The sequence below is a fragment of the Arachis ipaensis genome, chromosome B4 (genome assembly GCF_059453495.1).
Source record: "Arachis ipaensis isolate K30076 ecotype BB chromosome B4, ASM5945349v1, whole genome shotgun sequence".
NCBI classification, from domain to species: Eukaryota; Viridiplantae; Streptophyta; class Magnoliopsida; order Fabales; family Fabaceae; genus Arachis; species Arachis ipaensis.
The window spans coordinates 82,486,833-82,603,039 of NC_142439.1; the positions used below are offsets into that span (position 1 = coordinate 82,486,833).

Genomic DNA, 116,207 nt, shown 5'->3' on the forward strand with positions numbered 1-116,207 from the left:
AAAGGCCCAAGACTTGAAGAGTAAACTAGAAGCTGAGAAGAGTAGTATATATAGGAGTAGCTTTGAATTGTAAAGAAGCTCTGGAGGCTGGGAAAAAGAGAACTACTCTCTGTATTTTACTTTCTTTGCAAATTCTAGTTTTATGATGTATTCTCCATCTTTGTTTTCATTTTCAAGAGCTATGAACAACTAAACCCCTTTCATTGGGTTAGGGAGCTCTGTTGTAATTTGATGGATCAATACTAATTTTCATTATTCTTCTTCTATCTTTCCTCTTGATTTTACTTGAAAGCTTTCGATCTTCATCCAATTGAGTAGTTATCTTGGAAGAGAAGCTATTCAAACTTGGATCTCTTTTGAACCTTGAAAGAGGAATGAAGAGACCAAGCTAGAAATGCTTTCTCATGCTGGACCGAATTGGGTTTGGATGGGTATGTGACTATAACCCTCTCAATACTTGATTTGGGAAATGCATGTGGTATAATCAGTGACCATACTTCATCTCTTCTCATGAGCAATTGACCAAGGAATTGGCTATTGATCAAGATTTGAGAGATTGAATTGCAAGAAATTGTAATTCAATCACTTAAGATTGCCAAGGAGATCAATGAGTGCATTGATTGAGGAAGAGATGAAAATGAACTTGATCCGAAGAATTGCAACATCTCCTAAGCCCAATGAACTCCCCATCTCTGATCTTACCCATTCTCTTTAATTTCTGCCATTTACTTTTATGAGCAAATCCCCCATTCCCATTTACAATTCTGCAATTTATTTTCAGTCATTTACTTCTAGTCCTTTAATTCTAGCATTTACTTTTCTGTTATTTACATTCCCGCCATTTTATTTTCTGCAACTCTCAACCCAAGTCCTGGATTCGCTCAACTAGAACATTCTTCTAATTAAAGTTGCTTGATCAATCAATCCCTGTGGGATTCGACCTCACTCTATTGTGAGTTTTTACTTGACGACAACTTCGGTACACTTGCCGAAGGGAGATTTGTTGCGAGACAAGTTTTTCGTGCATCAATTATGTTCTCTTGAATCTTTAGGGAACATTCAACTTTGACATGGTTTATAAATTTTGTATTTCTTGATTTGATCCTAAACTTGTTTTGGCATGACACATAATCCCTGATTCCTAAACCATTGCGATTCGTAGCAAGCTAATTATTCGGTTTAGTTCTCTTACTTCGTGTTCTGCAGCTTATGTGTATCCTACTTAGATTATAGCCTTTGGTTTTGTGTCTCTTTGTAAGAATGATAGAAACTGACCTTGTTTTAATGTGATGTATCTGTCTTAGTAGTTTTCTTCTACAACTCTTATTTTGAAATCCCTTTTGAAAGTAGTTCTATTTTGATTCTTTTTCTGTTAGATTCTGATTGTAACCATTCTTTGAATACGAATACGACAGCCTTCAATTTTATAAGTACTTTCCTACAAGAAATGAATAATTTCTTTATATAGTTGAAGCATGTTTCTTTCTAAAAGTACTACCTGTCCTTTATTTAATTTTACAAGGATACTTTATTTTAGATTTTCTCATTTGAGCATAATTTGATCCTTTTCCAACATTATTCAAATTTTTATGCAGATCTATTTACCTGATTATGTACCTACGTATTTTTCAAATCATCCTAAAGAAAAATTTTTGCCTTTATTCCAATTAATCTTCATTAGATAAACTTCACATAAATTATTTTAATTTGAATTTGATTGGGCATGATATAACATTTATATTTTACTTAGTTCTTTTGAGAAATGTTGGACTTATATACTTTCTTTTGAAAAATTCTCTTTACTTCAATTTGAAGTTGTTCTAAATTGTTGTACTATCTTTTCTATTATTGTTCGTATCGAAACTCTCTGATTCAAAATTCTTTCTTAAGCTTTCGAATTAACTCTCTTTACCATGCATTTTATTGTTTCTATATATCCTTGATTATCAATAATCTCACGTATTTCTTCAAATCCTTGAGAAATACCATCTTGTGCAATTATAAATCTGAGTATTCCTCCAATTTCTCGCATAAACCTTTCGTGCCGTTTGTCTTTTCCTTCTCATATTTCATATTCCTTATTTGCGCTAGTTCTTAGGAATGCGATTTATGTTTGCGGAAAGTGAATCTGGTCAGTATACGAATGTATAAGGAGTTGTGGAGTTTTGAGGCGACAAGAGGAAGAGGTCATGCTTTGTTAAGAAATTCCGAACGAATATTATGCCTATTTGATTTTGGATTTTGAAATTTGGTTTGCGTCAAATTATTTTATCAACTTTTACATCACCTAATATATTTTCTTCTATGTTTATGTTATATGGTTTTCTTGGTTTCTCTGAAATGTTCAAAAGGGGATGTGAATATAAACTTTTTCTTCATCTTGTATTAATTTTTGAGGGCGAAAATTTTTGTAAGTTGGATAGAATGTAACATCCTGCATTTTTGAAAATCTAAATATGAATAGATTATGACTTTATTTTATTAAGTTTAAACTTTATAATTTTAGAAATTATTTTATTAGAAATAATTAAATAGATTCGGAGATAATTTCATTTTAAGTCAAATAAGATTCTTAAGTAATTTTATATAATTGAATATTTTGTATAATTTTAGTAATTGAAAAATAAGAAAGAATTGTATAATTTAATTTAAGTAACTTTTATTATGAATAAATTATGGTTTATTTTATTAGTTTAAAGCTCTTAGAGATTAATTTATTAGAAATGATTAAATGAATTTTTGTAAATACTCTAAGTTTATGTCAATTAATATTTATGTACAACTTTTATTTTAATTAGTTATTTTATATAATTTAAAATTAAAGTCTTGATGATAGAAAAATAATGAAAGGTTATGATTTAATTTAGATGATTAATATTTTGAGTTTAACTGTATTTTATAAAATGTGATTAGTATGCTTATTTTATAATTTAAATTAGAAATAATTATTTGAGCTCATTAATAGATTGATAGAATAAAATCTTATTCGTTTTAAAAGTAATCTTTATAGCATTATATTTGAATTCTAAATTGTTATCCTATCACAAATATTTTGTAAAATTGTTAAACTACTCGTATATATTTTTCCTATTCTTATGTTTCTTATTTTATACGTACTGTTATTATCTAATACGTATACTCCCTAACCAATTACACTGACACACGCACACTGCCACTTATCCTTTCCCTAATGATCCACGTTCCTTTATTCTTTACCACTTGCTCCCAAAACAAACGTATACCACATCCTCTAAAATTAAACAGAGAGGGAGAAAAGGGAATGGCCAGAGGAGGGAAGGACAAAGGGGAAGAAGAGGAGAGGAGAAAGAAGGGAAGTGCTCGGTGGTGGTCTGCCCTCCGCCAGCGCCGCCGCCGTTATTGCTGCACAGGAAGGGGAAGAACGATGCGTGTCAGAGGAGAGCGCGGTTGTGGCAGAGAAGCACCATGTGAAAAGGGAGGGAGGTTCCATCGCTGCTGCTGCCTTTGATGAAAGTCGCCACCGTAGCTAGGACGGACTGAATGGTGGAGAGGAGGTTTCGTTGATGTTATCGCAGAGGAGAAGGGCGAGACATGTGAGAGATTGATGCACAGAGGAGGGACCTTTCCTCTGCCGCCGCCGGAATCTTTGGTCGCCGCCATCATTAGTGGTGAGTCAGTTAAGCCCTAGCCATGAGAACCACTATCACTGAACCCTTGTCATTCTGTAAATACCTTGTATCTACCTCTGATGTTCTTGGCTATATTGTGTTTGTTGGAGCTTGTCTCAATGGAGCCACTGGCGGGGTGTTGTTGCTGCCGGAACCACCGCAGGGTGTTGCTAGGAATCGCTGCTGCCCTACTTCCGTTATAATTAGGTTCAACATCCATTGGCCTGGGTTAGCCTTTTTCCCTTATTTCTGCTCCAATTGCACGCCCTATTCTGCCAATTCCTTATTAAACTGCTTGTTCTTATTTTAATTCAAATTTGGCCTGTGCTCTGTTTTAAATTTCCAGAGACGCTTCTGCTTTCGATTCTATTGAATTTGAAATCTTCGTTTCGTTGCAACCATGATCACTGTTGTGGGAGCTAACGCCGCTGCTATCTTGATTGAAACTGTTGCATAGCTAGTATTGGTCCAGCCAGCTGCCTCGTTATATTCCCGCCTCCTGGTTCCTTAATCGCGACATCAAGGTAAGGGTTTAATTAAACAGTTTAAATTTAAGAATGCCCACAAGGTTTATTGAGTAAATTGCAAATAGGTTTAATTGTTGTGAGTGATTAATTGATGGTATGGATGCTGAATTGTGCCTATGAAGTGTGACTGGAATTATTGATTAGTGATATTGATTGATTATGTGGATTGTGAACTGTTTGACGGAATGCTGAATCCTGATGGATTTTGTTGAATTTGTTGCTGTTGAGCTGGTTATATGATTATTGTATTGGTGAGGGATTTAGTTGATGATTGATTGGGATTGGGTTTAGAGAATGTTTAAAGGATTGAATTTGAGATGTTGAATTGCTTACTGAAAAATTTTGAGTTTTGAAATTAAATGGCAACTTTGAAAGTGAACCAGCATCTTAATAGAGATTGGAAAATTATGAGATTAAAAGCTAATCGAACTACAACAAGTATAGTTATTAAAATTCAATTTTGAAGGCTTTGTATCAATTAGAGAATTAGTTATGATTTTTCAAAGTTGAACTCTAAAATCTGATTTTTTGCATAATTTTAAACGAAGTCAGAACTTTGGAAAGCTATAACTAATTATGTAATAATCGGAATTATATGAGACTAAGTCTGGGTTAAACTTAGGAATATAAGGAACTAAACTGGAAAATTTGAGACCTTTTTGTTAACCATACAATTTATGGCAAATTTTTAAAGTTAGGTTGTTAAATCTATTCTGCAGTAGAAAAGGTCAAACATGCCAGCAATTTGTGTGTCTTGCTGAAATTTCTACGATCTGAGTTTTGGAGCGAAATTAATTTTGTTATAAAAGTTGATTAATTTGGTTTATTGCTCAAAATCTTCAGAATTTTAGGAGTTAAGGATTGGGAGTTGTGAATTTTTGAATATTGGTGGTCAAAGCTGAAAAGAAGCAGATTTCAGCAAACTATGCATCAACTTCCAATACTTGTAACTCTTAAAATTAAATAGAAATTGGGTTGCAATCAAGATACACTTGGTAGCTTTCTTTGCAACTTCCAATACTTCCAATACTTCCACCTCTTTGCAAGTTCCTTCAATACCAACCTCTTCCTCTTGGTAGCTTTCTTCCAGTTTAATCTCTTCTTCATTGCTCACCAAGGGCATGGGAGGTTGTGCTTCTTTTTCTTGAATCTCCATCTCTTGATCGACCTCTTCCAAGTCCTTAACCATGACATGCCTTGGAGGTTGTACACCCTCCTCAACATCAAATGCAACCGTCTTGGAAGGAGGCTCTATGTCTTGACTTTCCCATGGAGGTACAGCATCTCTTAAGTCTGCGACCACTTCTTCCTTTTTAATAATTGCTGCTTTGTCCAGTTGTTTAAGTATAAAATCGTACTCATCCTCGATGATTTTCTTTCCATGACAACTCCTTTCAACTACTCCTTCATCTTTAAGGGTCTCTCCTACCTTTACCCGTAGGGCCTCCTCTAGCTCTTTATAAATTATGGATTCGTGAAGATGATTTCTCCTTTCCTGTTCCATATCAATAGCATAATTGGGATCATCTTGCTCTTGGATTGATGGATGTGGGTGCTCTTCCATGAAGGGTGGTGATGGGATGAAAAGATCATTATGTGGTTGAAAAGGAAGTGCACTGGAGCTTGAGGGTTGAATATTGGAGGTAGGGGGTTGGTTCATGCGGGATATAAGATTTTGGAGTGTAGAGGTGAGACCAATGATGTTAGAGATGAGGGTATTGTTATCCAATGGAGGTTGGGGTGGATCTATGTATGGCTTATTCGGTTCATAGGGTGGTTGTTATGGTGGATGTGGGTTAGGGTCATATGGAGGTAAATGGTGTAAAGGGGCTTGTGAGTTTGGTGGTTCAAAGGTATGTTGGGGAGGTGGTTCATAAGCACAGGGTGGGGCTTGTTGGTAATTACAAGGGGTCCACCATATCTATTGGCTTGGTATGCATTGTAGAGTGGTCCTTGCCCATGATATCTTGGAGGGTGTTGTTGCCTAAAGGGTTGATCAGATCCTCTTGGCTCCATCCATCTTTGATTGCTTAGACCTTGATGCATATTCCTATTATAGCTTCCACTCCTTTCAACAGATTTAGAACCAAACTCAAAGCGAGAGGGGTGAGAATTCATGGTAGCTAATAAAATTAAAAACGAAAATAAAAACAAATTTAAATTAAAAGGTTATTGAAATTTAAATTTTGAATTTGAAAATTAAATTTTGAAATTTGAAAATTAAATTTTGAAATTTGAAATTTGAAATTTGAAATTTAAATATTGAATTTTGAAATTTGATTTTTGAAATAAGATAAGATAAGATTTTGAAAAAGATATGATTTTTTGAAAAAGATTTAAATTTTTGAATTTTGAAAATTGAAATTTGAAATTTTGAAATTTGAATTTTTAAAAAAATTTTTTTAATTTGAATTTCGAAAATTGAAATTTGAGATTTTAAATTTGAGTTTTAAATTTTGAATTTTTTGAATTTAATGAGGAAAGAGAAAAATAATAAAATGACACCAAACTTAAAATTTTTAGATCAAAACGAAGAAAACAATTAAGAACAACTTGAAGGTCAAGATGAACACGAAGAACAACTTGAAGATCAAGATGAACACCAAGAACAAATTTTTGAAAAAAATTTTTAAAAACTAAATAAAAACCAATAACCTCTTAATTTATGAAGAAGCAAAAATAAAAACAGAAATAAAAACAAGTAAACAAGTAAAAAGCAAATATTTACAATAACCAATAATAAGGCACACGTTTGCAATTCTCCGGCAACGGCGCCATTTTGAAGAACTGAAGATTGATGGTTTAGAAGTTATAGTAAACTCTCGTTGCAAGTATAGTTACTAAACCAAGCAATCAACCTTTCTTACAAACGTTTTGGTTGTCACAAGTAACAAACCCCTTTAAAATTGATAACCGAGTATTTAAACCTCGGGTCGTCTTCTCAAGGAATTGCAGGGAGGTGTTCTTATTATTGGTTAGGAGTCCTGTAAATTGGGGGTTTTGAAAGTAAGGAACCAGTATGTTAAATGATAAGAAAAATAAAATAGTAACAATAAAATAAACTCTTGTCAAGGTATTAGAACTAGAAGTCCTATCCTTATCAATTGTGATGGGAATTGGATTTTAATCCCACTTTGTTAACCTCTAACTATGAAGGTAAATCAAGTGGATTAATTAGCTTAATCCTCAGGTCCTAGTCAATTCCTATGGAAAGACTAGAGTTATTGGAGCAACTCCCAATTTCAACCACTGCTTTATTTAACAGCTCAAGTGTTACCAATTACTTAACCAAAGCCAAAAGGAAGAAAATATCTAAATTAAATTAAAAGCATCAATATAAATAAAGCAAGCAATCTTAAATCTGAAATACCTCAAATAATATTAATTAAGAAAATCATAACATGAATGTAGCATAAGCCAAATTGAAAAGATAAATAATAATTAAAAGTATATAATAAAAGTAGAAAATAAATAAGAGGAACATTGAACCTGTGATGAAGAAGAAATAATCCTAAATCCTGAAACTAAATCCTAAGAGAGAGGAGAGAACCTCTCTCTCTAAAAACTACATCTAAATCTTAAAATTGTGTATTGTGAGCTTCTTTTTCATGAATGAATGGATTCCCCCACCTATATAGCCTCTAATCTGTGTTTTCTGGGCTGAAAACTGGGTCGAAAACAGCCCAGAAATCGCTGGAGAAGAAATCTGCCATGCTGATTTTCGTCATTGCGACGCGTCCGCTTGGAGCGCGCGTTCGCGTCGCCTAGCGTCGGGAAAATATGGAATATTATATATCAAATCGAAGCCCCGGACGTTAGCTTTCCAACACAACTAGAGCCGCGTTATTTGGACCTCTGTAGCTCAAGTTATGACCGTTTTAGTGCGAGAGGGTCAGGCTGATAGCTTTGCAATTTCTCCAACTTCTTGTATTCCTTCCACTTTTGCATGCTTCCTTTCCATCCTCTGAGCCATTTCTGCCCTGTAATCTCTGAAATCACTTAACACACATATCAAGGCATCTAATGGTAATAAGAGAGGATTAAACATAGGGAACTTAAGGCCAAAGAAGCATGTTTTCAATCAAAGCACATAATTAGGAAGGCAAATATAAAACCATGCAAATAGTATGAATAAGTGGGTAAAGAGTTGATAAAAACCACTCAATTGAGCACAAGATAAACCATAAAATAATGGTTTATCACTCTCTCTTCCTCTCTTTCCCCTCCGTGACTCCCTCCTTCCCCGTTTTCCCTTTCTTCTTCTTTCTTTCTTTCTTTTTCTGTTCTTAAGTTGCTGCTGTGTTGTATTGTTGTGTATGTTTGCTGAAGGGAAGAAGGTAGTAGCTAGGGTTTCATTTGGGGAAAAGGGTAAATTTGTGGTTTAATTAGAGTTATGGTTTGTGTATGAAATTAGGAATTTTGGGGTTTAATTTGAGTAAGGTAATTTTAATAAAATTGGAGCATAGACTATTAATTTGAAAAACTAATTTAATCTCTAAAATTTTTTTAAAATATTATTTGTGGTATAAAATACTAATTGATTCTCAATCAATTTCTCTAATTAAAAATGCATAGTAATATAATTAATTTTCTTTATCCTTAAAACTTAAAGTATTAGATTATGAAAATGTAAAGTATTTAAATTTAATCATATGAAATTCTTATGATTTCGCAACTACTAACTTTATAATTTAAATATAGAAAATAACTCAATAATTATAAAATTAGATAAAATCCTAATTTAAATAGCCAAACCTCATTATTTTTGGATTTCTAAAACATTAAATTGTAAATAAGAAATAATCCATAATTATAGAGTTTGAATAAAAACCTTAATTTATTTCAAATTCAATTAATCAAAACTGCCTATAATTATTTTAATAAAATAATTTTTGAAATTAAAACTGTAAATAAATGTATAATTTGAAATTAGATCAAAATAAGATTTTTCAAAAGTCTTGGGTCTTACAGTAATAACAAAGAAAACAACTCCTAAAACTAGCAAAGAAGCAAAAGCAACTATTCACAATATTAACATATATACAATAACCAATAACTAGACACACATGTCATGGCATTGAATGGAATTAAAGTGAATTAAATTTAGCAATTTTAAGGCCTAAAAGGCATGTTTTTAATTTTTAAGCACAATTTAGGGAGAATTACAAAACCATGCTATTTTAGTGAATAAATATGGAAAAAGTTAATAAAATTTACTAAATTCAACACAAGATAAAACCACAAAATTGGGGTTTATCATTGGGTGAGGACAACCTTAGGGGAGTATCCTCGCTCAAAGACTTTAGACATTCAGTACCTAATTGTCGATTGTTTTAGTCCTTATAATGTTTTATTAGGAAGACCATCCTTAAATACCTTCGAAGCTATAGTCTCCACAATTCACCTGTATGTCAAGTTTCATTTGTAGGATGGAACCACAGCGACAGTACATTCGGACAGGAAAGAGGCAAGATAGTGTTACAACGCAAGACTCAAAATGAGACAATAACCAACACCCAGAGTGAATTTGGTATATAATACCGATGATATACTAGGATTAGCCGAGCTTGATCCTCGGACTGATAAGGAAACACGTCCTATCCCAATCGATGATCTGCATTGGGTAAGAATCTCCAATAATGAAATTCAAACCACTAACATAAGATCTTTCTTATCTGCAGGATACGAAGAGCAAATCACCAAATTACTTCAAGCAAATGACGACCTATTCGCATGGACTCCGGCTGACATGCCGGGAATAGACCCGGAAGTCATCAGCCACAAACTAGCCCTAGATCCCAAGGCTCGGCCAGTCAAGCAATAGAAGAGGCACATAGGACAAGAAAAAATAGACGCAATCATCAAGGAGACACAGAAACTACTAAGTGTAGGTTTCATCCGAGAAATTCGCTTCACATCGTGGTTAGCAAATGTAGTAATGATAAAGAAGAGCTCGGAAAAATGATGAATGTGCGTAGACTTCAACAATCTAAACAAGGCTTGCCCTAAAGACTCCTACCCCTTACCATGTATTGATAAGCTCGTCGACAACATGTACGACTACCAGATACTAAGATTCATGGACGCATACTTGGGCTACAACCAAATACTCATGCACCCATCAGATGAGGACAAGACGGCCTTCATAACCAACCATGGGAATTTCTGTTAAAAAGTCATGCCCTTCGGCCTCAAGAATGCAGGGGCTACATACCAACGACTAATGAACAAGGTTTTCCAAAGCCAGATCAGGAAAACATGGAAGTATACGTAGATGACATGGTGGTCAAGTCAGAAATAGAAGAAAAACACCTGTTCGATCTTAAAGAGATCTTTGAGCAATTAGAAAGTATAACATGCGCTTGAACCCAGAAAAATATGCCTTCGGGGTACAAGGAGGAAAGTTCCTTAGGTCCATGCTAACCCATAGAGGCATCAAAGTAAATATAGATAAGTGCAAATTAATCATTAAGAGGAATTCACCGAGAACAATCAAGGAAGTACAGCAGCTTACTGGAAGACTGGCAGCCCTGTCAAGGTTCCTGCCAACAATGGCGGCAAGATCAACCCACTTCTTCAACACATTGCGAAAATCAAATAAATTTGAGTGGTTGGACCAATGCGAAGTGGCCTTCACCGAGTTCAAACAAATCCTATAATCACCCCCGATATTAACAAAACCAATACATGGTAGTCCACTCTACCTATATCTTTCAGTTTCTACTAACTCCATTTTGTCTGTCCTTATCACAAAAATAGGTCGGGAGCAGCGTCTAGTCTATTTTGTCAGCAAAATTTTACAGAACACAGAAACTCAGTACCCAACTATTAAAAAGCTAGCTTATGCTCTAATGATTACAGCACGACGACTCAGGAACTATTTCCAAAGCTACATGATCATAGTACGGACCAATCAACTGCTACGACAGGTTCTATCAAAACCCGATCTAGCAGGAAGATTAACTAAATGGACTGTTGAACTGTCCGAGCACGATATCGACTACCAAGCTTGAGGCTCACTAAAATCCCAAGTTTTAGCTGACTTTGTTGCGGAATTCACATCTGTAATGGAAATTTATCCGCAATGGGAGTTACACATCGATGGGGCCTCCAACGAGGATGGCGGCGGAGCCGGGATCGTTCTAAAAGATAAAAAAGGGGTCTCAACCGAACAGTCAATAAAGTACATGTTCCCAGTCAGTAACAACAAATCCAACTATGAAGCACTCTTGGCTGGCCTACACTTAGCCAAGGAAAGCAGAGTATAGTACATCAAAGTCTACTGCTCATAGTAAAACAAGTAAACAACATATTCCAGGTATGCGAACCTCTATTAGAACAATATTATGCACAAGAAAAACATTTAATCAAGCAATTTTTGAACTTCCAAATTATACATATCAACCAAAGTGAGAATACTAGGGCCGACGTATTCTCTAAGCTACCTACATCAAGAAAAATAGGAACACCATCTAGTTTGTCACAAATAACATTAGAACAACCCAGCACATGCGGTAGTTTTATTCTGAGTTTATCACAGGTGTAAGATTGGAGAACCCCATATATCAACTTCTTGAAATATGAAACATTACCAACAACAGAAGGGAATCTAAAGCATTTCAGAAAGAAAGCAAGTTTCTTCACCATGATCAGAGATGACCTTTACAGGAGAGGATTTTCCCGACCTCTCTTGAAGAGCTTGGGAGACGAAGATGCCACTTTGGCAATGTCGGAGGCACATGAAGGCATTTACGGCATGCATATAGGAGGCTGAAGCCTAGCAGCAAAGTTACTCAGAGCAGGCTATTACTGGCCAACTTTAAAGAAAGATTGCATGGTAAAAGTTAAATGGTGCGACAACTGTCAAAGGTGCGCTGGTACACGAATCCCCACACTTAGTACAACTGAACCAGCAAGTGCACTAGGTCGTCCAAGTAATACCTAAGTGAGTCAGGGTCGATCCCACGAGGATTGTGGTTTGAAGCAAGCTATGGTTATCTTGCAGGTCTTATTCAGGTGAATAGAAGAATTGTTGAATTTGTTTAAATGCAATATGATTGATTGTTTAAAAGTAAATAAAGAAAAAGGGAAAATCAGAACTCAGAAGTAGTGTAAACTATGATAAGAAGGTGGTTAAGGATTGAAGATGCTTTGTCCTTCTGGATTAACTCTGGTATTACTGTCTTCTTCAATTATGATGATTTCTTCTATGGCAGGCTGTATGTGATTGACACTGGTTTGAGCAGCCGCCAATACTCCTCCATATCTGAATTCCAGGGTTAGTGCAGATCCATTCTGATTGAGGGTGAAGCTTCTGCGGTTCATTCTCCTTGATGATCCTTCTCAAAATGCCATGATAACGGAAAAATATTTACTTCTTCCATTTTAACTACCGGCAAGTGCACTGAGTCGTATCAAGTAATAAAACTCACAAAGAGTGAGGTCGATCCCACGAGAATTAACGGATTAAAGCAAGCAATAGTTAATTGATTATCCTAGTTAGACGGTTCATATTGGATTGATAATCAAACAAGAAAATGTAAATGACATGAAAGTAAAGGAAAGCAAATAAAGTGCAAGAAAGTAAATAGCAAGGAAAGTAAAGTACAAGAAAGTAAAGTGCTAGAAATGTAAAATGCAGAAAATGTAAACAACCATAAAGTAAATAAAAGAAAGAAAGACAAAATAAGCATTAGGATCAAGAGATATTGCATTCTCCGGATTAATTGATTTCATTTCATCTTCAATCATGCAAATTCCTTGGTGACTCAATCTCTCAAATCTTGATCGATAGCCAATTCCTTGGTCTAATTGCTCATGAGAAGAGATGAAGCTTGTTCCCTGATTATACCACACACTTTCCTAGGTTCAAGTAGAGGGAGGATTATATGTCACCATATCCAAACACCAAAACCCAAATCCTATTCAAGTGTGAGAAAGAATTTCAAGCATGGTTTTATGTTTCCTCTTCCAAGGTTCCCATAAAACCCAATTACATTCAATCTCTTTTCCAAGATAATTGAATGCTACCATGAAGAACGAAATTCTTTCTAGTAAATCAAAGAGAGATGAAGAGAAGAAGAAGAATAAAAACAATCAATCCATTGAAAAACAATAGAGCTCATAACTAAATTATTTACAAAGTAAGAAATAAAAGAGAAGAAATTGATGGTGAATAGAGAGGGTCCGAAGACTTCCCCCCAATCAAGCCATGCCTAATTCTATGAAACTAAGGCCTTTAAATAGGCTCTCCTAAATTACAAACTTAAATGAAATTAAAAGCAAATTACAATGAAATGAAAATAAACTATTCTAGATTTTTCTTGTGGCCTTGATTGATTGATAAGTATGGCTTGAATGAGAGTTGGAGTGGGCTTGATTGAAGGTTGGAGGCTGCAGAAAGAAGTTGGCATGTGGTTTCAAGTGCCACTCCCACTTGATTTTGCCCTTTAGAGTATGATCCACTTTGCAACGTTGAAAGTATGGAGTTGGTTGGGCCTCAAAATGAATGTCCACTATTAATTATTATATATTTTTAAAAATCCCTAGATGTTAGCTTTCCAACGCCTTTGGAATCAACTCATTTGGACCTCTGTAGCTCAAGTTATGCCCATTTAAAGGTGGATAGGTCAGTCTGTCAGGTAGCCCGGCGTGCCACGCCCACTTCTGGCGTGTCACGCCCCATATGTTGTGAAGATGGCGTGCCACGCCCAAAACTGGCGTGCCACGCCTTAATGATGCACCAAAATCTCCTCTCTGGCCATTTGAACTGGTGTGCCACACCCAGAATTCCAAGTGGCACGCCCATTATGAAAACAGAGCTGGTGTGCCACGCCTTCGATATCAAGTGGCACGCCCAGGTTTTGCAACGCTAATATAATGGCCTTTTTCACCTCTAGTTTTAATGTCTACCCTAGAGTTTTATATATCGTTGGAAATCTCTTTATGTCAGCTTTCCAACGCCACCAAGATCACATCATTTGGACCTCTACAACTCAAGTTATGTTCCTTTGAAGATGAAGAGGTCAGGCTAGTAACTCTGCAGTGACGTGTTTTTCTCTATGTGATTTTGGGGTCAATATCTTCCTCCATTCCAGTGTCAATTATAAAGTGTTATATATGGTTGGAAAGCTCTGAATGTCTACTTTATAATGACACTAAAAGCATCTCATTTGGAGTTGTGTAGCGCAAGATATCTTCATTTGAATGAGAGGAGGTCATGCTGGCATATGCCCCGGCATGCCACGCCCAATGCTTGGCGTGCCACGCCCATAGTGGTGCTCAAAATCACTGCTCTGGAACTTAAGCCTGGCGTGCCACACCCAAAACACCAAGTGGCACACCCTCTTTGACATCTTGGCTTCACAAACTTGGCGTGCCACGCCCATAGCACCAAGTGGCACGCCCATGTAAAATTCTTCAACCTTCTTTGCTGGAATGTTGGCTTGGCGTGCCACTCCCATAGCTTCAAGTGACATGCCCATTGTTGAAAGTTGGTTCAAAAGCTTGGTGTGCCACGCCCAGAGCTTCAAGTGGCACGCCCAACTTCACACGCCCATCCTTATTTGTTGTTTTCCTTCCCTTTTTGTTGCTCTTATCACCTGAAATTCAGCACAACCTATTTCAAAGTAATGTACCATAATATATATCATTTGGTTCATGAAACTGCATTGATAAATGAGATTATGCTCTTTTTATGGTTCTTTTAGATAAGAAAAAGGGTACATGATGCGCAGTCATCACAACACCAAACTTAAACTTTGCTTGTCTTCAAGCAAATAAAGAATCATGCAATAAAGTTTGACAAACCAAGGTGAGAAGAGTAGCAATTTTTATGTTCATGGTTGGCTAGTTTCTTATGCATGCTACAATCACAAAAGACATTCAAATGATTGATGCTTCTATCTAGCTCATTTTATGAAATCTTTTTCTTTATGTTCCTTCCTTGAAACAAGCTTTTCATTCTTTTCTTAGCTTAACTTTTTGGGTTCTTTGCACCATGTGTTGAAAGCTACGACTCTAAATGTTTTGTTTTCAAGTATTACCACTTGATACATAAGCACCACAAGCATTTAATTAGAGGACTATTTTAGCTCATTTGTTTCTTTTCTTTATTTCTCTAATCATTGATGCTCAGAGCCTTGAGCTTTGAGGGAGTGCTTTGCACTTGAGCCTAGCCTTGACTCTAAGTGTTTTGTTTTCAAGCTTTTTTCTTGATACATAAACACCACAAGTACTTAACAAATATATTGTCATTGGTACTTAGAGCCTTCAGCTTTCTCATTCTTTCCCTTTTTCTTTTTCTTGCCTTATTTGCAATTGCTTCTTCAAAGTTTTGATGATTTCAAAAATTTCATAAAATGTCCTAGATGAAAACTTCAATTAAACAAATTCAAATACAATTGAGCAACAATAGTCATGCTAGCTTCCCAATACTTATAAGCTCATACTGACTTCTTCTTTAATAACCTTGTTTGTTTATGATCATAATACTTAATTGCTTTTGACTCACAAAACTCAAGATGGTAGTCATAATATCATAGCACATGTTACAATTCAATAATCAAGCTATGCTTATTCTCAACACACATGTATACAAAGGAAATAGAAGACAATCATGCAATTCAAAATACTAGAAACAAATAAGAGGAAAAGAAACTTTACCACCTTGTAGTTCATCTTCATTGTTGTTGTCACTTTCCTCCTATTCTTCCCCTTCTCACACCAAACTTAGAATGATTCCTTGTCCTCAAGAAATGAATAAAACAGTAGTGATGGGGTTTATGATAGTTCATGAATGTCTCAAACAATAGAGTGTTAATAATACATGTGGTTTAGGCAAGCAAAAATTAAGGATACAATAAAGGCACAAGAAGTAAAAATAGAGACAATGTGATTGCATTAATAAGTGGTGTATGCATGGTACTTTGAATGAAAAATAAGTGGCAACACCAAACTTAGTGTGGCACCCTCATTTTAGAATATTGCAAGTACCCAGTGAAGATTCAAACTCAAATTGTTGCATGGCAACACCAAACTTAGAATGCAATCATATGTCAAATTATTGAAAATAAATAAAGCAAAGAATGAAAATGTTACCTATGGTTGGGTTGCCTCCCAACAAGCGCTCTTTTAGTGTCATTAGCTTGACATGTTATTCTCAACTTTCTTTCTCTTCTTCCAGTTTGTTAAGAGGAAGGACCTCAAGGGAAAAGAAGAGTAAGTTGAGGTCCCCTGTGTTGGCCTCTTCCCAACAAGCTCTCTTTTGTTGTTAGCTTGAGTGAACTTGCTTGTTGGGGGTAGGGGTGGAATGGCTTTTAGTTGACCTCTTCTTCATGGATATTTTCCTTCTTTTCTTGGTCACCATCCTCTCTTTGGTGCTTTTGTTGATTGCCTTCACTTCTTTGTTTTCAAAACTTGGGTGTTGTGAGATGGTTGGACTCTTTATCAAGAACTTCTTGGAATGGTGGCTCACTTGGTACAAGGATCTCTTCTTCTTGCTCTACCATTTCCTCAATTTCACTTTCATAAAGCACTTCTCCACTCCTTAGACTGATGGCATGATATTCTTCCCCTGGCCAAGGGAAGACATTGGTAGGTTCATCAACAAAATGTAGTGCCAATTGTCTCATTGGCTCTTCTTGATTTCTCCTTGAGATTTCCATATCTTCAATCACCTCTTTTACATTTTGCCTTAAAAACTCATTGAGTTGGGAAATGAAGAGATATCTCTTGGAGAGTTCTTCTATTGCAAATTCTAGAAGATTTTGTGGAGGTACATAGGTTGGACAATTACGGGATGATAGTCCTTGATGAATGGGGTATGCAGCGTTAAAATCCCAGCCAAAATTTCGGAAGTTATCATAACAACATGAACTATTTTGTGGCTCTGGAAGGTATTCCATTTCATTTGATTGCTCATACTCTATCATTCTTTGGTGATATTTCCAGCCACCATTAGAAAAATGACTAGAATCATTTTGTGGTGGTGGACAATATCCCATATGACATGATTGATCAAAAGATGAGGTAGACTCTTTTCTTACTTGCAAAATGCTCTGTCTCAAACAATAATCACCAAAAGAAATTAGAATCCCCATTGTCACAGATGAGAGATTCTTAGTGAGGCAATAACACAAACACCTTACTAGCAAGAGAAAATTAAAAGAAATTAAATGACAAAAACAAAAAATAAAGGGAAAAATGTCTAATCTAGGTAATCAACCAACCGGTAGTTTGTTAATCACAATTAATCCCGGGCAACGGCGGCATAAAACTTGATGACTCGAATTCACACCCCATTAAAAGATGGTGAATCCGTTCTTTTGGCAAGCGCACCAAAGTATCGTCAAGTAATAACCCACAATGGAGTGGGATTGGTACGCGGAATCGTGATTACACTTTAATTATGTAAAATTCATTGTTCTTTCTTTCCCTGGAAATGGCGCCAAAAACATGATGCCAAGACCATGGTTCACAACTCCGTGTAACTAACCAGCAAGTGCACTGGGTCGTCCAAGTAATACCTTACGTGAGTTAGGGTCGAATCCCACGGAGATTGTTGGTATGAAGCAAGCTATGGTCACCTTGTAAATCTCAGTCAGGCGGATATCAAACAGTAATGTGGTTTTCGAAAATAATTAATAAAAGAGGGATAGAGATACTTATGTAAATCATTGGTGAGAATTTCAGATAAGCGTATAGAGATGCGTTTGTTCCTCTGAACCTCTGCTTTCCTGCTATCTTCACCCAATCAGTCTTACTCCTTTCCATGGCTGGCTTTATGTGATACATCACCACTGTCAATGGCTACTTTCGGTCATCTCTCGGGAAAATGATCCAATGCCCTGTCACGGCACGGCTAATCGTTTGGAGGCATCACCCTTGTCAATGGCTTCATCTTATCCTCTCAGTGAAAATGGTCAACGCACCCTGTCACGGCACGGCTATTCATCTGTCGGTTCTCGATCATGTTGGAATAGGATTTACTATCCTTTTGCGTCTGTCACTAACGCCCCGTAATCGCGAGTTTGGAGCTCGTCACAGTCATTCATTCATTGAATCCTACTCGGAATACCACAGACAAGGTTTAGACCTTCCGGATTCTCTTGAATGCCGCCATCATTCTAGCTTACACCACGAAGATTCTGGTTAGGAGATCTAAGAGATACTCATTCAGTCTAAGGTAGAACGGAAGTGGTTGTCAGGCACGTGTTCATAGGGAATGATGATGATTGTCACGTTCATCACATTCAGATTGAAGTACGAATGAATATCTTAGAAGCGAAACAAGATGAATTGAATAGAAAACAGTAGTACTTTGCATTAATCCTTGAGAAATAGTAGAGCTCCACACCTTAATCTATGGAGTGTAGAAACTCTACCGTTAAAAATACATAAGTGAAAGTCCAGGCATGGCCGAGAGGCCAGTCCTCAAACGTGATCTAAGATAGCATACAACTGATCAAAGATCCTAAGATGATCAAAGATAGCATACAACTGATCAAGGATCCTAAGATGATCAAAGATACCTAATACAATAGTAAAAGGTCCTATTTATAATAAACTAGCTACTAGGGTTTACAGAAGTAAGTAATTGATGCATAAATCCACTTCCGGGGCCCACTTGGTGTGTGCTTTGGCTGAGCTTGAGTGTTGCACGTGTAGAGGTCCTTCTTGGAGTTGAACGCCAGTTTTTGTGCCAGTTTGGGCGTTCAACTCTGGTTTTGCATCCTTTTCTGGCGCTGGACGCCAGATTTGGGCAGAGAGCTGGCGTTGAACGCAAGTTTGCGTCATCTATTCTTGGCCAAAGTTCGAGTTCTGTAGCTCCAGAAAATCCACTTTGAGTGCAGGGAGATCAGAATCCAACAGCATCAGCAGTCCTTCTTCAACCTCTGAATCTGATTTTTGCTCAAGTCCCTCAATTTCAGTCAGAAATTACCTGAAATCATAGAAAAACACATGAACTCATAGTAAAGTCCAGAAATGTGAATTTAACATAAAAACTAATGAAAACATCCCTAAAAGTAACTAGATCCTACTAAAAACATACTAAAAATAATGTCAAAAAGCGTATAAATTATCCGCTCATCACAACACCAAACTTAAATTGTTGCTTGTCCCCAAGCAACTGAAAATCAAATAGGATAAAAAGAAGAGAATATACTATAAATTCCAAACTATCAATGAAACATAGCTTCAATCATATGAGCGGGACTTATAGCTTTTTGCCTCTTGAATAGTTTTGGCATCTCACTTTATCCATTGAGGTTCAGAATGATTGGCATCTATAGGAACTCAAAGTTCAGATAGTGTTATTGATTCTCCTAGTTCAGTATGATGATTCTTGAACACAGCTATTTTATGAGTTTTGGCCGTGGCCCTAAGCACTTTGTTTTCCAGTATTACCACCGGATACATAAATGCCACAGACACATAATTGGGTGAACCTTTTCAGATTGTGACTCAGCTTTGCTAAAGTCCCCAATTAGAGGTGTCCAGGGTTCTTAAGCACACTCTTCTTTTGCTTTGGACCTTGACTTTAACCGCTCAGTCTCAAGTTTTCACTTGACACCTACACGCCACAAGCACATGGTTAGGGACAACTTGGTTTAGCCGCTTAGACCAGGATTTTATTCCTTTAGGCCCTCCTATCCACTGATGCTCAAAGCCTTGGGATCCTTTTTATTTGCCCTTGCCTTTTGGTTTTAAGGGTTATTGGCTTTTTGCTCTTGCCTCTTAGTTTTAAGAGCTTTTGGCTTTTTTTGCTTGCTTTTTCTTTCTATTTTTTTTTTTGCCCCTTTTTTTTCTACAAGCTTTGTTCTTTGCTGCTTTTTCTTGCTTCAAGAATCATTTTTATGATTTTTCAGATTATCAAATAACATGTTTCCTAGTCATCATTCTTTCAAGAGCCAACATATTTAACATTCTTAAACAACAACTTTAAAAGACATATGCACTGTTCAAGCATACATTCATAAAACAAGAAGCATTGTCACCACATCAATATAATTAAGCTAAGTTCAAGGATAAATTCGAAACTCATGTACTTCTTGTTCTTTTGAATTAAAATATTTTTTCATTTAAGAGAGGTGATGGATTCATAGGACATTCATAACTTTAAGACATAGTTACTAACCACTAATGATCATGTAGTGAAGACACAAACATAGATAAGCACATAACATAGAAAATGAAAAACAGAAGAAATAAGAACAAGGAATGAATCCACCTTAGTGATGGTGGCGTTTCCTTCTTGAGGAACCAATGATGTCCTTGAGCTCTTCTATGTCTCTTCCTTGTCTTTGTTGCTCCTCCCTCATTGCTTTTTGATCTTCTCTTATTTCATGGAGCATGATGGAGTACTCTTGATGTTCCACCCTTAATTGTCCCATATTGGAACTCAATTCTCCTAGGGAGGTGTTGATTTGCTCCCAATAGTTTTGTGGAGGAAAGTGCATTTGAGGCATCTCCGGGATCTCATAGTGATGAGCTTTATACACCTCTTGAGCTCCATGAATGGGCTCTCTTGCTTGCTCCATCTTTTTCTTAGTGATGGGCTTGTCCTCTTTAATGAGGATATCTCCCTCTATGTCAATCCCAGCCGAATTGCATAGGTGGCAAATGAGGTGAGGAAAGGCTAACCTTGCCATAGTGGAGGACTTGTCAGCCACCTTGTAGAGTTCTTGAGGTATAATCTCATGAACTTCCACCTCTTCTCCAATCATGATGCTATGGATCATGATGGCCCGGTCTATAGTAACTTCAGACCGGTTGCTAGTGGGAATGATTGAGCATTGAATGAACTCCAACCATCCTCTAGCCACAGGCTTGAGGTCCAATCTTCTGAGTTGAACCGGCTTGCCTTTGGAGTCAATCTTCCATTGAGCTCCTTCTACACATATGTCCATAAGGACTTGGTCCAACCTTTGATCAAAGTTGACTCTCCTTGTGTAGGGGCGTGCGCTCTCTTCTATGTTTGGCAAGTTGAACGCCAACCTCACATTCTCCGGACTAAAATCTAAGTATTTCCCCCGAACTATTGTAACATAGTTCTTTGGATCCGGGTTCTTACTTTGATCATGGTTCTTGGTGATCCATGCATTGGCATAGAACTCTTGAACCATTAGGATGCCGACTTGTTGGATGGGATTTGTTAGAACTTCCCAACCTCTTCTTTGAATTTCATGTCGGATCTCCGGATACTCATTTCTTTTGAGTTTGAAAGGGACCTCAGGGATCACCTTCTTCTTGGCCACAACATCATAGAAGTGGTCTTGATGAGCTTTGGAGATGAACCTTTCCATCTCCTATGACTCGGAGGTGGAAGCTTTTGTCTTCCCTTTCCCCTTTCTAGAGGATTCTCCGGTCTTAGGTGCCATCAATGGTAATGGAAAAACAAAAAGCTTATGCTTTTACCACACCAAACTTAGAATTTTGCTCGTCCTCGAGCAAGAAAAGAAGAATATAAGAAGAAGAAGAAATGGAGGAGAGGGAGAGTGGGAAGTGTTTCAGCCAAGAGGGGTGTGTTGTGTGAATTTGATGAAGAATGGAGGGCTTTATATAGGGAAGGGAGGGGGGGTTAAGGTTCGGCCATATGGGTGGGTTTGGGTGGGAAATTGGTTTTGAATTTTAAAGGTAGGTGGAGTTTATGAGGTAGGTTTATGGGGAAGAGTGGATGGATGTGAGTGGTGAAGAGGTGATGGAAAAGAGAGTTTGAGGTGATTGGTGAAGGGTTTTTTTGGGGAAGAGTGTTTATGGGGTTGTGTGAAAGAGAGTAGTGAGAAGAAGTGAGTGGAGGTAGGTGGGGATCCTGTGGGGTCCACAGATCCTGAGGTGTTCATGGATTTACATCCCTGCACCCATTAGGCATGTAAAAATGCCTTTGCACACAACTCTGGGCGTTCAGCGCCAGATTGGTGGCCATTTTGGGTGTTCAACACCCATTTGTGTGCCATTTCTGGCGTTGAACGCCAGAACCATGCCTGTTCTGGCGTTCAGCGCCCAGAAGCTGCCCATTTTGGGCGTTCAGCGCCAGAACCATGCTCTGTTCTGGCGCTGAACGCCAGACAGATGCTCTTCCAGGGTGTGATTTTTCTTCTGCTGTTTTTGATTCTGTTTTCAATTTTTCTATTTATTTTGTGACTCCACATGATCATGAACCTATAAAGACATGAAAAACAATGAAAATAAAAATTAGATAAATAAACATTGGGTTGCCTCCCAACAAGCGCTTCTTTAATGTCAATAGCTTGACAGTGGGCTCTTCATGGAGCCTCACAGGTGTGCAGAACTTTGTTGAGACTCCCCAACACCAAACTTAGAGTTTGGATATGGGAGTTCAACACCAAACTTAGAATTTGGTTGTGGCCTCCCAACACCAAACTTAGAGTTTGACTGTGGGGGCTTTGGTTGACTCTGCTTTAAGAGAAGCTTTTCATGCTTCCTCTCCATGGTTGCAGAGAGAGATCCTTGAGTTTTAAACACAAGGGAGTCCTCATTCATTTGGAGGACTAATTCTCCTCTGTCAACATCAATCACAGCTCTTGCTGTGGCCAGGAAAGGTCTTCCTAGGATAATGGATTCATCCTCTTCCTTTCTAGTATCCAGGACTATAAAATCAGCAGGGATGTAAAGGCCCTCAACCTTTACTAACACGTCCTCTACTTGTCCATAAGCCTGTTTTCTTGAATTGTCTGCCATCTCTAATGAGATTTTAGCAGCTTGCACCCCATAGATTCCCAGTTTCTCTATTACAGAGAGGGGCATGAGGTTTATTCCTGAGCCAAGGTCACATAGAGCCTTAAAGATCATGGTGTCTATGGTACAGGGTATTATGAACTTTCCAGGATCCTGTCTCTTCTGAGGCAATGTCAGTTGATCCAGATCACTTAGTTCATTGATGAACAAGGGAGGTTCAACTTCCCAAGTATCAATGCCAAATAATTTGGCATTTAGCTTCATGATTGCACCAAGAAACTTGGCAGTTTGCTCTTCAGTTACATCCTCATTCTCTTCAGAAGAGGAATACTCATCAGAGCTCATGAAGGGCATAAGGAGGTTCAATGGAATCTCTATGGTCTCTAGATGAGCCTCAGAGTCCTTTGGTTCCTCAGAGGGAAGCTCCTTATTGATCACTTGACGTCCCAGGAGGTCTTCCTCCTTGGGATTCACGTCCTCTCCTTCCCTTACAGGTTCGGCCATTTTGGTTATGTCAATGGCCTTGCACTCTCCTTTTGGATTCTCTTCTGTATTGCTTGGGAGAGCACTAGGAGGGATTTCAGTGATCCTTTTACTCAGCTGGCCCACTTGTGCTTCCAGATTTCTAATGGAAGATCTTGTTTCATTCATGAAACTTACAGTGGCCTTAGATAGATCAGAGACTAGGTTTGTTAAATTAGGAGTATTTTGTTCAGAGTTCTCTGTCTGTTGCTGAGTGGATGATGGAAAAGGTTTATTATTGTTAAACCTGTTTCTTCCACCATTATTAAAGCCTTGTTGAGGCTTTTGATCCTTCCATGAGAAATTTGGATGATTTCTCCATGATGAGTTATAGGTGTTTCCATAAGGTTCACCTAAGTAATTTACCTCTGCTATTGCAGGGTTCTCAGGATCATAAGCTTCTTCTTCAGAAGATGCCTCTTGAGTACTGTTGGATGCAGCTCGTATTCCATTCACACTCAGAAAAATATTATTGACTTGCTGAGTCAATATTTTGTTCTGAGCCAATATGGCATTCAGAGTATCAACTTCAAGAACTCCTTTCTTCATAGGCGTCCCATTACTCACAGGATTCCTCTCAGAAGTGTACATGAACTGGTTATTAGCAACCATGTCAATGAGTTCTTGAGCTTCTGCAGGCGTTTTCTTTAGGTGAATGGATCCACCTGCAGAAGTATCCAATGACATCTTAGATAACTCAGACAGACCATCATAGAATATATCCAGGATGGTCCATTCTGAAAGCATGTCAGAAGGACACTTTTTGGTCAGTCCTTTGTATCTCTCCCAAGCTTCATAGAGGGATTCACCTTCTTTCTGTCTGAAGGTTTGAACATCCACTCTAAGCTTGCTCAACTTTTGAGGAGGAAAGAACTTGGCTAGGAAGGCCTTGACCAGCTTATCCTAAGAGTTCAGGCTATCCTTAGGTTGATAGTCCAACCATACTCTAGCTCTGTCTCTTACAGCAAAAAGGAAAAGCATGAGCCTATAGACTTTATGATCTACTCCATTAGTCTTAACAGTATCGCATATCTGCAAGAATTCAATTAAGAACTGAAAAGGATCTTCAGATGGAAGTCCATGAAACTTGCAGTTCTGCTGCATCAGAGAAACTAATTGAGGTTTCAGCTCAAAGTTGTTTGCTCCAATGGCAGGAATGGAGATGCTTCTTCCATGTAAATTGGAATTAGGTGTAGTAAAGTCACCAAGCATCCTCCTTGCATTGTTATTATTTTCGGCTGCCATCTCCTCTTCCTGTTCGAAAATTTCTGAAAGGTTATCTCTGGATTGTTGTAATTTAGCTTCTCTTAATTTTCTCTTCAGAGTCCTTTCAGGTTCTGGATCTGCTTCAACAAGAATGTTCTTGTCCTTGCTCCTGCTCATATGACAAAGAAGAGGGCACAGAAAAATAATAATAATAGAGATCCTCTCTTTTTTTTTTGTGAGTGAGGGAGAGATGTTAGTAGATGAATAAACAAATAGAAGGAGATGAGAGAGAGAAAATTTCGAAAATAATTTTTGAAAAAGAGTTAGTGATTTTTGAAAATAGTTTTTGAAAAAGGTTAGTAATTTTCGAAAATAAAAATCAAAAATTAAAATAATTAGTTAATTAAAAAGAGATTTTGAAAAAGGGGGAAGATATTTTCGAAAATGAGAGAGAGAGAGAGTTAGTTAGGTGGTTTTGAAAAAGATAAGAAACAAACAAAAAGTTAGTTAGTTAGTTGAAACAAATTTTGAAAAGATAAGAAGTTAGGAAGTTAGAAAAGATATTTTGAAATCAAATTTTTGAAAAAGATAAGATAAGAAGATATTTTTGAAAAGATATGATTGAAATTAGTTTTGAAAAGGATTTGATTTTTAAAATCACAATTAATGACTTGATTCACAAGAAATCACAAGATATGATTCTAGAACTTAAAGTTTGAATCTTTCTTAACAAGCAAGTAACAAACTTGAAATTTTTGAATCAAAACATTAATTGTTTATGTTATTTTCGAAAATTATGTGATAAAGATAAGAAAAAGATTTTTGAAAAATATTTTTCGAATTTTCGAAAATAACTAAGAAATTTGAAAAAGATTTGATTTTTGAAAAATATTTTGAAAAAGGTGAGATTTTTAAATTGAAAATTTGATTTGACTCATAAGAAACAACTAGATTTTAAAAATTTTTGAAAAATTCAACTCAAATTTTCGAATTTATGAGAGAAAAGAGGGAAAGATATTTTTTTGATTTTTGAATTTTTGTGATGAGAGAGAAAAACAACAAAAAGACTCAATGCATGAAAATTTTGGATCAAAACAATGAATGCATGCATGAATGCTATGAATGTCAAGATGAACACCAAGAACACTATGAAGATCATGATGAACATCAAGAACATAATTTTGAAAAATTTTTAATGCAAAGAAAACATGCAAGACACCAAACTTAGAATTCTTTAATGCTTAGACACTAAGAATTCAAGAATGCATATGAAAAACAAGAAAAGACACAAAACATGAAATCATCAAGATCAAACAAGAAGACTTACCAAGAACAACTTGAAGATCATGATGAACACTATGAATGCATGAATTTTCGAAAAATGCAAGATGCATATGCAAGTGACACCAAACTTATGACATGACTTAAGACTCAAACAAGAAACACAAAAAATATTTTTGATTTTTATGATTTTCTAATTTTTTTGGATTTTTTCGAAAATTATATGAAAAAGAAAAAATAAGGATTCCAAAATTTTTAACATGAATTCCAGGAATCTTGCATTCTTAGTCTAAAGCTACAGTCCAAGAATTAGACATGGCTCACTAGCCAGCCAAGCTTTCAATGAAAGCTCCGGTCCAAAACACTAGACATGGCCAATGGCCAGCCAAGCTTCAGAAAGATATCAGAATATACTGCTCATTACTTATCAAATATGTAACTTGCCTCTATGCTGATGGTTTGGAAGCCTCAGTCCAAAAGAATTTAGACATGGCTTTACAGCCAGCCAGGCTTCACATGCTTCATGAAACACTAGAATTCATTCTTTAAAAATTTTGAATAATTTTTTTTTTCGAAAACAGGTGAGAAAATTTTGAAGTACTTTTGAAAATTTTTTTTTGAAAAGAAAACAAAAAGAAAATTACCTAATCTGAGCAACAAGATGAACCGTCAGTTGTCCAAACTCGAACAATCCCCGGCAACAGCGCCAAAAACTTGGTACGCGGAATCGTGATTACACTTTAATTATGTAAAATTCATTGCTCTTTCTTTCCCTGAAAATGGCGCCAAAAACATGATGCCAAGACCATGGTTCACAACTCCGTGTAACTAACCAGCAAGTGCACTGGGTCGTCCAAGTAATACCTTACGTGAGTAAGGGTCGAATCCCACGGAGATTGTTGGTATGAAGCAAGCTATGGTCACCTTGTAAATCTCAGTCAGGCGGATATCAAACAGTAATGTGGTTTTCGAAAATAATTAATAAAAGAGGGATAGAGATACTTATGTAAATCATTGGTGAGAATTTCAGATAAGCGTATAGAGATGCGTTTGTTCCTCTGAACCTCTGCTTTCCTGCTATCTTCACCCAATCAGTCTTACTCCTTTCCATGGCTGGCTTTATGTGATACATCACCACTGTCAATGGATACTTTCGGTCATCTCTCGGGAAAATGATCTAATGCCCTGTCATGGCACGGCTAATCGTCTGGAGGCATCACCCTTGTCAATGGCTTCATCTTATCCTCTCAGTGAAAATGGTCAACGCACCCTGTCACGGCACGGCTATTCATCTGTCGGTTCTCGATCATGCTGGAATAGGATTTACTATCCTTTTGCGTCTGTCACTAACGCCCCACAATCGCGAGTTTGGAGCTCGTCACAGTCATTCATTCATTGAATCCTACTCGGAATACCACAGACAAGGTTTAGATCTTCCGGATTCTCTTGAATGCCGCCATCATTCTAGCTTACACCACGAAGATTCTGGTTAGGAGATCTAAGAGATACTCATTCAGTCTAAGGTAGAACGGAAGTGGTTGTCAGGCACGCGTTCATAGGGAATGATGATGATTGTCACGTTCATCACATTCAGATTGAAGTACGAATGAATATCATAGAAGCGAAACAAGATGAATTGAATAGAAAACAGTAGTACTTTGCATTAATCCTTGAGCAACAGCAGAGCTCCACACCTTAATCTATGGAGTGTAGAAACTCTACCGTTAAAAATACATAAGTGAAAGTCCAGGCATGGCCGAGAGGCCAGCCCTCAAACGTGATCTAAGATAGCATACAACTGATCAAAGATCCTAAGATGATCAAAGATAGCATACAACTGATCAAGGATCCTAAGATGATCAAAGATACCTAATACAATAGTAAAAAGTCCTATTTATAATAAACTAGCTACTAGGGTTTACAGAAGTAAGTAATTGATGCATAAATCTATTTCCGGGGCCCACTTGGTGTGTGCTTGGGCTGAGCTTGAGTGTTGCACGTGTAGAGGTCCTTCTTGGAGTTGAACGCCAGTTTTTGTGCCAGTTTGGGCGTTCAACTCTGGTTTTGGATCCTTTTCTGGCGCTGGACGCCAGATTTGGGCAGAGAGCTGGCATTGAAGCCAGTTTGAGTCATCTATTCTTGGCCAAAGTATGGACTATTATATATTGCTGGAAAGCCCTGGATGTCTACTTTTTAACGCAATTGGAAGCGTGCCATTTCGAATTCTGTAGCTCCAGAAAATCCACTTTGAGTGCCGGGAGGTCAGAATCCAACAGCATTAGCAGTCCTTCTTCAACCTCTGAATCTGATTTTTGCTCAAGTCCCTCAATTTCAGTCAGAAATTACCTGAAATCACAGAAAAACACACGAACTCATAGTAAAGTCCAGAAATGTGAATTTAACATAAAAACTAATGAAAACATCCCTAAAAGTAACTAGATCCTACTAAAAACATACTAAAAACAATGTCAAAAAGCGTATAAATTATCCGCTCATCAGGGATCGTATCCACAGAGATTAACGGACTAAGGCAAACAATAGTTAATTGATTATCCTAGTTAGATGATTCATATTGGATTGATAATCAAACAAGAAAATGTAAATGATATGAAAGTAAAGAAAAGCAATAAAGTGCAAGAAAATAAATAGCAAGGAAAGTAAAGTACAAGAAAGTAAAGTGCTAGAAATGTAAACAACCATAAAGTAAATATAAGAAAGAAAGATAAAATAAGCATTGGGATCAAGAGATATTGCATTCTCCGGATTAATTAATTTCATTTCATCTTCAATCATGCAACTCATTGACCTCTTGGCAATCATGATTGATTGATCCCGAATCCCTTGGTGACTCAATCTCTCAAATCTTGATCAATAACCAATTCCTTGGTCTAATTGCTCATGAGAAGAGATGAAGCTTGTTCCCTGATTATACCACACACTTTCCTAGGTTCAAGTAGAGGGAGGATTATATGTCACCATATCCAAACACCAAAAACCAAATCCTATTCAAGTGTGAGAAAGAATTTCAAGCATGGTTTTATGTTTCCTCTTCCAAGGTTCCCATAAAACCCAATTACATTCAATCTCTTTTCCAAGATAATTGAATGCTACCATGAAGAACGAAATTCTTTCTAGTAAATCAAAGAGAGATGAAGAGAAGAAGAAGAATAAAAACAATCAATCCATTGAAAAACAATAGAGCTCTCTCTCCCAATGGAAAGAGTTAGTAATTCATAACTAAATTATTTACAAAGTAAGAAATAAAAGAGAAGAAATTGATGGTGAATAGAGAGGGTCCGAAGACTTCCCCCCAATCAAGCCATGCCTAATTCTATGAAACTAAGGCCTTTAAATAGGCTCTCCTAAATTACAAACTTAAATGAAATTAAAAGCAAATTACAATGAAATGAAAATAAACTATTCTAGATTTTTCTTGTGGCCTTGATTGATTGATAAGTGTGCCTTGAATGAGAGTTGGAGTGGGCTTGATTGAAGGTTGGAGGCTGCAGGAAGAAGTTGGCATGTGGTTTCAAGTGCCACTCCCACTTGATTTTTCCCTTTGGAGTATGATCCACTTTGCAACGTTGAAAGTATAGAGTTTGTTGGGCCTCAAAATGAATGTCCACTATAAATTATTATATATTTCTGAAAAGCCCTGGATGTTAGCTTTCCAACGCCTTTGAAATCAACTCATTTGGACCTTTGTAGCTCAAGTTATGCCCATTTGAAGGTGGATAGGTCAGTCTGTCAGGTAGCCCGGCGTGCAACGCCCACTTCTGGCGTGCCACGCCCCATATGTTGTGAAGCTGGCGTGCCACGCCCAAAACTGGGGTGCCACGCCTTAATGATGCACCAAAATCTCCTCTCTGGCCATTTGAACTGGTGTGCCATGCCCAGAATTCCAAGTGGCACGCCCATTATGAAAACAGAGCTGGTGTGCCACGCCTTCGATATCAAGTGGCACGCCCAGGTTTTGCAACGCTAATATAATGGCCTTTTTCACCTCTAGTTTTAATGTCCACCCTAGAGTTTTATATATCATTGGAAATCTCTTTATATCAGCTTTCCAACGCCACCAAGATCACATCATTTGGACCTCTACAACGCAAGTTATGTTCCTTTGAAGATGAAGAGGTCAGGCTGGTAACTCTGCAGTGACGTGTTTTTCTCCATGTGGTTTCAAGGTCAATATCTTCCTCCATTCCAGTGTCAATTATAAAGTATTATATATGGTTTGAAAGCCCTGGATGTCTACTTTATAATGGCACTAAAATAATCTCATTTGAAGTTGTGTAGCTCAAGATATCTTCATTTGAATGAGAGGAGGTCAGGCTGGCATATGCCCCAGCGTGCCACGCCCAATGCTTGGCGTGCCACGCCCATAGTGGGGCTCAAAATCACTCCTCTGGAACTTAAGCCTGGCGTGCCACGCCCAAAACACCAAGTGGCACGCCCATGTAAAATTCTTCAACCTTCTTTGATGGAATGTTGGCTTGGCGTGCCACGCCCATAGCTTCAAGTGGCACGCCCATTGTTGAAAGTTAGTTCAAAAGCTTGGTGTGCCATGCCCGGAGCTTCAAGTGGCACGCCCAGCTTCACACGCCCATCCTTATTTGTTGTTTTCCTTCCCCTTTTGTTGCTCTTATCACCTGAAATTCAGTACAACCTATTTCAAAGCAATGTACCATAATATATATCATTTGGTTCATGAAATTGCATTGATAAATGAGATTATGCTCTTTTATGGTTCTTTTAGATTAGAAAAAGGGTACATGATGCGCAGTCATCACGCCACAGACAAGGTCGGATCTTTCGGATCAGAGAATGTTGCACCTTTGGTTTAGAAACTCATACTGATAGAAAATACAATGTGTAAATAAAAAATACGGCTGAAAGTGGCCAAAGATCCTTAACAAAGAGTGATCTTCTACTTTAAATACTAAACTAATGACTAGTAAGGGTAAAACAGTCTTTTTAGTGCTAAAATCCACTTCTGGGGCCCACTTGGTGTGTGTTTAGGCTTATTTTTTATGAGATCCACGTGCTCTGTGGCCTCTAAGGTGTTGAAAACTGGCTAGGGGGTCCTCTTTGGGCGTTTGGACGTTGGTCTCTTCTCCTTGGGCGCTGGACGACTGAAATGTGGCAGGAGGCTAGTGTTGGACGCCAGTTTTGGGCCTTTTAATCTGAAGCAAAGTATGGACTATTATACATTGCTGGAAAGCTCTAGAAGTCAGATTTTCATAGCCGTTAAGAATGCTCCATTTGAACTTCTGTAGCTCCAGAAAAGCTCTTCTGAATGCAAGGTGGTCAGATCTAGACAGCATTTGCAATGCTTTCTCTGTCTCTGAATCAGGATTTTGCTCTAGCTCCTCAATTTCAGCCAGAAATTACCTGAAATTGTACAAAAACACAAAAACTCATGGTAGGATCCAAAAATGTGAATTTAACACTAAAACCTAAAATAACTAAATAAAACATAGTTTTATGAAAATGGTGCCAAAAAGCGTATAAAATATCCGCTCATCACAACACCAAACTTAAACTGTTGCTTGTCCCTAAGCAACTAAAAACATAGTAGGATAAAACAAGATTAAGATACAATAAATTTCAAAGTTTTCAATGAAGCTCAGTTACAATTAGATGAGCGGAACTTAGTAGCTTTTTGCTTCTGAATAGTTTTGGCATCTCACTATCCATTGAAACTTAGAATGGTTGGCATCTTTAGGAACTTAGAATCTAGATAATATTATTGACTCTACTAGTTCAGTTGTTTTTTATTCTTGAACACAGCTTTTTAGAGTCGTGTCCGTGACTCTAAGCACTTTGTTTTCCAGTATTACTACCGAATACATAAATGCCACAGACACTTTAACTGGGTGAACTTTTTCAAATTGTGATTCAGCTTTGCTAGAATCCCCAGATAGAGGTGTCCAGAGTTCTTAAGCACACTCTTTTTTACTTTGGATCACGACTTTAACCGCTCAGTCTCAAGTTTTTCACTTGACACCTTCACACCACAAGCACATGGTTAGGGATAGCTTGGTTGAGCCGCTTAGGCTAGGATTTTATTCCTTTAGGCCCTCCTATCCACTAATGCTCAAAGCCTTGGATCCTTTTAACCTTGCCTTTTGGTTTAAAGGGTTATTGGCTTTTTGCTCTTGCCTTTTAGTTTAAAGAGCTATTGGCTTTTTCTGCTTTTTATTTTTTTTATTTTTTTTGCCATTTTTTTTCTTTCGCATGTATATATCATTTTTTTCTTTTGCAACATGCTTTTTCATTTTCTTTTTGCTGCTTTTTCTTACTTCAAGAATCAATTTTTGGATTTCTCAGATTACCAATAATACTTTTCCTTTTTCATCATTCTTTCAAGAGCCAACATTCTAAAATTCCAACTTTAAATATGCACTGTTTATTCATACATTCAGAAAACAAAAGCAATGCCACCACATCAAGATAATTGAACTATTCTTATTATAAACTTGAAATTTATGTATCTCTCAATTCTTTTCAAATAAAATTTTCTTTTTAAGCAAGGTGAGAGATACATGGAACATTTTATAGCATTAAGACATAAATGCAAATGATCATGCAACAAGAACAAGAGAATAGACAATACAACATAATAGAAAACAAAAAAATAACAAGAGAAAAGGAGATAAAGAGAACGAATCCACCTTTAATGGTGGCGGCTAGTACTCCTCCTTGAGGATCAATTGTGGTGCTTGATCTCTTTAATGTCACTCCTTTGTCTTTGTTGTTCTTCCCTCATAGCCCTTTGTTCTTCCCTTATGACTCTTTGATCTTCTCTTATTTCATTGAGGGTGGTGGAATGCTCTTGATGTTCCACCTTCAATTGCTCCATGTTAGTGCTTAGTTCTCCAAGAGAAGTCTGCCATTGATCCCAATAGCTTTGAGGAGGAAAATACATCCCTTGAGGTATCTTAGGGATCTCATGCTGAGGTGGCTGCACAGGCTCTTGTGCATTCTCTCTAGTTTGCTCCATCCTCTTCTTAGTGATGGGCTTGTCCTCCCCAATAGAGATATCTCCTTCTATGACAATTCCAGCTGAATTGCATAGATGACAGATGAGGTATGGAAATGCCAACCTTGAATTGGTGGAAGGCTTCTTAGCTATCTTGTACAATTCTTGAGGAATCACCTCATGTACTTCCACCTCACTTCTAATCATGATGCAATAGATCATGATGGCTCTTTCAATGGTCACTTCTGACCGATTGCTAGTAGGGATGGTAGAGTGTTGGATGAATTCCAACCATCCTCTAGCTATGGGCTTGAGGTCAAGCCTTCGTAGTTGAATAGGCTTGCCTTGGGAATCCCTTTTCCACTGTGCTCCTTCTACACAGATGTCTGAGAGCACTTGATCCAGTCTTTGATCAAAGTTGACTCTTCTAGTGTAAGAATGTGAATCTCCTTGGATTAGAGGCAAGTTGAACGCCAACCTCACTTTCTGGGCTGAAATCTAAGATTCTTCCTCGGACCATGGTGCTCTAATTCTTTGGATTTGGGTTCACACTAGTGTCATAGTTTTTAGTAACCCATGCATTAGCATAGAAATCTTGCACCATTATAATCCCAACATCTTGAATGGGATTGGTTAGGACTTTCCAACCTCTTCTCCAGATCTCTCTTCGGATTTCCGGATACTCATTCTTCTTAAGCCTGAAAGGGACCTCAGGGATCACTTTCTTCTCTGCCACTACTTCATAGAAGTGGTCTTGGTGGGCTTTGGTGATGAATTTCTCCATCTCCCAAGATTCAGAGGTGGCAGCTACTGCCTTTCCTTTCCTCTTTCTAGAGGGTTCTCCAATCTTGGGTGCTAAAAGTGGTAATGGAAAGCAAAAAGCAACGCTTTTCCCACACCAAACTTAAAACTTTGCTCATCCTCGAGCAAAAATAAAGTAAAGAGAAGAATGGAGTAGAAGAAGAAGAAAATAGAGGAAGATAAAGGGCGAGAGAGGGCTCGGTCATGGGGGGTTTTGTGGTGTATAAGAGGTGTGTGTATGAAGGGTTAGAATGAGGGGTATTTATAGGAAGTGGGTTAGGGTAGGCTCGGTTATGGGTGGGTTAAATGGTAAGAAATTTGATTTTGAAGTGGGTGGGGGTTGGTGGCAGTTATGATGGTTTTGGAGAAATGATATGGATGTGATTGGGCTAGGGTTTATAGGGACGTGTGTATGGGGAAGCGTAAAAGAGAGAGAGAAAAAGTAGGGCAGGTAAAGATGCTGTGGGACCCACTAGTCCTGAGAGGCTAGGAAATTCAGATTCCCTACCCTCTGCACTGGCGTTTGAATACCCAGGGTCTGCTCCCTAGCTGGCGTTCAACGCCAGCAATGCTTCCCATTTGGGGCATTGGACGACCAGCCAGTGCTCCCTGGCTGGCGTTCAATGCCAGTAACACTCCATCCAGAGTGTTATATTTTCTCTGCTGAATGATTCTGTCTCTGTTCTGACTGCTACATATGATTATTAACCTAAAATATAAATTAAAGAAAAACAAAATGAAAGTAATAATAATTAATTAAGGTTGAGTTGCCCCCCAATAAGCGCTTCTTTAACGTCATTAGCTTGATGGTTAGCTCCTTACGGAGGTGAGAATGGGCTCAGAATTTCGTCCCTTATAGTGAACTTTATTCCTGTCTTCTCATGAATAAGCTCCACATGCTCTAGAGACAGGATACGACTCACTGTATATGGTATGACTAGTTTCTTGGTGAAGATAACTCTCATGCCAGGTGAGAAGCCTTCAGTTGGGAGTTTTTTGTCCCTCCAGCATTTAGGTACTTTCTTTTTAGTACCTTTGTTCTTAGAGCTTGTTGATAGCTGCCCAACACTAAACTTAAAATTGATGTTTGGGGACTCTATAAAGATCTGCACTGAAAGAGAGGGTTAGAACACTAAGTGTTGCACAGTTATCTCTCTTTTATTAGAGAGGGAACTGGGATGAGGCATCTTGAACAAGATGTGATCCTCCCCTAGTTGTAGAGTCAGTTCTCCCTTAGCCACATTGATGATAGCATTGGCAGTGGCTAGGAAAGATCTTCCAAGGATGACAGAGTCATCCTCATCTTCTCCAATATCCAAGACTATGAAGTTTGCAGGGATGTAGTGGTCTTTAACCTTTACCAAGACATTTTCTACTAAGCCATATGGCTTTTTCATTGTCTGGTCTGCCATCTCTAATGAGATGTTTGCAGCTTGTTGATGAGGGAAAAATGATTCCACACAAACTCACCGGCAAGTGTACCAGGTCACATCAAGTAGTAATAACTCACAAGAGTGAGGTCAATCCCACATGGATTGATGGATCAAGCAACTTTAGTGAGGTGATTAGTTTAGTCAAGCAGACAGTGATGAATTGGATGAGAATTTAAGCAGTAGAAAGTAAATTGCAGTGAATTAAAAGTGCAAAAAGTAAATTCAGCAGAAGCTTAAAGAGCAAGAAACGTAAATTTCATCAAATGTAAAGGGAATTGGGTGCTGGAAAATTAAAGAAAACAGTAAATCAGAACTCAGAACAATTGCAGAAGAATTAAATTGCATGAAAGTAAATTGAAAGCAATGGTAACAGAAAGCAGTGGGAACAGAAGATTAAAATCAAGCTCAATGTAACTGAATTGTAAAACTGCAGAAAGGGAAATTTGCATAAGAGAATTATCAGAAACTGAAATTGCATAAGCCAAATTGAATTTAATTATAACAGAAATGTAAAATTGCAGAAAAGGAAAAGAAAGCTAAGCTATCTACTAGAGCCTTCTACCCTACTCCTACTCCTACTGCTCTCTATTAGAGCCAACCTCCCTAATGGAATAAAAATAATGCCTTTATATAGGCTTTACAAAATGAAAAAATGAAATTGAAATTGAAAACACATTACAATTTAAATGAAATTCCTAATCTAACTTTTTCTTGTGCCTTTGATTCATGTCAATAGGCTTTGTTTGCTTTGGGGCTTCAATGAAATGCATCTTGGGTGTTTGGTTGCTCCCAGGGGAATGCTTAGTTGAAAAAATGAGCGCAGCGTTCACTCCCTCAGCGTGCATTGATGGCACGGGTATCGTCGATGAGGAATTTCACAAGATTTTTTGCGTTGCAAGTATAGTCCTCAACCGACAAATAATCCGCAAATCAAATTTAGAAAGAATTGGTTGTCACAAGTTCAACCCCAATAAAGTAACCGAAGTATTCAAACCTCGGGTCGTCTCACAAGGAATGGGCAAACATGTGCATCAATATTGGTTAGAATTCTGAGGTTGCAAGTCAGGAGCAAGAAATTAAACTAGGAATCTTAATACACAAGTAATCTTGAAATGCAAGAAACTAATTCAAATAACTAAAACAAGAAGTGAGCAATTCCAAACTAATAAGATAACATCCAATAGAATTCTACTATAAAACTATAACTGAGATAAAGCAATTAGAATTTTTGGGTTTTCAAATATGAATGATAAAAGCAACTCTTGGCTAAGCATGGGAATTGAGATTGCCATCCTTGTCTACATACCGAATATTGATAATTATGAGGTACCAGCCCATTAAGTCTACTTCTCAAAAACCTTAAGTACGTATTGCCTACTCCTAGGCTTGAAGTACGTTAAATAGGTTTGATCACATCAACCCATAAGTCTCAACCTATCTACTAACTGGATTAGTAGTGGGTTAGTATCAATGGGTATCAAGTTGATCACCTAGGGTTCTCAAATCACCAATTCAATGAGGCCCAAAGACTCAAGGTCACTCAACTCCCCTAGCTTATGCCAAGAGTAGAGAAAACTACTCCATAATCAAGGGAAACATTTCATCAAACACATGGTAAGCATTACTAAAAGACATATTCAAAGTGAAATTAAATGAAATTAGCAAGTACCCACTAACAATTATCAACATACAATCACTCAAACAATACAATTAATCATGAAAATCATCAATGTAACATTAGCAATTCAAGATTCACAAGATTCATGAAATGGGTATAAAGTGACAATTGACAAGAAAACATAAATCTAACACAAGATCTAAACAAAATTATGCTAAGAAATTCAAATTAAGCAATCAAAACTAGTAATTAACAAGATCTAATTCAGAATTCAACAAGGGAAGATCAATTCAAACTAGATCTAGAGAGGAACAAGGGTTTCTCTCTCTAGAAGAACAAAAACAAAAAACTACCTAAAAATTGTGTCTAAGTGTCAAATGATTGATCCCCCCTTTCCCTAGCATCCTTGGATCTTTTCCACGCAGAACCAGCTTGAATTTGGGCCTCTTGAGCCTCAGAAATCACCAGGCACAATTTCCTTTAATGAAGTCACGTGCAGCTTGTCGCGCGTACGCGCCATGCGTACGTGCGTGCCGATTGCTTTTGTGATCCATGCGTGCGTGCTCTGTACGTGTGCGCGCCGGTGTGGATTTCCCTAATCTGTGCGGATGCGTCCATCTTTGCGCGCTGCTTCCAGCTGTCCTCATCCACGCGTGCGCGTGAGGTGCGCGTGCGCGCCCATGCTGAAATTCCCAAAATCCAAATCTTCATGTTCCTTCCTCTTGTGCATGATTTCTTTCTCTCTTCTAGGCCATTCTGGCCCTATAAATTCTGAAATCACTCAACAAATACGTCACGGCATCGAATGGTAATAAAAGAGGATCAAAATATAGCAATTTTAAGGCAAAAGAAGCATGTTTTTCATCATGGAGCAATATTAGGAAGAGAACACAAAACCATGCATTTCTTGTGAATAAGTGTGAAAAAATATTGACAAAACCCCCCAAATTCTACACAATATAAACCACAAAATTGGGGTTTATCAAATCTCCCCACACTTAAACCAAGCATGTCCTCATGCTTAAGAATAAAAAGACCAAAGATCATGGTAAGAAAGGGTTTATGAAATGCAAATTTCCTAAGTGAATACATGCAACTAATGTAAAATCATCTATCTACTTGGTCAAGGGTAAGTCTATCCTCCAAGAACACATATGAGCATACGGGGTAAAAATGATATGTAGTTCATAAATCCTACCAATTTGAACATTACTATGGAGTGCATATAACTTGCTAGATGAACGCTTGTGAAAGCCGGGAACAAGGAGTTGAGTATCGAACCCTCACCGGAAGTGTATCCGCTCTATTCGCTCGAGTGTATAGGGTTCGTCACTCAATTCCTCTCCTAATCATTCTTTCCAAGATTTGTCTTTCATCTAACAATCAACAATTACTTAATGCATGCTTACAAGTGTCATGAGGTCTTATTCATGGGTTGTAATGGGGCTAGGGTGAAGGTAGGATGTATATGGTCAAGTGAGCTTAAAATTTGAATCCTTGGTTAACTTAAGATCCCACTAGACACATAGAACAACCTATACAACTATAATATGATACCTAGCTACCCATAGGTTTCACTTTTTGCATACTCATACATTCTTTTCAATTCACATCCCATATGCATTGTTATTATTACTTTGTCTTGGGGCATTTTTGTCCCCTTTCATTGCTTTTTTTTTTTCAAATTTTTGTTTCTTCTACATTTTTTTAACATAATATATAAAAGGATCATCAATGCATATGGTTCCTATCCTTTTACATAAGTATGCACCCCAAATTTCCAAAATTTTCAATTACAATTACAAATACACACCTTTACATCTACCCAAGTTCCCAAGTACGCCCTCCCATTTGAACGATGCACACCTTCACTTATCTAAGCTAATCAAGGATCCAAATCTAGGGACATTCATTGTTTTTCACTTAGGATTGTTGATGTGCTCTATTTAGAACAAAAAGGGTTTACCATGGGCTCAAAATTGGTTAGCAATGGTAGATAAAAGAGTTAAGGCCGTTTGGGAAAAGTGACTATTAAAATGATGGCCTTAATCATGTAAATACATTCATACACAAAGTAATGGACATATAGAATCAGACAAAGCAAGGATATAATCATAGAGAGAGAATAATGCACACAAGAATGGGAAATAGTGGTTAGAAGATATAACCACACAATAGGCTCAAAACTCGCATGCTTATGTTCTTAGCTCAATCACTATGTTCCAAAATACATTCTTGAAGCAAGTTTACCGCAAAATTTTTTCAAAATTGGTAGGGTACTGATAAACCATTATTTTATGATTTATATTGTGTTTAATCGTGTGGTTTTATCAATTCTTTACCCACTTATTCATATGATAAGCATGTATTTACAATTCCTTCCCAAAATCACTCCATGGTGGAAAACTTGCTTTCTAGAGACTTTTAATTATATATTTTAATTCTCCTTTATCCCATTCGATGCCGTGATTTGTGTGTTACGTGTTTCAGGCTTCATAGGGAATGAATGACTTGGAAATTAGAGAGGAGGCTTGCAAAAAATGGAAGGAACACAGGAAACCAAGGAGATGACCAGCAAGCAATGACGCGAGCGCATGGCCCACGCGAACGCGCGAAGTGAAGAATTCGCAGCGATGCAGACGCGTGCCTGACGCAAACGCGTGGATTGGAGTCTGCACGCCTAACGCGGACGCGTGCCTGACACGAACGCGTGGCAAGGAAAAAGCTGAATGACGCGAACGCGTGGACAACGCGTAGGCATGACATGCACGATATGCAAAAATAACAGAATACGCTGGGGGCGATTTCGGGCCGCTTTTTGACCCAGTTTTTGGCCTAGAAACACAGATTAAAACTAGGGAACATGCAGAGGCTCAGAAGGCATCCACACACATTGAGATTCATCACATTAGGATTACACTTAGTTTTAGATATGAGTTTCTAGAGTTACATTACATTGATAGTTTATGCTTTTGCTTGGATTTTTGGGATGCTGAAAGCCATTACTTCCGCTGAAGACATTACTTTAGTTTGTTTCCTTATTCCTTTATTTTTAATTAGTTACTCATTGACTCTATTCAATTAAAGTATGTTACATTTTGGATTTATTAATATATGAAGTTATTTTTATTTAATTGATTTTAATTCTCCATTTTATTTTAATTAATTATGTCTTCTCATATTTTTATGATTATTAATTTCATGTCAATGGTGTAGAATTTCTACTTGACATGGGGGTTGATTAAGAGGTGATACTTGAGTTGGAATACTCAAGTGCTTGGTTAAACTGGACGTTGTTGGCTAATTCCATACCTACTAACACTAGACCTCCCCAAGAGAGAGGGCTAGGACCTGAGGGTAAGATTTAGTTCAATCACTATACCTTTCCTTACTTAGTAAGGGAAAATCGAGTGAGAACAACAACCTTTTTACCCCACACCTGAGAAGATTCCCACAAGGATAGAAGTTCCACTTAATTATTCCCCCAGTCAAGGCCTTTTATTCAAAGCATCAATAATTATTCTTAGTTTAATTTTATTGCCTTAATTCACAATTATTTTAATTGCTCATTATCAAACTCAACTTTCTGGGACCTTTCTGATTAATAAATTAGCACTCTTTCCTGCAACTCGTTGGGAGACGACCTGGGACTCATACTCTCAGTATTTTATTTCTAAAATTTGTGACAACCCTTTTTAAATTGGTGAGGCAGATCTTAGCTGGTTAAGAGCTATACGTGCAACGCTGTTCTCTTAATTGAAATATTTTAATTGGTTAACTTCTGTCACGCACCAATTTTTGGCGCCATTGCCGGAGAGTTACAATAGTGTGCTAAATTATTAATTAGCGTATATATATTATTTTATTTTCATATTTTATTTTTATTTCTGTTACCATGAGTTACATGTCTTTCTCATTGAATGACGCGTTCATTGCCTGAACCGAGTTTAGTCCCATTTGACCCTGAAATTGAAAGAACTCTTTCACATATTAGATGAACTCGACATCGGTTTGCCTCTGAGGGTGGTGAAGTGATTATTATCAACTCACAAGTCTCATCTGAGGGCGAATCTGAACTGCCATCTGAGCGCGAGACAAGCTCATTTACTACTGATCTAGTTGATTTACGCACAGGAAACATGGCAGCACCTAGGAGGATTACTCTCCAGGAGGCAGGAGCCCCAGATTTTACACTGCAGCCATATCAAGTACATCACCCGACTGTAGCTGCAGATTTTGAACTAAAAACCGTACTGATCAACTTGATGCCCAAGTTTCATGGCTTACCTGCTCAAGATCCTATCAAGCACCTTAGAGATTTCCAGATAGCCTGTTCTACTATTAGGCGTCATAGTGTATATAAAACTTCTGTTCTGTTAATCGCCTTCCCATTTTCTCTCGAGGGGAAGGTGAGGGAGTGGTACTACTCCCAACCTCAAGCGACTGTTACTAACTGGGACACGCTCAGAAGAGAATTTTTGGAAAAATATTTCCCAGCTGAAGTCATAGATAGACTGAGAAAAGAGATCTCCTGCATTGTTCAAGGTAAATCAGAGACTCTCTTTGAATATTGAGAGCGCTTCAATAATCTCCTGGACGCATGTCCCCATCACATGATTGATAGACTAGTATTAGCTACTTCACCCAAGGCATGAATCCTCAGGATAAGACTACACTGGAAGGTGCCAGTAATGGTTCTCTGAAAAAGTATAAAACCGCAGATGAAGCATGGCAGCTAATCAGTGACTTAGCTGAGTCCACTAGGAATCACAGACAGAGGCATAACCCGAAGGCTGTTGCAGAGATTTCCACTAGCAAAGAGACTACTGCTCTCACCCAGAGTATATGTGAAATGACCAACCTACTGAAGCAAATACAGTTGAATCAACAACAAGCACAACAAGCTCAGCCTCCACCACAACAGAGCCAACAGTTAGTTCCACAAAGAGTATGTGGGATCTGTGCTGATTATAGTCATTATACTGATGAATGCCCACAGCTCTAGGAAGATAACACTGTGGCAGCCACTCACAACTTCTATGACCGCCCGAATCAAGGATACAATCAACAAGGTGGCAACTACAACCAAGGTGGCAACAATAACCATGGATGGCAGGACAATTCCAACCAAAGTTGGAGAGATAATTCTAACCATGACTGGAGGGATAACTTTAACAGAGGAGACAGAGACAATAATGGAAACCAGAGGTGGAATAATAATAACAACAACCGACAGCAGAATCAGAACCAACCTTGCAGAGCACCCCACCTAAGACAATCACAAGAACCACAGCAAACCCAACAACAAGTTTCTCAGACTGGTTATTCTAATTTCTCATCAAATGACGAGATACTACATTCTCTTGCACAAGGAAAACAAGACATGCATGCTCAGCTCAACTGTAGTTTGAATGGCTTAACTGCCACTTTACAAGCTCTCGTCTCCCGGATGGATTCCTCACTTAATTCCACACATCAACCTTCAAGCTCTAATAGAATTCCTTCTCAACCACTGCCTAATCCCAAGAGTGGCATCAATGCCATCACTCTAAGGTCCGGAACCACACTGCAGGAGAGGAACCATGAGGAGCCAAACCCACCAGAAAACGTGCCAACAGAGGATGTGGTAGAAGTGGAAGAAGCTGAAGAAGAAGAGGACGTACCAGACATAATCAAAAAAGAAGAAGCTCAACCACAGAATGAAGCACCAAGGGATGCTGATGAGCGGATAATTTATACGCTTTTTGGCAGTGTTTTTACATAGTTTTTAGTATGATTTAGTTAGTTTTTAGTATATTTTTATTAGTTTTTAAATAAAATTCACATTTCTGGACTTTACTATGAGTTTGTCTATTTTTCTGTGATTTCAGGTAATTTCTAGCTGAAATTGAGGCTGAAGAAGGATTGCAGATACTGTTGGATTCTGACCTCCCTGCACTCAAAGTAGATTTTCTGGAGCTACAGGAGTCCAAATGGCGCGCTCTGAATTGCGTTGGAAAGTAGATATCCAGGGATTTCCAGCAATATATAATAGTCCATACTTTTTCCAAGTTTAGATGACGCAAATTGGCGTTCAATGCCAACTTTCTGCCCTATTCTGGAGTTAAATGCCAGAAACAGGTTGCAAAGCAGAGTTAAACGCTAGAAACAGGTTACAAACTAGCGTTTAACTCCAAGGAAGACCTCTACACATGAAAGCTTCAATGCTCAGTCCAAGCACACACCAAGTGGGTCCGGAAGTGGATTTCTGCATCATTTACTCATTTTTGTAAACCCTAGTAATTAGTTTAGTATAAATAGGAATTTTTACTATTGTATTTATATCTTTGATCAGTCTTATGCTATCTTAGACCTTTATGGAGGCTGGCCATTCGGTCATGCCTGGACCTTCATCACTTATGTATTTTCAATGGTAGAGTTTCTACACACCATAGATTAAGGTGTGGAGCTCTGTTGTTCCTCATGAATTAATGCAAAGTACTATTGTTTTTCTATTTAATTCAAGCCTATTTCTTCTCTAAGATATTCATTCACACACAAGAACATGATGAATGTGATGATTATGTGACGCTCATCATCATTCTCACTTATGAACGCGTGCCTGACAAACACTTCCGTTCTACATGCAAACAAGCTTGAATGCATATCTCTTAGCCTCCTGATCTACGATCAGAGTCTTCGTGGTATAGGCTAGAATTATTGGCGGCCATTCTTGAGATCTGGAAAGTCTAAACCTTGTCTGTGGTATTCCGAGTAGGATCTGGGAAGGGATGGCTGTGACGAGCTTCAAACTCGCGAGTGCTAGGCGTAGTGATAGACGCAAAAGGATTACTGAATCCTATTCCAATATGATCGAGAATCGACAGATGATTAGCCGTGCGGTGATAGCGCATTTTGGACCATTTTCACTGAGAGGACAGGAAGTAGCCATTGACAACGGTGATGCCCTACATAAAGCTTGCCATAGAAAGGAGTATGTAGGATTGGATGAAGGCAGTAGGAAAGCAAAGATTCAGGAGGAACAAAAGCATCTCTATACGCTTATCTGAAATTCTCACCAATGAATTACATAAGTATCTCTATCCTATTTTACGTTTTATTTATCTTTTAATTATTAAAACTCCATAACCATTTGAATCCGCCTGACTGAGATTTACAAGGTGACCATAGCTTGCTTCAAGCCGACAATCTCCATGGGATCGACCCTTACTCACGTAAGGTTTATTACTTGGACGACCCAGTGCACTTGCGGGTTAGTTGTGCGAAGTTGTGACAAAGAACTAAGATTATGAACGTGCATATTAAGTTTTTAGCGCCGTTACCAAGGAATGAATGATCACGATTTTGTGCACCAAGTTTTTGGCGCCGTTGCCGGGGATTGTTCGAGTTTGGACAACTGACGATTCATCTTGTTGCTCAGATTAGGTAATTTTATTTTAATTTTAAGTTTTTGTTTTTATTCTTTTTATTTTCGAAAATTTTCAAAAAAAAAATAAATTATTCTATGTTCTTCAGAATTTTTAAGAATGAATTCTAGAGTTTCTTTATGATTTGTTGAAGCCTGGCTGGCTGTCAAGCCATGTCTAAATTTTTGGACTGAGGCTTCCACTTATCATGGCAAGAGTCCCTGGACTCTCGTCTAATCAGCTGTTATATGCCTGATTTGTATCTGCTAAAGCTTGGCTGGCCATTGGCCATGTCTAGTGTTTTGGACCGGAGCTTTCACTGAAAGCTTGGCTGGCTAGTAAGCCATGTCTAATTCCTGGACCGGAGCTTTAGACTAACATTGCATGATTCCTGGAATTCTCATTAGAAATTTTGAAATCCTTAATTTTCTTTTTCAAATTAATTTTTGAAAAATCCAAAAAAAATTAATAAAATCATAAAACCAAAAATAATTTTGTGTTTCTTGTTTGAGTCTATTGTCAATTTATAAGTTTGGTGTCAATTGCATATTTATCTCTTTCTTGCATTTTTCGAAAATTCATGCATTGCATTCTTCATGATCTTCAAGTTGTTCTTGATGAATCCTCTTGTTTGATCTTCATATTTTCTTGTTATGTGTTGCATCTTATTTTTCATATGCATTCTTGCATTCATAGTGTCTAAAAATTAAAAATTTCTAAGTTTGGTGTCTTGCATGTTTTTCTTTTCTTAAAAATTTTCAAAAATAAGTTTTTGATGTTCATCTTGACATTCAAAGTGTTCTTGTATGCATTGTGTGTTTTGATTCATAATTTTCATGTTTTAAGACTTTTGGTTGTTTTCCTCTTTCTTCATTAAAATTCAAAAAAAAAAATATCTTTACCTTATTCTCTCATAAATTTTCGAAAATTTGAGTTGACTTTTTCAAAAATTTTTTAATTTAGTTGTTTCTTATGAGTCAAATCAAATTTTCAATTTAAAAATTCTATCTTTTTCAAAAAAATCTTTTTCAAAAAGCAAATCTTTTTTATTTTTTCTTTCATATTTTAAAAAATTTTAAATGTGATTGATTCAAAAATTTTAAGTTTGTTACTTGCCTATTAAGAAAGTTTCAATCTTTAAATTTTAAAATCATATCTTTTTGTTTCTTGTTATTCAAGTAATCAACTTTAATTTTCAAAATCAAATCTTTTTAAATTTGTTTTTCAAATCTTTTTCAAAATAAATTTCAATCACATCTTTTTCAAAATCAATTTCAAAATCTTTTCTAACTTCTTATCTTTTCAAAAATTGATTTTCAAATCTCTTTCAATTAACTACTTGACTTTTTGTTTGATTTTAAAAGTTTACTATTTCAATCATATTTTTTTCAAAACTACCTAACTAATTCTCTCTCTAATTTTCGAAAATCACCTTCCTCTCTTTCAAAATTTCTTTTTAATTAACTAATTGCTTTAACTTTTAATTTAATTTAATTTTTCTTTTTTTTAAACTTTCGAATTTTAATTTTAATTTTAAATTAAAAATAAAAATATTTTTCTTTTTTTTTCTATTATTTTCGAAAATTTCCTCTCTCATCTCCTTCTAATTATTTATTTATCTACTAACACTTCTCTTCTTCTTAAAAATTTGAACCCTCTCCCTCTTTCTGTGTTCGAATTTCTTTTCTTCTTCTACTCACATAAAGGAATCTCTATACTGTGACATAGAAGATTCCTCTTCTTTTTTGTTTTCTTCTTTTTCATATGAGCAGGAACAAGGATAAGAACATTCTTATTGAAGCTGATCCTGAACCTGAAAGGACTTTGAAGAGGAAGCTAAGGGAAGCTAAAGCACAACTCTCTGGAGAAAATCTGACAGAAATTTTTGAAAAAGAAGGAGACATGGCCGAAAATAATAACAATGCAAGGAAGATGCTTGGTGACTTTACTGTACCAAATTCCAATTTACATGGAAGAAGCATCTCAATCCCTGCCATTGGAGCAAACAATTTTGAGCTAAAGCCTCAATTAGTTTCTCTGATGCAACAGAACTGCAAGTTTCATGAACTTCCATCAGAAGATCCTTTTCAGTTTTTAACTGAATTCTTGCAAATCTGTGAGACTGTTAAGACCAATGGGGTTGATCCCGAGGTCTACAGGCTTATGCTTTTCCCGTTTGCTGTAAGAGACAGAGCTAGAATATAGTTGGACTCTCAACCTAAGGATAGCCTGAACTCTTGGGATAAGCTGGTCACGGCTTTCTTAGCCAAGTTCTTCCTTCCTCAAAAGCTTAGCAAGCTTAGAGTGGATGTTCAAACCTTCAAATAGAAAGAAGGTGAATCCCTCTATGAAGCTTGGGAGAGATATAAGCAACAGACCAAAAAGTATCCTTTTGACATGCTTTCAGAATGGACCATCCTAGATATATTCTATGATGGTCTGTCTGAATTATCTAAGATGTCATTGGACCATTCTACAGGTGGATCCATTCACCTAAAGAAAACGCCTGCAGAAGCTCAAGAACTCATTGACATGGTTGCAAATAACCAGTTCATGTACACTTCTGAAAGGAATCCTGTGAGTAATGGGACACCTCAGAGGAAGGGAGTTCTTGAAATTGATACTCTAAATGCCATATTGGCTCAGAATAAAATATTGACTCAGCAAGTGAATATGATTTCTCAGAGTCTGAATGGATTGTAAGCTGCATCCAATAGTACTTAAGAGGCATCTTCTGAAGAAAAAGCTTATGATCCTGAGAACCCTGCAATAGCAGAGGTGAATTACATGGGAGAACCTTATGGGAATACCTATAATCCCTCATGGAGAAATCATCCAAATTTCTCATGGAAGGATCAACAAAAGCCTAAACAAGGCTTTAATAAGGGTGGAAGAAACAGGTTCAGCAATAGCAAACCTTTTCCATCATCCACTCAGCAACAGACAGAGAATTTTGAGCAGAATCCATCTAGCGTAGCAAATATAGTCTCTGATCTATCTAAGGCCACTCTAAGTTTCATGAATGAAACAAGGTCCTCCATTAGAAATTTGGAGGTACAAGTGGGCCAGCTGAGTAAAAGGGTCACTGAAACTCTTCCTAGTACTCTCTCAAGCAATACAGAAGAGAATCCAAAAAGAGAGTGCAAGGTTATTAACTTACTTGGTGTGGCCGAACCCAAAGAGGGGGAGGAGAACGTGAATCCTAGTGAGGAAGACCTCCTGGGACGCTCAGTGACCAATAAGGAGTTTTCCTTTGAAGAACCAAAAGAATCTGAGGCTCATCTAGAGACCATAGAGATTTCATTGAACCTCCTTTTACTATTCATGAGCTCTGATGACTATTCATCTTCTGAACAAGATGAAGACATTGCTGAAGAGCAAGTTGCTCAATATTTAGGAGCAATCATGAAGCTGAATGCCAAATTATTTGGCAATGAGACTTGGGACGATGAACCTCCCTTGCTCACCAATGAACTGAATGCATTGGATAGGCATAAATTACCTCAAAAGAAACAGGTTCCTGGTAAATTCCTAATTTCCTATAACATAGACACCATGACCTTTGAGAAGGCTCTGTCTGACCTGGGGTCAGGAATAAACTTAATGTCCCTCTCTGTAATGGAGAAACTTGGGATCTTTGAGGTGCAAGCTGCCAGAATCTCATTAGAGATGGCAGACAACTCAAGAAAATAGGCTTATGGACAAGTAGAGGACGTGTTAGTAAAGGTTGAAGGCCTTTACATCCCTGCTGATTTCATAATCTTGGACATTAGGAAGGATGAGGATGAATCCATTATCCTTGGAAGACCCTTCCTAGCTACAGCAAGAGCTGTGATTGATGTGGACAGAGGAGAGTTGGTCCTTCAACTGAATGAGGACAACCTTGTGTTTAAAACTCAAGGATCTCCTTCTGTAACCATGGAGAGTAAGCATGAAAAGCTTCTCTCACTGCAGAGTCAACCAAAGCCCCCACAATCAAACTTTACGTTTGGTGTTGGGAGGCCACAACCAAACCCCCATATTCAAACTCTAAGTTTGGTGTTGGGAGGTCCCAACAATGCTCTGAACACCTGTGAGGCTCCATGAGGGCTCATTGTCAAGCTATTGACATTAAAGAAGCGCTTGTTGGGAGGCAACCCAATGTTATTTAATTATATCTATTTATTTTATATTGTTATTTTATGCTTTTTTTAGGTTGATGATCATGTAGAGTCACAAAAACTACTGAAAAATAAAAAATAGAATGAAAAACAGCATTAAAAACAGCTCACCCTGGAGGAAGAACTTACTAGCGTTTAAACGCCAGTAAGAAGCATCAAACTGGCGTTTAACGCCAGAAAGAAGCTCAAGTTGGCGTTAAACGCCAGAAACAAGCACCAGACTGGTGTTTAATGCCAGAACAGAGCATGGAAGTGGCGTTTAACGCCAAAAATAGGCAGCAGTCTGGCGTTAAACGCCAGTATTGCATACAAAGGGCGTCTTGCATGCCTAATTAGAGCAGGGATGTTAAGTCCTTGACCCCAGTAGATCTGTGGACCCCACAGGATCCTCACCTACCCCACCTCTTCTTCTCCCCTCTTTCCCAAATACCCTTCACCAATCACCACAATCACTCTTCTCCATCACCTCTTAACCACTCACATCCCTCCTCTCTTCCCCAAAAAACCCCACCTACCTCCAAAATTCAAACTCTTTTTCCTTCCAAACCCAACCCTAATGGCCGAACCCTAAACCTTCCCCCATTCCTATATAAACCCCTCGTTCCTTCTTCATTTTCACACAACACAACCCTTTCTTCTTCCCCTTGGCCGAATACACACTATCTCCCTCTCCTCTACTTTTCTTCTTCTTCTCCTACTTTATTTTTTCTTTTGCTCAGGGACGAGCAAACATTTTAAGTTTGGTGTGGTAAAAGCATTGGTTTTTGTTTTTCCATAACCATTAATGGCACCTAAGGCCAGAGAAACCTCAAGAAAGAGGAAAGGGAAGGCAATTGCTTCCACCTCTGAGTCATGGGAGATGGAGAAATTCATCTCAAAGGTCCATCAAGACCACTTCTATGAAGTTATGGCCAAGAAGAAAGTGATCCCTGAGGTTCCTTTCAAGCTCAAAAAGAATGAGTATCCGGAGATCCGACAAGAGATTAGAAGAAGAGGATGGGAAGTTCTCTCTAATCCTATTCAACAAGTCGGGATCTTAATGGTTCAAGAGTTCTATGCAAACGCATGGATCACTAGGAACCATGATCAAAGTGTGAACCTGAATCCAAAGAATTGGCTTACAATGGTTCGGGGGAATTACTTAGATTTCAGTCCAGAAAATGTAAGGTTGGCGTTCAACTTGCCAATGATGCAAGAAAACACACGCCCCTACACTAGAAGGGTCAACTTTGATCAAAGGTTGGACCAAGTCCTCATGGACATATGTGTAGAAGGAGCTCAATGGAAAGTTGACTCAAGAGGCAAGCTAGTTCAATTGAGAAGACTGGACCTTAAGCCTGTAGCTAGAGGATGGTTGGAGTTTATTCAACGCTCAATCATTCCCACTAGTAACCGGTCTGAAGTTACTATAGACCGGGCCATCATGATCCATAGTATCATGATTGGGGAAGAAGTGGAAGTTCATGAGATTATACCTCAAGAACTCTATAAGATGGCTGACAAGTCTTTCACTTTGGCAAGGTTAGCCTTTCCTCACCTCACTTGCCACCTCTGCAATTCGGCTGGAATTGACATAGAGGGAGACATCCTCATTGATGAGGACAAGCCCATCACTAAGAAAAGGATGGAACAAACAAGAGATCATGGACCTCAACAAGAGCATGAGGAAATTCCTCACCATGAAATCCCTGAGATGCCTCAAGGGATACACTTCCCTCCACAAAACTATTGGGAGAAAATCAACACTTCCCTAGGAGAATTAAGTTCCAACATGGGACAACTAAGGATGGAGCACCAAGAGCACTCCATCATCCTCCATGATATTAGAGAAGATCAAAGAGCTATGAGGGAGGAGCAACAAAGACAAGGATGAGACATAGAGGAGCTCAAGAGCACCATTGGTTCTTCAAGAAGAGGAAGATGCCACCCTCACTAAGGTGGACCCGTTCCTTAATCTCCTTGTTCTTATTTTCCTATTTTTCGTTTACTATGCTTCATGTTTATTTATGTTTGTGTCTTTATTACATGATCATTAGTGTTTAAGTGTCTATGTCTTAAAGCTATGAATGTCCTATGAATCCATCACCTCTCTTAATTGAAAACTGTTCTAAAAACAAAAGAACAAGAAGTACATGGTTTCGAATTCATCCTTGAGATTAGTTTAATTATTTTGATGTGGTGACAATACTTTTTGTTTTCTGAATGAATGCTTGAACAGTGCATATGCTTTTTGAATTTGTTGTTTATGAATGTTAAATATGTTGGCTCTTGAAAGAATGATGAAAAAGAAAAATGTTATTGATAATCTAAAAAATCATAAAATTGATTCTTGAAGCAAGAAAAAGCAGTGAATACAAAAGCTTGCGAAAAAAAAAGAGAATAGAAAAGAAAAATGGCGAAAAAAAAGAAAGAAAAAGAAAAAGCAAGCAAAAAAAGCCAAAAGCTCTTTAAAACAAAAGGCAAGAGCAAAAAGCCAATAGCCCTTAAAACCAAAAGGCAAGGGTAATAAAAAGGATCCAAGGCTTTGAGCATCAGTGGATAGGAGGGCCTAAAGGAATAAAATCCTGGCCTAAGCGGCTAAACCAAGCTGTCCCTAATCATGTGCTTGTGGCGTGAAGGTGTCAAGTGAAAACTTGAGACTGAGCGGTTAAAGTCAAGGTCCAAAGCAAAAAAAGAGTGTGCTTAAGAACCCTGGACACCTCTAATTGGGGATTCTAGCAAAGCTGAGTCATAATCTGAAAAGGTTCACCAAGTTATGTGTCTGTGGCATTTATGTATCCGGTGGTAATACTGAAAAGCAAAGTGCTTAGGGCCACGGCCAAGACTCATAAAGTAGTTTTGTTCAAGAATCAACATAATGAACCAGGAGAATCAATAACACTATCTAAATTCTAAGTTCCTATAGATGCCAATCATTCTGAACTTCAATGGATAAAGTGAGATGCCAAAACTATTCAAGAGGCAAAAATCTATTAGTACCGCTCATTTGATTGGAGCTAAGTTTCATTGATATTTTAGAATTTATAGTATATTCTCTTCTTTTTATCCTATTTGATTTTCAGTTGCTTGGGGACAAGCAACCATTTAAGTTTGGTGTTGTGATGAGCGGATATTTATACGCTTTTTGGCAGTGTTTTTACATAGTTTTTAGTATGATTTAGTTAGTTTTTAGTATATTTTTATTAGTTTTTAAATAAAATTCATATTTCTGGACTTTACTATGAGTTTGTGCATTTTTCTGTGATTTTAGGTAATTTCTGGCTGAAATTGAGGGACTTGAGCAAAAATCTAATTCAGAGGTTGAAGAAGGACTGCAGATGCTGTTGGTGGATTCTGACCTCCCTGCACCCAAAGTGAATTTTTTCTGGAGCTACAGGAGTCCAAATGGTGCTCTCTCAATTGCGTTGGAAAGTAGACATCCAGGACTTTCCAGCAATATATAATAGTCCATACTTTTTTTCGAGTTTAGATATCGCAAACTGGCGTTCAATGCCAGCTTTCTGCCCTATTCTGGAGTTAAACGCCAAAAACAGGTTGCAAAGCAGAGTTAAACGCCAGAAACAGGTTACAAACTGGCGTTTAACTCCATGGAAGACCTCTACACGTGAAATCTTCAATGCTCAGCCCAAGCACACACCAAGTAGGCCTGGAAGTGGATTTCTGCATCATTTACTCATTTCTGTAAACCCTAGTAATTAGTTTAGTATAAATAGGACTTTTTACTATTGTATTTATATCTTTAATAAGCCTTATGCTATCTTAGACCTTTATGGAGGCTGGTCATTCGGTCATGCCTAGACCTTCATCACTTATGTATTTTCAATGGTAGAGTTTCTACACACCATAGATTAAGGTGTGGAGCTCTGCTGTTCCTCATGAATTAATGCAAAGTACTATTGTTTTTCTATTCAATTCAAGCCTATTTCTTCTCTAAGATATTCATTCGCACACAAGAACATGATGAATGTGATGATTATGTGACGCTCATCATCATTCTCACTTATGAACGCGTGCCTGACAAACACTTCCGTTCTACATGCAAACAAGCTTGAATGCATATCTCTTAGCCTCCTGATCTACGATCAGAGTCTTCGTGGTATAGGCTAGAATTATTGGTGGCCATTCTTAAGATCCGGAAAGTCTAAACCTTGTCTGTGGTATTCCGAGTAGGATCTGGGAAGGGATGGCTGTGATGAGCATCAAACTCGCGAGTGCTGGTGGTAGTGACAGACGCAAAAGGATTACTGAATCCTATTCCTGTATGATCGAGAACCGACAGATGATTAGCCGTGCGGTGACAGCGCATTTTGGACCATTTTCACTGAGAGGACGGGAAGTAGCCATTGACAACGGTGATGCCCTACATAAAGCTTGCCATAGAAAGGAGTATGAAGGATTGGATGAAGGTAGTAGGAAAGCAGAGATTCAGGAGGAACAAAAGCATCTCTATACGCTTATCTGAAACTCTCACCAATGAATTACATAAGTATCTCTATCCTATTTAACGTTTTATTTATCTTTTAATTATTAAAAATCCATAACCATTTGAATCCGCCTGACTGAGATTTACAAGGTGACCATAGCTTGCTTCAAGCCGACAATCTCCGTGGGATCGACCCTTACTCACGTAAGGTTTATTACTTAGAGGACCCAGTGCACTTGCTGGTTAGTTGTGCGAAGTTGTGACAAAGAACTAAGATTATGAACGTGCGTATTAAGTTTTCAGTGCCGTTACCAAGGAATGAACGATCACGATTTCGTGCACCAGATGCTGAAGGTGAAATTTGCGCCCCTCCTATTCCATTTCCAGAACTTGCAAGGAAGCCCAGAAAACAAATGGAACTTAACCCCAAAATGGTAGAAATATTCAAAAAGGTCGAGGTAACTGTTCCCCTTTTTGATGTTATTCAACAGGTACCTAAATACGCAAAGTTTCTAAAAGATTTGTGCATACATAAAGATAAAATTAATGAATTAGAAACTATTCCTTTAGGTAGTTCTATATCTACTTTAATGGGAAATATACCTGAAAAATGTAGTGATCCAGGTCCATGTATGGTTAGCTGTACCATTGGAGGTGTGATATTTTCTGACTGTATGTGCGATTTAGGAGCATGTGTTAGCATAATGCCTTTGTCTATATATGATACTTTGAGGCTCCCTCCCTTAAAAAGGTCGGCAGCTCGTTTTGTGTTAGCAGATAAAAGCATTATCATAGTAGTTGGAATTGCTGAAGATGTACTAGTGAGCATTAAGGGGCTTACATTTCCCATTGATTTCTACATACTAGAAATCCTGCTTGGAAGACCATCATCAATCCTGCTTGGAAGACCATTCCTGAAGACTTCAAAGTTCAAGCTGGATGCATTCTCAGGAACTTACTCCTTTGAGATAGATGGCAGAACAGTGAGTTTCAATTTAAATGAACTTATGAAGCATCCTCCAGAAGATCATTCTATCTTCCAATGCGACATTATTGATGAAACTGTAGCTGAAGTTCACCAGGAAGAATTAGAGGAGAAGTATATGGAGCAAGGTCCAAGTGTGGGGACATTTTCGGAAAACAATGAAAAGACTTTACCATTATCACCGGCCCCGAATGATCCAGAACCTAGCTATGAGCAGAAATTAGAATTAAAGTCCCTTCCTCTACACCTCAAGTATGCTTACCTTGAGGACAAGCAGAAGTTCCCAGTCATCATTGCAAGGGAACTCACTTCTCAACAAGAAGAGCAACTACTCAGAGTACTGAGAAAACATAAGAAAGCAATTGGATGGAGCTTGCCGGATATAGTAGGCATCAGTCCTCAAGTTTTATGAACACAGAATATTCTTAGAAGTGGGAGCAAAGCCTGTCCGTCAGCTTCAAAGAAGATTGAATCCCACCATCTTAGAAGTTGTCAAGAAGGAAGTGACCAGCCTACTTGAAGCAGATATTATTTACCCGATTTCAGATAGTGAATAGGTCAGCCCAGTATAAGTAGTGCCCAAAAAGTCTGGAGTCACAACAATAAAGAATGAGCATGGAGAGCTTCTGAAAACTAGAGTACAGAACTCATGGAGAGTTTGCATTGACTATAGGTGTCTCAACCAAGCCACTCGCAAGGACCATTACCCCTTGCCATTCATTGATCAAATGCTTGATCGCCTGTCAGGTAAATCTCATTATTGTTTTTTTGATGGTTATACAGGATACTTTCAAATTCATGTAGCTCCTGAAGATCAAGAAAAAACTACTTTTACATGTCCTTTTGGGACTTATGCTTATAAGAGAATGCCCTTTGGCTTATGTAATGCACCAGCTACTTTCCAAAGATGCATGATGAGTCTTTTCTCTGATCTTATTAAGAACTGTATGGAGGTTTTTATTGATGATTTTAGCATATATGGTGATTCATTCAGCCTTTGCTTAGATAGTTTATCTAGAGTGTTAGACAGATATGTTAGTACAAACCTTGTATTAAATTTTGAAAAATGTCACTTTATGGTCAAACAAGGAATTGTACTAGGACATGTTATATCTAATACTGGCATTTCTGTAGATCTAGCAAAGGTGGATGTTATTTCTAGTTTACCTTACCCCTCCTCCGTGAGGAAAGTCCGTTCATTCCTTGGCCACGCAGGTTTCTACAGGAGATTTATTAAGGACTTCAGTAAGGTAGCATTACCTTTATCCAGGTTGCTGCAGAAGGAAATTGAGTTCGAGTTCAGTAAAAGCTGTAGGCAAGCGTTTGATAAGCTGAAGACCGCCCTGACTCAAGCCCCAATTGTGAGAGGACCAGATTGGAGCCAGCCATTTAAAATCATGTGTGATGCTTCCAACCATGCAGTAGGAGCAGCGCTGACTCAGCGCGAAGGTAAGAATCCTTTTGTAATTGCTTATGCATCTAAGACTTTAGATGCTGCTCAGTCTAATTATACTACTACTGAAAAAGAGCTTCTCGCTATTGTTTTTGCTCTGGATAAATTCCGAGCCTACTTACTTGGTACTAAGGTAGTAGTGTACTCAGACCATGCAGCTCTGAAATATTTATTAGCTAAAAAGGAGTCCAAACCAAGGCTAATACGTTGGATACTGCTGTTACAAGAATTTGATTTAGAAATTAAGGATAGGAGTGGTAACCAGAATTTAGTGGCAGACCACCTGAGTCGCCTTGAGCGCATTAAGGGTGACTCCACTTCTATAAATGATAATTTCCCATTTGATAACTTACAGGCAGTATCTGAAGTAGTTCCTTGGTATGCACCTGTAGCTAATTACCTAGTTAGCCACACTTTTCCTCCAAACTTTACTAAGCACCAAAGAGACAAGCTAAAAAGCGAGTCCAAATATTATATATGGGATGATCCATATTTATGGAGGTGTGGTACTGACTAGGTAATTAGACGGTGTGTTCCTCAATCAGAATTCCAGTCTGTTTTAGAGGCCTGCCACTCATCTGAGTGTGGAGGATATTTTGGCCCTCAAAGAACGGCTAGAAAAATTCTAGACTGTGGATTCTGGTGGCCTTCTCTTTTTAAAGACGCTGCTAAATTTTATAAATCTTGTTTCTCATGCCAAAGGCTTGGTAATATATCCAAGAGAGATGAGATGCCTCAACAGCATATGATTTTCTGTGAAATTTTTGATGTTTGGGGCATTGAATTCATGGGTCCATTTCCAAATTCTAATGGTTACTTTTATATACTGTTAGCTGTAGATTATATTTCTAAATGAGTGGAAGCAATTCCTACCCGTACTAATGATGCTAACACTGTTGTTTCCTTTGTTAGAAACCATATTATCTGTCGCTTTGGATCACCACGAGCGATCGTGAGCGATCAAGGCACCCATTTTTGTAACAGAAGATTAACGGGACTACTGAAAAAGCATGGGATAATTCACAAAGTAGCAACAGCTTATCATCCCCAGACCAATAGGCAAGCAGAAGTCTCTAACAGAGAGATTAAACGTATTCTGGAGAAGATAGTAAAACCTCATAGGAATGACTGGAGTGCCAGGCTACAAGATGCACTCTGGGGCATATAGAACAGCGTACAAGACACCCATTGGGATGAGCCCCTTCCGCTTAGTATACGGAAATGCTTGCCACCTCCCCGTAGAGGTGGAACACAAGGCTTTCTGGGCTGTGACGGAGTGCAACATAAATCTTACAAAAGCTGGTACTGAAAGAAAGCTGCAACTAGCAGAACTAGAGAACCTTTGCCTAGAAGCATATGACAACTCCAGGCGTTACAAGGAGAAAATGAAGGCTGTCCATGACAAGCACATAAAAAAGAAAGAATTCAGACCAGGGGAGTTAGTTCTACTATATAACTCCAGACTGAGGCTCATGCCAGGTAAATTGAGGTCAAGATGGGAAGGTCTATACAGAGTAGAAAAGGTAGAGCCATATGGAGTTTTCCACCTGCGTTATCCTGTTAACTCCAAATTTCTTAAGGTTAATGGACATCGCCTAAAGCTTTACCATGGTGAGAAGATGAAGAATCAAAAGGAACTAGAGATCTTCCTCTTGGAGGATCCACCAAGAGAAGTTGAATGAGCCTAACGAGCGTCCAACTTAAGGACGTAAAAGCAAAGTGCTAGGTGGGAGACAACCCACCATGGTATGATCGTTCCGTTTCAGTCTTAGTTTTAGTTTTACTTTATTTTTATGATGTTAATGACTCTTCTTATCATCCCTGCATAAAGCTGCATATAGTTTGCATGAGCATGTTTCATATTATTAAAAAAAAAAAAAGAGAAGCATGCGACGCGGCAGCGTCGCTGACGCGTCTGCGTCACAGGTGCAATAGGAAAAAAAGAAGAGTGAATAGCGAGTCACGCGAAAGCGTGGCTGGAGGCGTGCCTTAGGAACAAACATGCCCACGCGTCCGTGTCACCCACGCAGCCACGTCATTTGGAAAATAGGCCTCCCACGCATTTGCGTCACCCACGCGAACGCGTGACCCTAAAAATTCGACGTAAATTGGTGTATGGCAGCATGTTGTGATGGAGCTGGGCTGGAACCAAGATAGAAGCACCAGCCTCATCACGCAACCGCGTTCCCCATGCGGCCGCATCATTTTCAAAATATCACCATTCACGCGATCGCGTCAACCACGCGATCGCGTCACCTTCAAAATTTGGCAAAAATAGTTTTAAACAGAGAGTCGCGTGAACGCACGGCTGCTCTCGCGCCATTCGCACAATTCAAGTCACACGACCGTATGACCCACGCGTCCGCGTCACTTGACACATTCACATGCCATGCGACCTCGTGACCCACGCGTCTGCGTCGCATGCAGCGCACAGAATACCCAGCTCAGCCAAAATATCTTATCTTTTCTTCTCCCAAATCCTTATTTTTCTTTTCCTTTGTTATTTATTTCTTCCCCCTTCCTTCTTCCTCTACTCATTCTCACTTTTTACATTCTCCTCCTTTATTTTTCACACCCATCATCAAGGTTCTTTTCTTTCTTTCTTTACTTTTTACTTTCCCCTATCAATTTTATTTTTGTTTTATATTTTTTTCTTTTCACCTTCATAATCTATATTTTCCCTTATTTTTCTTTCTTTTTATCTCTTTTTATTGGTGTTGAAAATTTATCTCAGTCTTTATTTTCCATATTTTGCTTGTGGATTATCATGGCTTTGTTTGACAATTATATATTACTCTTCATAAGGGTTGCTTGCATGTTCAAATTTATTACTTCCAATAACACATTCAACATGCATGCTATGTGTTTGTGAAAATTCCCGTATGGCATTGTAAATTATTCTAATTTATTCTATTCCACTATTTTAATGCCTGCTTTTCACAAAACCCCTTTTATATTTTATTGATTAAAATATAATTGTCAATACAAACAGATTGTTAGTTTGAATGATGAGGTAATCTAACTTGGACATTGAATGCTTGTTCTATGCTACTCATGCCTTTGCCGGCATGCCAATAAACATCTTACATTTAATTGTCATCATATTCATTTACTATCTTACCTTTGATGACCTTTTCACATGTAGTCTAGACCATGTGTTAACGATATCCCTCCTTACCATGCATTTATTACCACTCATAATATTCGCTCCTTTGCTCGAACCCTTAACTTTACATGTACTTACCTCTTCCCTTTTTCAGGATGGCCACCAAGAAAGGAAAAGAGAAAGCTATTTCCAATCCACCAGCAAGGAGAGGAACTAAAAGAGCATTAGTGGCAGAGCCATCTTCAACAGCAGTAAAGCCCTCAACAAAAAGAATTAAGAGGATCATCAAGGTCGATGAAAAAGAAAAAGCCTTTCCAACAAAGGATACTGCGCGGTTTTCTAACCGCTATTGTGAGCAGATGTTCCACATCCTGGCAGAGAGGAATTACAACAATGAATACCTTCTCATCCTCCCATCCCGCATTGCTGAATTTGTTGAGCCGCAAATTAAACGAAGACAATGGGATTCCTATGGAGACAGCTACGGCAGGTTAATCTCTCATGGGTAGTAGAATTCTACTCCAAATTTCACATGGCAACCATGTAGTCTGTCTATATCCGTCAGAAGCAAGTCCCCATAACTGAAGAGGCCATTCAACAAGCTTTAGATCTTCCCCCCTGCTCCAGAACGATTGGACGCATTCCAAGAAGTCTCACTCAAGCGCCAGACACACCAATTTGACTGGGACACTGTTCTCAGCGTTATAGCACAACCTGGCAGCAGATGGATCTACGGATACCATTGATCCCGACCAAAAGGGATATCGGCTTCAGCACTTACCTTAGAGGCTCGAGTATGGGCACAGATCATGTCCCATTATATCTTTCCGAGCACTCACAAGTCCTCCTTTACTGCAGACATGGCTATTTTACTCTGGTGTATCCTTACAGACCAGCACCTAAATTTACCAAGACACATCTGGAATGCAATGGGACACGTACAAATTGCGAGCAACTTACCTTTTCCCGCCTTGGTTTCAGATCTCGTCTCGGCAGCCAGAGTCTCCTGCAAAGCTGGGGACACCAAAGCCATACTCCCACGGGATGATCAGTATGTCCCTAACGGGAAATATATCAGACCATCAGCAGCCACTACGAGTCAGCCTACAAAACTGGCTAAAAACATTCCTCCTTCAACACCACAAGCACCTACAACAAACCAACTGCTCCATCAGATACTTGAAAGGTTAGATTGGCAGGAACACAAAGCAAAGCTAAGAGAGCACCGTAACAAGCGCTGATTCACATACCTCAAGTAGCTACTTATGGGAAACTACAAAGACCCAAACAACTTGGAGTCCACTTCATTTACCAGCACAAGGAGCCATGATGATCCCGATGGTGGAGATGCTGCTACCAGCCCCCTTCTGTTCCTGACAGATGGCACCGAGGACGGTGCAAAGCCTTAAGTGTGGGGAGGTCAGTCAGTACCTGACTTTCAGAGGTAATTTCTTTTCCTTAAACATTAGTAAAATAGGATATTTAGTTAATTTTTCTTTTGTAGAATAGGATAGATTGCATAGAAATAAGTTATTCACATGCATGTTCTACTTGATTGAAAATAATGAGTTTCTTCTAAGACCCTACTTTTTGAAAAATTTCAATAATTTAAATCAAAACCTTTGTGTAAACTTGTTTGAAGTTGTATTTGGAACATAGTTTAAAAAGCTAAGAATACACAACCTGAGAGATTTGAGCTTATTACATGGTTACATTATTTAACCATAATTATTTTATTCTTGTGTTTTTGCTTCTCTATGATTGTGATCTTTATTTTGTTTCATCCTATATGTCCAATGTTTAATATGTTATATGCATGCGTATGATTGAGGCCATTATTTGCTTAGCTCACTTATCCCAAATAAGCCTACCCTTTAAATTACCTTTGTCAGCCACTTTGAGCCTTTTAAATCCCATTTGTTCTATATTTTACCACATTACTATCCTTAAGCGGAAAAACAATTAAATATCCCAATTAAATCTTTGGTTAGCTTAAGATAGGAATGGTGTGTTAATTAAGTATGGGAAAAATGTGGGAACAAGGGTTAATAAGGGAATGTGTCATGATAAAATAGTAGGAATTTGGGTACCTACTCATGTGAAACTATGAAAATTTAAAATCCATGTGCATTGATAAGCTATTTTTATTTTACAAAAAAAAATTAATTTTATAATAAACAAGTAAATAAATAAGGGGATAAAATTACCCCAATGTTAAGCTAATGAAAAATCAATGCATATGTGATAAAATTAAAGAAAAATTGATACATGAGTATGTAATGCAAAAGTGAAGATTATGGGTAGCTAGGCATGATTCTAGAGTTATATAGAGTGTATGTATGTTAGGTGAAAGCTTAGGTTAATTAAAGATTCAAATTATAAATCTCACTTAGCCATATACATATACCCTTACCCTTACCTTAGCCTCATTACAACCTTAAAACAGACCTCATGATGTTTGCATTAGTATGTTAAATATTGTTGATTGGTTAGGTGAAGAACAATTTTTAGAAAGCATGACTAGAGAAGAGTAGAGTGATTACCCTATACACCTGAGTGATTAGAGTGCATATACACCATCAGTAAGGGTTCAGTGCTTAATTCTATGTTCCCTACTTTCATAAGCTATCTTCTTACAATGTTACCTGTATTTACTATATGAATTGAGTTAGTGAAATCTAATTTATATTTGTCTTGAAGAGCTTGTTTACTTTTAACCAAGTAGACAAGAAGCATATAGTTGTATTCACATATATATATATATATATATATATATATATATATAGGTTGCATTGCATTTAATGAGTTTCACATGTCCCTACTCATTTATTTTATCTCCTTCAACTAAGCATGAGGACATGCTAATGTTCAAGTGTGGGGAGGTTGATAAACCATTATTTTATGATTTATATTGTGTTTAATTGTTTGGTTTTATCAATTCTTTACCCACTTATTCATATGACAAGCATGTATTTACAATTCCTTCCAAAAATCAATCCATGGTGGAAAACTTGCTTTCTAGAGACTTTTAATTATGTACTTTAATTCTCCTTTATCACATTCGATGCCGTGATTTGTGTGTTAAGTGTTTCAGGCTTCATAGGGCATGAATGACTTGGAAATTGGAGGGGAGGCTTGAAAAAAATGGAAGGAACACAAGAAACTAAGGAGATGACCAGCGAGCAATTACGTTAGCGCATGGCCCACGTGAACGCGCAAAGTGAAGAATTTGCAGCGACGCAGACGCGTGCCTGACGCAAACGCGTGGATTGGAGTCTGCACGCCTAACGCGGACGCGTGCCTGACGCGAACGGGTGGCAAGGAAAAAGCTGAATGACGCGAACGCGTGGACGACGTGTACGCGTGACATGCGCGATCTGGAAAAATAATAGAATATGCTAGGGGCGATTTCGGGCCACTTTTTGACCCAGTTTTTGGCCCAAAAATACAGATTAAACCTAGGGAACATGCAGAGGCTCAGAAGGCATCCACACACATTGAGATTCATCACATTAGGATTACACTTAGTTTTAGATCTGAGTTTTTAGAGTTGCATTACATTGATAGTTTATGCTTTTGCTTGGATTTTTGGGATGCTGAAAGCCATTACCTCCGTTGAAGACATTACTTTAGTTTGTTTCCTTATTCCTTTATTTTTAATTAGTTACTCATTGACTCTATTCAATTAAGTATGTTACATTTTGGATTTATTAATATATGAAGTTATTTTTATTTAATTGATTTTAATTCTCCATTTTATTTTAATTAATTATGTCTTCTCATATTTTTATGATTATTAATTTCATGTCAATGGAGTAGAATTTCTACTTAACATGGGGGTTGATTAAGAGGTGATACTTGAGTTGGAATGCTCAAGTGCTTGGTTAAACTGGACGTTGTTGGCTAATTCCATACCTACTAACACTAGACCTCCCCAAGGGAGAGGGCTAGGACCTGAGGGTAAGAGTTAGTTCAATCAGCATACCTTTCCTTACTTAGTAAGGGGAAATCGAGTGAGAACAGCAACCTTTTTACACCACACTTGAGAAGATTCTCACAAGGATAGAAGTTCCACTTAATTATTCCCCCAGTCAAGGCCTTTTATTCAAAGAATCAATAATTATTCTTAGTTTATTTTTATTGCCTTAATTCACAATTATTTTAATTGCTCATTATCAAACTCAACTTTCTGGGACCTTTCTGATTAATAAATTAGCACTATTTCCTACAACTCGTTGGGAGACGACCAGGGACTCATACTCCCAGTATTTTATTTCTAAAATTTGTGACAACCCTTTTTAAATTGGTGAGGCAGATCTTAGCCGGTTAAGAGCTATACGTGCAACGCTGTTCTCTTAATTGAAATCTCTTAATTGGTTAACTTCTATCACGCACTAAGTACCCTGAAATTATAGTTTCTTAGGGAAGAAGTCATTATTTTGACCAAGTAACTCTATAGAGACTAACTATCATGCAAAGGGTATTTACAAGCAAGACTAACTACTAAGCAAAAGATAAATCCATGGGTGTTGAAAGAAAGAGATTGTTACCCATGGAGATCGGTCGAACGACCTCCCCACACTTAGAATTTAGCACGGTCCTCCGTGCTACCAACAATGCCCAAAGGACGGTCGGGACCAGAACCTTCACTATCCCCTTCATCCGAGCTCCCATCACTTGGGTTTGAGGTGGATGTGAATATTTCGGATTCCTCCATGCTAGGGGTAACACAACGCAGAAGCTTCAAGATGTAAGTGTATCGGCGTTGGTTGCGCCACTCATATCTATCAATCTTCTGGTGTAGATCTTCTATCCTTTGATGGGTGGATCTTTGCCGTGGTGGTGACGATGAGGTGGAAGGGATAGTAGATAGGAGGGCTATGTCAAGGCTTGGGTTGTTCATAGGAAGATGTAAGTATTTTCCGCTTGGGACCACATCGCCCTTAGCCAGAATGATAGCCTTCGTGTCCATGGATTCCCAAGGAACATCCGCAGCAGCAACTAAATTAGAAACCAATGCTGGAAATGGCAAATTACCCCGGGCGTGGACTTGTCCCATCGCTTGCTTGACAAGAAGCGGAATGTTCACCGGTCTCTCCGTGAGAACACACCAAACAAGCAAAGCAAGATCTGCCGTGAAGGACGACTTGTGGGTGCTAGGTAGCACATAGTGGGATAGGATCTGGGCCCAAGCTCTAGCTTCTACGGTGAGGAATCGTGCGTCAATGCACTTGGGCCTCATTCAGAGTTGACCATGGGTCCAAAATGTCTCTGGTTCAGTAATGACTCGGAGGATCGAGTCCCAATCAAATCTATACTCTTCTTGCTGACGTAAGACTTCTTGGTAGCCATCCATGTCACTTGGTACTGGTAAGACATCAAGCACTTGCTGAATAGCCTCTTCTGAAACTGAGACTTGCTTCCGGCGCACGTATACCAATTGAAGAGAGGGAAGATGGTAGTTAGTGTAGAACTCTACCACCCACGAGAGGTTTACCTCTTGTGGTTTTCTCAGGAGGAACTCCCATCCTCGCCATTCAATGCGGGGTAGAATATAAGGAGCAACCTTGTCCGGCGGAGCGAGTAGATGCCCAACATGATAGTCCCTCTCAACCATGGCGGGGAACACAAGTTCACAAAAGCGGTTGGGGAATCTTGAAGAATCCTTTGCCGGTTTGCTCTTCTCATTTTCATCAATAGGAGCAGGTGCTTTCGCCTTCTTAGATAGGGGTTTGGCTCCTAATGAAGAGTGCGCCTTAGAGTTTGACTTTTGAGGTGCCCTCTTTACGGCTGGTTTCCTTGAAGCTTTCTCCTTGCCTTTCTTGGTGGCCATCCTGAAAAAGGAAGGGAAAAAGGAAAGCATTAAACCCAAAGAATCATCTCAACAAAAACATACAAGTGAGAAGTAGTGCCCGAAAGAAGTGTGCCACAAAATGATCATAGAGGCATGGGTCACAACACTTGGCATGGGATGCAAGAGGGGGTAAAGCATGCAATATGGCATGAGAAGAATAATCTCAAGCATCCATAACAAAGAGCAAGTCATGTTCAATGAGTATCTAATTAGCACGTATAAAGCAAAGTGGACTCAATGCACTTAGAAGAGAGCAAGTCAATAAGGAGGAAGCACTGATAATGCGAAATTGTTACTCAGGTTGTAAAATTTGTTGTTCATTCTCTCCCTGGCAATGGCGCCAACAAACTGGTGCACAATACCATGGTCCAAACATAACTTCACAACTTCGCACAACTAACCAGCAAGTGCACTGGGTCGTCCAAGTAATAAAACCTTACGTGAGTAAGGGTCGATCCCACGGAGATTGTTGGTATGAAGCAAGCTATGGTCACCTTGTAAATCTCAGTCAGGTGGATATCAAATGGTTATGGAGTTTTCGAAAATAACAATAAATAACAGAAAATAAAGATAAAGATACTTATGTATATCATTAGTGAGAATTTCAGATAAGCGTATAGAGATGCTTTCGTTCCTTTGAACCTCTGCTTTCCCGCTGTCTTCATCCAATCAGTCTTACTCCTTTCCATGGCAAGCTTTATGTAAGGGCATCACCGTTGTCAATGGCTACATCCCATCCTCTCTGTGAAAATGGTCCAAATGCTCTGTCACGGCATGGCTAATCATCTGGAGGTTCTCGATCATACTGGAATAGGATTTACTATCCTTTTGCGTCTGTCACTACGCTCAGCACTCGCGAGTTTGAAGTTCGTCACAGCCATCCCTTCCCAGATCCTACTCAGAATACCACAGATAAAGTTTAGACTTTCCGGATCTCAGGAATGGCCATCCATGGGTTCTAACTTATACCACGAAGATTCTAATATCTCGGACTCGGTCCCCTGTATTAGATATCTAAGAGATATTCATTCTAGCTTGTTTGCATGTAGAACGGAAGTGTTTGTCAGGCACGCGTTCATGAGTGAGAATGATGATGAGCGTCACATAATCATCACATTCATCATGTTCATGGGAACGAATGGATATCTTAGAAGCGGAACAAGTTGAATTGAATAGAAAAACAGTAGTACTTTGCATTAAATCATGAGAAACAGCAGAGCTCCACACCTTAATCTATGGAGTGCAGAAACTCTACCGTTTGAAAATACATAAGTGATAATGGTCCAGGCATGGCCGAATGGCCAGCCCCCAAACATGATCAATATGATCCAAAGATGAACTAAAAAATCATTAGATGATCCAAAGATGTCAAATACAATAGTAAAAAGTCCTATTTATACTAAACTAGTTACTAGGGTTTATAGAAGTAAGTAATTGATGCATAAATCCAATTCCAGGGCCCACTTGGTATGTGCTTGGGCTGAGCTTGAAGTTTACACGTGGAGAGGTCATTCTTGGAGTTGAACGCCAGTTTGTAGCGTGTTTCTGGCGTTCAACTCTGGCTTGTGACGTGTTTCTGGCGTTTAACTCCAGACTACAGCGTAGAACTGGCGTTCAACGCCCTTTTGTGTCATCTAAACTCGGCCAAAGTATGGATTATTATATATTTCTGGAAAGTCCTGGATGTCTACTTTCCAACGCAATTCGAAGCGCGCCATTTTGAGTTCTGTAGCTCCAGAAAATCAACTTTGAGTGCAGGGAGGTCAGAATCCAACAGCATCAGCAGTCCTTCTTCTACCTCTGAATTTGATTTTTGCTCAAGTCCCTCAATTTCAGCCAGAAAATACCTGAAATCACAGAAAAACACACAAACTCATAGTAAAGTCGAAAAATGTGAATTTAACATAAAAACTAATGAAAATATCCCTAAAAGTAACTAGATTCTACTAAAAACATACTAAAAATAATGCCAAAAAGCGTATAAATTATCCGCTCATCACAACACCAAACTTAAATTGTTGCTTGTCCCCAAGCAACTGAAAATCAAATAGGATAAAAAGAAGAGAATATACTATAAATTCCAAACTATCAATGAAACATAGCTCCAATCAGATGAGCGGGACTTGTAGCTTTTTGCCTCTTGAATAGTTTTGGCATCTCACTTTATCCATTGAGGTTCAGAATGATTGGCATCTATAGGAACTCAGAGTTCAGATAGTGTTATTGATTCTCCTAGTTCAGTATGTTGATTCTTGAACACAGCTACTTTATGAGTCTTGGCCGTGGCCCTAAGCATTTTGTTTTCCAGTATTACCACCGGATACATAAATGCCACAGACACATAATTGGGTGAACCTTTTCAGATTGTGACTCAGCATTGCTAAAGTCCCCAATTAGAGGTGTCCAGGGTTCTTAAGCACACTCTTCTTTTGCTTTGGACCTTTACTTTAACCGCTCAGTCTCAAGTTTTCACTTGACACCTTCACGCCACAAGCACATGGTTAGGGACAGCTTGGTTTAGCCGCTTAGGCCAAGATTTTATTCCTTTAGGCCCTCCTATCCACTGATGCTCAAAGCCTTGGGATCCTTTTTATTACCCTTGCCTTTTGGTTTTAAGGGCTATTGACTTTTTGCTCTTGCCTCTTGGTTTTAAGAGCTTTTGGCTTTTTCTGCTTGCTTTTTCTTTTTTTTTTCTATTTTTTTTCACCATTTTTTTTCTGCAAGCTTTGTATTCACTGCTTTTTCTTACTTCAAAAATCATTTTTATGATTTTTCAGATTATCAAATAACATGTCTCCTTGTCATCATTCTTTCAAGAGCCAACATATTTAACATTCTTAAACAACAACTTCAAAAGACATATGCACTGTTCAAGCATTCATTCAGAAAACAAAAAGTATTGTCACCACATCAATATAATTAAACTAAGTTCAAGGATAAATTCAAAACTCATGTACTTCTTGTTCTTTTGAATTAAAAAATTTTTTATTTAAGAGAGGTGATGGATTCATATTCACTACTTTAAGGCATAGACACTTAGACACTAATGATCATGTAATAAAGACAGAAACACAGATAAACACTTAGCATAGAGAAAACGAAAAATAGAGAATGTAAGAACAAGGAATGAGTCCACCTTAGTGATGGTAGCGTTTCCTCCTTGAGGAACCAATGATGTCCTTGAGCTCTTCTATGTCTCTTCCTTGTCTTTGTTGCTCCCCTCATTGCTTTTTGATCTTCTCTAATTTCATGAAGGATGATGGAGTGCTCTTGATGTTCCACCCTTAGTTGTCCCATGTTGGAACTTAGTCCTCCTAGGGAGGTGTTGATTTGCTCCCAAAAATTCTGTGGAGGAAAGTGCATCCCTTGAGGTATCTCGGGGATTTCTTGATGATGAGCTTCCTCACGTGTTTCTTGAGCTCCATGAATGGGCTCTCTTGTTTGCTCCATCCTTTTCTTAGTGATGGGCTTCTCTTCCTCAATAGGAATGTCTCCTTCTATGTCAATCCCAGCCGAATTGCATAGATGGCAAATGAGGTGAGGAAAAGCTAACCTTGCCATAGTGGAGGACTTGTCAGCCACCTTGTAGAGTTCTTAAGGTATAATCTCATGAACCTCCACCTCTTCTCCAATCATGATGCTATGGATCATGATGGCCCGATCCACAGTAACTTCAGATCGGTTGCTAGTGGGGATGATGGAGCGTTGGATAAACTCCAACCATCCTCTAGCCACAGGCTTAAGGTCCAGTCTTCTAAGTTGAACCCGTTTGCCTTTTGAGTCAATCTTCCATTGAGCTCCTTCCACACATATGTCCATGAGGACTTGGTCCAACCTTTTATCAAAGTTGACCCTTCTAGTGTAGGGGCGTGCATCTCCTTGCATCATAGGCAAGTCAAACGCCAACCTCACATTTTCCGGACTAAAATCTAAGTATTTCCCCCGAACCATGGTGAGATAATTCTTTGGGTTCGGGTTCTTACTTTGATCATGGTTCCTAGTGATCCATGCATTGGCATAGAACTCTTGAACCATTAGGATGCCGACTTGTTGAATGGGGTTTGTTAGAACTTCCCAACCTCTTCTTTGGATTTCATGTCGGATCTCCAGATACTCATTTCTCTTGAGCTTGAAAGGGACCTCGGGGATCACCTTCTTCTTGGCCACAACATCATAGAAGTGGTCTTGATGGGCTTTGGAGATGAATCTTTCCATCTCCCATGACTCGGAGGTGGAAGCTTTTGTCTTCCCTTTTCCTTTTCTAGAGGATTCTCCGGTCTTGGGTGCCATCAATGGTAATGGAAAAACAAAAAGATTATACTTTTACCACACCAAACTTAGAATATTGCTCGCCCTCGAGCAAGAGAAGAAAGAATAGATGAAGAAGAAGAAGAAAATATGGAGGAGAGGAGGGAGAGGTGTATTTGGCCAAGAAGGGGAAGAGAGGGTTGTGTTGTGTGAAAATGAGGAAGAAGGAAGGGCTTTATATAGGGAGGGGAGGGGGGGTTAAGGTTCGGCCATATAGGGTGGGTTTGGGTGGGAGATTGGTTTGAATTTTGAAGGTAGGTGGAGTTTATGAGGTAGGTTTTTGGGGAAGAGTGGATGGATGTGAGTGGTGAAGTGGTGATAGGGAAGAGAGATTGAGGTGATTGGTGAAGAGTTTTGGGAAAGAGTGTTTATTGGGAAGAGAGGAAGAACATTGAGAAGAGGGAAGAGAATGAGTGGTGGTAGGTGGGGGTCTTGTGGGGTCCACAGATGCTGAGTTGATCCTGTGGGGTCCACAGATCCTGAGGTGTCAAGGAATTGCATCCCTGCACCAATTAGGCATGTAAAATGCCTTTGCATGCAATTCTGGCGTTTAAACGCCGAATTGATGCTTGTTCTGGGCGTTCAGCGCCCAGATGCAGCATATTTCTGGCGTTGAACGCCAGCCAGATGCTTGTTTCTGGCGTTCAGCGCCAGCTCTTCCTCAGTGTGCATTTCTGGCGTCTGAACGCCAGGATGCTGCTTGTTTCTGGTGTTCATTGCCAGATCCATGCTCTGTTCTGGCGTTGAACGCCAGCCAGATGCTCCCTACTGGCGTTTAAACGCTAGTAAGATCCTCCTCCAGGGTGTGATTTTTCTTCTGCTATTTTTGATTCTGTTTTTGATTTTTCTATTTATTTTGTGACTCCACATGATCATGAACCTAATAAAACATGAAAGAAAAATAAAAATAAAAATAAAATTAGATAAATAAAAATTGGGTTGCCTCCCAACAAGCGCTTCTTTAATGTCAATAGCTTGACAGTGGGCTCTCATGGAGCCTCACAGATGTTCAGAGCATTGTTGAGACTCCCCAACACCAAACTTAGAGTTTGGATATAGGAGTTCAACACCAAACTTAGAGTTTGGTTGTGGCCTCCCAACAGCAAACTTAGAGTTTGACTGTGGAGGCTCTGGTTGACTCTGTTTTGAGAGAAGCTTACTGTGCTTCTTTTCCATGTTTACAGAAGAATGTCCTTGAGTTTTAAACTCAAGGGAGTCCTCATTCAATTGAAGGACTAGTTCACCTCTGTTAACATCAATCACAGCTCTTGCTGTGGCTAGGAAGGGTCTTCCAAGGATGATGGATTCATCCTCATCCTTCCCAGTATCTAGGATTATGAAATCAGCAGGGATGTAAAGGCCTTCAACCTTTACTACTATGTCCTCTACTTGTCCATAAGCCTGTTTTCTGGAATTGTTTGCCATCTCTAATGAGATTTTAGCAGCTTGTACCTCAAAGATTCCCAGTTTCTCCATTACAGAGAGTGGCATGAGGTTTATTCCTGACCCAAGATCACATAGAGCCTTCTCAAAGGTCATGGTGCCTATGGTACAAGGTATTAGGAACTTTCCAGGATCCTGTTTCTTCTGAGGCAGTCTCAGTTGATCCAATGCATTTAGTTCATTGGTGAACAGGGGAGGTTCATCTCCCCAAGTCTCATTACCAAATAAATTGGCATTCAGCTTCATGATTGCACCAAGGAACTTGGTAACTTGCTCTTCAGTAACATCCTCATTCTCTTCAGAAGAAGAATACTCATCAGAGCTCATGAAGGGCATAAGGAGGTTCAATGGAATCTCTATGGTCTCTAGATGAGTCTTAGATTCCTTTGGTTCCTCAGAGGGGAACTCCTTAGTGATCACTGGATGTCCTAAGAGGTCTTCCTCCTTGGGATTCACGTCCTCCCCTTCCTCCTTGGATTCGGCCATGATGGTTATATCAATGGCCTTGCACTCTCCTTTTGGATTTTCTTCTGTATTGCTTGGGAGAGTACTAGGAGGGATTTCAGTAATCCTTTTACTCAGCTGGCCCACTTGTGCTTCCAAATTTCTAATGGAGGACCTTGTTTCATTCATGAAACTCACAGTGGCCTTAGATAGATCAGAGACTAAATTTGCTAAGCTAGATGGATTCTGCTCAGAATTCTCTATCTGTTGCTGAGTGGATGATGGATACGGCTTGCTATTGCTAAACCTGTTTCTTCCACCATTATTAAAGCCTTCTTGAGGCTTTTGTTGATCCTTCCATGAGAGATTTGGGTGATTTCTCCATGAGGGGTTATAGGTGTTTCCGTAAGGTTCACCCATATAATTTACCTCTGCTATTGCAGGGTTCTCAGGATCATAAGCTTCTTCTTCAGAAGATGCCTCTTGAGTACTGTTGGGTGCAGCTTGCATTCCATTCAGACTCTGAGAAATCATATTGACTTGCTGAGTCAATATTTTGTTCTGAGCCAATATGGCGTTCAGAGTATCAATTTCAAGAATTCCCTTCTTCTGAGGCGTCCCATTATTCACAGGATTCCTTTCAGAAGTGTACATGAACTGGTTATTAGCAACCATGTCAATGAGTTCTTGAGCTTCTGCAAGCGTTTTCTTTAGGTGAATGGATCCACCTGTAGAAGTATCCAATGACATCTTAGCTAATTCAGACAGACCATCATAGAATATATCTAGGATGGTCCATTCTGAAAGCATGTCAGAAGGACACTTTTTGGTCAGTTCCTTGTATCTCTCCCAAGCTTCATAGAGGGATTCACCTTCTTTCTGTCTGAAGGTTTGAACATCCACTCTAAGCTTACTCAGCTTTTGAGGAGGAAAGAACTTGGCTAAGAAAGCCTTGACCAGCTTATCCCAAGAGTTCAGGCTATCCTTATGTTGAGAGTCCAACCATATTCTAGCTCTGTCTCTCACAGCAAAAGGGAAAAGCATGAGCCTGTAGACTTCAGGATCTACTCCATTAGTCTTTACAGTATCACATATCTACAAGAATTCAGTTAAGAACTGAAAAGGATCTTCAGATGGAAGTCCATGAAACTTGCAGTTCTGTTGCATCAGAGAAACTAATTGAGGTTTCAGCTCAAAGTTGTTAGCTCCAATGGCAGGAATGGAGATGCTTCTTCCATGTAAATTGGAATTAGGTACAGTGAAGTCACCAAGCATCCTTCTTGCATTATTATTATTTTCGGCTGCCATCTCCTCTTCATGTTCGAAAATTTCTAAAAGGTGCTTGCTGGATTGTTGTAATTTAGCTTCTCTTAGTTTCCTCTTCAGAGTCCTTTCAGGTTCTGGATCTGCTTCAACAAGAATGTTCTTGTCCTTGCTCCTGCTCATATGAAAGAGAGGGAATAGAAAAATAATAATAATAGGGATCCTTTTTTCCCAGGTATAGAGATTCCCCTGTGTGAGTAGAAGAAAAGAAGAGTAGAAGAAAAGAAGAAGAGAAAATCTGAACTCAGAGAGAGAGAGGGGGTTCGGATTTTTGGTGAGTGAGGAAGAGATGTTAGTAAATAAATAAATAAATAGAAAAAGATGAGAGGGAGAAGTTTTCGAAAATAATTTTTGAAAAAGAGTTAGTGATTTTCGAAAATTAGGAATGAAATCAAATTAAAATTAAAAATTAAACAATTAATTAATTAAAAAGAATTTTTGTAAAAGAGGGAAGAGATTTTCGAAAATTAGAGAGAGAGAGTTAGTTAGGTAGTTTTGAAAAAGATAAGAAATAAACAAAAAGTTAGTTAGTTAGTTGAAACAAATTTGAAAATCAATTTTGAAAAGATAAGAAGATAGGAAGTTAAAAAAGATATTTTAAAATCAAATTTTTTTGAAAAAGATATGTTTTAAAAAGATATGATTAAGAAGATATGATTGAAATTAGTTTTGAAAAAGATTTGAACTTTAAAATCAAAATTAATGACTTGACTCACAAGAAATCACAAGATATGATTCTATAACTTAAAGTTTGAATCTTTCTTAACAAGCAAGTAACAAACTTGAAATTTTTGAATCAAAACATTAATTGTTGATGATATTTTCGAAAATTATGAAGTAAGGATAAGAAAAAGATTTTTGAAAAATATTTTAAAAATTTTCGAAAATAAATAAGAAAAATGAAAAAGATTTGATTTTTGAAAAAGATAAGATTTTTAAATTGAAAATTTGATTTGACTCATAAGAAACAACTAAATTTTAAAATTTTTTGAAAAAGTCAAATCTAATTTTCGAAATTTTAAGAGAGAAAAAGGGGAAGATATTTTTTTGATTTTTGAATTTTTAATGATGAGAGAGAAAAACATGAAAATGATGCAATGCATGAAAATTTTGGATCAAAACAATGAAGGCATGCAAGAATGCTATGAATGTCAAGATGAACACCAATAACACTATGAAGATCATGATGAACATCAAAAACTTATTTTTGAAAAATTTTCAAGAAAAGAAAACATGCAAGACACCAAACTTAGAAATTTTTCATGTATAGACACTATGAATGCAAGAATGTATATGAAAAACAAGAAAAGACACAAAACAAGAAAATATGAAGATCAAACAAGAAGACTGGCCAAGAACAACTTGAAGATCATGAAGAACACTCTGAATGCATGAATTTTCGAAAAATGCAAAGAATTTTTAGAAAAAATGCAATTGACACCAAACTTGAAATTGACTCAAGACTCAAACAAGAAACACAAAATATTTTTTATTTTTATGATTTTATGATTTTTTTTTGGATTTTTCGAAAATTAATGTGAAAAAAGAAAAATAAGGATTCCAAAATTTTTAATATGAATTCCAAGAATCTTGTACTCTTAGTCTAAAGCTCCAATCTGAGGGTTAGTCATGGCTTAATAGCCAGCCAAGCTTTAGAAGATACAAATTAGGCATACGATAGCTGAAACTTCATCCAACTTCATATACTTATAAGTGGAAGCCTCAGTCTAAAAGAATTAGACATGGCTTTACAGCCAGCCAGGCTTCAACATGTTACCATGAAACACTAGAATTCATTCTTAAAAATTCTAAAATAATTTTCGAAAACAGATGAGAAATTTTTGAAAGATTTTTGAAAAATTTTTGAAAATAAAACAAAAAGAAAATTACCTAATCTGAGCAACAAGATGAACCGTCAGTTGTCCAAACTCGAACAATCCCCGGCAACGGCGCCAAAAACTTGATAATGCGAATTTGTTACTCAGGTTGTAAAATTTGTTGTTCGTTCTCTCCCTGGAAATGGCACCAACAAACTGGTGCACAATACCATGGTCCAAACATAACTTCACAACTTCGCACAACTAACCAGCAAGTGTACTGGGTCGTCCAAGTAATAAAACCTTACGTGAGTAAGGGTTGATCCCACAGAGATTTTTGGTATGAAGCAAGCTATGGTCACCTTGTAAATCTCAGTCAGGCGGATATCAAATGGTTATGGAATTTTCGAAAATAATAATAAATAAACAGAAAATAAAGATAAAGATACTTATGTATATCATTGGTGAGAATTTCAGATAAGCGTATAGAGATGCTTTCGTTCCTTTGAACCTCTGCTTTCCCGCTGTCTTCATCCAATCAGTCTTACTCCTTTCCATGGCAAGCTTTATGTAAGGGCATCACCGTTGTCAATGGCTACATCCCATCCTCTCTGTGAAAATGGTCCAAATGCTCTGTCACGGCATGGCTAATCATCTGGAGGTTCTCGATCATACTGGAATAGGATTTACTATCCTTTTGCGTCTGTCACTACGCCCAGCACTCGCGAGTTTGAAGTTCGTCACAGCCATCCCTTCCCAGATCCTACTCAGAATACCACAGACAAGGTTTAGACTTTTCGGATCTCAGGAATGACCATCCATGGGTTCTAACTTATACCACGAAGATTCTAATATCTCGGACTCGGTCCCCTGTATTAGATATCTAAGAGATATTCATTCTAGCTTGTTTGCATGTAGAATGGAAGTGTTTGTCAGGCACGCGTTCATGAGTGAGAATGATGATGAGCGTCACATAATCATCACATTCATCATGTTCTTGGGAACGAATGGATATCTTAGAAGCGGAACAAGTTGAATTGAATAGAAAAACAGTAGTACTTTGCATTAAATCATGAGAAATAGCAGAGCTCCACACCTTAATCTATGGAGTGCAGAAACTCTACCGTTTGAAAATACATAAGTGATAATGGTCCAGGCATGGCCGAATGGCCAGCCCCCAAACATGATCAATATGATCCAAAGATGAACTAAAAAATCATTAGATGATCCAAAGATGTCAAATACAATAGTAAAAAGTCCTATTTATACTAAACTAGTTACTAGGGTTTATAGAAGTAAGTAATTGATGCATAAATCCACTTCCGGGGCCCACTTGGTGTGTGGTTGGGCTGAGCTTAAAGTTTACACGTGGAGAGGTCATTCTTGGAGTTGAACGCCAGTTTGTAGCATGTTTCTGGCGTTCAACTCTGGCTTGTGACGTGTTTCTGGCGTTTAACTCCAGACTGCAGCGTAGAACTGGTGTTCAATGCCCTTTTGCGTCGTTTAAACTCGGCCAAAGTATGAACTATTATATATTTCTGGAAAGCCTTGGATGTCTACTTTCCAACGCAATTAGAAGCGTGCCATTTTGAGTTCTGTAGCTCTAGAAAATCCACTTTGAGTGCAAGGAGGTCAGAATCCAACAGCATCAGCAGTCCTTCTTCTACCTCTGAATCTGATTTTTGCTCAAGTCCCTCAATTTCAGCCAGAAAATACCTGAAATCACAGAAAAACACACAAACTCATAGTAAAGTCCAGAAATGTGAATTTAACATAAAAACTAATGAAAATATCCCTAAAAGTAACTAGATTCTACTAAAAACATACTAAAAATAATGCCAAAAAGCGTATAAATTATCCGCTCATCAAGCACCAAACTGAAGGTACATGATTAAAATAAACCAAAATGACATTCATGCATTTCCTCGAACACTTGACGTGCAATTATCAAGCAATGAGTAATTATGAGATACTCAACCAATTAGAAGCCCAAAATGAAATGTCAATCATCACACAACATCCCTACTGGCAAAGATAATGAGAGACAATCAAGAAGATCTAGTAAAACAAATGAAAACTCAAATTCAACATCCATGGAAAAGCAAGAGAAAAAGTAAACAAACAAAAAGCAAGTAGTGTAATCATGCAAGTAAAAGAGAAAATAAGTGAATCACAAGAAACATCTAACTAGAAAAAGAAATTAAGCAAAGAGAGTAAGAGATGAGATGTAGAAGAAGTAAAACCTTGAGAAGTGTAAAGGAATCAAGGTAGAATTTTCTTGTTGTGAAAATGAGAAAAAGATAGAAGAGATGTAGTGCCACCAGAGGTGGTGGTGGTCACCGGTGAGTGGCCGGAGACGGTGGTGAAGTCTGGAAGAAGAAGGAGAAGAGAAGATAGGTGATGGAGAAAGAAGAAGAAAGAAGCAAGAAAGAAGGTGAGAGAAGGACAGAACAGGGCGCGCAGCTTTAAAACTAGTTCGCGAGACCGACGCGCGCGCGCACGGTGCGTTGGCGCATCGGTGAGAGTTGAGCGAGGGATGCGTATGCGTCCAGGCGCATGCGCATGAAGAGAGTTGGGCTCCTGGCACAAAGTAGGCCTAACTCTCGAGTTAATTGTACCAGAGTTGGCATGCAGCACAGCCGGCGCGGACACACACAGTACGCAGACGCGTGCCTGGTTGAATTGGCGGCCGGTGCAGATGCGCCAAGTACGCCTGCGCGTCAGTGCGGGCACAGAATAGGGACAGTTATGGCATAACTCTCTGGTTATTTGTACCAGGGATTTCATATTTCACAATCGGCACACGCACGCACAGTGCGCTTGCGCGTCGATGGCGAAGTTGCAAGGGGCGCGCAGGCGGCATGCACGCTGGCGCATGGGTGCCTGACATGAAGTGGGCACAAGGTGGGCATGACTCTCGGGTTTTTGGCCCAGGAGTAAGAAATGGACCACCGGCGCGCGCGCGCACAGTGCGCTCATGCGCGGATGCTCTTTTCCCTTTTTTTTTAAAGACAACATAGAGAGGGCTATTCTAACACATTCCTGGCAGGTATTTAAGCTAGTAGTCAAGAAAACACTCACAAATTCATGCACTATTCAAAACATAGCATTCTCTCTACTTCAAAAATTCATCCATACCAAAATGATGAATTCTATATGAACATCCTAGTTATCCAACAAGAACAATAAAACTAGCATTCCTAAGCAATCAACAACATCAAGAAGTCACAAAATTCACAAGAATCTAAAGCTAAAATCAAGAAGGTATACACAAGGAGATCTTACCACGGTGGGGTGCCTCCCACCAAGCACTTTTCTTTAACGTCCTTAAGTTGGACGGTCCTTCGCTTAAGCTTCCTCTCCTTTTGGTGCATCCTCAAGTAGGAGCACTTCCACTTCTCTTGGTGACTTGTAGCCATGGTACTTCTTCACTCTATGTCCATTCACTTTGAAAGTTGTGTCACTTTGAGTGTCAAACAATTCTACCACTCCATAGGGCTTTATCTCTTTCACCTTGAAGGGTCCTTCCCATCTAGAATGGAGCTTGCCAGGCATAAATCGCAGCCTCGAGTTGTAGAGGAGAACCTCATCACCTTCTTGAAAATCCTTCCTTCGGATGTGGTGATCGTGAAAGGATTTAGTCTTCTTCTTGTATATTCGGGCATTCTTATATGCCTCCATCCTCAGGCACTCGAGCTCCTCTAGTTGTAATTTTCTGGCCACACCCGCCTTGGTGAAATCCATGTTACACTGCTTTACCGCCCAATAGGCTCTGTGCTCAATTTCCACCGGAAGGTGGCATGCCTTACCATAGACGATCCAGAAGGGGCTCATCCCTAACGGAGTCTTGTAGGCCGTCCTATACGCCCATAGTGCATCTGCTAACTGGAGGCTCCAATCCTTCCTTTGTGGATTTACCACTTTCTCTAAGATTCTCTTAATCTCCCGGTTGGACACTTCCGCTTGTCTGTTGGTCTGTGGGTGATATGCAGTGGCAACCTTATGCAATACCCCATAGCACTTGAGTAGTGCCTCTACTTTCTTGTTGCAAAAGTGGGATCCTTGGTCGCTCACGATTGCTCGTGGCGACCCGTAACGGCATATAATGTGATTTCTAATAAAAGAAATGACGGTATTGGTATCGTCAAGGCGGGAAGGTATTGCTTCTACCCACTTTGACACGTAGTCAACCGCTAACAGAATATATAGATACCCACTTGAGTTGGAAAACGGTCCCATAAAGTCAATGCCCCATACATCAAATATCTCACAGAACAACATAGGTTGCTGAGGCATCTCATCCCTTTGGGACGTATTTCCTGACTTCTGACACTGATGGCATGACACACAGAACCGGTTAGCATCCTTGAATAAGGTTGGCCACCAGAATGCACAATCCAACACTTTTTTACCTGTCCTTTGTGGGCCAAAGTGGCCACCACATTCAGACGAATGGCAAACTTCAAGAATAGGTTGGATTTCAGATTTCGGCACACATCTTCGAATTACTTGGTCTATTCCCCTCTTCCACAAGTGAGGGTCATCCCAAATGTAGTATTTGGAGTCACTCCTCAACTTGTCCCTTTGGTTCTTAGAAAAGTTGGGAGGGAAGATTTTTGCAACCAAGTAGTTCGCCATTGGTGCAAACCAAGGAAAGCTATCCGACACAGCATGCAAACTATCCAATGGGAATGAGTCATTGATCAGAAATGGGTCAAATTTCAAATTCTCAAGGCGGCTTAAATGATCCGCAACCAAGTTTTGAGATCCACTCCGATCCCTAATCTCAATGTCAAATTCTTGCAAAAGCAAGATCCAACGTATGAGTCTAGGTTTTGACTCATTCTTTGTCAATAAGTACTTTAAAGCTGCATGATCTGTGTATACCATTATCTTAGACCCTAGCAAATAAGATCTGAATTTATCTAAAGCATGAACAATGGCTAGGAGTTCCTTTTCCGTAGTGGTATAGTTGGATTATGCTGCATCCAGTGTTTTAGAAGAGTAAGCAATGGAATAAGGGAGTTTACCATTGCGCTGTGCAAGCGCGGCACCTACAGCATGATTTGACGCATCGCACATTATCTCAAATGGTAGCGTCCAGTTGGGGCCTCGCACAATCAGTGCTTTGGTAAGAACTCTCCTTAACTCTTCAAACGCTTTCACACATGCACTGTCAAACTCAAAGTTCACATCTTTTTGGAGTAGGCGCGACAATGGCAAAGCAATCTTGCTGAAATCTTTAATAAAGCGCCTATAGAATCCTGCATGTCCCAAAAACGAGTGGACCTCCCTCATAGATGAGGGGTGAGGTAAAGTGGTGATAACATCGACCTTGGCCGGGTCTACAGAAATGCCTTCATTAGATACTACATGTCCCAACACTATGCCTTGTCTTACCATAAAGTGACATTTTTCAAAATTTAAGACAAGGTTATTGTCAACACATCTAGCTAAGACCTAGGCCAAGCTCTCCAAGCAACAATCAAATGAAGTTCCATAAACACTGAAGTCATCCATAAAGACTTCCAGACAATTCTCTATTAGATCGAAAAAGACACTTGTTATACATCACTGAAAGGTAACAGGTGCATTGTGATGACAAGTCATCTTAGCCTAGTTTTACTAGTCTTTTTCTTTGTTTTTATTAGGTTTTATGCACTTTCTTATATTGTAAGTTAGCAATTTGGAGTGGAATTGCATGGTTTCTTTGAATCAATCAACCACCCTTTAATTGATGCAAAATCATGAAGTTTAAACTAAATTAATTGGTTTTAAATGATTTTTAAGCTTTGTGAATTTTGTGATACTCTGATTGGTTGTTTTGATTACTTGTAGGTGAAGAAAAGAAAAAAAATAAGAAAAGCGTAGCCTAAGGAGCATGATCTAAGCAAAGAAAGAAAGCATGGCACAAGGAAAAGAAGCGTGGCTCAAAGAAGGAGAAGCATGGGTGCATTCAAGAAACAAGGGTATAAAGCTCTTGCCAAGAGCTTTAAAGCTCTTGTGGAGAGCTTTCCTTCAAAGAATCAGAAGCCAAGCTCTTGCCAAGAGCTTTGAAGCTCTTGCCAAGAGCTTTGAAGCTCTTGCCAAGAGCTTTATCAAGAGCACATGGAAGAAGAAAACAAGAGCCAAGCTCTTGCCAAGGGCTTTGAAGCTCTTGCCAAAGAGCTTTTTTGGGCATGCCTTGGAGAAAATCAAGAAGGAAAAGCTCACTAATGCACTCACCAAGACTTGAACCCATGACCAAGGGGAGGGGGCCAGCGCTACTTCACAAGGAAAAACAAGCCAAAATTAGCTTGTTTTCACTCACCATGGTTCGAACTAAGTCCCTCAAGGAAGCAAGGCCTTGTGCGCCACTCATTTGCCAAGGAAAATGGCCAGCAACTTCCTTCACCAAGGATTAGACCGGGCACCTCAAGGAAGCAAAGCTTTAGGCGCTCCTCTTGTGCAGAGGAAATTAGCTCTACAAGTGCTCCACCCAAGACTTGAACCAAGGACCTCAATGACAAGTAGAGCTCTTGCCAAGAGCTTTCAAGCTCTTGCAAAGAGCTTTGTTCTCTTGTCACAAAAGACCGTGCGCAACACTTTGGAAGGAGAGGGAACCAAAGCTCTTGGCCAAAGCTCTTGCCAGGAGCTGAACCTTCCCCTAGGAGGTGCACCATGGGCTGAAAATTGAACTAAAAATCCAAATTAATTCATTTCTTCTCCAAATTTTAGAGCCCACCCAAATTCTTAGATCCAATTTAGGAAGTGTATAAATAGGTGTTAGTTTGATTTATAGAGGACTTTTACAGACCTTTTTACTTACTTTGAAATTTTCTTTTGCTTCTTTGAATTTCCATTTTTGTAATTTTGAGAGCTCTTTACTTTGAACTTGGATCATGGAGAATTAGGAGGAGAATTGATCTCTCTTCTTCCTTGTTCTTGTTTAAGCACCCTTTACTTTTCATCTTGGATCTTGGGTGGAGAATTGAAAAACTTCTGTTTCAATCTCACTTTGAGATCTCTTGTTTACTTTTACTGCATAATTCAATTTCTGTTTACTGTTTCATTCTTCTACTCCTTCTGCAATTTACTTTTCCATTTTTATTTTGCAATTGTTCTTGTTGGATCAAGGAAGGATTTGAGATCTAGACTTTTTTTCTAGTCTCTTCCACTCTTGAGATCTTCAACCTCCTTTTAAATTGCTGCAACTAAGCATCAGTCAATTCCTATTTTAATTCTTCAAGCATTTTTACTTTTCTGTTTAGATCTACTTTACTTCAATTTACCTTCTACTCTTCTGTTTTGTTGCAATTTACTTCTGCTTGTTTAATTTCGGCAATCCCAGCTCCCTGAACCCTTTTATAATTCAAGCAATTTACATTTCTTGCACTTTAAGATTTAGTTATTTACATTTCTTGCAATCTAAGTTTCTGTAATTTAATTTACTTGTTCTTTAAGATTCAGTACTTTTACTTCTTGTTCTCTTTAGTTTACTGCAATTCTTCTCTCTTTCTTTACAATTCATGCAATTTAGTTTCTGCTAAATACAAATCACTCAACCAATTCTTGATTCGCTTGACTAAATCAACCACTAAACTAAAATTGCTCAATCCTTCAATCCCTGTGTGATCGACCCCACTCATGTGAGTTATTATTACTTGATGCGACCCAGTCCACTTGCCGGTGAGTTTTGTGTTGGATCTTTTTCCACACATCACGTTTTTGGCGCTGTTGCCGAGGATTGAATTAGATTGACAATGATTAAGTGAAGTGGAGATCTAGATCAAGCACTTTTTCTTTTCTGTTTCTTTAATTCTTGACTAACACACTAATTGTTTGAATTTTTTCTTAAGCCAACTAACATTTCACTTTAGCAATGGATTGAAGTGTTATTATCTTTCTGGTGTTGTGTGATTCTTATGCTTTGGTTGTATGTCAGGTACAAGGAGAATTATACCCACTTTTTGTGAACAAGACGAAAGAACCCTCAGAAGATTAAGAAGAGCTGAAAGAGGGAAAAACATTGTTAGAGAAGAGGATTCAGAAGAAGAATTTCATGATATGGAGGAACACTTAACAAATCCACCAAATCCACCAGAAGGAGCAGCCAACAACAACAACAATCCACCACAGAGAAGAGTTTTGGCTTCCTACACATTTGCAAATCCTAGACATTGTGGGAGTAGCATTCTCACCCCAAATGTTAATGCAAATAACTTTGAACTAAAGCCATAACTCATCACCTTGGTTCAAAACAATTGTTCTTATGGAGGAGGACCCCTTGAAGACCCTAACCAACACTTGTCTACCTTCTTGAGGATTTGTGACACTGTCAAAACCAATCGTGTGCACCCTGACAGTTACAAGCTACTGCTATTTCCATTTTCTCTCAGAGACAAAGCCACTCAATGGTTAGAATCTTTTTCAAGAGACAGCATCAACAATTGGGATGATCTAGTAACCAAGTTCCTTGCCAAGTTTTACCCACCTCAAAGAGTTATTAGATTGAAGACTGAAGTACAAACATTCACACAAATGGATGCTGAACCCTTGTATGAGACATGGGAACGATACAAAGCTCTAATAAGGAAGTGTCCACCTGGAATGTTCAGTGAATGGGACAGATTACAGAATTTTTATGAAGGCTTGACATTGAAATCTCAAAAGGCTTTGGATTATTCAGCAGGAGGCTCTTTACAACTCATGAAAACTACAGAGGAAGCCCAAAATCTCATTGATATGGTGGCCAACAACCAGTATTTCTTTGCTCACCAAAGGCAATGCCAACCATCACAAAGGAAAGGAGTGATGGAGTTGGAAGGAGTGGACTCAATCCTAGCTCAAAACAAAATGATGCAGCAGCAAATTCAACAATAATTTGAGCAAATGGCTAAGAGGATTGACAATCTTCAAGTTGCAACAGTCAACACAAGCCAACCATCAACCACATGGGGGCAAAGTGAAGAGACTCAAGAGGAGCAGCAGCAAGAACAAGTTCAGTACATGCATAATCAAAATTCTAGGCCAAATGAAGTCTATGGTGATACTTACAACCCCTCATGGAAGAACCACCCCAACCTCAGATGGGGAGACAATCAAAATCAAACTCAACAACCATGGCAAAGAAACTTAAACCAAAACAGTTGGAAAAACACAAACTACAACAACCAGCAAAACAATAACCAAAACACATACAGAAAATCATAAAACACTTACCCCAACTCTAACCATCATCCATCCAATAACCAAGCCTCCAGCCAAAATACTTACCCTCAGCCCTCAACACCCCACAATCAACCAATCTCACAAGACTCTCAGAGGATTACCAATTTGGAGCTCTTGATGGATAAAATGATGAAATACCAAGAGATGACAACAAAGAACCAGGAAGCTTCCATGAAAAATATGGAGAGGCAGATTGGGTAGATTTCCAAGCAACTCGCTACTAAGAGACCTTTAAGTTCACTACCAAGTGACACCATTCCTAATCCAAAAGAGGAGTGCAAAGCAATACAACTAAGGAGTGGAAAGATCCTGGTGAAAAATGAAGAAACAACCAAGAAGCCGAAGGAAAATGACAAAAAGCAAGCTGAAGAAGAGAAAACCAATGATGAGGAAGTAATAGTAAGTAAGAATACTCCAGAGAAGCTCAAAGAAAAGGGAGAGCCAACCAAGGAACAAAAGCAGGAAGCTGAGAAAAGCTTTATTCCTCCACTGCCATACCCCCAGAGATTCAACAAGGAAGCAAAGGATCAACACTTTCATAAGTTCCTTGAGACTTTTAAGAAGTTAGAGATAAATATTCCCTTAGCTGAGGCACTGGAGCAAATGCCCTTATACGCCAAGTTCCTGAAGGAGCTTATTAACAAAAAGAGAAGTTGGCAAGAGAATGAAACCATACTGCTCACTGAAGAATGCAGAGCATTAATACAAAAAGGACTTCCACCTAAACTTGAAGATCCTGGAAGCTTCTTTCTACCTTGTGCCATTGGTAGTATGACCATCAACAAGGCGATGTGTGACTTAGGGGCTAGTATCAACCTGATGCCTTCTTCTTTAGTGAAGAAGCTGTGCATAGAAGAAGTGAAACCAGTACAAATGTCCTTAGAACTGGTGGACAAGTCAGTGATATGTCCCAGGGGTGTGATTGAGAACCTTCTAGTAAAAGTGGACAAATTCATCTTCCCAACAGATTTTGTGATCTTAGATTTAGATGAAGATGAAGGTGATTCCATTATATTGGAAAGACCATTCTTAGCCACAGTGAGGGCCATTATAGACGTAGAGCGAGGAGAGTTAACCCTCAGAATGCATGATGAAAGTGTCAACCTGAATGTACTTCCAAAAACATAGTTCATTGATGAAAAGAAGGACTGTGTGGAAACTGACAAAGAAAATCTGCAATGGAAGGAAGGGATCAACAAGACAAACAACAGTTGCCTTCCAGAGCAAGAGATAGATGATACAGCAGGTCAAATAGAGAAAGAGACTGTGCAAAATAATGAAGAAGTTCAAGAAGACATTGGAGTAGTGGCAACCAAGAAGAGAAATCTCAAGGGGAAGCCTATTGTCAAAGAAGAAGGATCAACAAAAGGAGGGAAGAAAAACAAGAATAGAAGCAAAAAGGGTTGGAAGAACAAAAAAATTCCAACAGAAGGGCTTTCCAAGGGTGACAAAGTGCAGTTGATCTATCAACAAATGGGAGCAAGCTAACAGATTGATGATTACTATACTGTGAGCAAAATAATCTCACTAGAGCATGCTGAAATAGAGCATCAAGGAACAAAGAAGAAGCTCACAATCAGAGGGGACAAGTTGAGGCACTACAGTCATCAACCACCATAAAAGAGGGGGTCAATGTCAAGCTAATGACAATAAAAGAGCGCTCCATGGGAGGCAACCCATGATTTAAGATCTCTGCTTGCTTTTAAATTCAATAAACTATGATCACCTTAGCATGATTTTTGAACTCTATTGGACACACTTGACAGATGCATACACTGCTTTGAAACACATGCCAGACATCTAAGTTTGGTGTGCTTAACAGCACACAAGAATAGCCTTTCAAGCATTCTTAGACCATGTACTTAGTCTTTTCGATAGAGTATATGACCAAACATTAAGTTTGGTGTCTGCATATGTACAAATCTTTAGAAGAAAATCATTTTTGTTCACAGAATCAAAGTCATGCATAGATGGATCATACATTGTTTCATTTCAGGAATTTATGATAGAAAATGAACTATATCTTATAATGAAGGTATCAATTGTGATGAACTGCTTGAATTTTACATTAATCCCGTAGCAAGGGACAAGTTTGGTGTTCCCCAAACCTTGGTTCACTAATAAAAAGACAATTGATCCTTTATGAATAAGAAATATAATAAATAATCTAAAGCACTCACCACTTCATCACCATGCTACATTTGAATCCTAATGCTTACCATTTTGACTTAACCAGGACAAAGAAGATTGAGGCAAAGACAAGAAGAAGACACGGCTAGGAAAGGCCAAAAGAGGAGGGTCACAAGTGTCTAGAGAGGTGTGCCTACCTTGGAAAGCAAAAATCTGCATGCTAACCACCTTGGAGGACGAACCTCATGCAACCAATGGGAGGAGAATCCTTGTCAATCCTCAAGAGAACATGCAAGCCGTTCATCTCAATCTCCACCCTTCATAAGTCATGACCAAATTCCTCTTCAAGTATGATCTTTGTCCAAGATTTTAACACCCTGCATATAAAAAGGTAGGACATTTCTTGCATCACACAATCCTACAAGCCTTCTTCACACTTATAAGCTTCCGCTTTATCTTGTGTACACCCAAAACACGTCCCATTCTCCATTCAATAGCAATATTCCTCTCTACATCCCTTGTGCATTACAAAGCCGTATCTCAACCAATCCCCAAGTCCATCCCTACTTCTCTGTTTTCTCTAAACCCATGGCCTCATCAAGTTCAAGGAGAAGACCAGGAAAGGAACCAATGGTGACAGAACCTCCAGCCTACGATGCAAGGAAATTCAGATCTCAATTTCATGAAGGAAGATACCACAGGCTCATGAAATCAAAGCGTATTATTCATGAGATGGGCTTTGAGCTAAGGGAAGGGGAGTACCCCATAATGAAGCAAATCACTAAGGAAAGAAGATGGGAGCTTCTATGCGATCCTCTCACTGACATTAGTGCAGTGCTGATCAGGGAATTCTATACAAATGCGGTGAGAGAAAGCGAAGACAGTATTTCCTACAAGAGTTATGTTAGAGGAGTTGAAGTGGATTTCAGTCCAGCATCCATTACAAGGGCCCTGAAATTGAGAACCATAAATTATGAAGAGCCCAGCTATGAAGCCAGACTGCGAAAGGAGAATGATCCCGATGAGATCCTACAGGGGATATGCTTGGAAGGCACAGACTGGGAAAGAGATTCAAAAGGAGTTCCAAGCCACTTGAAGAGAATGAATCTTACCCCTGAAGCTAAGGGGTGGTACGAGGTAGTAAAAAGATCCATACTTCCTGCTGGGAACACCTCATCTGTGATAATTAAGCGTGCACTCTTAGTATACTGTATCCTACATGGAGGAAAAATCAATCTGGCACAACTTATTGCCGACAGTATCCAAGAGATGGCTGAAAGCACAAGCACTTCAAGTAGGCTTGGCCACCCAAGCACCATCCTAAGGCTCTACAACAAAGCTGGAGTAATCTTTGAAGATGAGGATATGGAGAAAGTAAAGAAGGGGAAGGGAATTACAAAGAGAAGCATGGAAGGCATTAATGAAGAGGATGAGCAAGAAGAAGAACCCCAAAGGAGAAGAAGACCTCAAAGGGAAGGAAAGCAAACTCTTGGTGCCATAGACTTAAGTCAATTGCAGAGGGCTCTTGAGGAAATATCACAACAAAATGAAAGAGCACAAGAACAGTACTCATGGCAACAAGAACAATATCTAGAGCACCGAGAACAATATTTGAGAGATAGGGAGCAAAACGAAGCTTGGTAGCACAAAATTGAGGAGAGACAGGAGAGCTAGCAGCAACAAATGATGGCCCAACAACATGAATTTCAAACAAAGATTCTTAAGGGGCAAAGAGAGCAAACAACAAATCTCAAAGAGTCCTACGACAAAATGTTCTTGACTCAAGCCAAATATGGGGAGTACACTCACAACTTGTATCAATGGAAGAACATACATCATACCATTGGAGAGTGTAGGCATGTGGATAGGATAGAATATGATGAAGATACCCAGGCCAAGCTGGATTACTTAACTCACAGCATGCCAGTAATAAATCCACAGATTAAACCATTTGAGATGTGCACTGAATTAGTGAACCAGCAGAGAGCAAGAACAGATAGATACTCAGCATGTATGCAAAACAGATTGGAGGATGTTGGACTCTGGGGCCTGCTAGACTCTGTCTGGGACAGAAGATGCCCTTGTGAAGAAGCTCAAGATCATACAAAGAAGAGGAAAAAGAAGAGGGGAGAATCCAACAGAATGGAAATGCCTGACAAATAGAGGTGGTGAAGTTCTTTTCACTTTTACTTAGATAAGAAAGATGTATATCTGAAACATGACATGCCTTCAATGCTGTTGTGTTTGCATTTTAATGCCTTTATGTTTTACATTTTAATGCTTTAATAGATTGCTTGCATTATAATCTTGTTATCCTTCATTTGCTTAAATTTTGTTTTGTCCCCCATGCTGTCTGAATAAAAGAGAGATGTTTGATTCAGAAAAGTAATTGTTCAATGTTGCAAAAGTTAGAATGAAAGTGAGTGGTGGTATATGTTTGATTCAATTGATAGCTCACAAAATAAATGTTGCATAATAACATGTTCTTTGAAGCCTAAGCTAGTTTGCTGTTATGATCCTTCAATTAATGAAAGCCCCTTGAAAAGAAATCAAAACAGAAAGAAAAAGAAATAGAAAAAGCCAAAAAGTGGCAAAGAAACAAATAATAAGGCTAAACACCAATAGCTTGGACCCTAGGACATATGCCTGTGGTGTTTGTGTACTAGGATATGCTTGGACAAGTAAGTTCTAAGGAGTATTTCAAAACTTGGCCACTTAGATCAACTGATTTGGGATTGCCAACTGAAAGTCCACAATAAAGAGCAACTTAGCTACAAAACACTTAGTTATCCAAAGAGATGCTGGGCATCAATGATCCTAGGAGGAAAAAGGTGAGCCATGTGTCTGTGGTGAAGAAATGTTGAGTGAAATTAAGCCAAAGGTCACTGCAACATTTGCCACCAAGCCTTTAATAAAAAAAAAAGCTCTCTAATGCAAAAGAAAGAAAGAAAAAGCTAGCAAGGGAGTAAGCAAAAAGTAAGGCTTTGTAGCAGCAACCATAGTTAATCTTTGAAGAAACATATTTTATGTAACAGCAAGGAATAAATGAGTTACTATTGATCTGCATGAAATCCCATGAACTTAGTTCAACTATATGCTTAATAAGGACATGTATGCTACTCTATTTCATTTTATCTTCTCTTGTGTTTAATGCTTGCTTGGGGACAAGCAAGTTTTAAGTTTGGTGTTGTGATGACAAGTCATCTTAGCCTAGTTTTACTAGTCTTTTTCTTTATTTTTATTAGGTTTTATGCACTTTCTTATATTGTATGTTAGCAATTTGGAGTGGAATTGCATGGTTTCTTTGAATCAATCAACCACCTTTTAATTGATGCAAAATCATGAAGTTTAAACTAAAATTAATTGGTTTTAAATGAATTTTAAGCTTTGTGAATTTTGTGATACTCTGATTGGTTGTTTTGATTACTTGTAGGTGAAGAAAAGAAAAAAAAAATAAGAAAAGCGTAGCCTAAGGAGCATGATCTAAGCAAAGAAAGAAAGCGTGGCACAAGGAAAAGAAGCGTGGCTCAAAGAAGGAGAAGCATGGGTGCATTCAAGAAAAAAGGGTATAAAGCTCTTGCTAAGAGCTTTTAAAGCTCTTGTGGAGAGCTTTCCTTCAAAGAATCAGAAGCCAAGCTCTTGCCAAGAGCTTTGAAGCTCTTGCCAAGAGCTTTATCAAGAGCACATGGAAGAAGGAAACAAGAGCCAAGCTCTTGCCAAGAGCTTTGAAGCTCTTGCCAAAGAGCTTTTTCGGGCATGCCTTGGAGAAAATAAAGAAGGAAAAGCTCACTAATGCACTCACCAAGACTTGAACCCATGACCAAGGGGAGGGGGCCAGCGCTACTTCACAAGGAAAAACAAGCCAAAATTAGCTTGTTTTCACTCACCAAGGTTTGAACTAAGTCCCTCAAGGAAGCAAGGCCTTGTGCGCCACTCATTTGCCAAAGAAAATGGCCAGCAACTTCCTTCACCAAGGATTGAACCGGGTACCTCAAGGAAGCAAAGCTTTAGGCGCTCCTCTTGTGCCAAGGAAATTAGCTCCACAAGTGCTCTACCCAAGACTTGAACCAAGGACCTCAAGGACAAGTAAAACTCTTGCAAAGAGCTTTCAAGCTCTTGCAAAGAGCTTTCAAGCTCTTGCAAAGAGCTTTGTTCTCTTGTCACAAAAGACCATGTGCAACACTTTGGAAGCAGAGGGAACCAAAGCTCTTGGCCAAAGCTCTTGCCAAGAGCTGAACCTTCCCCTGGGAGGTGCACCATGGGCTGAAAATTGAACTAAAAATCCAAATTAATTCATTTCTTCACCAAATTTTAGAGCCCACCCAAATTCTTAGATCCAATTTAGGAAGTGTATAAATAGGTGTTTGTTTGATTTAGAGAGGACTTTTACAGACCTTTTTACTTACTTTGAAATTTTCTTTTGCTTCTTTGAATTTCCATTTTTGTAATTTTGAGAGCTCTTTACTTTGAACTTGGATCTTGGATAATTAGGAGGAGAATTGATCTCTCTTCTTCCTTGTTCTTACTTGAGCACCCTTTACTTTTCATCTTGGATCTTGGGTGGAGAATTGAAGAACTTCTGTTTCAATCTCACCTTGAGATCTCTTGTTTACTTTTACTGCATAATTCAATTTCTGTTTACTGTTTCATTCTTCTACTCCTTCTGCAATTTACTTTTCCATTTTCATTTTGCAATTGTTCTTGTTGGATCAAGGAAGGATTTGAGATCTAGACTTGTTTTCTACTCTCTTCCACTCCTGAGATCTTCAACCTCCTTTTAAATTGCTGCAACTAAGCATCAGTCAATTCCTATTTTAATTCTTCAAGCATTTTTACTTTTCTGTTTAGATCTACTTTACTTCAATTCACCTTCTACTCTTCTGTTTTGTTGCAATTTACTTCTGCTTGTTTAATTTGGGTAATCCCAGCTCCCTGAACCCTTTTATAATTCAAGCAATTTACATTTCTTGCACTTTAAGATTCAATTATTTACATTTCTTGCAATCTAAGTTTCTGTAATTTAATTTACTTGTTCTTTAAGATTCAGCACTTTTACTTCTTGTTCTCTTTAGTTTACTGCAATTCTTCTCTCTTTCTTTACAATTCATGCAATTTAGATTCTGCTAAATACAAATCACTCAACCAATACTTGATTCGCTTGACTAAATCAACCACTAAACTAAAATTGCTCAATCCTTCAATCCCTGTGGGATCGACCTCACTCATGTGAGTTATTATTACTTGATGCGACCCGGTCCACTTGCCGGTGAGTTTTGTGTTGGATTGTTTTCCACACATCACATTGCATAGTCCAAATGGCATCCTTTTGTAGGAAAAGGTGCCAAAAGGGCAAGTAAATGTGGTCTTTTCCTGATCTTCAGGAGCAATGTGAATCTGGAAGTAACCAGTGAATCCATCAAGAAAGCAATAATGGGATTTACCCGCCAGACAGTCCAACATCTAATCGATAAAGGGCAAAGAGTAGTGGTATTTCCTTCTAGTGGCATTCAACCTTCTATAATCGATGCACACTCACCACGCATTTCGTACTCTCTTGGTGACCACTTTACCATCATCCTTTTTAACCGCAGTGATGCCCGATTTTTCGGGAACAACCTGGACCAGGCTCACCCACTCACTGTCAGAAATTGGGTATATGATACCTGCATCAAGTAGCCTAGTGACCTCCTTCTTTACCACATCAAGGATGGTTGGGTTGAGCCTCCTTTGCAGTTGCCTAACCGGCCTAGCTCCCTCTTGGAGAAATATACGATGCATGCACTTGCGGGGGTCAATCCCCACAATATCGGCTAGGCTCCAACCAATTACCTTCTTGTACTTTCTAAGAACATCTAGGAGCTTTCCTTCTTCTTCATTAGAAAGCTCACTAGCAATAATGACTAGAAACTTTTGGTTGTCCTCTAAGAAAGCATACTTCAAATGAGATGGAAAAGGCTTCAGTTCACTCTTTGCCTCAAGCTGAGGTTCCTTTTCATCAATCTCATGGAGTTCATTCTCAACAACTTTCTCTTGTTCATCCTCTTGGTCATCCGTCTCTTCAACAACAGGGTAGCATAACTTGTTGTAGTCTTCTTTTCACACTTCCGCTACCACTTCATCGATTACATCACATCGGAGAACAGAATATTCTTCGGGAGGATGTTTCATGGCTTCCTCCAAATTGAACTTGATAGTCTTGTCTCCAACCACAAAGAAATATGTGCCAGTTAAGGCATCTAACTTGAATTTTTAGAGGTCTTAAGGAAGGGTCTACCAAGTAGAACGAAGGATGAGCTTCTATTTTCTGTTGGGGGCATTTCAAGGATGTCAAAGTCAACCGGGAAGACCAAGTCCTTGATCACCACAAGTACATCTTCTGCTATTCCCATCACAGTGATCACACTCTTATCGGCTAAGGCAAACTTCGCCGCCGACTTCTTTAATGGAGCTAAATTTAACCGCACAAAAATGGAAAGCGGCATGATGCTTACGCAAGCCCCTAGATCACACACATAGTCATGAAAAGTGCGCCCGCCAATACAAGACACCAAACAAGGCCCAGGGTCACCACATTTTTTTGGAATAGGCTCCATCAAGAAAGAAATTGAACTGCCCAAGGATAATGTCTCCAACTCTCCTATCCTATCCTTGTGTGTATACAAGTCTTTCAGAAATTTTGCATACTTCGGAATTTGTTAGATAGCATCAAGAAGTGGTATGGTTACCTCAACTTTCTTGAACACTTGAAGCATGTTTAAATCGAATTTCGGAGTCTTCTTTGATTTCTTCACCAAGGAAGGGAATGGATAGGAATGGACTTATCCACTATAGCTTTCCTCTTGGGTTCCTTAAGGCTAACTCCTTCTTCATCATGCCTTTTGTCTACCTCCTCCTCTTCATGTGGAGCTTCAACGACCACCTCTTTCTCATGGATGTCTTCCATGACCCTAGGAGATATCTCCTCCAATGTAGTCCTCGACCGTAGAGTGATGGCATTGAGACCGCCCTTGGGATTTGGAAGGGGTTGGGAAGGAAGGCTAGAAGAGCTTGAGGGTTGGTTGGTGTTGTTGGAGGAGGACATGGACATCTTCGAAATCATGTCGGTAAGATTGGCCAATTGAGCGCCCATGGTATCGAATTGAGCCTTGTAGCTCTCGTCCCGTTTCTCCATAGCAGCTCTAAGCTCATCAAATTGGTTGGTGGAAGATGAAGAGGATTGGTTGGATTGTTGTCTATAGTGTGGTGCTTGGTATTTGGTGTAGTTGCTTTAGTTTTGGTTGTGGTAATTTTGGTTGGCTTGGTGGTTGTTGTTGTTATGGTGGTATTGAGATGAAGATTAGTTGTTGTTGTAGTGAGAAGAAGAGTTGTTCCATCTTTGGTTTTAATTGCTCCCTTGTACATTATCCATCCACCCTTGATTTTGATTACTACCATTAGAGTAGTTGTTTTGGCCTTGAGAAGTATAGGGCGGACGGTTGTTGTAATTCACATTGGCCACGACAAGGGCATGCTCCTCTTGAATTTGATGGCATTGATCGGTGTAATGTGTGGTGCTAGAGCACAAACCACAAATTCTAGGAGGGCCTTCAAGTTGAGCAACTTGGGGTGGGTCTTGGATGGCTTGGATGGAATAGTACTCCTTTTGATCTTTTTGTATTTGTATGAGGATAGTAGTCATATCCCCAAGCGCTTTGGTCAAGCTTGCTTCGGTTGGTGACGGTTCTACCACGCCCTTGAGAGGATTACTTCTCACCCTTACGTGTTGTGTAACCTCGGCAACATCATTTATCAAGCTCCAAGCTTCTCCTTCCGTCTTGTTTTTTGAAAGGAAACCGCCACTAGAGGCGGTGAGCAATCTTCTATCTTCCGCACAAAGACCTCCAGTGAAGTAACTAATGAGCAAGTGAATGTTCAATCTATGGTGTGGACAAGATTCCAATAGCCTCTTGAACCGAGTCCAATACTCATACAAACTCTCTTAGGTCCTTTTGCATTATACCCGAGATCTCTTTTCGGATGTAGTCGGTCTTCTCCGGTGGGAAGAATTTATCTAGAAACTCTCTTCTCAAGAAATCCCAATTGGTCACAATCTCATCTGGTTGTGAATAAAACCATGTCTTTGCTTGCTCTTCAAGAGAGAAAGGGAAGACAAAAACCATAATAGCCACCTCATCGGCTCCATGCCTTCGAGCCGTAGAACAAGCAACTTGAAAGTCTCTTAGATGTCGGATGGGATCTTAACCCGACAACCCATGATACTTAGGAAGTAGATGTATCAAGCTACTCTTCAACTCAAAGTTTGGATCATGGTTGGGATACCTTGCTTGCAAAGGTTGAAGTATGATATCCGGAGCCCCTTGCTCATGCAAAGTGATCCGACGTGGCTCCGTGGGGCACAAAATTGAGATCACACTTTTGTAATTCCGCACAACTAACCAGCAAGTGCACTGGGTCGTCCAAGTAATACCTTACGTGAGGAAGGGTCGATCCCACGGTGATTGTCGGCTTGAAGCAAGCTATGGTTATCTTGTAATTCTTAGTCAGAATATCAGTAATGATTTTTAGTTTTAATTAGAATGAGTAAAAGAACATAGATTAAATAATACTTGTTATGCAGTAATGGAGAACGGGTTGAGGTTTTAGAGATGCTCTGTCTTCTGAATCTCTGCTTTTCTACTGTCTTCTTCTTCACGCACGCAAGGCTCCTTCCATGGCAAGCTGTATGTTGGTGGATCACCATTGTCAATGGCTACCATCCATCCTCTCAGTGAAAATGGTCTAAATACGCTGTCACCGCACGACTAATCATCTGTCGGTTATCACTCATGTTGGAATAGGATCCATTGATCCTTTTGCGTCTGTCACTACGCCCAGCACTCGCGAGTTTGAAGCTCGTCATAGTCATCCCATCCCAGATCCTACTCAGAATACCACAGATAAGGTTTAGACTTTCCAGATCTCAAGAATGGCCGCCAATAATTCTAGCCTATACCACGAAGGTTCTAATCTTAGATTAGAAAACCAGGAGATATGCACTCAAGCTATTGCAGATAGAACGGAGGTGGTTGTCAGGCACGCGTTCATAGGTGAGAATGATGATGAGTGTCACGGATCATCACATTCATCAGGTTGAAGTGCGAGTGAATATCTTAGAATAAAAACAAGCGTGATTGAATGAAAAACAGTAGTAATTGCATTAATCCATCGAAACACAGCAGAGCTTGATGCACATAAACTAGTTATGCTACGATTTAGGAAATTGCACGATCGGCAAAATTCCTTCCGGCAAGTGCACCGGTTATCGTCAAGTAAAAACTCACAATAGAGTGAGGTCGAATCCCACAAGGATTGGTTGAGTGAGCAATTCGGATTAGAAGTGTGTTCTAGTTGAGCGGAATCAAGATTGAGAATAGAATTGCGGAATGTAAAATTGGCGGGAAAAGTAAATGACAAGAAATTGAAATGGCGGAATCTTAAATTGCATGAATTAAAGAGCAGAAACTAAATTGCTGAAATTAAAAGGGAATGGGGGTGATTGCATGAATTGAATTGTAGGATGTAAAGAGAAGATGGAAATCAGAAATGGGGAATTCATTGGGTGTTAGGAGATATTGAGATCTCCGAATCAAAACATGTATATCTCTTCCTCAACCAATGCGTTCATTGAATTTTGCTTGGCAATCTTATATGATTGGATCCCAATCCCTTGGCTCACCAATTCTCTCTAAAAATGAACAAATTCCCAATCCCTTGGTTTAAATGTTCATAAGAAGAGATGATGCTCGATCACTGATTATACCACACAGTTTCATGAACCACAATTTGGTAGGATTACATGTCACAATATCCATCCAAACCCAATGGAATTAGATCGAGAAGCTTTCTAACAAAATTCAAGAGAAAAGATTGAAGAAGAAGATAAACTATTATTGATTCATTGAATTACAATAAAGCTCCCTAACCCAATGAAAGGGGGTTTAGTGAGTCATAGCTCTGAATTCAATTACAAAGATATGAAAACTAGCTAAAAGTGAAGGTAAAAGTCCTCTCTAACTTAAATTCTATCCTATTTATACACTTTCTATATTGAGCTTCTGTTGTGTTTCTTAGGCTTTGAGGCCTCTCCATGCTTTCCTTTTGCCTTGGGTTTATGATCCATAATCTTGATGAGGCTGTTGATCCAAATTCTGTAACATTCATTGAGCCAACTTAGTAATAATCAAATAATGACACATGACTCAATAAATTGAGATTTCAAACTCATCAATCCTTCAGGCCCAATCCCATAAACCATGATATTCAATTGGGTTTCATACCAGAGTAAGTTTAAGTTAATGTTTGTGCTCAAAGACTAACTTAAACCACAATATTTTTGGCCCAGAAACCTTTTCCAAGAGTGGCGTTTAAGTTGCAGTTTAAGCTTAAACTGCAGCTTAAACGCCAGACATTTCCAGTGAGGCCTTTTGTAGAAGCACGTTTAAGCTTCAGTTTAAGGTTAAACTGAAGCTTAAACGTGGAAATGGAAGAAGGCAGCCCTGGAGAGTCATGTAGTCGAACACGTTTAAGCTTCAGTTTAAGGTTAAACTGAAGCTTAAACGTGGAGCTAGGAAAGGCAGCCCTGGAGGTCGAACACGTTTAACCTCCAGTTTAAGGTTAAACTAGAGGTTAAACGTGGAAATGGAAGGAGGCATCCTGGAGGTCGAACACGTTTAACCTCCAGTTTAAGGTTAAACTGGAGGTTAAACATGGAAGCTTAGAAGGGTAGCCCCTGGAGGAGTCGAACACGTTTAAGCTCCAGTTTGAGGTCAAACTGGAGCTTAAACGTGGAAATGGAGAGAGCAACCCTGGAGGAGAAAACTTGGTCGAACACGTTTAAGCTCCAGTTTGAGGTCAAACTGGAGCTTAAACGTGGAATGGCTCCCTGGTGCTTTTCCCATTCTGGCGTTTAACCTCCAGTTTGAGGTCAAACTGGAGGTTAAACGTGGAACTCCTTCTTGAGTGGCATTCTCATTCTGGCGTTTAACCTCCAGTTTGAGGTCAAACTGGAGGTTAAACGTGGAATGCTTCTTTGGTGAGACTTTTCATTCTGGCGTTTAACCTCCAGTTTAAGGTTAAACTGGAGGTTAAACTTCAATTCCAGCATTTCTTAGCCTTCATGATTTTGGCGTTTAAGCTCCAGTTTAGGCTTAAACTGGAACTTAAACTCCACATGTGATATTCAAGCTTCCTTTATTGATTTTGTTGCTTCCTTGCTTAGCCTCTTCTTCCCTGAAATCATCCAAACAATTGCATCAAAGTCATGCAAAATTTCATGAGAAATCTTCCATTCATAGCATTCAAGTAATATAACTAAAACTCATGGAATTTGCATTAAAATCATACTGTTTGGATGGTTCATTGCTTTGTTCTTCTTTTAACCATTTTTGGTTACTTTAAGCTCAAGAAAATGCATAAAACAACTAAAACTAACAGAAAAATGCTAGTGAAACTAGCCTAAGATGCCTTGGCATCACAACACCAAACTTAATACTTGCTTGTCCCTAAGCAAGTCCTGAGTTATTTGAGAAGAAAGTATGAAACAGAAAGCAATTACATTGGCTATATTAGCAATCATTTGAAGTTCATCAGAAGGGTTTTATGCAGAAAGTTGCAGCATCACTTTTTCATACTTATCAGGTAAGATTATCACTTTTTCATTGCATCCATCAAACACTGCTATGGCCTCTTGTTATTCTTATGTCTTTGGCACTTTTCTCTTCTTTGTTTTTCTTTTCTTTTTCTTAGAGTTCCTTTGCTCCTTGTTTGCTTAGTGTCATGTGTTGCACAAGCCTTTGGCATTTTCTTTTTCTTATCAGTGCACTACACATATCCACTTTAGGCATTTTAGTTCACATTTCTTCTTGAGACATTGGTGCCCAGCACCTCTTTGTGTGACTAAATGTTTTGTATTTAGGTTGCTCTTGATAATGGACTTTTGGTTGATAATCCCGGGTTAGTTAACCCAAGTTACCAAGTGTTGAAACACTCCTCAGAACCTATTCATCCAAGCATATCCTTAATACATGAACACCACAGGCATTTGTCTCAGAAGTTCAAACCATTGGTGCCTAGCTTATTTTCTCAATTTTCTTGCTTTTTGGTTACCCTTTTTCAGTGGCTTTTTCTTCTTCTTTTTCTTTCTTTTTCATGCTCAAAGACGTTTATTCATCAAGATCCATAGATTGTTTTCAATTTCTACATAAAAAATGATAATTCTACACTCTATTTTTAGTGATCTGACTAAACAATCAAGCATGCATACCACCACTTAATTCTACTTGATTTGTCACTAATTGAGCCAAGTTACTTTTGTTCAACTTTTCTTTTATTTTTGGAAACAGAACAAGCATGGCAAGCATTTGTTTAAGAAGGTGGAGTTATATCCAAACATCTAGGCATTCACGCAATAAACAGACAAATATACTAAAAACTTCACATTCCAGAAAGATTCAACATTTACAGTTTAAACCAGAACACGCATGCTTTTGTTTGCCCTTTTTAAAGAATTATCAAGGAACAATACCACCTTGTGAAATTCCTTATTTTCTCTTTGTTGTCAGGAAACAATTTGATTTCTCCTTCTTCTCCTAAATGTTGCTTCATGCTTTAAGATTCTTGTTTCCTTTCCTGCAAAGAGTGATGAAGTTGCTTGCTTCTCAAGCACTTGAGTGGTTAGCTCAACTATGTGTGGGTAAGTATCGGAGTCTTAGGTTGGTGTGTGAACACCAAACTTAGTCTCCCACTTACTTCTCTGTTCTTTGAATCCTTGAGTTCTCTTGGAATGAAGTTGCTACTAAGGGTTTTAAGCATTTCTGTGACTGCTTAGAATGGTTGTTCCTTTCATATAATTCAAAGGTTGTTGTGTTCAGTTGATCTTTATGGTGGAACACCAAACTTAGAGTCACACATTCCCCTTTGAATTATTGATCCATGAATTCATTGTTTGGTGTGAAACACCAAACTTAATTCTTTGCAATGCACAGAAACTACTTCACCCTTTTTATTGAAACAAATAAAAGAAACAGCAACAAGGTATTACCTCAGGTTGGGTTGCCTCCCAACAAGCGCTTCTTTAACGTCATTAGCTTGACGGTCAGCTTCCTCAGTTGAGGTGATATTTAACTTTGTCCTTCTCCTCCACATCTCCCAAGTAATGTTTGAGTCTTTGACCGTTCACAATGAAGGTTCGTTGTGACTTTTCTTCCATGATTTCTACTTGTCCATATTTGGAGACCTTGGTGACAAGGAATGGTCCAGACCACCTTGATTTTAGCTTCCCTGGAAATAGCTTCAGCCTAGAATTGTAGAGCAATACTTTTTGTCCTTCTTCAAATTTCCTTGGGGCTATGTTGCTGTCATGCTTCTTCTTTGCTCTTTCTTTGTAAATTTTGGCATTCTCATAAGCTTCCGCTCTGAATTCTTCCAACTCTTGAATTTGCAACATCCTTCTTTCTCCAGCAGCTTTGTTGTCCAAGTTCAAAAGTTTCAAGGCCCAGTATGCCTTGTGCTCCAACTCCAGTGGCAGATGGCAAGCTTTTCCATATACTAGTTGGTAAGGAGACATTCCAATTGGTGTTTTGAAAGCTGTCCTATATGCCCAAAGAGCATCATCTAGCTTAATCGACCAGTCCTTCCTTGAAGTTCCCACAGTCTTTTCCAGGATCCTTTTGAGTTCTCTGTTAGATATTTCGGCTTGCCCACTTGTCTGTGGATGGTATGGTGTGGCTACCCTGTGTTTGACTCCATATTTTAGAAGCAATGCCTCTAATGGTTTGTTGCAGAAGTGGCTTCCTCCATCACTGATGATTGCTCTTGGAACCCCAAAACGGCAAAAAATGTGTTTTCTGAGGAAGTTCATGACTACCTTATTATCATTGGTTGGAGTTGCTATTGCTTCAACCCATTTGGAGACATAGTCTACTGCCACAAGAATGTAATTATTTGAGTATGAGGAGGGAAATGGTCCCATGAAATCTATCCCCCATACATCAAACAATTCAAGTTCCAGAATGAATTGTTGTGGCATTTCATTTCTTCTTGGCAGGTTCCCCGCCTTCTGGCATTCATGGCAGTGCTTCACTAATTCTTTTGCATCTTTGAAGATAGTGGGCCAATAAAAACCACACTGCAACACCTTAGCTGCTGTTCTTTCTCCTGCAAAATGCCCTCCATAAGTGGAGCCATGGCAGTCCCATAAGACTTCCCTTCCTTCTTCCTCGGATATGCATCTTCTGAGTATGCCATCGGAACATTTTTTGAACAAGTATGGTTCATCCCAGATGAAGTATTTGGCATCATTTACCAATTTTTTCCTTTGATGTTTGTTAAATTCCAACGGTAAACTCCTAGTGGCCTTGAAGTTTGCTATGTCTGCAAACCAGGGTGCTTTGTGAATTACCATGAGTTGTTCATCAGGAAAGCACTCATTTATATGTGTGCTTTGTGTGCTTCCTTCTTCACATGGTATCCTTGATAAATGGTCTGCCACCTTGTTCTCTACACCCTTCTTGTCTTTGATTTCAATGTCAAATTCCTGCAACAAAAGAACCCATCTAATAAGTCTTGGTTTAGATTCTTGTTTAGCAAGTAAATATTTTAAAGCTGAATGATCAGTGAAGACAATGACTTTAGATCCAATGAGATAGGATCTAAATTTGTCAAATGCAAAGACTATTGCCAAGAGTTCTTTTTCAGTGGTTGTGTAATTCCTTTGGTTAGCATTCAAGACTTTACTGGCATAATAAATCACATGTACCAAATTGTCTTTCCTTTGTCCTAACACTGCCCCAATAGCAAGGTCTGATGCATCACACATCAGTTCAAAAGGTAAGTTCCAATCAGGTGGGGCAATGATAGGTGCAGAGGAAAGTTTTTGCTTCAAAAGTTCATAGGCTAGCATGCAATTTTTATCAAATACAAAGGGTGTATCAGAGACAAGCAAGTTACTCAAAGGTTTGGCTATTTTAGAAAAGTCTCTAATAAACCTTCTGTAAAAACCAGCGTGTCCCAAAAAACTCCTAACTGCCTTGACATTACTTGGTGGAGGTAGTTTTTCAATGATTTCCACCTTAGCTCTGTCCACCTCCATGCCTCTATTAGAGATTTTGTGGCCAAGGACTATTCCTTCTGTGACCATGAAATGACACTTTTCCCAGTTTAATACTAGGTTAGTCTCTTGGCACCTCTTAAGCACCAAGGCAAGGTGGTGTAGGCAGCTAGGAAAAGAATCTCCAAACACAGAAAAATCATCCATGAAGACCTCAATAAATTTTTCAATCATGTCCGAAAAGATGGACAGCATGCATCTTTGGAAAGTGGCAGGTGCATTGCACAATCCAAAGGGCATGCGTCTATAAGCAAAAACTCCATATGGACAAACAAATGATGTTTTCTCTTGATCTCTAGGATCAACTACTATTTGGTTGTAGCCTGAATATCCATCCAAAAAGCAATAGTAAGCATGTCCGGCAAGCCTTTCAAGCATCTGATCCATGAATGGAAGTGGGAAATGATCCTTTCTGGTGGCTTCATTGAGCTTCCTGTAGTCTATGCACATCCTCCACCCAGTGACGGTTCTTGTGGGTATGAGTTCGTTCTTCTCATTTGGCACCACAGTTATGCCACCTTTCTTGGGAACTACATGGATGGGACTAACCCATGGGCTATTAGAAATGGGGTAGATTACCCCTGCCTGCCATAACTTCATGACTTCCTTTTGTACCACTTCTTTCATGACGGGGTTCAATCTTCTCTGAGCTTGAATGGAGGGTCTAGCATCCTCTTCTAGCAAGATTTTATGCATGCATATGGATGAACTTATCCCCTTCAAATCGGCTAGGGTCCATCCAATGGCATCTTGATGAGTTTGTAGCACCTTGATCAATTCTTTTTCCTGTTCTTGGCTCAGGGCAGAGTTAATGATAACAGGGTGACTTTCATCACTACCCAAGTATGCATACTTGAGATTCGGGGGCAATGCTTTGAGCTCAGGTTTTGGTGCTTCCTTCTCTTCTTTCACTCTCTCTGGCATGCTTGGCATGGTTGTTTCAGCAGCCTTTATGTCACTAACTTCAATATCATTGGTGAACTCCTCCTCTGCCACTTCCTTTATTGTTTCCTCAAAGGTTTCTTGTACTGCAATATCCACTACATCAACCCTCATGCATTCCCTTAGTGATTCTGATGGATAGCTCATTGCCTTGAATACGTTAAACACCAATTTCTCATCATGTAGTCTAAGAGTGAGTTCACCCTTTTGTACATCTATGATGGCTCCAGCAGTGGCTAGGAAGGGTCTTCCCAGAATTATTGAAGCTTTGGCTTCTTCCTCCATATCTAACACCACAAAATCAGCAGGAAATATAAAATCTCCCACTTTCACCAACAAATCCTCAACTATCCCATGAGGGAATTTAAAAGTTCGATCTGCCAATTGGAGGGCCATTCTGGTTGGTTTGGCTTCCTCAATCTTCATTCTTCTCATCATTGTTAGCGACATCAAATTGATGCTGGCTCCTAAGTCACACAAGGCCTTCTCCACCATGACTTCTCCTATGATGCAGGGGATTTGGAAACTGCCTGGGTCCTTCAATTTCTGAGGCAATTTGTGCTGAATGATGGCACTGCATTCTTCAGTTAACAACACAGTTTCCTCATTTCTCCAGCTTCTCTTTTTGGTCATTAATTCTTTTAAGAATTTTGCATAGAGTGGCATTTGCTCTATTGCTTCAGCAAACGGAATGTTGATTTGGAGCTTCTTGAAAATCTCCAAGAACCTGGAGAATTGACCATCCTTTTCAGTTTTCATCAAACGTTGAGGATATGGTGCTTTAGGTGTATACGGCTTCAGGACCTCTTTTTCTTTTTCTTTTGTTGCGGACTGTGTAAAAGATTGTCCTTGTTCCTCGTCTCTCACATGTTCCCTTGCTTCATCCTCTATGGTTTCCTTTGAGATCTCCTTTAGATTCTTTCCACTTCTGAGGGTGATGGCCTTACATTCTTCCCTTGCAATAGCCTTGGCAGCATGAGAAACGCTTGTCCCAGGGTTTTGCTTAGACAAATACAAAATTTGATTTTCTAGCTTCTGGATGGCTGCTCCTTGGTTTTGCAGGTTAGAATTTACTTCTTCCTTAAAAGCTTTCAATTCGGTTATGTCTTGACTCATGGTTGCAAGCATTCCTTCTATCCGGTTTAATTGATCTTGAAATTGTTGGTTCGGATTAGGTTGGGTAGGTTGATTATTTTGGCCATGATATGATGGTTGGGAGTAAGTGTTTTGTGTGGCTTGGTATGATCTTTGGTTGGAATTTTGGTACGTGGAATTGTTATACTGGTTGTGGTTGTAAGGTTTGTGGTTTTGTGGTTGGGTTTGTTGGTTTCCCCACCCAAAGTTTGGGTGATTTTTCCATCCTGGGTTGTAAGTGTTGGAATGTGGATCATATGATTGCCTTTGTTGGTTTCCCACATAGTTGGCCTCTTCCCAATCACCTCCTTCAATGCTTACTTCCTCTTGATCTTGTGTGTGTATTGCAGCCACTTGATTTGTCTCTAATTGCCTGGTAAGCTCTGCTAGTTGCTTGGCAAACACCTTGTTTTGGGCTAGAATTGTATCAACATGGTTCAGCTCCATGACTCCCTTAGTGTTGTGCCTTTCTGATGCATAGTAGTACTCATTCTCAGCCACTGTCTCAATCACTTCAATGGCCTCTTCCACAGTCTTTTTCCTGTTCAATGAACCTCCTGATGAATGGTCTACAGCCTTCCTTGATTCATAAGAGAGTCCATCATAGAAAATATGCAATTGCACCCAATCATGGAACATGTCTGGTGGGCATTTCCTTGTCAAATCCTTGAATCTCTCCCATGCCTCGTAGAGAGTTTCACCATCTTGTTGTCTAAAAGTCTGAACCTCAGATCGAAGCCTATTGACCTTTTGTGGGGGGTAGAAACGTGCCAGAAACTTGCTTTCCACCTCATCCCATGTTGTTAGACTCCCTCTTGGGAATGATTCCAGCCACTTAGCTGCCTTGTCCCTAAGTGAAAATGGGAACAAAAGCAGTTTATAGGCATCTTCCTGGACTCCATTGGACTTCACAGTGTCACAAATTCTCAAGAATTTTGTGAGATGTTGGTTGGGATCTTCATTAGCACTCCCACCAAATGAACAATGATTCTCCACAAGTGATATTAGCTGTGGTTTGAGTTCAAAATTGTTGGCCTGAATGGGTGGTTTCTGGATGCTGCTACCACAATTCCCAGAGGTTGGGTTTATGTATGAACTAAGAACCCTCCTCTCAGGAATGGCATTGTTTCCATCAGCTCTCTCATGGTTATGAACTTCTCTATCCATGTTGAGATCTAAAGCTTCCTCAAAATTGTCCTCAGATTCTCCTTCAGATTCCTCTTCTCCCACTACTCTCTTCCCTCTTGCTTCCCTTCTCAGTCTATGAAGGGTCCTCTCTGGTTCGGTATATGGAGGAGTTGATGTCTCTCCTCTCCTACCTGTCATACAAGAACACAACACAAGCACAAACAAGTGAAATACTCTTGGTTAATGGAAGAGTATGGTTAGAGCAATTGAGGAATTAATTCAAACAGTTAGTGAGTCAGTGAGTTAGTTGCTTGAATTTAAAGGCATAAAGAAAGAAAGCATGTAACAGGGTGCAGAAATTAAAATTCAACAAGTAACTTGTACTGAATTAATCAAAACAAAAAAAAATGCTCAATCTAGTTAACTTCCAATTTGAGAATTGTCAATCGAAAACCAATCCCCGGCAACGGCGCCATAAACTTGATGCACATAAACTAGTTATGCTACGATTTAGGAAATTGCACGATCGGCAAAATTCCTTCCGGCAAGTGCACCGGTTATCGTCAAGTAAAAACTCACAATAGAGTGAGGTCGAATCCCACAAGGATTGGTTGAGTGAGCAATTCGGATTAGAAGTGTGTTCTAGTTGAGCGGAATCAAGATTGAGAATAGAATTGCGGAATGTAAAATTGGCGGGAAAAGTAAATGACAAGAAATTGAAATGGCGGAATCTTAAATTGCATGAATTAAAGAGCAGAAACTAAATTGCTGAAATTAAAAGGGAATGGGGGTGATTGCATGAATTGAATTGTAGGATGTAAAGAGAAGATGGAAATCAGAAATGGGGAATTCATTGGGTGTTAGGAGATATTGAGATCTCCGAATCAAAACATGTATATCTCTTCCTCAACCAATGCGTTCATTGAATTTTGCTTGGCAATCTTATATGATTGGATCCCAATCCCTTGGCTCACCAATTCTCTCTAAAAATGAACAAATTCCCAATCCCTTGGTTTAAATGTTCATAAGAAGAGATGATGCTCGATCACTGATTATACCACACAGTTTCATGAACCACAATTTGGTAGGATTACATGTCACAATATCCATCCAAACCCCAATCCAATTCACTGTGAGAAAGCTTCTCTAGCATGAATCCTCCATTCCTTTCCCAAGGTTCCGAAGGATTCCAATTATGGGTAGTTTCTTTCCCAAGACAACTACCCAATGGAATTAGATCGAGAAGCTTTCTAACAAAATTCAAGAGAAAAGATTGAAGAAGAAGATAAACTATTATTGATTCATTGAATTACAATAGAGCTCCCTAACCCAATGAAAGGGGGTTTAGTGAGTCATAGCTCTGAATTCAATTACAAAGATATGAAAACTAGCTAAAAGTGAAGGTAAAAGTCCTCTCTAACTTAAATTCTATCCTATTTATACACTTTCTATATTGAGCTTCTGTTGTGTTTCTTGGGCTTTGAGGCCTCTCCATGCTTTCCTTTTGCCTTGGGTTTATGATCCATAATCTTGATGAGGCTGTTGATCCAAATTCTGTAACATTCATTGAGCCAACTTAGTAATAATCAAATAATGACACATGACTCAATAAATTGAGATTTCAAACTCATCAATCCTTCAGGCCCAATCCCATAAACCATGATATTCAATTGGGTTTCATACCAGAGTAAGTTTAAGTTAATGTTTGTGCTCAAAGACTAACTTAAACCACAATATTTTTGGCCCAGAAACCTTTTCCAAGAGTGGCATTTAAGTTGCAGTTTAAGCTTAAACTGCAGCTTAAACGCCAGACATTTCCAGTGAGGCCTTTTGTAGAAGCACGTTTAAGCTTCAGTTTAAGGTTAAACTGAAGCTTAAACGTGGAAATGGAAGAAGGCAGCCCTGGAGAGTCATGTAGTCGAACACGTTTAAGCTTCAGTTTAAGGTTAAACTGAAGCTTAAACGTGGAGCTAGGAAAGGCAGCCCTGGAGGTCGAACACGTTTAACCTCCAGTTTAAGGTTAAACTGGAGGTTAAACGTGGAAATGGAAGGAGGCATCCTGGAGGTCGAACACGTTTAACCTCCAGTTTAAGGTTAAATTGGAGGTTAAACGTGGAAGCTTAGAAGGGTAGCCCCTGGAGGAGTCGAACACGTTTAAGCTCCAGTTTGAGGTCAAACTGGAGCTTAAACGTGGAAATGGAGAGAGCAACCCTGGAGGAGAAAACTTGGTCGAACACGTTTAAGCTCCAGTTTGAGGTCAAACTGGAGCTTAAACGTGGAATGGCTCCCTGGTGCTTTTCCCATTCTGGCGTTTAACCTCCAGTTTGAGGTCAAACTGGAGGTTAAACGTGGAACTCCTTCCTGAGTGGCATTCTCATTCTGGCGTTTAACCTCCAGTTTGAGGTCAAACTGGAGGTTAAACGTGGAATGCTTCTTTGGTGAGACTTTTCATTCTGGCGTTTAACCTCCAGTTTAAGGTTAAACTGGAGGTTAAACTTCAATTCCAGCATTTCTTAGCCTTCATGATTTTGGCGTTTAAGCTCCAGTTTAGGCTTAAACTGGAACTTAAACTCCACATGTGATATTCAAGCTTCCTTTATTGATTTTGTTGCTTCCTTGCTTAGCCTCTTCTTCCCTGAAATCATCCAAACAATTGCATCAAAGTCATGCAAAATTTCATGAGAAATCTTCCATTCATAGCATTCAAGTAATATAACTAAAACTCATGGAATTTGCATTAAAATCATACTGTTTGGATGGTTCATTGCTTTGTTCTTCTTTTAACCATTTTTGGTTACTTTAAGCTCAAGAAAATGCATAAAACAACTAAAACTAACAGAAAAATGCTAGTGAAACTAGCCTAAGATGCCTTGGCATCAGAGCTCCTCACCCCCAACCATGGAGTTTAGAGACTCATGCCATAGAAAATAGAATTTCTAATGTAAAATGTTGTGAGGTACAAAATGAATCACTAAAAGTGGTTTTTATAATGAATCAATAACCTAGGTTTACAGAAAATGAGTAAGCTAAGATAGATAGTGCAGAAATCTACTTCCGGGGCCCACTTGATGTGTGCTTGGGCTGAGCATTGAAGCTTTCACATGTAGAGACTTTTCTTGGAGTTAAACACCAACTTTGGTGCCAGTTTGGGCGTTTATCTCCAGCTTTTATGCCAGTTCTGGCGTTTAACGCCAGAAAAGGGTAGAAAGTTGGCGTTTAAACGCTAGTTTGCGTTATCAAAACTCGGGCCAAGTATGAACTATTATATATTGCTCGAAAGCCCAAGATGTCTACTTTCCAACGCAGTTGAGAGCATGCCAATTGGGCTTTTGTAGCTCCATAAAATCCACTTCGAGTGCAGGGAGGTCAGAATCCAACAGCATCTGCAGTCCTTTTTCAGCCTCTGAATCAGATTTTTGCTTAGGTCCCTCAATTTCAGCCAGAAAATACCTAAAATCATAGAAAAATACACAAAATCATAGTAAAGTCCAGAAATGTAGTCACAAAAAAAAAAGTCCAGAAATGTGATTTTTATTTAAAAACTAATAAAAATATAATAAAAAGTAACTAAAACATACTAAAAACTGCCTAAAATCAATGCCAAAAAGCGTATAAATTATCTGTTCATCACAACATCAAACTTAAATTGTTGCTTGTCCCCAAGCAACTGAAAATAAAATAGGATAAAAAGAAGAGAATATACAATGAATTCCAAACTTATCAATGAAGATTAGCTTCAATTAGATGAGCGGGACTTGTAGCTTTTTGCTTCTGAACATTTTTGGTATCTCACTTTATCCTTTGAAGTTCAGAATGATTGGCATCTATAGGAACTTAGAATTCATATAGTATTATTGATTCTCCTATTTTAGTATGTTGATCCTTGAACGGAGCTACTTTATGAATCTTGGCCGTGACCCTAAGCATTTTGTTTTCCAGTATTACCACCGGATACATATATGCCACAGACACATAACTTGGTGAACCTTTTCAGATTGTGACTCAGCTTTGCTAGAGTCCCCAATTAGAGGTGTCCAGAGCTCTTAAGCACACTCTTTTTGCTTTGGACCATGACTTTAACCGCTCAGTCTCAAGCTCTTCACTTGACACCTTCACGCCACAAGCACATGGTTAGGGACAGCTTGGTTTAGCCGCTTAGGCCAGGATTTTATTCCTGTGGGCCCTCCTATCCACTGATGCTCAAAGCCTTGGATCCTTTTTATTTTACCCTTTCCTTTTGGTTTAAAGGGCTATTGGCTTTTTCTGCTTGCGTTTTCTCTTTTTTTTTTTTCACAAGCTTTTCACTTCTTTTTCTTGCTTCAAGAATCAATTTTATGAATTTTCAGATTATCAATAACATTTCTCCTTTTCCATCATTCTTTCAAGAGCCAACAATTTTAACATTCATGAACAACAAATTCAAAAATATGCACTGTTCAAGCATTCATTCAAAAAACAAAAAGTGTTGCCATCACATCAAAATAATTAAACTATTTTCAAGATATAATTTGAAACCATGTACTTCTTGTTCTTTTGTAATTAAAAACATTTTTCATTTAAGAAAGGTGATGGATTCATAGGACATTCATAGCTTTAAGACATAGACTCTACATTTTATTAATCATGAAATAAAAATAAGACTTAAAATAAACATAAAAGCAGACCAATAATAATAGAAGACAGAAAATTAAAAACATAAAAATAAATGACTCTTAAAATAGATCTCTAATAACAAAAGTTATCACAGAGTTAGGACTCAACAACCTGCATTGGGAGAGGTAAGTACTCCTTCAAGTTGTGGGACGCTTGGCTCTTCAAGGGAGAGCTTCTGGCGCTTCAGCTCCTGTAGCTCACGCCCTTGCTTCTCATGTTCCTTAAGCAGCTTGCAAAGCATGCTGTTTTGATTTTGTTGTTCCTCTTTAAGTTGATCCATAGCTTCTTGCAACTTGGTGACAGATGCTTCTAGGCGGGTCCAATAGTCAATCTGAGGGATTTCTGGGAGGAACTCCTGCACCCTCCTTTTGATGGAGTTATCTTGCATTTGTTGTCCTTCTATTGACTTCTTGGGGATTGGGTGCTTGACTAGGATGAACTCATCTACTCCCATCTTCACCCTAGCATCTTTACATAGCAGATAGATTAAGCTTGGGTAAGCCAATTTGGCTTCAGTGGAGTTCTTATTCGCAATTGTGTAAATTTCACAAGAAATTAAATGATGAATCTCCACTTCATTTTCCAGCATACTGCAATGAATCATCACTGCTCTTTTGACAGTGACCTCAGAGCAGTTGCTAGTGGGCAGTATAGAATGCCCAATGAAGTCCAGCCAGCCCCTAGCGACTGGTTTGAGATCTCCTCTCTTGAGTTGGTTATCCACTTGGCTCCAGGGAGGCATATGTCCTCTAGAACTTGGTCCAACTGTTTATCCATTCTCACCATTCTCTTATTAAAGGATTCTGGATCATCTTGCAGTTGAGGCAGCTTGAAGACCTCTCTTATTTTGTCAAGGTGGAAGTAAATAATCCTCCCTCTGACCATAGTTCAAAAGGTATGGAAGGCAGTTCCAGTCATTCTCTACTTATCTGTCAGCCACAGATTTGAGTAAAATTCATGAACCATGTTTCTTCTAACCTTTGTTTCAGGATTGGCTAGAATTCCCCAACCTCTGTTTCGAATTTGTTCTTGGATCTCCAGATATTCGTCTTCTTTCAGATCGAACTTAACTTCCAGGATCGCTGACCTCAAACCCATTATTTTGTGATAATGGTCTGCATGTTCTTTGGTTAAGAACCTCTCTTGATTCTAAAGTGGCTTTGGAGTATTCTTTTTCTTGCCTCTTGAAGTGGTTTGTTTTCCCTTAGGAGCCATGATCTTAATGAGTCTTAGCTCGGTGATCACGGAAAAACACACCAAACTTAGAGGTTTGCTTGTCCTCAAGCAAAAGAAAGAAAAGGAGAGGAATAGGAGGAGATTCAAATTCGAATGGTGGAGGTATGGGGATAGCCGAACGTGTACTTAAAGGTGGAGGGGTGGGTTTCGAAAATTTTGAAAAAGATATGATTGTTAGAGTCATATTAACAATGAACTTTTTGTCAGAGTCAGCATCCTGAAGCTCTACATATCCATATGGAGACACACTTGTGATCACATATGGTCCCCTCCACTGGGATTTTAATTTCCCAGGGAACAACCTGAGCCTATAGCAGAACCTTCTGTCCTGGCTCAAAGACTCTGGATGACAGTTTCTTGTCATGCCACCTTTTTGCTTTCTCTTTGTAAATTTTTGCATTTTCGAAAGCATTGAGTCTGAATTCCTCTAGCTCATTCAACTGGAGCAATCTTTTCTCTCCAGCTAACTTGGCATCAAGGTTTAGGGATCTGGTTGCCCAGTAGGCCTTATGTTCCAGTTCCACTGGCAGGTGACAGGCTTTTCCATACACAAGCTGGTATGGAGAGGTCCCTATAGGAGTTTTGAATGCAGTTCTGTATGCCTATAGAGCATCATCCAGACTCCTTGTCCAATCCTTTCTACGAGTACTTACAGTCAATTCCAGGATTTGTTTTAGTTCTCTATTTGAGACTTCATCCTGCCCATTTGTCTGTAGATGATAGGGAGTTGCCACTTTGTGGTTAATTCCATATCGGATCAGAGCAGAGTCAAGCTGTTTATTGCAGAAATGAGTCCCTCCATCACTGATTAGTATTCTAGGGATACCAAATCTGCTGAAGATATGCTTCTGGAGGAACTTCAGCACTGTCTTAGTATCATTAGTGGGTGTGGCAATTGCCTCTACCCATTTAGATACATAGTCTACTGCCACCAGAATGTAAGTGTTTGAGTATGATGGTGGGAAAGGCCCCATGAAGTCAATACCCCATACATCAAAAAACTCAATCTCTAAGATCCCTTGCTGAGGCATGGCGTAACCATGAGGCAGATTACTAGCTCTCTGGCAACTGTCACAGTTATCGGAAGTCTCTATAAAGGGTAGGCCAGTAGAAGCCACATTGGAGAACCTTGGTGGCTGTTCGCTCACCTCCAAAATGTCCTCCATACTGTGATCCATGGCAATGCCATAGGATCTTCTATGCCTCTTCTCTAGGCACACATCTACGGATTATTCCGTCTACACACCTCTTAAAGAGATATGGTTCATCCCACAAGTAGTACTTTGCATCAGAAATTAATTTTTTCGTTTGCTATTTACTGTACTCTTAGGGTATGAATCTCACAGCTTTATAGTTTGCAATGTCTACAAACCATGGTACTTCCTGAATGGCAAAGAGTTGCGCATCCGGAAAAGTTCCAGAGATCTCAGTAGGAGGGAGGGATGCTCATGCTACTGGTTCTATCCAGGACAGGTGATCTGCTACTTGGTTCTCTGTCCCTTTTCTGTCTCTTATCTCTATATCAAACTCTTGCAGAAGCAACATCCATCTTATGAGTCTGGGTTTTGAATCCTGCTTTGTGAGAAGATATTTTAGAGCAGCATGGTCATTGTAGACAATGACTTTTGATCCTACTAAATAAGATCTGAACTTGTCAATGGCATAAACCACTGCAAGCAACTCCTTTTCTTTGGTTGTGTAATTCTTCTGTGCATCATTCAAAACACGACTAGCATAATAAATGACGTGTAGAAGCTTATTGATGCCAGGGCATTTTGGCCAGTTTCACTGACCTTTTCTTTACTGTTTCAGGGTAGTTTCATGCATTTTCTTAGTTAATAAGCAAGTTTTGGGTGGATAATCACTTACATCTTGATTCAAGCAAATATTGTGAAATTTATATGATTTTATGAGAATTATGCATGAATTGAATGATAAAGTGGATGATGCATGATCTCATGAGTTAGAACCTAGCTTTGATGCACTTTACTTGCCTGATTTTAGGATAAAAGAAGCAAGGAAGATGCCACGTTAATAGCCACGTTAGTCTAACTAACGTGACCATTAACGTGGAATGGGAGCTAGCTTGCAACATTAATGAGAAAGGTGATCGCCAATAACGCCTTCGTGAGCCATCATAGCCCACGTTATTTGCCACGTTAACTACATTAACGTGGAAGCTAACGTGGAAGAGAAGTAAAGCTCCAACGTTAGTGGTAAAAGTGAATACCACTAACGTTGGAAAAAGAGGCACACTTAGCCACGTTAAGAGTCACGTTAATTACATTAACGTGAACTCTAACGTGGAAAGAACAAAGAAGTGCCAACGTTAGTGACACTCACCTTTGTCACTAACGTTGGACCAAGCCACTATTAGCCACGTTAGTTGCCACGTTAACTATATTAACGTGGAGGAAAGAAATGATGAGCCAACGTTAGTGACACTCACCTTTGTCACTAACGTTGGAGATGGCAATCACCACCATGTTAGTGGCCACGTTAATACAATTAACGTGAGGCACTAACGTGAGAAGGGGCGTTTGGAGCGTTAGTGACAAAGGTAAGTGTCACTAACGCTCTCGAAGCTGAGGCATGCCCACGTTAGGGGTCACGTTAGCTACACTAACGTGGACTTTAATGTAGGAAGGAAACGCAACAAGCAAATGTTATTGGAAAAGGTGAATGCCAATAACGTTTGCGAAGGACCAAGAGGCAACGTTAGTGGTCACGTTAGTGCCACTAACGTTGAAGTTAACGTGGACCATCTTGGGTTAGGAACGTTAGTGAAAAAGGTGATCATCACTAACGTTCTCAAATCCACATTTTCACTTAACGTTAACACCACTAACGTCCTAACTAACGTCCATGCCTAACTCACATTTTCTCTGCAAGCAAAGCTGAGCCCACTGAAGACTGCAACTGCTTCAACTTAAGATCCAAAGGCCCATATCCAAGATTTGAAGAGCCAACTAGAAGATCAGAAGAGTAGTATATATAGGAGTAGTTTTAAACTAGTAGAGGGAGCTTTTTGGAATTTTGGAGAACTACACTCTATATACTTTACTTTCTTTGCAACTTCTAGTTTTAGTTTTCATAATGTACTTTACACTTACGCTTTCCATTCCCAGAGCTATGAACAACTAAATCCCTTTCATTGGGTTAGGGAGGTTGATGAGCGGATAATTTATACGCTTTTTGGCATTGTTTTTAGTATGTTTCTAGTAGGATCTAGTTACTTTTAGGGATGTTTTCATTAGTTTTTATGTTAAATTCACATTTCTGGACTTTACTATGAGTTGTGTGTTTTTCTATGATTTCAGGTATTTTCTGGCTGAAATTGAGGGACTTGAGCAAAAATCAGATTAAGAGGTTGAAGAAGGACTACTGATGCTGTCGGATTCTGACCTCCCTACACTCAAAGTGGATTTTCTGGAGCTACAGAACTTGAAATGGCGCGCTTCCAATTGCGTTGGAAAGTAGACATCCAGGGCTTTCCAGCAATATATAATAGTCCATACTTTGGCCAAGAATAGACGACGTAAACTGGCGTTCAACGCCAGCTTTCTACCCAAATCTGGCGTCCAGCGCCAGAAAAGGAGCCAAAACCAGAGTTGAACGCCCAAACTGGCACAAAAGTTGGCGTTCAACTCCAAGGAGGACCTCTACACGTGTAACAATCAAAGCCCAGCCCAAGCACACACCATGTGGGCCCCGGAAGTGGATTTATGCATCAATTACTTACTCATGTAAACCCTAGTAGCTAGTTTATTATAAATAGGACCTTTTACTATTGTATTTGGCATCCTGGATTGTATTTTGATCCTGTGATCACGTTTTGGGGGCTGGCCATCTCGGCCATGCCTGGACCTTCACTTATGTATTTTTAACGGTAGAGTTTCTACACTCCATAGATTAAGGTGTGGAGCTCTGCTGTTCCTCAAAGATTAATGCAAAGTACTACTGTTTTCTATTCAATTCATCTTATTTCGCTTCTAAGATATCCATTCGCATCCAAGAACGTGATGAAGGTGATGATTATGTGTGACGTTCATCACCATTCTCCCCTATGAACACGTGCCTGACAAACACTTCCGTTCTACATGAAATAAGCTAGAATGAGTATCTCTTAGATCTCCTAACCAGAATCTTCGTGGCGTAAGCTAGAATGATGGCGGCATTCAAGAGAATCCGGAAAGTCTAAACCTTGTCTGTGGTATTCCGAGTAGGATTCAATGATTGAATGACTGTGACGAGCTCCTAACTCGCGATTGCAGGGCGTTAGTGACATACGCAAAAGGATAGTAAATCCTATTCCAGCATGATCGAGAACCGACAGATGAATAGCCGTGCCGTGACAGGGTGTGTGAGCATATTATTCACTGAGAGGATAAGATGAAGCCATTGGCAAGGGTGATGCCTCCAGACGATTAGCCGTGCCGTGACAGGGCATTGGATCATTTTCCCGAGAGATGACCGAAAGTAGCCATTGACAGTGGTGATGTATCACATAAAGCCAGCCATGGAAAGGAGTAAGACTGATTGGATGAAGATAGCAGGAAAGCAGAGGTTCAGAGGAACGAAAAGCATCTCCATTCGCTTATCTGAAATTCCTACCAATGAATTACATAAGTATCTCTATCCCTATTTTATTATATAATATTCGAAAACACCATTATCACTTTATATCTGCCTGACTGAGATTTACAAGGTGACCATAGCTTGCTTCATACCAACAATCTCCGTGGGATTCGACCCTTACTCACGTAAGGTATTACTTGGATGACCCAGTGCACTTGCTGGTTAGTTGTATCGAAGTTGTGAACCATGGTATTGGCACCATGTTCTTGGCGCCACTGCCAGGGAAAGAAAGAGCCATGAATTTTACATCATTAAAGTGTAATCACGATTACGCGTACCAAGTTGCTCACGTTGCCAGGGATTGTTCGAGCCTGGACACCACAATTTCGTGCACCAAGTTTTTGGCGCCGTTGCTGGGGATTGTTTGAGTTTGGACAACTGACGGTTCATCCTGTTGCTCAGATTAGGTAATTTTCTTTTTATTTTCTTTCCAAAAATTTTTCAAAAATTTTTCAAAATTTTCTCATCTGTTTTCGAAAAAAATAATATAAAAATGTTTTCAAAAATTTTATTCAAATTTTTTAAAGAATGAATTCTAGTGTTTCATGAAGCATGTGAAGCCTGGCTGGCTGTAAAGCCATGTCTAAATTCGTTTGGACTGAGGCTTCCAACCATCAGCTCTTATACGACTGTAGGGTATGTCAGGCATGTCATGTCTAAATTACATGCTAAAGCTTGGCTGGCCATTGGCCATGTCTAGTGTTTTGGACCGGAGCTTTCATTGAAAGCTTGGCTGGCTGGTGAGCCATGTCTAATTCCTGGACTGAAGCTTTAGACTAAGAATGCAAGATTCCTGGAATTCATGTTAAAAATTTTGGAATCCTTATTTTTTCTTTTTCATATAAATTTCAAAAAAATCCAAAAAAAAATTAGAAAATCATAAAAATCAAAAATATTTTTCTGTTTCTTGTTTGAGTCTTGAGTCATATCATAAGTTTGGTGTCATTTGCATGTGCATCTTGCATTTTTTGAAAATTTCATGCATTCATAGTGTTCTTCATGATCTTCAAGTTGTTCTTGGTAAGGCTTCTTGTTTGATCTTGATGATTTTTTGTTTTGTGTTTTTTCATGTTTATCATATGCATTCTTGAATTCTTAGTGTCTAAGCATTAAAGAATTCTAAGTTTGGTGTCTTGCATATTTTCTTTGAATTAAAAATTTTTCAAAATTGTGTCTATGATGTTCATCTTGACATTCAAAGTATTCTTGGTGTTCATCTTGACATTCATAGCATTCTTGCATGCATTCATTGTTTTGATCTAAAAATCTCATGCATTGCATAATTTTCATGTTTTTCATAAAAATTTCAAAAATAAAAAAAAATAATAATATCTTTCCCTTTTTCTCTCATCAAATTCGAAAATTGAGTTGACTTTTTCAAAAATTTAAAAAAAAAATCAAAGTGGTTTCTTATGAGTCAAATCAAATTTTCAATTTGAAAATCTTATCTTTTTCAAAATCTTTTTCAAAAATCAAATCTTTTTCAAAATTCTTAGTTATTTTCGAAAATTCCAAAAATATTTTTCAAAAATCTTTTTCTTATTTTTTATCAAATTTTTGAAAATAACAATAACAATTAATGTTTTGATTCAAAAATTTAAAGTTTGTTACTTGCTTGTTAAGAAAGATTCAAACTTTGAGTTTAGAATCACATCTTGTGATTTCTTGTGAATCAAGTCATTAATTGTGATTTTAAAAATTAAATCTTTTTCAAAAACTAATTTCAATCATATCTTTTCAAAAATATCTTCTCATCTTATCTTTTCCAAAAATTTGATTTCAAAATATCTTTTCTAACCTCCTAACTTCTTATCTTTTCAAAATTTGTTTCAACTAACTAACTAACTTTTTGTTTGTTTCTTAACTTTTTCAAAACCACCTAACTAACTCTCTCTCTCTCATTTTCGAAAATATCTTCTCCCTTTTTCAAAATTTCTTTTTAATTTATTAATTTTTAAATTTTAAATCTTAATTTTCGAAAATTACTAACATTTTTCAAAAACTATTCTCAAAAATCACTAACTCTTTTTCAAACATTATTTTCGAAAATCCCTTCTCCCCCATCTTATTCTATTTATTCATTCATATCCTAACATCTCATCTCACATCTCTGCCATCCTCACAGTTGTGTTTCTTCCATTACATTACATTCTTTGTCTCCCCCTCTTCTTCTACTCACATAGAGATCCCTATATTGTGGTATCAAGGATCTCTATTATTATTATTATTTTTCTGTGCCCTCTTCTTTGTCATACGAGCAGGAGCAAGGATAAGAACATTCTCATGGAAGCAGATCCAGAACCTGAAAGGACTCTGAAGAGAAAATTAAGAGAAGCTAAATTACAACAATCCAGAAATAACCTTTCAGAAATTTTCGAACAGGAAAAGGAGATGGCAGCCGAAAATAATAATAATGTAAGGAAGATGCTTGGTGACTTTACTGCACCTAATTCCAATTTACATGGAAGAAACATCTCCATTCCTGCCATTGGAGTAAACAACTTTGAGCTGAAACCTCAATTAGTTTCTCTGATGCAGCAGAACTGCAAGTTT

General features: G+C 38.8%; 1 protein-coding gene and 5 non-coding genes across 6 annotated transcripts; 4 read left to right on the forward strand and 2 right to left on the reverse strand.

Annotated features, from left to right (window-relative positions):
• Positions 1-24,136: 24,136 nt before the first annotated feature.
• Positions 24,137-24,244, forward strand: LOC148568142 (small nucleolar RNA R71). Its single transcript, XR_015882867.1, has one exon. It is a non-coding gene; the product is annotated as a small nucleolar RNA R71 (small nucleolar RNA).
• A 16,983-nt stretch (positions 24,245-41,227) lies between these two features.
• Positions 41,228-41,335, reverse strand: LOC148568143 (small nucleolar RNA R71). Its single transcript, XR_015882160.1, has one exon. It is a non-coding gene; the product is annotated as a small nucleolar RNA R71 (small nucleolar RNA).
• A 5,082-nt stretch (positions 41,336-46,417) lies between these two features.
• On the reverse strand, positions 46,418-46,525 carry LOC148568144 (small nucleolar RNA R71). Its single transcript, XR_015882543.1, has one exon. It is a non-coding gene; the product is annotated as a small nucleolar RNA R71 (small nucleolar RNA).
• A 24,577-nt stretch (positions 46,526-71,102) lies between these two features.
• LOC148568145 (small nucleolar RNA R71) lies at positions 71,103-71,210 on the forward strand. Its single transcript, XR_015882756.1, has one exon. It is a non-coding gene; the product is annotated as a small nucleolar RNA R71 (small nucleolar RNA).
• Positions 71,211-77,564: 6,354 nt separating this feature from the next.
• Positions 77,565-83,776, forward strand: LOC107636372 (uncharacterized). The gene is made up of 2 exons (XM_088484658.1): positions 77,565-77,595; positions 82,974-83,776. Exons 1-2 carry the CDS (start codon positions 77,565-77,567, stop codon positions 83,774-83,776), a joined length of 834 nt encoding a protein of 277 aa, XP_088340784.1.
• An 18,860-nt stretch (positions 83,777-102,636) lies between these two features.
• Positions 102,637-102,740, forward strand: LOC148568146 (small nucleolar RNA R71). Its single transcript, XR_015881503.1, has one exon. It is a non-coding gene; the product is annotated as a small nucleolar RNA R71 (small nucleolar RNA).
• Positions 102,741-116,207: the final 13,467 nt, after the last annotated feature.

What these genes read in the sequence shown, in the direction of transcription:
- LOC107636372 (XM_088484658.1), top strand. Translation starts at nt 77,565, where the DNA reads ATGACGGTATTGGTATCGTCAAGGCGGGAAG. An exon ending in GGTATCGTCAAGGCGGGAAG is followed by an intron (nt 77,596 to 82,973) that starts GTATTGCTTCTA and finishes TGAAAAATGAAG; the next exon opens with AAACAACCAAGAAGCCGAAG.